Source organism: Carcharodon carcharias, chromosome 7 (assembly GCF_017639515.1).
Source record: "Carcharodon carcharias isolate sCarCar2 chromosome 7, sCarCar2.pri, whole genome shotgun sequence".
Lineage (NCBI taxonomy): Eukaryota > Metazoa > Chordata > Chondrichthyes > Lamniformes > Lamnidae > Carcharodon > Carcharodon carcharias.
Genome location: NC_054473.1, coordinates 168,859,967 through 169,004,145, shown reverse-complemented (window position 1 = coordinate 169,004,145; position 144,179 = coordinate 168,859,967). Strand labels below are relative to the sequence as shown.

Here is a 144,179-nt window from a genome sequence, read left to right as displayed (position 1 = left end):
AGCCGAGTTGGGGCTATAGCGCAGGGGCTTTCCTCTTCTTTCAGTTGCTCTAAGAAACAAAAACACTGCTCCTATATATAATATATATATAATGGTATTCTCCACCAGACTTTGATTGGAAGCATGAGCTTCACTGCATCTGTGTTGTGTCTCTCGTGGGTTCTTCATGAGTTTATAAAGGAAGTTAATAGCAAGCACTCACTGGGTAGTTAAGGTGCCCTAGCCATTATTCATTTAGTTTGTCCGCTCCTTCAAATCATTATGGTGCAGTGGATGCACACAAAATTAAGGCATTCAAATGCATGATTAAGTTCTAAGAACCCACAAAATATCAGAATGAAAGTCTTTCCTATTTATGTGAACCATGGGGCCTGATTGCTTTACCTGTGCCGTTTCCTGAACTTTTGATAAACCAGTCATCTGATATGTGTACTCTGTCCTCTCAGCTGGAGCCATGTTTTCATAGGCAAAGTGTTGAACATGTTTCCTGTGACAAATCATACTTAATTTTTTGATGAAACATCAGAAGACTGCCCAATCTGCTTGTCAGATTTAGTGAGGCACAATCCTGGTATGTTTGGTGCACTCCTATATGCAGTGTCACTAAATTGACCTTTAAGTATTTCCGTGCCTTTTGATTGACTGAAATTTCTCAGGAACTTATTAGAATGCCTTATACCCTACAGATGTATTGAAAAAGTAACCACATCTTCCCAAAAGCAAAATACTGCAGATGCTGAAATCTGAAATATGCTGGGAAAACTCAGCAGGTCTGGCAACATCTGTGGAGAGAGAAACAGAGTTAACATTTTGACTCCAATATGACTCTTCTGCAGAACCTAAGATAACCTAAGATACCATATATACAATATATTCCCTACTTTTTCCTCTATTGACACCCACAACAGATAACAAATAAATGTTGTTTGGTACCAAAACGTAATAATGACAATTTCACTAACTCAGAGATTATCAAGAATAACAATGGAGGGATGCAAGTGCATTGAGCTTAATAAAAATAATATAAGTAGCTTCTTAAGATACTGTGTGAAACTTGGTGCAGGCACTAAATTAGATTCCACACTTTACAGAGAATGATTAATATCCTGGGCATAATTCAACATTTTGATTCTGGAAACTATTGTAGAAACTGATTTGATATTGTGAGTAAGGTTTGGATTCCTGTTTTTACATAAACTAAAACTGAATTGGGGATTGACAGATTTAAAACGGCACAGGGAGGATGAGAGCTCGTGGCATGAGTTCGAAGATTTGCATTGTGTATTGAGAAAATTCATCAAAATCCTTAACCATTGCATCATGAGGCGCAATGATAAATGACCAAAAATATTTTTATTTTTAAAAATAGATTTTTTTGGTGTCCAGGGAGCTAATTAAAAATTACCATAGGGCTCCTATTAGAAATGGATTGATTGGTTCAAAATTGTTTGGTTGTGGCTTCAAAGTTCGATTCCACTACACTGGAGAGGTTATGGTGGCCATGCATTCCAGCCATCATTTTTTTAAAAATCAGAGGTAGTTGCCAGCATAATACTGAGAATGGAATGGAATATGTCTCCAACACATCTGATCATAAATCGGACTAGTTAAACCTTTAAATTATTATTTTCTACATTACACCAATTCAAAAGTACATCACTGGGTGCAGGTGCTTTAGGACATCCTGAAGTCCCGATAGATGCAATATAAATGCAAATTCTTCCTATTTTTTCCTTTCTATATAACTTCAGTTGTGAGCTAAGAACAAAAAGACTTGAATATAAATATGAAATTGATAGGCTTCACGTCAGGCCATAAATTAGAATGTTCTTTTCCCCAGAGGATGATGGATGCGTGGAACCAATGACCATCAAAAGCAATTAATGTGATGCCAATTAATTCCTTTAGTATTGTACTAATTAGCTGCTTTAAAAAAAAGTTCTGGACACACATCTGAATATTGGTATGATTGAAATTTTAAGGCCATTGAAGTCAATGGAGATTAAAATTGGATGGGGAGTAAAACAAGCAGCCAAGCCAATCCTGCCAGTTTCCGGCTGAGAGGTAAGGTTAGAATGACCCTGCCTGATGCAGTCCCTGTTGAAGCCAGGAAACTCTGATTTATGGGCTGAAAGTGGACTGGGCAAAATTGTGTAGGTTGCAATTTTAAATTGACAGCTTGGAATTTTTGAGTAATTACATTGGGAGGAGAAATGTACTGTTCCTATTGTTGTTTCTTTTATTTTTGGCCATTCACCTCCCAGGGTCAATGGCGGAGGGACAATCCATGGTGGTGTTAACTGAAGACAGGTGTTCACCTTTTTAAAATAAAACAGCATCAACCTTAATTTAATACTGCTGCCAAAAGCATCATCTATTGGAAAATCTTACCCTTAATGTGCTCTTGAAGCTTTAACTTGCTTGTGCTTTTGTTGGAAATATGGAGAGGAAGAAACCTTCATCAATATGTTAATAATGTGATCACATGTAATTAGCAGAGGCATTTTTTTGTTAGTAAGGCAGGTAAGAGATAGGAGCAAGAGGAAGCCATTTGACTCCCCAGAATTTGAAAGGTTCACCACCCTTTGGGTGAAGAGATTTCTCTTCTTCTAAGTCCTAAATGGACCGACCCTTGTTCTGAGACTGTGGGCGGAATCGTCCCAGATTTGCATGAAGTGCAGTAGCAGGTGGGGAAAATGACAGTTTTTAATGGCGGCTTCTCACGCCACATTGTCCCAAACCCGCTACATTAATTATGCATTCCCATGAAACATGCCGTTTCCATGGCGGGGAGGGTCTCATTCACCCACCACACCATCCCCTGGCCACTTTAGCACGCTGGTGCCATATTTAAAGTGCAGCTGCATGCCCACCCCTCAGTGCTTCCAGCCCAGGACTGCTGTACAGAAGACAGGATGGCCCCGAAAGGCAATAAGACTGCAGTTTAGTGATGTGTCTCCTGAGCACCTTTTGGACGTGGTGGAGGCCCACTGTGATGTCGTCTACCCCTGCTCTGGCCGTAGGATATGCAGTTACATCACCAATCCAATATCGGGGGACGGTGGCAGTGGTTGTCAGCCCCAATGTCCTGCAAAAGTGGACTGCTACAGGTCGAATGTTCTCATTCATCACTCTCAACTCACACACTCACAAACCCATCACACATCCACAGGGATCTCACACCTCAAGGAACCAGCCACAACCCTTTTCCTTCGGGGATGTCCAGGTGATTGTGTATGTTCCCTTCCTTTCTGAAAATCCCACCCTTATTCAAATTAACCTCCCCGACCTCCTCCTTCCAACCCCCAGGGTTCATGCCTGCCCCTGAGTCCCCTCTCTGTCCCTTCTACCACTACAGTCGAAACCTCACCCTCCCATCCTATCGCCTCACTCTGTCCTCGGTCAATCTCACTATTCCCTCATTCCATGCCCACCCTCTGTTTGCTCCCCAGGAGGCATTCATGAACTCATCAGAATCCTCCCTTGCATTTTTACCTGGACATCCCCCCTCTGGACCCCACTCTGGACCCCTTCCCCCCTTGTAACCCCTTCTCCCCTTTTAAACCCTTCCCTCCTTGGAGTCGTTGGAGGCCATCAACAGAGTGGCACGCATGTCAGGCGTATGTCCGCCTGCTTTCTAATGAAGTAATGCCCACATGTGCATGTTTGGAGTTCTCCATGGGGAGGATGGCGGACACCATGGAAACCCTGGTCTAGTCGAATACAGAGATGTATGCAGACCTGCACTCCATCGCAGGAGCCATGTATGATTTCCTGCAGTGGCAACACGAGAGGGAAACAGGGCACCTTGCTGTCCCTCCGGGTGCCCCTTCCCCTCAAGGAGTTAGGCCGATGCCCCTGGGCACCTGAAGGGATGAGGAGCAGCAGCTGGACACCCCTGGGTCATCCACTCAGTAATCTCAGAGGTTGACCTCTCCCTCTGAGTCCCCTTTGCCTGTGAGCCCCTCAACCTCCTCCTCTGTTACTGCAGAGGGAGCAGCTGGCCAAGGAGTGATTCTGGAGGGAGAAGTGTGTGGGTGTGGCAAGGCCTTTCGGCGCCTCATGTAAGCACTGTCCCATGAACGTGGATCCTTCCCATATCACACTCACTGAACTGTCCTGAGGATTTTGAATTTTGCCTGCTGGGGTTCGCTTTCAGTTGACCATCTGATCTGAGCTGCATCTCCACCCACTGAATGATCACACCCCCATGCAGCACCTGATCTCACCAACCACAACTCTCGTTTCACTTTCGATTTAGACAGCATGGTGGTGATTCAGCTTTTCATCTTTCCCCCTTCCCCCAGTCACCCATCACTGTTGACCCACACTAGAACTGCTGGCTGGCTGCATGTTCAGCAGGAAGCTGAACAGCTTGCGAGGCTATTACCTGTTCCAGCTAGTCTTCAGCTCTTCAAGATGGTCTGTCCCTCTTAAAGGGAAGCTGCACAGAATGAAAGGAGTCTGCTGCTGACTGTCATTGCTACAATTGCAGTAAAGGAAAATGGAATACCAGTGCAGAGAGAGGGATTGATCCATCGATGCAGCATTGGAGGTCTTAGTCATGGAGGTGAGCAGGAATAAAGATGCCATGTTTCCGCAGGTTGTGTTGGGTGGGGGGGCCAAGAGGCCTTCAAGGAGTATCCTCCAAAGGGAATGGGAGCAGGTGGCTAGGGAGGTGAACTCCCAGAGTCTGGGCCCAAGGACCTGGCAGCAATGCTGGAAGAAGTTTAATGACCTTATGTAGGGCGGTCAAAGTCAGTGAATACATCTTTAGAGAACATCTCATACCCACTGCATCACCAATGTCATGCACCACACCCCCATTACTCACCCATCAGCAACTCCTGGAACTCAGAACTCACACTGAACATTGAAATATACCAACTCACCCCCACATACCGTCCAATGATGCTAGCCTCACAGCTATCTCTCACTGAATCCACATACCTCCAGATATCCAGCTGTGTCAGGCACATCAAGCAAACACAGTGCAACACAATCACTGACAATCTGCCCTCTTCCTCTCTCTTGCAGGACAAGATTATTCACACCAGAAGCGAGCCAGGCTGAACTGGCGAGAGACACATCTTCAGCCCTTGAACCAGATGGAAGAGATGATGCACAGCATCACGTGGATGGTTGCAACGGATCCATAGTATCGGCATTGGTAACAGCATTCAGGATGATGATATGTTCTTGCCTTATGCCCCTTCCCAACTCCCACTGAACCATTATTCTGCTTTCTGACATGATGTATGAGCATGGGCCTCTTGCTTTACAACCCACCATCCCACTTGATTTTCTGCCTTTAGATCAAGACCTGCCATCTGCCCAGGCACAGCAACTGCAGGAGGAAGGAAAATAGCATCACCATACCACTCATGAAGAAGTAACCTGACACTCGCAGCCACCTGCTCGGATACTGGCAGTGCACAAGTTTTAGAGAAGTATTGAGTTGAGGTCTGCACGTGGGGAGTTATTGGGAGCAAGGCGCTGCAGCCAGGCCAAGGGGAAAAAAATAGCTTATGTGACAATTCACAGGAAGGTGTGCCTCTCAGCCAGCTCGCCTGCCCAGATTGTTGCTGCCCATGCTGAGGTGGTGCAGTCCGAAGCTGGTCCCTCAAGACCCAGAGCTGCTGGACGTCATTCTGCAAGACTATTTGCAGTCTCTCCTAGTCAAAATCAGCAGCCCTCTGCCAGCCATGCAAACATGCTGCAACTATGAAAGCACAGCGTAACGCACACACAATACAGACACACAGGAAATATACAAGGGTCGATAGTTCATCTGTTTATATAAATGAATGCGTTTTCATTAAAGATGGAAAGGTTATTGTTGGTGGCTTTCAATGTTGGATCTCCTAGGGAGGCAATGGCATAGTGGTATTGTTGCTGGACTAGTAATCCAGAGACCCAGGATAATGCTCTGTAGTGCCTGGGTTCGAATTGCGCCTTGGCAGATGGTGGAATTTGAATTCAATAAAAATCTGGAATTAAAAGTCTAATGATGACCATGAAACCATCTGGTTCCCTAATGTCCTTTAGGGAAGGAAATCTGTTGCCCTTACCTGGTCTGGCCTACACATGACTCCAGAACCACAGCAATATGGTTGACTCTTAAATGCCCTAGCAAGCCACTCAGTTGTATTTAACTGCTACAAAAGCCACAAAAAAGGAATGAAACCGGATGGATCAACCTAGGCACCAGAAATGACAATGGCAATCTCAGCCCCATCGACCCTGCAAAGCCCTCCTTACTAACATTTGGGGTTAATGCCAGAATTGGGAGAGTTATCTCACAGATTAGTCAAACAACAACCTGACATAGTCATCATCATGGAATCATACCTTACAGATAATGTCCCAGGCACCACCATTACCATCCCTGGATATGTCCTGTCCTGGCAGCACAGTGGTATACAGTCAGGAGGGAGTTGCCCTGGGAGTGCTCAACATCGACTGCAGACCCAATGAAGTCTCATGGCATCAGGCCAAACATGAGTAAGGAAACCTCCTGCTAATTACCATGTACCGCCCTCTCTCAGCTGATGAATCTTTACTCCTCCATGTTGAACACCACTTGGAGGAAGTACTGAGGGTGGCAAGGGCCACTCTAGGGGCAGGGGGACTTCAATGCTCATCACCAAGAGTGGCTGAGTAGCACCACTACTGACCGAGCTGGCTGAGTCCTACAGGACATAGCTGCGAGACTGGGTCTGCAGCAGGTGCCAGGGGAACCAACAAGAGGGAAAAACATACTTGACCTCATCCTCACCAACCTGCCTGCTGCAGATGCATCTGTCCTTGACAGTATCGGTGGAAGTGACCACCACACAGTCCATGTGGAGACGAAGTCCCACCTTCACATTGAGGATACCCTCCATCATGTTCTGTGGCACTACCACCATGCTAAGTGGGATAGATTTCAAACAGGTCTAGCAACTCGAGACTGGGCATCTATGAGGCACTGTGAGCCATCAGCAGCAGCAGAATTGTACTCAACTACAATCTGTAGCCTCATGGCCTGGCATATTCCCTACTCTACCACTACCATCAAGCCAGGGGATCAACCCTGGTTCAATGAAGAGTGCAGGAAGGCATGCCAGGAGCAGCACCAGGCACAGCTAAAAATGAGGTGTCAACCTGGTAAGCTATAACACAGGACTACGTGCGTGACAAACAGTATAAGTAGCAAGTGGTAGACATAGCTAAGCAATCCCACAATCAATGGATCAGATCTAAGCTCTGCAGTTCTGCCACATCCAGCCGTGAATGGGGGTGGACAGTTAAACAACTCACTGGAGGAGGAGGCTCCACAAATATCCCTGTCCTCAACGATGAAGGAGCCCAGCACATAGGTACAAAAGATAAGACTGAAGCATTCGCAATGATCTTCAGCCAGAAGTGCCAAGTGGACGATCCATCTCGGCCTCCTCCAGCAGTCCCGAGCATCACAGATGCTAGTCTTCAGCCAATTTGATTCACTCCACGTGATATCAAAAAATGGCTAAAGGCACTGGATACTGCAAAGGCTATGGACCCTGATGATATTCCGGCAATAGTACTGAAGACTTGTGTTCCAAAACTTGCTGCGGCCCCTAGCCAAGCTGTTCCAGTACAGCTACAACACTGGCATCCACCTGGCTATGTGGAAAATTGCCCTGCTATGTCCTGTGTACAAAAAGCAGGACAAATCCAACACGGCCAATTACTGCCCTATCAGTCTACTCTTGATCATCAGTAAGGTAATGGAAGGCATCATCAACAGTGCTATCAATCGTCACTTGCTTAGCAATAACCTGCTCACTGACCCCCAGTTTGGGTTCCGCCAGGACCACTAGCTCCTGACCTCATTACATGGACAAAAGAGCTGAACTCCTGAGGAGATGTGAGAGTGGCTGCCCTTGACATCAAGGCAGCATTGACTGAGTGTGGCATCAAGGAGCCCCAGCAAAATTGGAGTCAATGGGAATCAGGGGGAAAACTCTCCATTGGTTGGAGTCATACGTAGCACAAAAGAAGGTGGTTGTGGTTGTTGGAAGTCAATTATCTCAGCTCCAGGACGTCACTGCAGGAATTCCTCAGGATAGTGTCCTAGGCCCAACCATCTTCAGCTGCTTCATTAATGACCTTCCTTCTATCATAAGGTCAGAAGTTGGAATATTTGCTGTTGACTGCACAATGTTCAGCACAATTCGCGACTCCTCAGATACTGAAGTGGTCCATGTCCAAATGCAGCAAGACCTGGACAATATCCAGACTTGGGTGGTGAAGTGGCAAGTAACATTTGTGCCACACAAGTGTCAGGCAATGACCATCGCCAACAAGAGAGAATCCAACCATCGCCCCTTGATGTTCAATGCCATAACCTTCGCTGAAACCTCTACTATCAACATCTTGGGTTACCATTGATCAGAAACTGAACTGGACTAGCCATATAAATACTGTGGCTACAAGACCAGGTCAGAGGCTAGGAATCGTTTGACGGGTAACTCACCTCCTGACTCCCCAAAGCCTGTCCACCATCTACAAGGCACAAGTCAGGAGTGTGATGGAATACTCCCCACTTGCATGGATGGGTGCAGCTCCCACAACACTGAAGAAGCTGGACACTGTCCAGGACAAAGCAATCCACTTGATTGGCACCACATCCACAAACATTCACTCCCTCCACCACTGACACACAGTAGCAGCAGTGTGTACCATCTACAAGATGCACTGCAGGAATTCACCAAGGCTCCTTAGTTGGCACTTTCCAAACCCACGACCACTACCACCTAGAAGGACATGGGCAGCAGATAGATAGGAACACCACCACCTGTAGGTTCCCCTCCAAGTCACTCATCATCCTGACTTGGAAATATATCGCTGTTCCTTCACTGTCACTAGGTCAAAATCCTGGAACTCCCTTCCTAACAGCACTGTGGGTGTGCCTACACCACATGGACTGCAGCGGTTCATGAAGGCAGCTCACCACCACCTTCTCAAGGGCAACTAGGGATGCGCAATAAATGCTGGCCCAGCTAGTGAAGCCCACATCCCATGAGTGAATAAAAGGAATGCGTGAGGCATTCCAGGTGGATGGGTGAATTGGGAAAGTTGTTCTAAGGGAAGCAGAGTCTGAGCAGGCACTTTCGGACAGCTCATCTGGAATTAGGTTGTCCTGCTCCCTGACACTTGCCCCACCCTGAGCTGGCCTGTGGGGGCCTGCTGGCAATAGTTGTGCCCTCATGATGATAACGTTATGAAGGACAGAGCAGACCACCATGAACTTGGAGACATGCTCCGCCATGTGCTGGATGTTTTTGGTAGCACCATGGTTCTCATTATCCACCTGCTGCCCTCACATGGTCAGGTGGCTATAGGAGATCATCAACCACACATACAGGGTAGGGTCTCTCTGATTTCTCTTGGAGGTGCGACATGGCAGGAATGGCGGACTAGCTGAAGGAATTTTAGCTGCAGCCAGGATGTAAGGCATTCACTGGCAGTCCAAATACACATTGATGGAATCATAGCTTTTCCATTTCCCATATCTGTTTTCATTGACATGAGGGCCTGCAGAGCCAAGAGCATACAGTTAATGGCTCCCTGTACCATTGGGAATCTCGCTATTTTGACAAATCCACATGCCTACTTAGCCTGCTTCCCACTCCTTAGAGAAGACACAATGTCATGTCTTGACATGTTAGGGCCTTTGTCACCTCCTGAATATGTGGATGGATGGCGTACTGTGAGATGTTAGACATCTCACCTGCTTCCACCTGGACAATCTGATTGTGTAGATGGTCAATGCCACTGTAACCTTTGCGAATGGTAATGCTGCTCTTGCCTTGGTGTGAGGCTTCAGGTCACTTCAACAGAGGTGGCATAATTCTGCAATGGCTTCCTTATTGAAACTGAGTCTCTGGTAGTCCTGGCTCAGATAGAGTTATGAAACTGCTTTCAGAGAACCCATCATGTCTCGGGCCTTCTGTGGACAACCTTCCTCTTCCTTCCACGTCTCAGAGCTTCTCCTCTCTACAACTGCTACTCCATTTGTTGGTCATGTTGTAGACCCTGAGGCACTGCAACAACAACCCCCATACCTCTTGCAGAGTACAGGTGGAAAAACCCTCCATCCTACTTGAATGGATGCGCATGCTCACCAACAGATCTCCAAAAACAGTACTTCCATAAACTTCTCCACAGCAGAAGTAAGTCAAAAGCACTTCACCTGAAAGTTGGATGCTTATGCCTTTAAATAGCACTAGTGGCGTGTTCCTTGTGCAGCTGACAGTGATTAGCAGGAGTGTTCAATGGACCTGCGAAAACTGAGCTCGAAATACATGTGTCAAATCGCCTCGAACAGCTGACTGGCATCACTTTCCAACCTGTCCTCATTCTATGCTGCCGCGGGACACACCAGAGGTGGCCAGTAGCACAGCCCACGCCATTTTATTCCTTCTGGGCTTGGTCTATCTACACCACGTGGACTGCAGCGGCTCACCATCAACTTCCCAAGGGCAATGGTGAACTGGCAAAAAATTTTGGCCTTGCCAGTGGCACTCACATCCCAAGAAAGATTTTTTTAAAAATCTCATACTCTAATTCCTTTGCAATAAAGGCTAACATACCATTTGCTTTTCTGATTGCTTGCTGTACCTGCATGTTTACTTTCTGTGGTTCATGTACAAGGACATTCAGATGCCTCTGAATACCAAAATTTGCCAGTCTCTCATCATTTAAAAAATATTCCGCTTTTTGTTTTTCCCTACGAAAGTGGATAACTTCACATTTCTCCACATTACATAATTTCTTCAGCTCTTACTTTTGGCAACACTGCAAATATTGAGTTTAAAGAGTAGACCCATCTATGTCAGTTGTGGTGCAGTTGGTAGCACACTCACCTCAAAATCATGAGGTGCTATGTTCAAGACCTAGCCCTGAATGAGCACAAAAATCAAGGTTGACACTCCAATGGAGTGCTGCACTGCTGGAGGCACTTCCTTTTAGATGAGATGTTAAACCACAGCCCCATCTGCCTGCTTGGTGAGTGTAGACTCATAGGCTCATAGATGTTTACAGCACAGAAGGAGGCCATTCGGCCCATCGTGTCTACACTGATCAACAAAGATCTGACTACACTAATCCCATTTTCCAGCACATGGCCTATAGCCCTGGAGGCTATGGTAACGCAAGTGAATATCTAAATACTCCTTAAATGTTATGAGAGTTTCTGACTCAACCACCCTTTCAGGCAGTGAGTTCCAGACCCCCGCCACCCTCTGGGTGAAAAACTTTCTCCTCAACTCCCCTCTTATCCTTCTACCTCTTACATTAAATCTATGTCCCCTGGTTATTGACCCATCTACTAATGGAAAAAAGTGCCTTCCTATCCACCCTATCTATGCCCTTCATAACCTTATACACCTCTATCAGGTCCCCTCTCAGCTTTCGTTGCTCCAAGGAAAACAACCCCAGGCTATCCAACCTTTCCCCATAGCTCAGACCCTCCAGCCCAGGGAGCATCCTGGTAAATCTCTCTGCATCCTCTCCAGTGCAATCATGTCCTTCCTATAACGTGGTGACCAGAACTGCACACAGTACACCAGTTGTGGCCTAACCAGCATTTTATAGAGTTCCAGCATAATATCTCTGCTCTTGTATTCCTTGCTTCGGCTAATAAAGGCAAGTATCCCATATGCCTTCTTAACCACCTTATCTACCTGCCCTGCTACCTTCAGGGATCTGTGGATATGCACACATGATCTTCAGTACTTTCCAGAGGCTGACCATTTGTAGTGTAGCCCCTTGACCTGTTAGCTCTCCCCAAGTGCATTACTTGTGGAAAAGCTCCCGTGACACCATTTTGAAGAAGAGCAGAGGAGTTATCCTTGGTATCCTCACCAATATTTGTTCCTGAATCAAGATCACAAAAAAAACATTATTGGTGTTATCACATTCCTGTTTGTGGGAATTTGCTGAGCTCAAATTGATTGCTGCATTTCCTACATTACAATAGTGACTCCACTTCAAAAGTACTGCAAAGTGCTTTGAGACATCTGGTTGTTTTGAAAGGTGCTATATAAATGCAAGTGTTTCTTCTTCAAAACTACAAGATCTTTAGCACAATTCTTTAAAGATTTCACATCATAAATACAATCCATTCTTATCTCATGATGCAATTGGTGCAGTAATAATTTACTTCAATTATTTTGAAACAGAAAGACATTATTCATAATATAACGTGGAATTAAGTATGCAATCTCAAAGGGACTGCATAAATGATGATTTAATGCATTTTAATACATTGGCCACAAATATTCCAAACAAATCAATTTGGAGATGATGGCCCATGAATAACAAATATCTGACTTGACAAATTACAATGTTAAGGATGGAGCTATCAATAGATTTGCAATGTTACTTTATTTTTAATTGTTTTACCTATTTCTTCATTATTGCTGAGAAAAGGGATATGCTGTCAAAACTTTTTGTCTTGAACTCATCAGGACAGACACAAGAAGCCGAATTTCAAAGGCAGCAACAACTTTTACTGCATTAGAGAAGGGTGCTGATTGGTTGGCAAGTCAACACTGATTGGTCAAGACATTGCCTTGGGGAATGCAGCAGGGAACTATTGTCTCCAGGGGCAGAATTTTCCACTGAGTGGGCGGGCGCGCACCGACTTGGTCGAGTGTAAAATAGCACGTGAGGACATTGTGTGTAAGTCCCGACGTCAACGCACACTCATGTGATATTTCGGCCACGCGCGGGAGTCGGAGCTGCACCCGCCATCAATAATGAGGCCAGTTAAGGCCATTAAAAAGGCAACTAAGCTGGATTTTATGTTGCCCGTGGAATTTCACGCTGGCCACACGAGTAAATCGGGTAGACGGGCAGCTGACAATTTGCTAAACCTCATCCAAAGGTGGGATAAAAAGGGTCAGCAGCATTACTGGTGTGAGTAGTGCGGAGTTTTGGAGATAGTTTGCTGCTGGTTACTTATTGGTACTTGGCAGCTTCATCTCTGTTCTGAGATTCATTCTTAGCATTTCCAGGCTTCATTTCAGGACTTGTTGGTGTGTCAAAGGCCCCCAAAGGATTCAGACCGTGTGGACCCTTCCAGACAGCCTCCCTTTACCCTGGTATTGGGGATTGTGGTCTCCACAGGTTGGACCTCCTCCTTTGAGAAAGAGAGGGGCAGAAGGGAGAGGAGGCCAGGTCTCTCCACACAACTTCCAGGGGAGGGACCTGTGGGAGGAGAGGTGCAGGCACAAGGGGCTCAGGATCAGCAGGAAGTCCAAGGCGCAAGGGGTCACAGAAGACGCCACTATCCTGCTGCCAGGGTTTACAGGTGGTGATGCAGCTATCTCAATGTTTTCGCGGTGCAATGCCAGAGGAGGCTCTGCCTTTCCAGGGAGACCGTGACCTCCATTTTCAGATGATTGGGCCTGAGATCACCTCCAACTGTGTGGGTGGACAACCCATGCTAGTGGCTTTGAAGGTCACAGAGACCCTCAAATTTACCTCCAGCTCTTTCCAGGGGCCAATGGGGGATCTGTGTGGAGTGTCCCAATCAACTGTCCACAGTTGCATGAAGCTGGTCACAGAACCTCTGTTTAGGTGGGTGTTGACCTTTATTCTTTACCATACAGACATGGCCAGCCAGGCTGAGTGAGCCAGGGGCTTTGCAGCAATTGCTGGGTTCACCCGCATCCAGGGTGCTATCGACTGCACACATGTGGCCATCAAGGCTCCAGCGGGTCAGCCGGGTGCCTCTGTCAACAGTAAGGGATTCCACTCTATAAGCATCCAGATAGTGTGTGACCGCAGGATGCAAATTCTGCAAGCGTGTGCAAGGTACCCTGGCAGTTCGCTTGACGCTTATATCCTGAGACACTCCCAGAGGCCGAGGCTCTTCAGTGCTCCAGCCCAACTGGAATGTTGGCTGCTGGATGACAAGGGCTATCTGTTGAAAAGATGGCTTACGACGCCTCTCTATCACCCAAGAACAAGGGCAGAGCAGCATTATAATAGGAGTCATGCCTCCACAAGGGCGTTGGTAGAGAGGACCATAGGTCTTCTGAAGATGTGCTTCCGATGCCTACACTGTTCCGAAGGTGTACTATAATGTGCCCCAGAGTGGGTGTCGCTGACAGTGGTTGCATGCTGCGCTCTCCACAATCTGGCACTGCCAAGGGGGGACCCACTGAAGGAAGAGGATCTTGATGCAGCTGCACAGGCCACAGATGATGAATCCAGTAGTGAGTCAGAAGGGGGTCACGGTGAGGAGAATGCTGAGGGCTTGGAGGCAGAGCTCGGTAGCCGCCAGAAAGGCAGGACACCAGGGACCCCTTGATCCAACACTCCTTTAATTAGGTTACCAAAGATCTGCTTCCACCTCATGCCAGGGCTGCCGTCTCCATCCCAGATGTCTGAAGTTACCCTTTATTTGCACCCTAAGTCCACTCAATGCCAGTGCAATAAAGTATTGAGCCACTCACGTCCAGCATTACACACTGGCATACCCTGCACCTGAAAGAATAAAGGTGAAGCATATTCAGGCCACCAGAACCAAAGCAAATTTAATGTTATTGTCACATTGAATGCATAATGACATTATCATTACTGGTGTTGATGTCCGCATCAGCAGACATATAAACCAAACATAAATGAACAGAAAATCACCCGCCTGGGAGGGAGCAGCCAGTGTCACGGCTGGCATCTCCCCAGTCATCACAGCCTCATCAGATGCCACGGTCACTGGTGAAAGGGCAAAGGAGCTGCTGCCATCATCCGGGGCACCCTGAGAGGAACCCATAGAGACTACAAGTAGCTTGTGCTCTAACATGAGGATGCTCTGCACCTCCTTGCTCACCATTGATGGACGGGCACCTAGCTGGGATACTGGGTGCCTCATCCATCTTCCAGACTGGCACTGACCACCTGAGGTCATTGTCTTTGTGTGGGATTGCAGGTCCGAGCACAACACCAAGAAACCCTGACTCTTCCCCGGAGCACTCTCTCCATGACGGTTGCCACTTTCTCAATGGAGGAGGCAGTGCACACGGCCATGAGGGTCAATGCAGTGCTTATACTCCACATGAACTCCTCCACAACGGAGACCATGGCACGCAGACCCTCATGGATCTCCACCAGATCCTCCTGCACATCCCACTGGACATCCAGCATCTGTCCCCTAATGGACGACTCCAGAGGCTCATCGTCTGCCTTCGACTGAGCATCGTCCTGGTCTCTAGCAGTCCTCTGACTGCCAGCACCCTTGGCACTCTCTGCCCCTGCCTGCACCTCAAGAAAGTGTGAAGTGCCCTCACTGCTGTTCACCAACATTCTAGCCATCAATTTAATGCCCATTAAGGTGCTGGTATCTGCACTGGTGCCTGCTTCAAAGAGTGGGTGTGACACAGGTGCAAATGAAGCCCAGTGATCCTCCGGTGTCAGGGGTGGCCTTTCGGGGTCCAGAGACTGAGTTCGTGCTGGTGAATCTGAAAGGGAGAACAAGGCCATGTCATAGGTAAAGTCATCACACTGTCACTGTGCATTCCAGGTACCCTGGTAAGACAATGGAGATCTGCATCATGGTGTCACCATCTTTGAATGATCAATGGGGAATCCAGGTTTGAGGCCCCCATCAATGTAGAGATTACACTAGAATGGTTGCACCATCCGAAACTCTAACCTCCATGCACAGCGCTCTTACCTTTGTCTGGCACCCCTGCTTGGTTACACATGAAGCTCCAGCTTGAGGGCGTCCTACTCGAACCTGGGCAGCAGTAGCAGGTTGGGTGGGGCTCCACCTGTACATGATCTCCCTGCTTCGTTATGGCTTGTCTTCTCCTGAAAGGACAGAGGAACATTGATCAGTCCACTCTATCTACAGCGCCATTGCTGGCCAACCCCAGCTGAGGAACACCTCGCAGGGCAAATCTGAGTCATGGCCCTCGAGCCACAAGGCACTCAGTCCAAGTGGCCAGGGCTCAACCCCTTGGCCAGCTCCGATGTCATTGACATTTGGCGCTCAGACTCTAGTACCCCTGAACTCCAAGGGGGGACGGCCAGATCTTAACACTTCTGCACACTGACTCATGCCAATACAGTACTCACCCTTCCTGAGTGCAGCAGGTCATTGAACCTCTTCCAGCACTGCACCCATGTGCGCCGCACCACGTCATGGCTGCTAACTAGCATTGCCATCTCCTCCCATGCCCTCTTGGTGAGGTGTGGTGGCCTCCTCCTCCAATTTCTGGGGACAAGGGAGTCCTTCCTGGCAGCCACCTCCTCTGGGAGGACCGCGAGGCACGCATACTAAAAGTGTGGGGCTGAGTGCCCACCTGACCTGCCCTCCCACCTGGCCTCTTCCGCCGCACTCGACGCCATCACTTTGCTAATGCAGGACAGATGTCCTCTCGTGGCAGCCTTCCAGGGGCTGCCTGGGCTGTTTTCAAACTGGCCACCGGCCAACAGGCCCCTACCCGGCCCTTCCCAACTAGTGGGGAGCCATGTTTCATGCTGGGCGGGCATTAATTGGCCCACCAGCATGAAGCATTGGTCAGAGGCCAATTGCAGGCGGCTGGCCTGTTTCCCAGCCACCTGATGAACTTGAAGTTCTTTTAAGTTTTCCTTTTAAAGCTACCCTGCAGGACAATGGCTATCCCGATCAGGTCAGTGCTCACTGTGTTTCACACATACTCACAAATGGGCCCAAGGCCTTCACATTTGGACCTGAAAAGTGCCCAGTCTATCTCAAATTGCCCTGGAAGGGTAGGGTGTCTTAAAAATTTAAGCATCAGGTGAAGCTAGTGTTAGGAAATAGAGGCAGTTTAAGTAAGTTATATTTGTATTTGTGGGGGTTAGGAATGAGTTTTAGCTTTAATGTTGAAGTTTGATTTGTATTTCTATATCTCTGTGTTAAGAAAATGTCAAATTGAGTTTTAGTTTCACTTTGAAAGGTGCCTGCATTTCTAATGAGAGTTTTATGATGTGGCAGCTAAGTTAATCAAACAAGAGTAGAGAAACAGGGCTGTTACCTAACAACAGGGGTCCAGAAAGGCAGGTCCCTCCCATGGATACACACGGGAAAACTAAAATATCAGCAGTTTTGAGCTCAGTTTGAAGATAGCTGCCAACAGAAGCCACCTAGAAGGTATAGATAGGCAGTCCCAAGATAAAATTGATTGAAAGTAGCTGCTAGAGAGAGATGGGAGCAAAAGGGACAGATAGCAAGTCCCAAGCTAAAGGAAAGACCCCAAAATCCAGGGAAGTGGAACAGGATAAAGTCCCAAGCAGACCTTCTAGTCAAAGGAAGGACAGGAACCTGAAAAAGATCCTGTTAATTGAAGTTATGAGTGAAGGACAGGAGAAAGGCTCCAAGCTTCAGGTTTAAAGAACAAAAACTGCAGAAAGCAGATTTAAAGGGAGAGCAGCATGCAAGAGGCCAGAAGGTCCAAAGAGATGGCTGAAGATCCATAATTCTTTGCTATGGGCATGTGAAGCAGTGGTGTACTCTTGATGGTTGAGTTAGTGAGAGAGAGTGTGTGGAAGACAGCTTGAATGCATGTGCTGACCCAGGGAAGAGGAACATCAGACGGAGAGCTCGAAACCCCAGAGATGAACCTTTGCAGAAGGTGACTGAGAGAAACTGTTGGTTTCAGAGAAGACTCGAAAGCGAGTTCTTGGAGAGTGGAGATTGGAAACCCTCATGTGAAAGACATAGTTCAGTGAGACTTGTTGGCTCATGGTGGGACAAGCATTTGGGGGGAGTTGATGAGAGATCCATAGCATCTGATTGGGGTGGCATCTGTCACTTAGTTTCAGAGTGTAGTGTGTCTAACCACAGGGTGCCTATTGGTTTACATAGACTGTGTACTTACTGTGAACCATAGAGTATAAGATAGCTTTTGTAACTTGTGCTATCTTTAAAAATCTGTATATATCTGTAAAGGTACAGTTGTGGGTGAAGTAGTATTGTAATATGGTTCATCTTTTCTTGTTTAATAAATGTTTTATACTTTTGTTAAAAGTTCATCAGCTGACTTTATTCAGTAGCTATTCTTAACGTATCTAAACAAACAAATAAAAGTTAGGATCTATCGAGCTGGGTTCGACCCTGGGATCAGGCTTGTCCAGTGGTAACCTCAGCTGGGATCATACCACTAGTACTTCACACTGCTACTATGCAGAAGCAACACAAGCAGTATTTTCCACTAACAGGAAGTCAACAAGATGTTATCCCTGCCACACAAATTAATAATGTGGAACATTAATTTCAGTGCCAGTGTGATGCCAGCTACATAGGCCATACAACTCAGTGACTGGTGGATCATGTTAAATAACATGTCCCTACAGTTATTTGCAAAAGGCAGAATATTGACTGTACTCAATCAGCCCATGCTTGTAAAACTCAGAACATGAGATGTAATTCTGCAATTGAACAGTTCTTGCTGAACAAGGCAGACTGTGCCAAGAATTACACTAACAACCAATTTAATATTATCATTTGAGATTGCAATGTGGCCCACTTATGCTTACTAGAAGCTATATATATTCATACATGGGGACCTGTCCTCTGCAGGCAAAAGGAACATGTCCAGGCATTGTGCCTTTTTTTTAGAATTAAACAAAAGCCTGGAGGACAATAGTTCCTTGGTGCATTCTCCAAGGCAACGCCTTTGCCAATCAGAGTTGACAAGCCAACAAATCAGCAACCTTTTCCCTTGCATCTGTCCTGATGAGTGCAAAACAAAAAGCTTCACAGGATGGCCTGAATTTTCCTGTTGGCCGGGCCGGGGTTGGGAATTGGGGAGATGGAGTGGGAGCGGGAGCGGGCGAGTCCGGACCCGATCACCGCCTGTGATCAGGTCCATGCCGTCATTTTACACCAGCGGGCCAACTAATACCTGCCCAGAGTATTTCTTAACTCTTGGGATAGTGGGAGTGTGCAGGCTGCGGTGGGTGCGCACAGATGGCCGGGTCCAATGGCGACCCAGCAGCCTGTTTAAATGAAGGACTGGCAGCCTTTTCTAGGTTGCTCACAATACCAAGTGCAAGGCCACAGCAGAGGGCTTCTGGTGAGCAGGCCAATCTGGAGGGTAGGGCGGGAGGACAGGCCAGTCCGGAGGGTAGGAAAGGGGGGGCCAGTGTGCCTCTTGTTTTTGGGATGACTGCCTTGCTGCCCTCCTCAAGGAGGTGGCAGTACGGTGGGAGGTGCTGGTCCCCCAGGATGGGAGGAGGAGGCCCCTCCACATGACAAAACCTGCCTGGGAGGAGGTGGCGGAGGTGGTGAGCTCCCGTGACGTGGTGCGGCGCACCTGGATCCAGTGTCACAAGCACTTCAATGACTTGTTGTGCTCTGGCAGGGTGAGTACCATGTTGGCATTGGGTATTTAGCCCAGCAGGTCAGCTTACCCCCCCTGCTGACCCCACCCCCCACTCCCCAATCCGAATGTCGTGACTGCATTGAATCATTGACAGCTCTTGTCCTTCGCTGGGTGGGCCAGCAGATATTGCCCACACTGAGGTCAGCCTGAGTGGGTGATGAGGAGATGTGTTTTACCACCACAGCATGTGTTACACTGAGACCCACATGACTGGTTTGGGGGCAACCTGGAGGAGCTGCACCTAGGCACTGTATTAGAACTCCAGGACATGTCCTAGTCAGGGTGATGAGATGGTGGGAGGGGAGCTTCAAGGTGGCATGGCAATGAACAACCCATTGCGCTCTGCGCTCCACGTGCTTGCACCTCCTTCCTATGGAAGGATATACCATGTGGTGCGTAATGTGGTGTAGGCAGCATGTGTCCAAGGGGGGGGTGTTGGGGTGGGAGCAGGCCCAGCACCTTTGTGTGAGTACTTGGTAGCAGCGCGTGAGGAGGCACCGGAGCCGTGATATGTCCCACTCTGGTTGGGGTGGGCCGTGCGCAAACAGAGTCCATGTGCAATTTGCACTAATCAATGCTCGCCTCTCATTTTCAGGAGAAGAATACTCATAATGTGGCAGAGCGTGTGAGGACTGGTGGCGGCCAAGTGCATATCGCCAATCTAAGCCGTTTCGAGTAGGAGGTCCTGGATCTAGAGAGACGCCATTATCCGAGTTCCACTGGTATCGGTGAGGCTGGGATGCCATGGTCAGGTATTTATGCCCAACAGTGAGGTCAGCATTGTTCTCCCAACAACCATAGCACTGCTCAATGTTAAATGATTTAATTTTGCAACATGGCTTGACCATTGGTTATGGAAGGATGAGTGCATAATGATCTGGGGGACAGGGCTGAACTTTGTCATTGTCTCCACATTAAGTGATCCACTGTCCTTGTTCTTCCTTTCAGCATCATCAGAGCAGGGCTGGGAGGAGGAGTAGCAGAGGCCCCTTCTCACACCTGAGGGGCCTGAAGTCACACCAGGGTCACACCATTTCTGCAAGGCAGGCACCAGCGCAGATACTAGCACCTCAGTGGGAATTCAAACATCAGCTAGTGTCCCGGGGCACAGTGGTGAGGGCACTTCACAATCGCTGGAGGAGCTGGCAGAGACAGAGAGTGCCCATGGCGCCAGCAGTTGAAGGACTGCAGGGGACCAGGCACATGCTCAGTCAGTGCCTGATGATGTGTCTCTGAAGTCGTCCCTGATGCAGCAGGCTCTGCTAGGAAATGCGGCCGGGTGTGCGGGAGCATCTGGAGAATATACTTGAGGCTATGCTTGGCTTGGCCTCCATGGTGGAGGGGTCCACACGGGTGATCGCCAAAGCAATGAGTCACATGTCAGAGTGCCACATGTCATCCATAGAGAGAGTGGCGACTCTCGTGGAGAGACTCCTCCAGGAGACCCATCAGGACTTCCCGGGGATGCGTTCTGACCAGCAAGCCCTCACATCGCCATTGAACTCAGCTGGTCAGTGCCAGTGTGGGAGATGGTCTGGGTATCAAATTTCCCATCTTGGTGCCCATCCATCCACAGTGAGCAGGGAAGTCCGAAGCGATCTCACATTGGCGCAGCAACTGCCTGTGGACTCCTCTCAGGGCGCTCCGGATGAGGGCAGCAGCTCCTCCGCCCCTCTCCCAGTGACCATATCATCCGGTGAGGCTGCGACGACTGGGGAGATGCCAGCTGTGCAACTGGCAGCTCCCTCCCAGGCAGGGCCAGCACAGGCTCACAGGCCAGAGGACGACCCCCAATGTCATCGAGATCAACAGGACAGCAGAGTCAGCATGCTGTCTCCGGTGCCACTCCAAGCGATGGGGCAGCACCAAGATGTAGCACCCGTAAACAAAAATGTAAGGCACCTTGGCCACACCACGGGTTTTTCACTGGTGCTTTTGTGTTGGCTCAAGCTGAGGTCTTTATGATTTTATTTGATTTTTAATACTATTGTCCTTTTTTATGTAAGAAGTTGCTTTGCTTGACACATTAAATTCAGATATGTCACCATGGCTAAAGGTGTTTCTTTTCTTCTGCATGTGCATGGTTTCCAAAACTGTAATGAGTGCTTTGTTGGATATTCAGCTTTATTAACAAGGCCCTTAGTTACTGTTGCTAACCTGGCAGATTTTGTACTTAGGTTTTTGAGTATCAAGCTGACAGCCCAGGCTTGTCCTGGAGGATCATCTGTGGTGTGCTAGCTGAAGGTTCATTGGATTAAAGCCTCCCGGGTGTCCTTGCCTCACTGGAGTATGCCCAGGTCAGCATCTACCCTCTCAGCTTTTCCCTGTGCATGCTCATTCTCAGACTTACTACTGGACTCATCGTGTGCATTCATTGCGTCGGTGCCTTCATTGTCCACTGCGTTCCCCCTTTCCAGCACAAGATTGTGGAGAGTGCAGTATGCAATCACTATCACAGAGACACGATCTAGGGGGTACTAGAGTGTATCCCCTGAGCGGTCCAGGCAACGGAAGTGCACCTTGAGAAGACCAATGGTTCTCTCCACCACAGCCCTTGTGGAGGTGTGGCTCCTATTGTAGCGCTGCTCAGCTTCTGTTCTTGGATGACAGAGAGGTTCCATGAGCCACCTTATGAGGGGATAGTCCTTGTCACCCAGCAGCCATCCATCAAGCCGGGCTGGAGCACTGAAGAGCCCCGGCACCTGGAACTGTCTGAGGATGTAGGCATCGTGGGAGCTGCCTGGGTGCCTTGTGAAAACTTGTAGAATCAGCATCCTGTGATCACACACTATCCGCACGCTCATGGAGTGGAAGCCCTTCCTGTTGACGAATGCACTGGCCTCATCTGCTGGGGCCTTGATAGCCACATGTGTACATTCTTTTGCACCCTGGACACAGGGAAAGCCAGCAATGGCCGCGAAGCCTCTGGCTCACTGTGTCTGGCTTGCCTGGTCTCAGCGGAAGTGGATGAAGGTCAATGCCCGTCTGAACAGAGCATCTGTAACCTGCCTGACACAAGTGTGAACAGCTGATTGGGAGACACTGCAAAGATCACCCACCTAGCCCTGGAAGCAGCCAGAGGCATAGGATTTGAGGCCAGCTGTGACCTTCAGAGCCACTGGAATGGGGTGTCCACCCACACAGTTAGGGGAGATCTCAGGCCCAATCATCTGACAGATATAGTTGACTGTCTCCCTTGAGAAACGGAGCCTCCTTTGGCACTGCACCTCAGACATATTGAGGTAGCTGCTTCGTAGCCTGTATACCCTGGCAGCTGGATAGTGGTATCTTCTGCTGCCCCTTCCGCCTTGGACTACCTCTTGGCCCTGTGCCCCTTCTGCCTGTGCCTGTCCTCCCAAAGGTGGCTCCCCTGGAGGCTGAATGTGCACTCCTGGCCTCCTCCCCCTTCGATCTCGCCCTTCCTCCTCAGAGGAGCTGCCTCCTGGACAGTTCAGCTTCCATTCCCAGACTAAGGGAAGGCTTCCTGAAACCTGCAGGCCGAGAAAAGATTGCCCACTGCAGAGTGCTGACCTGCAGGTTAAGAGTCCAGAAAAAGCAGCTGGTATATGTTTTGAAGTATTGCAGATCACACAGGCAAGTTTGTAAAACTTTCAACAATAAATACTTGACTGTGCACATTCACGACCCTAGTGAACCCTCTTATCCCACCCGTGAATGAGTTTAATATGAATGTGTCATACCCGATTCCTGTTCTGCCCGAGTGCCGACCTAAAGATTGCACAGGTGCTGAAAAATCGGCGTCGATTGAACACTCAAGAGCCTTAAGTGGCCCGTTAATTAATGGCGGGCGCGTGTTGTGTCAGCCCAGCAAAATATCGCGATGGTCCATGGTGACATCGGGGCCCGCCCCGCACAGCAACTGGAAAATTCTGCCCCATGTTTCATCATTCAGCAACATTCAAGCTTGTACTGCCAAGTAACTATTTCTTCATTCTTTGAATAGCCCATTAAAAGTAAACAACTTGCAATTGCCTTAAGTCCTGAGAATTCCAGTGACAGCTTGCATTTAAATGGCATCTTTAACATTGGAAAATATCCAAGACTTTTGCCAGAGTGTAACAAGGTAAATATTGACCCTGGAACAAGAACAATATATTAGGCCAGGTGATTAAAAGCTTGATGAAAGAGGTAGCTTTTGAGGAAGGGAGGTGAAAAAACAGAAATTTAGAGAGGGAATTCAGAGTTTAGCAACTAGATGGCTGAAAGAGTGGCAGCCAAAGGTGTAGCAAAGGGAGGGGTTACATAAGACTCCAGAATGCTTTGAAGGACTTCAGAGGTATTAGTATGGGACAAAAAGAGAAGTCATTGCAGGTGATTCTCTGGCTATGACTGGATGACTAAGCGTAGGACTAGATAAGGATAACCTCCTTCAGTTAGACAATGGAGGAGAGGTGTTGGAGGTTGATGCCATGTCAAAGACTGCAGAGAGATTGAGAAGGCTGAAGAGGGAGAGTGCACACTGGTCACAGTCACATGGCATAGGATGTCTGACTGGGGCCATTGTCAGGGCTGGAAGAATTACAGAGTCATTGAACCAAGGTGAGATTCAAACAACGAGTTGCAAGAAAGATCGGTAAGAATTTTGGAGGGGACAACACATTTAAGGGCTTTGGAGAAAGAAAGGGAAGTTGGAAATACGGTGGTGGTGTTTTACAAGGACAGAGGCATCAAGTGGATGATGATAGCAGATTTGAAAGCGAGGGAGACCATACTTGAGGAGAGGAAACCATTGCAATATCAATTAACAAGACATTTGAGGGTTACAGAATTATGCTAGATAGATGGAGTTTAAGATACGTGTCATTATATTTTTGATTGGCGATACAGGCTTAAGGGGCCTCCTGTTACTCTGTTATTTACCATGTCCCTATGGAGGCCAATGTGGGAAGTTTGGTAGTCAGTCATTTAATGGGAATTATGTCAAGAGTGCCCGAAGTGGGCCTCATGTTTTAATTCAACCCATTATTTTAATTTTTTCAAGGAATAAATATTTTGTTGAATATTCTAATATTTTTCAAGGATTGTTTGTATCATTTTTGATGGTATTGAAAATATACACTAAGAAAAACTTGTGTTGCATATTCTCATTATGTCTCAGTTAACAGTAGGGATTTAATAATGTATTAAAATGTAGCTGACTGAATTCAAGGAATATCCTAAAGTTAATTCTGAAATTCTGAAACACAATGATCATTTGTTAGCAACTTGCAACTTCAGGTAATTATAAGAATTGAAATGACAAGAGTTGCATTCTAATCATATTTTTTATCATGTTTTTCAAGATGCTTCTCCTGTGTCAAATGTCACTTTTATTTAGATGAATTAAATGATTAAAGAAAATGGTCTTGCAAATCCACATGGCAATTTGTGATGCAGTCCTGACAATAGAGAAAGGCATCCAGCCGCTGACCAATTTGGTACTGAACCTGGCTGGTAGTCTGTTCAAGTAAATATTGAATGACAAGCAGGGAGTGCAACTCCCATGTTGCTGGGGGTGGGGCTGAAGGGGTGGGTTGAATTCTTGTTGCAGCAGGGCATACAAATCAAATGACACACAAGGAAGGTCTCTGGCATATGGTGGCAGAAGGTAAGCTGAGTATTTCTCAGATGTTGACCAACAAAACTCTTGGATGAGGTACCCCAGAGCAGAAGACACCTGCTGGGTTCAAAGGAAAGCATGCTGCTAAAAGCATTCATCAATGCTACTTGCGGGGGGAGGTAGAGTGTCTCAGAATGCTACCTGTCAACCCCAGGCCAGTGGAACAGTGCTGCCAAAGGTTTAATGATCTGATAAGGACAGCTAAGGTAAGAGAAGGATGATCATTTCTAGGACTGTCACTGACCTCATCTCCCCTGGAGATCTTCCCTCCACAGCTTCCAGCCTCATAGGCTCCCAACCTCGGATGGCCCGCTTCTAGCTCCTACCCAAAATCCACAAACAGGACTGTCCCGGTAGACCGATCGTGTCAGCCTGTTCCTGCCCCACGGAACTCATTTCTTACTATCTTGACTCCATTCTCTCTCCCCTTGTCCAGTCTCTTCCCACCTACATCCGCGATTCCTCTCACACCCTACATCATATCAACAATTTCCAGTTCCCTGGCCCCATCTGCCTCCTCTTCACCATGGATGTCCAATCCCTCTACACCTCCATACCCCACCAGGATGGTCTGAGGGCTCTCCACTTCTTCCTTGAACAGAGGCCCAAACAATCCCCATCCACCACTACACTCTGTCTGGCTGAACTTGTTCTCTCACTGAACAATTTCTCCTTAAATTCTTCTCACTTCCCCTCCAAATAAAAGGTGTGGCTATGGGTACCCGCATGGGCCCCAGCTATGCCTGTCTCTTTATGGGGTATGTGGAACATTCCTTGTTCCAGTCCTACTCTGGCACCCCTCCCACAACTCTTTCTCCGGTACATCGATGATTGCTTTGGTGCTGCTTCATGCTCTCGTCTGGACCTGGAAAAATTTATTAATTTTGCTTCCAATTTCCACCCCTCCATCATTTTCACATAGTTCATCTCTGACACTTCCCTTCCCTTCCTTGACCTCTCTGTCTCAATTTCTGGTGATAGACTGTCCACCAATATTCATTACAAGCCTACCGACTCCCACAGCTCCTCACATCCCGCTTCCTGTAAGGACTCCATCCCATTCTCAGTTCCTTTGCCTCTGTCGTATCTGTTCCGATGATACCACTTTCAAAAACAGTTCCTCTGACATGTCTTCCTTCCTCCTTAACCAAGGTTTTCCACCCATGGTGGTTGACAGGGCCCTCAACCATGTCCGGCCCATCTCCTGCACATCCACCCTCACACCTTCCTCTCCTTCCCAGAACCATGATAGGGTCCCCCTTGTCCTCATTTATCACCCCACCAGCCTCTGCATTCAAAGGATCATCCTCCGCCATTTCCGCCAACTCCAGCATGATGCCACCACCAAGCACATCTTCCCTTCACCCCCCCGACGGCATTCCGCAGGGATCGTTCCCTCCGGGACACCCTGGTCCACTCCTCCATCACCCCCTGCACCTCAACCCGCTCCCACAGCAGCTTCCCATGCAACTACAGAAGGTGCAACACCTGGCCCTTTACTTCCCCCCTCCTCACTGTCCAAGGGCCCAAACACTCCTTTCAAATGAAGCAGCATTTCACTTGCACTTCCCTCAATTTAATCTACTGCGTTCGCTGCTCCCAATGTGGTTTCCTCTACATTGGAGAGACCAAATGCAGACTGGGTGACTGCTTTACGGAACACCTTTGGTCTGTCCGCAAGCATGACCCAGACCTCCCTGTTGCTTGCCACTTCAACACACCACCCAGCTCTCATGCCCACATGTCCATCTTTGGCCTGCTGCATTGTTCTAGTGAAGCTCGACGCAAACTGGAGGAACAGCACCTCATCTTCCGACCAGGCACTTTACAGCCTTCTCGACTTAACATTGAGTTCAACAACTTTAGATCATGAACTCTCATCTCCAACCCCACCCCCCTTTCTGATCCCCCTTTTTCCAATAAATTATATATATTTTTCTTTTCCCACCTATTTCCATTATTTTTAAATGTATTTCCATCCATTGTTTTCTACCTTTTAGCCTATTTCGATCCCTTCACCCCACCACTCCCCCAACTGGGCTATTTTTACCTTGCTCGTCCTGCTTTCTACCCTTAATGTCACCATTAGCACATATCTTAGCTGATATCACCACCATCAACACCTCTTTGTCCTTTTGTCTATGACAGCTTTTGGTTATCTCCACCCATCACTGGCCCTCTATCCAGCTCAACGTGCCACCCGCCCCCCCCCCCCCCCCTCAACCTTAAACCAGCTTATATTTCACCTCTTTTCTATTTTTCCTTAGTTCTGATGAAGAGTCTTTCGGACTTGAAACGTTAACTGTGTTCCTCTCCGCAGATGCTGCCAGACCTGCTGAGTTTTTCCAGGTATTTTTGTTTTGTTTTGGATTTCTAGCATCCGCAGTTTTTTGCTTTTATCAAGGATGACCATTGTTCTATTCCAGAAAGGCCAGTGGTGGAGGATAGAAATGGAGCTAATCTTTATACGCTTTTATATTTACTTACAGATTTACACATTACAAACAAACACCTAACTCACCAACCAAAGTTTTGATATCTGTCTATTTATAAGGGGCTTAAGTGAATGCTCACCACCACCATATAATTGAACATAATTAATAAACAATTAACAACCATCACCTTTTCACTTCAGCCATTGGGACCATTTACCCCCACCCCCCCCCCCCCCCCCCCCCCCCCCCGCCCCATCCCCCCCAAATCAAATTACATTCTTATTCACGATGCACTGTTGTTCAGTGACTCTGTAACTCTTCCACCTGAACCCTATGCTTGGAACCCACCTCGCAAGCCCTTCTTTCAGCCCTGGTGGCTCATATTCCTGGGTCCCTCTAGCAATTCACTTTGCGGCTGCGTCGGCTGTCCACCGCCACCTAGGAAATTCCCTGCTGCTGATTCCTTCACCGATTTCTGTAAATGCTGGCCCAGAAGAAATTAAGCTACACCGCCCAGGGGAAGCACATCACTGGCAGGACGAATCTCGGGCATGAGAGAATTGACCTATTTTGAGCACCAGGCTAATCATTTGAGGGAACAGCTGTGAAAGTTGATGTTGGGGAGGTCAGTGGACCGGTGGCAAGCAGCATGCGAGAGCACTGATTTCCTCTTTTTTGATTTCCTCAATATCACCCTTCCTTCTCAGCACCACGTCATTTACATATTCAGTCTGCGTTTAGTATCTCATTGTAAACAAATCCTGGCTCCCTTCTGCCAGTTGGTAACAGAACGTTCTGCATTAAAATCAGATACACTGTGGGGTGTGTTTGTGCAACCGATTGAGGGTAATTTAATGCTGGATCTCTCCTTGGATCTGAACTTCAATTAGCTTCAGTTACGCATCTTATATTTCCTGCCTGGACACGAGTGATATGATAATTTATGAAATGTAACATTATTCTGTCAGTCTAATAGAATTACCAGTTGCAAAAATTGAATACTGAATAAATCACTCTTTAGTACAACGCTCAATTCTTGACACCATCCAAACTCAATTTTCCCGGCCTTGTGGAAATGGGATTGTAGGCAGGGAACCCGGAAAATTGGGACAGCACCAGGATGGCTCCCGTTGCCGGGGAATTTTCCCAGAGCTGGGCAAGTCAAAGGGTTGTCTGCCTGCTCAATGGAGACAGCAGCCAATTTGGGTGGTTAATGCCCCAATTAGAGGCCATTTAGAGCATTACCAGAACTTTCCTACTGGTGGAGTGGCACTCGGCTGTGTGCAGATTCTGCCAGCTGATTGGAGGAAGCCTGCCTATGGCCAGGTGGGGGTGTGGGGCCCTTGGAGCCAGAGGCTTCATCCCCCAAATGACCAGCCACATGGATGAAAGGCAGCTTTCGCAGTTGGATCTACAACATCAGGAGCCAGTCGCCCCTCCCAGAAGATTGCAGCACCAACCTTGCTTCTGACAAGTGCGGGCGTGGGACTCCTATTTGGCCCTGACATCAGAGTCTGTAGGAAAACCCAGCAAGTGGTCTCAATAAACTCGTAACTAATACCAGGGCCAGTTTTGATGTAATTTTGCTTTGCCATTAGTTTTTTCAGATGAACTGGGAAAGAAATTCATATCCATAGCACCATTGGAGATGGCCGATTGCCCTCCTGGTGTGTTCGCTGTGCTATCAGACACTTCAGGCATGGCCCACAAGGCGCACCACCTTGAGAAGGACACTCGCAGGGGCGTCCCCTGAGAGTGCTGGAAGCAACTGAACTATACCTATCATGATGTCACTCAGCCCCAGCAGCTGGTGTAATGCCCATTCTCCAAATCTGAATGAAGTCCATTCAGCTACCTCATACATCACTTAACAAAGATCAAGCATTCAGCTCGCAAGAAGGGCCCAGTCTAATGTTATATAAGGAGAGAGGTACTTAGTTTGCAAGTAGGTAATTTTGAAGAACTTCTGCTATTGCAAAGTGCTCTGGAGTTTTTTTTTTGGAGGTGTTGTGAGTTGCTGGGTTTCTTACAGAATGTTACTGGATCCTCACAGGGAGGCCAAATGTTTTGTGGACTTGTCCAAGGAAAGGTTACAACAGCTCCAGGGCTGAAGTTCCAGTGCCTTTGGGTCCACAACGTAGCAGGGAGAAGTAGCAGAGGTCACAGAGAGGGCAAGCTCTGTATAATCCAATCTCCCAAACTGGAGTGAGCTCCTCCATGGCCCCAGTGAAGACTTTCTGGCAGGCCAGGAAATGAACCCATCATCTTGATGTCCATGCCCATCAGCATTCTCCTTTCCGCCACCCCATCGAGGCCTTCATCTGAGTCCCTGTAACAGAACTCATCTATGCCCAGTGAATTGGCACAAGAACCATCCTTTATCCTGGTCTGGCTGAAATCCATTTATGTCGAGTGACTCAATACGTTCTGACCCTAACTCTGTACCAGCCAGATCTGGATCTTGATCAGACACTTGCAGCCACCAGCCATACGTACAGTCTCATATCAGAACTGGTGGCTGTGAGTTTCAGGGTAATTGAGGGGCTTCTTCAGCAGTGCAGTGCTGTTGCTCTCTCTTCTCCTCCTGGGTGCTGTGGTTGAAAAGGTAGCAATTCATCATGGTTTCATCAAGGGGAGGTCAGGCCTGACAAATCTGTTAGAACTCTTTGAGGAGGTAATGAGTAGGTTAGACAAAGGAGAGCCAATGGATGTTATCTACTTGGACTTCCAGAAGGCATTTGACAGGGTGCCGCACAGGAGGCTGCTCAGTAAGATAAGAGCCCATGGTGTTAGAGGTAAGGTACTAGCATGGATAGAAGATTGGCTGTCTGGCAGGAGGCAGAGAGTGGGGAGAAAGGGGTCCTTCTCAGGATGGCGGCCTGTGACTAGTGGAGTTCCGCAGGGGTCAGTGTTGGAACCACAACTTTTCACTTTATACATTAATGATCTAGATGAAGGAACTGAGGGCATTCTGGCTAAGTTTACAGATGATACAAAGATAAGTGGAGGGTCAGGTAGTATTGGGGAGGCTGGGAGGCTGCAGAATGATTTGGACAAGTTAGGAGGATGGGCAAATAAGTGGCAGATGGAATACAATGCGGGGAAGTGTGAGGTCATGCACTTTGGTAGGAAGAATAGAGGCATAGACTATTTTCTAAATGGGGAGAGAATTCAGAAATCTGGAGTGCAAAGGGACTTGGGAGTGCTAGTCCAGGATTCTCTTAAGGTTAACTTGCAGGTTGAGTTGGTAGTTACGAAGGCAAATGCAACATTGGCATTTATTTCGAGAGGACTAGAATATAAAAGCAGGGATGTGCTGCTGAGGCTTTATAAGGCTGTGGTCAGACCACATTTAGAATATTGTGAGCAATTTTGGCCCCATATCTCAGGAAGGATGTGCATGCCCTGGAGAGCGTCCAGAGGAGGTTCACGAGAACGATCCCAGGAATGAAAGGCTTAACATATGAGGAACGTTTGAGGACTCTGGGTCTATACTCGATGGAGTTTAGAAGGATGAGGGGGGATTTGATTGAAACTTACAGAATACTGAAAGGCCTGGATAGAATGGATGTGGGGAAGATGTTTCCATTAGCAGGAGAGACTAGGACCCGAGGGAACAGCCTCAGAGTAAAGGGAAGACCTTTTAGAACAGAGATGAGGAGAAACTTCTTTAGCCAGAGAGTGGTGAATCTATGGAATTCATTGTCACAGAAGGCTGTGGAGGCCAGGTCATTGAATGTATTTAAGACCGAGATAGATAGGTTCTTGATTGGTAAGGGGATCAAAGATTATGGGGAGAAGGCGGGAAAATGGGGTTGAGAAACTTATCAGCCATGATTGAATGGCGGAGCAGACTCGATGGGCCGAATGGCCTAATTTCTGCTCCTATGTCTTATGGTCTAATTCTTGTGTGTTTGTAAACGCACTATGCTGGATAGCAGGATCAAGAGGTGCTGGAAGTTGGGAGGGGCAATAAGGTAGGAATAGCATCCTGAATGTTCTCAGAGATACCAGATACCAAGGGCTCTGTCACAGCAGGCCCTGTAATGTGGAGAATCATCTCCTCCATAGGGCTCAGGAGATGCAGTTGTCCTTGTGCTGTCGGAGTTCTGCTCCCTTTTGTTGTGTTCCCCCTATTCTTGTAAGAGAAGGGGCAGAATGTCAGGGATTAATGTTATGAATGTAAGTTTATATAAGATTGTTATGTTTTAAACGGCAGGCAGTGAGGGAACCAACAAGAGGAAAGAACATACTTGACCTCATCCTCACTGAGCTGCCTGCTGCAGATGCTTCAGTCCATCACAATACTGGCAGAAGTGACCACCGCACAATCCTTCTGGAAACAAAGTCCCGTCTTCATATTGAAGATACCCTTCATTGTGCTGTGTGGCAGTACCACTGTGCTAAATGGGATAGATTTCAAACAGATCTAGCAACACAGGGCTGGATAATCATGAGGTGCTGTGGGCCATCAGCAGCAGCAATGTTAAACTTAGCCAAAATCTGTAACCTCATGACCTAGAATATCCCCCACTCTATCATTACCACCAAGTCACCTTCGTTTAATGAAGGGTGCGGGAGGGCATGCCAGGAGCGGCACCAAGCATACCTAAAAACGAGGTGTCAACCTGGCAAAGCTAAAACACAGGATTACTTGGGTGCCAAACAGTCTAAGCAGCAAGTGATAGAAAGAGCTAAGCAATTCCACAACCAATGGATCAGATCTAAGCTGTACAGACCTGCCAATCCAGTCATGAAGGATGGTTTACAATTAAACAACTCACTGGAAGAGGAGGCTCCACAAATATCCCCATCCTCAATGATGGGGGAGCCCAGCACATCAGTGCAAAAGATAAGGCTGAAGCATTTGCAAAAATGCCAGAAGCACCGAGTAGATGATCCATCTCGCCACCCTCCAGAGGTCCCCACATCACAGATGCCAGCCTTCAGCCAATTCGATTCACTCCACATGATATCAAGAAATGGCTGAAGTCACTGGATACTGCAAAAGCTATGGGCTGTGCCAATATTTCGGCAATAGCATTTGTGCTCCAGAACTTGCCACGCCCCCTAGCCAAGCTGTTCCAGTACAGCTACAACACTGGCATTTACCCAGCAATGTGGAAAATTGCCCAGGTATGTCCTGGACACGAAAAGCAGGACAAATCCAACACAGCCAATTATTGCCCCTTCAGTCTACTCTCGATCATCAGTAATGGAAGGGATCATCAACAGTGCTATCAAGCGGCACTTGCTTAGCAATAACCTGCTCACTGATGCTCAGTTTGGGTTCTGTCAGGGTCAATCAGCACCTGACCTCATTAGGGCCTTAGTTCAAAGATGGACAAAAGAGCTGAACTCCAGAGGTGAGATGAAAGTGACATAAAGACTACATTTGACCAAGCGTGCATCAAGGATCCCCAGCAAAACTGGAATCAATGGGAATCAGAGGGAATACTCTCTGCTTGTTGGAGTCATACCTATCACAAGGAAAGATACTTATGAACATACGAAATAGGGGCAGAAGTAGGACATTCGGCTCCTCGAGCCTGCTCCGCTGTTCAATAAGATCATAGCTGATCTGTTTGTGTTTTGAATTCCACATTCCCATCTACCCCTGATAACCCTCGATTCCCTCGACTAACACGAGTCTATCAGTCTCTGCCTTAAAAATATTCAATGCCCCTGCAGAGTTCCAAAGTCGCACAACCCTCTAAGAGAAAAAAATCTCATCTATCCTAAAATGACAACCCTTAACAGTGCCCCGTGGTTCTGGACTCACCCACCAGAGGAAACATCCTTTCCACATCCATCTTGTCAATACCGTTCAGGATCTTATATACTTCAATCAAGTCACCCTTCACTCTTCTAAACTCCAGGGGAAAAAAGAAGAGTCTGTCTAACCTTTCCTCATAAGACAATCTGCTCATTCCAGGTATCAACCTAGTAAACCTCCTCTGAACTGTCTCCAATGCATTTACATCCTTCCTTAAATAAGGAGACCAAAACTGCACACAATATTCAAGATGTGGTCTCACCAATGCCTAATAAGGATAACATCCTTACTTTTATGTTCATTTCTTCTTGTAATAAAGGATAGCATTCCACTAGCCTTCTTAATTATTTGCTGTAACTCCCTACTAACCTTTTGTGACTCATGTACTAGAACAAATGGTTATGGTTGTTGGAGGTCAATCATCTCAGTTCAAGGACATCACTGCAGGAGTTCCTCAGGGTAGTGTCCTAGGCCTGTCTTTAGCTGATTCATCAATGACCTTCCTTCCATCATAAGGTCATAAGTGGCAAAGTTCGCTGATGATTCCACAATGTTCAGCACCATTCGCGACTCCTCAGATATTGAAGTAGTCCATGTCCAAATGCAGAAAGACCTTGATAATATTCAGGCTTGGGCTGAGACGTGGCAAGTAACATTCGAGCCACACAAGTGCCAGACAATGACCATCTCCAACAAGAGAGACTCTAATCATTGCCCCTTGATGTTCAATGGCATTACCATCACTGAATCCCCCACTATTAACATCCTGGGGGTTACCATTGACCAGAGACTGAACTGGACTAGCCATATAAATACTGTGACTACAAGAACAGGTCAGAGGCTACGAACCCTGCAGCAAATAACTCATCTCCTGACTCACAAAGTCCTCAAGGCATCCTCAAGGGACAAGTCAGGAGTGTGATGGATGAGTGTAAATCCAACCACATACAAGAAGCTCAACATCATTCAGGACAAAAGCAAAATACTGCGGATGCTGGAAATCAGAAACAAAAACAGAAAATGCTCGAAAAGCTCAGCACGTCTAGCAGCATCTATGGAGATAGAAACAAAGTAGCCTGCTTGATTGGCCCCCTATCCACCACCTTGCACATTCACTTCCTCCACCATTGATGCACAGTGGCAGCAATGTATACAATTTACAAGATGCACTGCAGCAACTCACCAAGGCGCTTTCAACAGCACCTTCCCAAGCCAAGACCTCTATCATCTAGAAGGACAAGGGCAGCAGATGAAAGGGAACACCACCACTGCAATTTCGTCTCCAAGACACACACCATCCTGACTTGGAACTCTATCGCTGTTCCTTTACTGTCACTGGGTCAAAATTCTGGAACTCCCTTTCTAACAGCACTGTGGGTGTACCTACCCCAACCACATTGACTGCAGTGGTTCAAGTAGGTGGCTCACCACCACCTTCTCAAGGGCAATTAGGGATGGGCAACAAAAGCTGGCCTAGTCAGTGATGCCCACATCCCACGAAAGAATAAATAAAAAAGAGAATAGAAGGCTGGCTGCAGCAATAGAGCAGCCAGCAGTGTGGCAGATGTTGAGACCTATGCTGCAGTCAGATAAATGGTGTGGCTGCACCACATTTATGAGCTGTTTACCTCCACTGGAATCGGCAGGTCGCAAATCATTTTCTTGCCCTCTGTATTTCGTGTATCATGCCCAAAATGGATGCATTCAGAGTTCTGTTTCAATTCAAATTACTGTTCACTTGTATATTAGGCTTAAATTGTTTAAATATACATAAAATTAATGTCAATAATATGAAATAAGCAAGAAAATACATTTTCATTAAGCATTTTAATACAACACCATGATATTTTCGTCCTTATCAACAATGAAATATTAAACAAGACATCAAAATGCAACATTGTCAAGCTATTTAGCAGAATAACATACATATGTAGAATGCTTGTTCTTTTTTCCTTACAAAACAATATTTGAAAGTAAACAGGATAATTTATGTGTAGATTCTTAAACGTTATATTTGACCTGGAAGGTTAAAAAAGACACAAAGGCAATTCCTTGCATAGATCAACATAAATTCATCTACAATGTTGGTGTGTACTATCAGGGGAGTTTTTGAGAAGCTTCCAGCTTGGCATGGAACTTCACCAGATAAGGAGTGTGGGTCAGAAGAAGAGATATAACACTGTCGGATCAATTATGTGGTCCATTCATCTCGTGAGGCACTGGGACTCTTTCTTCACAAAATCACCTCCTGCACATTACTGGGCACCATTCAGTGAACTACGAGGCATGGCCCCAGGGAACAATTCAGTTGATTCTCTTGTATAGAACTAGTGCCAGAACAGAATCTAACTAAAGGCAATTGGAAGCATAACAGATACTCTCAGATTTGACATCAGTGATGCTGGCAGCACACAAAACAAAATTGGACATCATCAAACAAGTCCCAGATTTCTCAATGCCAAGTGCATGTTCTGGCAATCCTGGTTCAGCAAACGATAATTAACTAAGTACTGTATCTGAAATTCTCCACTCATGTTCCAAGTAATGAGGGAGCCTGGGAGAGGATTTCACTGGTAGAAATTACATGTGAAGCTTCACCACCAGTACTTTGTATCAATACAAAGAGCTGAGGTTGAGGTTCAGTGGTGCAGCATTTTTCTCTTGGCATAAATACAGAGGTTTGGCTTAAACTCTTGTTCTGCTTCTTCTGCCAGTATCATCTAAAACCTGAGAGTAGCTGCTACCATAAATTCACTGAGTGGTATCCAGTATAAATATGTATATAAAATCAAAATTTAAAACAAAATTTAGGTTGAGTACAAGCTTGTTCAATCACCCTGGACTGTATATTGTATCACAAATGACTTCAAAAAATACCTGCTCTGTATTAACGCCTCTTAAATATTACCAAGCTGCTGAAAGTAAAGCTCTGTTATGCATGTATGAATGAATAGCTGAAATGAACATAATACATATCAAATCTAGTCATTCTGCGTTATGATTTTTTTTTTGAAGTGACTGACTACAATTTGAGAATGTGTAAGAAAATCAATCCTGCAGTGACTGTGGGCATTTATTTATGCCAAAATTAAAATGTATAAAACTAAAATGTTTCAGCTTATCCTGATAGGTATTATAGAAAACCTATCTCTGCACAATGGGAGAAAGTGTGCTATTTCCAAAGGTACTTTGTTAATTCAGAGAATCAACATCCTCAAATTATTAAATGCTTTGGCAAAAGATATGGTGGATTATTGTGAAACTACGGACTGCACATGAACGTGCAGCATTTCTTCAGTTACCTCAATAACATCTTCATTGTATAGAAGCATATATTTGATTCAAATACAATGTATAAGACAATAATTGGCATTGACAACTCAGGTAAAATTCACCGCCAGTGTATTACCCATGTACAAAAAAACATGATGAATAATGTAATATAAAGTCATCCAGCCCTGCTGGAGCTCAGTCAAACTGAACCTGAAAACCACTGCGGCAGTACATTCTGTAATAACATAGGCTAAAAAAAGTCGAACCTTTCTGAATGGTGAGGAAAAACCTCACCCCCTATAACTGTGTATGCACAAACCATCTGATATTAATTTTTGCATTGCACTAGTAAAGTCTGCTTTATTCATGTAACTTAAATATATTTGTACTTAATCTTTTGTGCAAATATTCAAAGACAAAATAATAAAGAAAATCATATGCCAAGAGCCCAAAAATGTGCAGGTTGCAATCCTAGTAATTGCTTGGCTATCTCACTGTCGGTGCTCAACTGTGCCACAGCTGCGGGGGTGAGTGGGAGGATACATTATTTCTGCAAAGTAAGTGAGCATCTACACCACTATGGCTGTATCTCTGGCACCTACCTGTCTCATGCTGCGGGAAGCTCAACTGCCTGACTTTCGTCTGGGAGGTAGGGAGAGGGGACGACTGGGAATCCCAAGCCTCATTAGCGAATGCCAGCCCATAGCCTCCGCATATCCGATGTAACCCTATCACTTTCAGGGGTTCAGGTTGCCTCTTGGGGCCTGTTGCCCTGGTGGGGTTCATTTCTGCCCCTTTGAAGGCTGGTATGCCTCATGTAACTGGGCTATGGATATCCAGGTTTGCACCAGGTCTGGGTTGGGGTGAGGAACTCCCAAAACCATGGGTGGGATTTTCCAGCCCTGACACTGGTGGGCATTGTCACGGGCAAGATGGGAAAATTTGGAAAGCCGTTAAAAGTCTGCTGGCATCGGGAGGAAAATCCCACCCAACATTTTTTGTCTTCTTTCCATGAATGATTAATTCCTTTATTTCAGGATATAAGGTGCTGGATTTTGTCAGTTGTTTCACCAGGCTTTCATAGTAGCTCTGGGAAGAGTCTGGTGGATCAGCTTGGAAAATGGTCAGCCTTGGTTGTGAAATCCCATTCATCCTTGTAAAGATGGAGCATCCACCTGCACCTTAGCCTATCCAATTATTTGCAAGGAGGCAGACTTGGTAATGGGGCCTTATGGGGTGGAATTTTATGGCCCCTCCCACCGGTGGAATTTCTGGTCCCGCCAAAGTCAATGGACCTTTGAATGGCTCGTCACATTTTACGACCCTGCCCCCACTAAGACAGGGGCTGTAAAATTCCGCCCCTAGTGTATTCAGTTCTGTTAAAAGTTAACACAAAAGGAAATGTGCCTATACTGATAAATAAAAGTAGTGACAGCCTTTCCTGTAATACAAAACATAATACTGGGAAAGCTGAGTTCTGATGAAAGGTCATTGACCTGAAAGGTTAACTGTATTTCTCACTCCACAGCTGCTGCCTGACTGACAGAGCGTTTCCAGTATTGTATGTTTTATTAGACTTTAATTTCATTATTACTGCCTTGCCAATTTTTGCTCACAACCTAAAACGGGTGTGAGGAGCAAAGTAATGAAATAATTCTTGCTAATGACTTGCTAATTCTTGCTATGAAGTAGCGAGGGTGATTTTCAATTGCTTGTGGTCCTTTAATCGCCTGAAAAAGAGATGGTCAACGATTGAAAATCACTCTATGGTGTAGGGGCAGGAGCTGGATGCACAAGGTCTTCTGGATGGGAATTCCAGATGAGCCTGCGAATGTGCGAGCATCCTGTCCATCTGAAACAGGCAGCAGAATAAGTACACAACTTGGTGCTCTATGCTGGCTGTAAGACTGACTTGCAATTTTGAGGTCCACACTGCAACCATTTGTACAGGGTGTTGTGCAGAACAATCAACGGCCCTTAGGAGACCTATGAAACAGCCCAAGAAACTTCCATTTTATTCTCCTGGGGCAGGAGGAGCAGGGGTATTCCTTTTGGCATCCAGAAAAAAGAGACCGCAGCCAGCTACCTTCCTGCTCCATTTGATCCCCACCTCGGAATCACAAACCCACCTTGCCCTACCAAAATTGACCTGACCTGCCAGCTCAACTTAGGAGCCGGTCAATCTCCTGCCCTCCTGTATCTCACGAGCTGCAGCTCACCAACAGCATTTAAATCAAGCCAGGGCTTCCAATGACCCGGGTCTCACACTGGCAAATGTGGGCAGGCAACGCCGTCGCTTTGACCCCCTTGCTGCCCGTTGGTGGTGGATGGTGAAGATCAATTGTGTGTGAGAAAGTAAAATATTTCCTTAAACCCTTCTTCAGGAGGACAGGTAATGTTGCAACATTAAAAACAAGTTGGAGGTCTAACCAGCGTAGCATCACTGCAAGTACAACGTACAGACGATTTTTTTATGTGGGACAATGAGTGCATTTACATTGGACTGTTAGCTGCTTATCTAAACAAAAGGTGCATTGCATACTTTTTAAGAACTGACTTACTTAACTTTACTTTAAATAACATTTTAGCAAGGGAAAACTTAATTTTCTTTTAAGATAGTTAAAAATATCCTACTAAGCAGGAAATAACGTTTAAAACACTTTTCCAGCAATAATATGTAAATATTCTAGACTCTGCACTATTTTCAACAATAAAGCATATCCTTATCACATTCATTATTCAAGGTCACTTTTCCTCCGATTATCCACCCACAGGATTCGTTCAGCGCACTGAGCATTTATGTTACAGCAAATTAAATTTTGCGTGTACTTGATACGTTTGGTTTAGAAATGACCAAATAACTAATCACTAAAAAATATAATGCTCAGGGAACAGGCCAAGAGTAAAGCCACCTAATTGTTGCATTGTTTTCTTTTTAAAAAAAAACAAAGTGAAACACAAAGCACAGAAAGTAGAAATAGTGTAAAACAGTAGAAGGAACAACAAAAAAGCAATTTCCAGTGTTTGCAATGGACAATATCATGTAATAAAATGCTGGAATTGATCCTTTAATAGATCTCATTGAAAAATAAGTTCTCAATGATTCAGGGTCCAAATCTGCAGCATTTTTCCAGGATTTCCAATCATTTTAAATGAAAGTCTCCTCTGTATAGTCTGGTTTTTAAATATTGTCATTCAATATGTCAGACACAACACTATAAAGGCTATAAAGCCAGTATCAACTATATTTAATACTTTTGGGCAACTGTTTAAAACCTAAAGGATTAAAAAGGGAGTAATTTTCCAAACGTGTGCTGACAGTGTAGAACTGAACTGATACCTATGCCCAGTGGAAAATGACAGGTAACGCATTCGCAGGGAGTAAAATTCCTGTCACCGACCTGTATGTGGAAAGTTTAGATTATAATACAAAATTAATTTTATATTAAGGCTTGAGGAGATGTTTAGAACCATTCTCATATTCCAGCAATAGTCATCTTGTCAGACCTTAATGTATGCTTTTAACAAAGGTGCGTAGTTCTCTGTTCTTGCTGCTGCTGTCCTTGTTCGCCTCTTCTTGCTGATAGCTAAATCATAAAAGATACTTAAAGCTACCTCTTCCCACTGCATGTTGGAGGTACGGTTTAGTTCTTAATTTAGATATTTTAGACAAAAGCAGAATGCATCCTGCAGGAAAGAAATGCTTTCTTTGGTTAAGGCACTTTAGATGAATGATGTCACAGCACAGGATATTCTTCCATAGAAACGGGAAGAAAAAAATCTAGCCTCACTGTGCTGCCCAGGCAGCCATTCTCTGACGCTATGCAATCTTGTTAGGTGTATTTTTCACGCTCCTCTTGTCCATAGGTGAAAACCTGAAAGAAAATTGCAATGTCAATGCAAATCTGAACAGTCCCACAAACCCAGAATTGTACTGGAGTTGCATTAGCAATGAAGTATGTCGTCTTAAAGATATCGCCCAGGGTCCACAACAGCACCATCTTCACACTAGAAAAAAGGATTAAAAAAAAAAGAAAATTATTATGCTGCATTCTGGTAATGTGATTTGTCAATTGCAAATTTAAATTTACAATATTAAACAGCAATTACAGCAACTTGCATTATATATAGCACTTTTAACATATGGAAATATTCCAAGACATTTCATAGAGACGTAAAGAGATAAAAATAGGTAAAAATGAGCTTGAGGTTTTTAAAAATTTTAACAACCCACTCCTTTTTGGGGTTAAAAAAATAACCCCATAGAATCTTACAGCACAGGAGGTCATTCAGCCCATCGTGCTTATGTCTGCTCTTTGACAGAGCTATCTAATTAATCCCATTTCTACGCTCCCTCTTCATTGCCCTACAAATTAGTGTTCAGGTATACATGCAATTAATTCCTTTTAAAAGTTACTAGTGGATCTGCTCCCACCTTCCCTGCATTCTAGATCACAGCAACTCAGAGTATAAGACAAATTCTCCTTATCTCCCTTCTGGTTCCTTTGCCAATTATCTTCAGCTCCCTTTGATAATACACCTCATGTGTCATACCAGCATTTCTTCATTATACCTGAGTACTGATCTATGCATCTCCATTTTTACGATCTTTTCAGATTCCATGGCCAGAATCTTCTGTTCGGTGTGTGGGGGCCGACGCATAAAATGACGCCAGGCGGCCTTCGCATTTATCATGAAACCTCATCCACGGGCGGGATGAGGTTTCATGAAGGGTTTATAAATTAAATAAATTTTTTAATTAAACTTCATTGACATGTCCCAGCTCATGCGAAAGAGCGCAGGGCCCCAACTCAGCCTACTCCCCCTGCCCGCGCAGGGAGTACTCAGCACTTCTGGGTGCCTTAATTGGCCCGCCCATGTAAATCATGGGCGCCGATCGGCTGCGCTCCCGCCCACGCCCACTCCTGCCCAACTCCCCCCCAACAGGGAGAAAATTCTCCCACATGACTATTTTCACTCATCTCTCCTCTCCCGAACCTTATTATTATACTGTATATCTCAGCCTTAACGGTTCCTTACCTGTCTCTCTGCCGTTTTTTATTTGGGGGTGAAATTTAACTTTAACATTTGCATAACAGTCAGTGGAAAAGGGAATTGGAAATTCAAGCAGGGTGTTTAACAGGTGCTTCTTTCCCTCAGGTGCTCACTTTACACCTCCATCCCCACTACCCCCTAAGTTTCAATCCCCACAACTTTTAATTGAAAGTATTAAAATGCAAAGCATGTAATGTAAATCAAGAAACAAATCAGCAGCAACAGCTCAAAGAAATGGAAACTGGGCTAATATCAGATTGCACAAAATCTTATCGTTAAGGTCACACATTAAACTCTCTAACATTGCCTTTTTAATGTATCATCGTTTGTAGCCCTTGTCAAAGTTTTATCAGATTTTTTAAAAAACTTTATTTTATAGTTCATTATGGCCTGAATTTTTCAGAGGGAGGGCCTGATACACCAGCGTGTAAAATGACTCCGGCGTGCGTCCTGACATCATGGCGCTGTCTCGCAATGTTTCGTTCGACGGGCACGTGCTGGTGTCGGCTGCACGCCCGCCGATATTTAAACGACCTATTAAGGCCATTAAGGAAGTAATTAAGGTCATTGTTTACGCTGTCCGTCCAACCTTAAGGTTGGCGGGCAGGCGAAAAGGCCGAGCGGCCTTCACGATTTTTAGGAAACCTCGTCCACGAGCGGGATGGGCGTTTTCTGAAGCTTCTGTGAATTAAATAACAATGTTTCCTGAAATAGAAAAACGCGTTCCATCTCGTCTGACAACAGTCGTGTGAGGGGACATGTTTAATTCAATTTTCGACCCGTTTATTTGTTTCAAAAGCGCTTCCATCCCGCTGAGGCACGGAGCTGCCTCAGGGAGATTGAAGCGCTCTTTCATGCGCATGTGCGAAACAGCGCTGGCCCCCGACTCCCCCTCCCTGCAAAGGTGGTACTGAGGCTACCGCTCACATCTTATAAGGCCCGCCCTAATAAAATGGTGGCGCGGAGCTGATCGCGGGTGGCTCTGTGACTGCTCCCGCTCGCTCCCGCCGAGTCTACCTGCTGACTGAAAAAATTCAGGCCTATGACTATAATTACAACAACTACATAATCAAAACAGACCTTCCACCTATGCTCACTACGTTTACTACTGTGTGTGCAGAATATTTCGCTCGTCGGGATGCACCCGACCCGAACGAGCATAAAATGACAGGCGACGATGTTGGGTGAGCGTTCTGATGTCATCACGCTCTCACGCGATAGTTTCGGTCGCTCCTGCCCGACAACCGGAAAATCTCGGCCCAGCGGCTGATTTTGATTTTTTTTTTTTGCGAAACCTCATCTATGTGTGGAGGGGGGAAGGAGGGGGATGAGGTTTCCATCAGTGATTAAAAAAAAAATTTCAAGCCAATTACTAACAGGTCCCTGATCATGTAACAGAGTCTTAACATTTTTAAATTCTTTATTTTAAAAACCTTCAGGTCCCTGAGGCAGCTCCGTGCCTTCAGGGAGCTTTCACTGAGTGCACCTGCACGCTTGCGCAAACTTCAGCGCTCGCCCTCCTCCCTCACCGCCCCCCTCCCCCACACTCACCCAGGCAGCCCGATCGTGGGTGGTGGTCTGTTTCATGGCCACTCCGGCTTGCCCCCTGCCAACCGGAAAATCCTGGCCTATGAGGGTTTCCATTCAGAAGAAAGGCGCACAGGCAGATAGTCAGGTCTGGCGCCCTACTTATGACTCAGTCACAATGATCAATCACTCTTGCTACACAAGAAACGTTACAATCTCTGGACTAACTCAGTTCACTATTGCTCTTCGAAATAAGCTAAAATTAAAATGGCTATAGTACCTTTAACGTAATAAAGCATCCCAAAGTGCTTCACAGGAGCCTCATCAAACAATAGGGTAACACTGAGCCACAACCGGGAATATCAGGGTGTATACAAAAAGCTTGGTCAAAGAGGTAGGTTTTAAGCATCACCTTGAGGTAGAAAAATAGAGAGATCTAGAGAGGGAATTCTGGCCCTCAGGGCTTTGGCAGCTGAAGGCACGGCCGCCACCCTTGGTGCGGTTAAACTCAGGGATGTTCAAGAGACCAAAATTGAAGGAGTACAGTTATCGTGGAGGGTTGTGGGCCTCAAGAAGATTACAGAAATAAGGATGGGTGAGGCCATGGAAGGATTTGAAAATAAGGATGAGAATTTTAAAATCGAGGCATTTGGAAGCAAAAGTAACAACGACAAACAAACAACTGCAGTTTTAAATTGAATATTTCACAGGTTACTCTTTACTACCTGCAGATGCGATTAACAGCACAAGATCCTATGTGAATTTCAATTACTTATAAAAAAAAATGACTGGTTGCTGATCATCTTGGAGTGGAGTTACTGTTGAACTCATTTATCTAGCACTGGGGGTTCACTGAATTAGAATATTCAACATTAGAGACCCTGAGAGTGAATTTCCCCATGGGTTCTTCTATCCATGCTCTGTGATTGTGGTGGAAAAGTCACGAAAAACTCAAGAAAATTAAGTTTTGGCAAATGAGTGGGAGAAGCCCTCGAAAACTGATGCCCCTGACAGTCAGCAGTGGCATCCTCTGCCACATTAAGTCTTCCCTAAACTGCCCAGAGCTGTGTATCGATCTTCTTCATGCCTTCCATCTAATCTGCTTTCTTGTAAAGAGGACCCTTTGACCTTCATAAACATGTAACCAAGTCACGTTTTAGTAACTTTGATTGATAACATACTTAAAATCTTTGCAATGGATGTATTTTTATCTGTGATAAACAAAGGCCCACTTTACAAGGATTATGGTTTATTCCCCAATTGGTTTTAAATGTCACCAACATTACTCCAGTGGATAAAACATTTCAAACTACAGGTAATTACTTTTGCAAATACAGCAGCAATCTACTAGATTAAGTGGATAATTATAAAGGTTATACAAAGCTTACTGAAGGATATCTCATTATGTGCTATCTAAAGTAACAATTTTTCTCCATAAAGTTTATTTCTTTCTCTCTGTTCCTAAAGGCACTGACGCCTTGCCAGGGTAAAATGTCTTGCCAAAACAGCCAGTGAATTTTGGAAGGGTACTTTGCCAAGACAAACATTACTACCAAGACCAATGTTCATTCACACACACACACACGCACGCACGCATGCACGCACACACACACACACACACACACACAAACAATTCCTGCAAAGGTTACTGAAAGCCTGTCGTGTTTTCCCTTCTGTAAGCAGGGCAACTGAGGTGTCCCAGCACCATTTTATTTGAGATCAGCTAACTCAGCACATAGCAGGGATCAATCCAGGACCTTTCATGCCTTTTGACTCAGCTAATCACTGCATGAACTGATTGAGTCACCAAAGAAGCCAAGTGAAGGCTTGATTTCAAATGAACAATGGAAGGGGATGATGTTAAGGCTGAAAAATGCTTGCAAAATCAATTCTTTGAGTTGTCTCCCACTTGTTCATTAAAAGGATTGTACAATTTGTGGTGTTTCAAAGGTTCCCACAAGCACTGAAAAACAGTGTGATATGTACATGTTCATGTAAGGCTAATGGCTGATAGTACTAAGATATTGATAAATTGCTAAGGGATTGTATTTCCATTCAGCAATATTGATCAGAGAGAGGAAATAACTTGTAGTTTGTATACCGCCTTTCATGACCTAAAAGGATGCCTAAAAGGCTAAACAATCAATGAAATGCTTTTGAGGTGCAGCCACTGTTGTAATGGAGGTAAATCCAGCAGCTAATTTGCACACAGCATAATCCCACAAACAGTTATGTGATAATGACCTGTTTTGGTGGTGTTGTATGGGAGACATGGGGGAGAATTTTTTGCTTGGTGGGTGGGCGATCCGACAGAGCGTAAAATGACGTGCAATGATGTCAGGTGAGCGTCCTGAGATCATTGCGCACTTGCGCAATATTTCGGTCAGCGGGCGCGTGCTGGAATTGGCAGCATGCCCACTGATAATTAAAAGGCCTCTTAAGGCCATTAAAAAGGTAATCAAGAGAAATTTTTCACTGCCCATCCAACTTTACGGTTGGCGGGCGGATGAGGTTTCCAACAGCAAATAAAAATTAAATTAAAATGTTAAAATTTCATTTATAACATGTCCCTGCTCATGTGACAGAGTCACATAACGGGACGTGTTTCATAACATTTTAAAAATCTTTATTTCTTATTTTCAGAAATGCTCATCTCCCTAGGCAGGGAGCTTTTCCATTGCGCACACATGCATATGCGCAAAGTTCCCTACTTGCCCTCTGCCCCCCTCCACACAGGCAGTGCTGTGCACTGCAGCGCACATTTCATGTTGGGCAGACCTTAACTGATCCACTAGTGTGAAATCGCGGTCCGGCCTTGATCGCGGGCAGCCATCAGCTTCCTGACCGCTCCTAATGAGCCTGCCCGGCGAGGGCAAAATCCTTCCCATGGAGAACTCCCTGCTCTTATTCAAAAGGCACCATTGGTATCACCTGGGCAGACAAATTTGGTTTAACATTTCACCACGTTAGCAACAAGTGCAGCAGTGCATTTGTATGACGGTGTTTGACCATCATTTATACAAAGGCAGTAGCAGAGTGCAGCTTTATTTTTCTGGAGCCAATTTAGCACTTTAATCCTGATTCAACATCAGACTTATTGTGGACATCAAACAGTAAAACAAAGCCTTCAAGTATATCTTTAACCCATGGACAGTGGTAGAATAAAAACGTGATGGCAACTTTGATGAGACATTAAAGAGTTTTTTCAAAATCAATAATGGCTTAATTTTATCTCCAGACCCGTTTTCAGTGGGCGATGGCAGGTTGGAAACTCAACTGTAAAAAGAAAAAGATTAGTGAAGACAAATGTAGGTCTCTTACAGTCTGAGACATCAGAATTTATAATAGAGAACAAAGAAATGGCAGAGCAATTAAGCAACTACTTTAGCTCTGTCTTCAAGGAGAAAGAGACATATAACTTCCCAAGAAATACTAGGGTACCAAGGGTTTAGTGAGAAGGAGGAATTGAAAGAAATTAGTATTACTAAAAAAAAAAGTGCAAGAGAAATTAATGAGGCAGAGCCGATAAATCGCTGGGGCCTCATAATCGACATCCCAGGGTGCTAAAGGAGTTGGCCATGGAAATAGTGGATGTGTTGGTTGTCATCTTCCAGAATTCTGTAGATTCTGGAACAGTCCTGGCAGATTGGAGGGTGGCAAATGTGAGCCCACTATTTAAAAAGGAGAGAGAAAAGAGGGAATTACGAACCAGTTAGCCTAACATCAGTAGTCGGAAAAATACTAGAGTCTATTATAAAAGATGTGATAACAAGACATTTAGAAAATATGAATGGGATTAGACAATGTCAACATGGATTTATGAAAGCGAAATTATGTTTGGCAAATCTACTGGAGCTTTTTGAGGACATAACTAGCAGAATAGAAAAGGGAGAGCCAGTGGGTGTGGTGTGTTTGAATTTTCAGAAAGCTTTTGATAAAAGTCCCACATAAGATGTTAGTGTGCAAAATTAAAGCACGTGGAATTGGAGGTAATATATTGGCATGTGAATTGGTTAACAGAAAACAGAAAGTAGGAATAAATGGGTCTTTTTCAGAGTGGCAGACGGTGACTAGTGGGGTACTGCAGAGATCAGTGCTTGGGCCCCAGCTATTTACAATATATATCAATAATTTGAATGAAGCAACCAAATGTAATATTTCCAAGTTTGCTGATAACATGGAACTTGGTGGGAATATGCGTGGTCCTGAGGAGGATGTTAAGAGTCTTCAAGGCAGTTTAGACAAATTGAGTGAGTGGGCAAACACGTGGAAGATGCAGTATAATGTGGTTAAGTGCGAAGTTATCCACTTCAGTAAGAAAAACTGAGTGGCAGAGTATTATTTAAATGGTGATAGATTGGGAAATGTTGATGTATAAAAGGACCTGGGTGTCCTTGTACAGCAATCACTGAAAGCAAGCATGCAGGTGCAACAAGCAGTTAAGGTGGAAAATGATATGTTAGCCTTCACTGCGTGAGGATTTGAGCGTAGGAGCAAGGATGTCTTGCTTCAGTTGCACAGGGCTTTCGTGAGACCAAACCTGGAGTACTGTGTGCAGTTTTGGTCTCTTTCCTCTGACTGGGAGGTCTAGAGCAAGGGGTCACAGTCTCAGGATATGGAGTAGGCCATTTAGGATTGAGATGAGGAGACGCTTCTTCACTCTGAGGGTGGTGAACCTGTGGGATTCTCTACCACAGCATTCTGTGGAAGCCAGGTAACGGAATATATTTAAGAAGGGAATAGATAGATTTCTAGACTCTTAAGGCATCAAGGGCTATGGGGAGGGAGCGGGAGTACAGTGTTGAAATAGAGGATCAGCCATGATCACATTGAATGGCGGACCAGGCTTGAAGGGGAGAATGACTTATTCTGGTTCCTATTTTCTATGTTTCTATTCTGCATCAGAAACGCAGCCTGAATTGTTAACACCCGAGTCTCATTTAAATCCTGCCAACTGAATTTCATGCCCATTCTGGCTGGCAACATAAAGGGAAGCAACAAAAAAAAAAAATCAACAGAAGGGAAAAAACCAGTAAAATTGGAAAATAACTTGGGGTACTGGTTGAACTGGTCTTGCATTCCTGAACATGGAACTGCAGTGGTGCTGGTGCCAAAGGTACTGTTTTTTGACAATTTTGAACTGGCGTTGATGCAGTTTTCTGCTTACTGAGGCCAGGCAGATGACAGAAATGGCTGCTGGAAGTATCCCAGTGACCAGGCCTGGGAGGGGTGGAATAGGGGGAGGGTACAAATGTGTGGTAGGGGGAGCCGAAGCTTTCCTTGTCAGGAGGAATACCCCTACCCCTCTGGGTCCACAAGGAAAGCAAAGAAAAAATGTCCTAATAATATTTTGGGCCTTTCTTTGGCTCTAATCTTCCCTGCTATCTTCACTTAGTAGGTAGCTCACTTAGACTTCCAACTCGAGACAGTTAAAATTGCAATTGTGTCCTGATGACATCAGTTGAGTCGCTTAAAATTAGAAACAGTCAGCTGCTGGCATCTCTCAATGCAGCCAGGTAACCTGGGCAATTTTAACTGATTGGAGGAGCAGGTGATTGCATTGCAATAAGGAATAAAGGTACTAAGGAATGCAGTAATAATATTAAAAATAGGTATTTCCGTGTGCAATATATCATGTATGGGTATGAAGGAGATTAACAGTTGACGACTGCATTGATGGGTTGGCACAAAAACGGACCAATAAAATAACACACACAATAGAAAATCAAAACAGAACACACTAAGGGCTGTTTACAAAGCTGTAATCTGAGCTTCTGTCTTGCAAATTATGAACTCTGAACCCCTACTTTGATTACCGCCTTGAATGTGTGTCTGACTTCTGTCCCCTTGGCTGCTTCACTTGGTTCTGTGTGCTACGCACCTGCCATGTAAATTCATTGCTACTTCTGGGATTTCAGACCTTGAAGAGCTTCCATGCAAGGCCAATACATTTTTCATTCATCCACGGATCGTGGGCAACACTGGCAAAGCCTATTCTTGATCGCCCTTGAGGAGCTGGTGGTAAGCCACCTTATCAATTGTTAGCATAGTTCTACAGGTCAAAAAAACCTCGGTTTACCCTAACGATATTTATGAAATCCAAAGGCCACAAAAAAATCTGAAATAGGTGTCACTAAGTGCAAAAGGGCTTTCGGAACTTAGAAAAGCAGTGCCGCATAGCTTAGTTTCAGAAGGCTGACTTGTGGATGCAAGTGCTACTGTGGGAGAGGAAAGAAATAAAGTAAAACCTGTTAAAAATATTCTCTTTAAAGTGGCACTGATAATGCATAATCTTTTCCAGTGATAGTTCAGCAAAGAATGAAGAACCAGACTTGCTATATAATTGAATTGTTTTATTTCAGTCACTAGAAATGAGCAAATCAATGGAAATTATTGATGTTTCATCTGTAGTACTTTATAAGTAACTTAATATTCCCTGGGCTCCTTACACTTCCAAGTAGATCATTAGTCTGGGTTAGATAACTGAAAATTTAGTACATTCAGTTTACATTTAATGAACAAATGTCAGGCTAATTTAGGGTTTGTATTTCCACCTCCTGCAAAATTCTGAATTAAAAGCGGAGGGGAATTTTAACTTGGGGGAGTGCGTGGGTTTGGGTGCAGGTGGGAGGGTTAAGAGTGGTGAAAATGTGAGTGCGCTGGGAAGCCGGCACCAACAGTAACTCAAGTACATTAGGCCATTTGTGCAAACCCCTGGTTTTCTTTAACATAGGGGAGGATTTTCTCCTCATTGGCCGGGTGTGGCAGGCGGGCCTGGGAACGGCCGTGAGGCTGACCGCAATCGGGCTCTGGCCGCAATGTCACGCTGGCTGGCTAGTTAACAGCCAGCCAGCATGAAAGGTGCGCTAAGAACCTCAGCGCTGCCAGGATGGGGGCGGGAAGAGCGCGAGCGTTGAAGTGTGCGCATGCAAGGGGGAAGTGTGCACTGACAGGTCCCCGAAGGCACAGAACTGCCTCAGGGAGCCGAAGGATTTTAAAATGAAAAATAATCCTTTTACGTATGGTATAAACACGTCCCCACATGTGACTAAGTCAGAGGTAAAAAAGGATGTTAAAATTTTTAAACTTTTTTTTTCAATAGCCGTTGGAAACCTCATCCCGCCCATGGATGAGGTTTTGTTATAAATGCAAAGGCTGCCTAGCCTATGCTCCCGCCCGCCAACCGAATAGCTGAGTGGGCAGCAAAAAATGCAGCTTAATTAATTACTTAAGGGCCTTAATAGGCCTCTTAGTTGTCGGCAGACGCACTGCTGCCACTCGCGCGCGCCCACCGACCGAAAGATCGCGAGAGTGAGCGATGATGTTGGGGCTTCCGGCCAACGTCATCGTGGATTATTTCACTCCTGTTCGGCTCGGCGCCTGCCCGAGGGACAAAAAATTCTGCCCGTTTACCACAGACGTTCGGCCTAATTTGTAGTCTAATGGCACCCAATACCCTAGATTCCAAGAGCTTTGATGAGTTGGTGAATCTAGTGAAAAGCTGCTTTTGACCGAAACCCTTGGTAACAACGCAACGTTTTAAATTCAACTCGAGGTGTCGTGCCCCTGGAGAGACAGTCACTTGCTACGTAGTGGCCTTAAGACAATTGACAGAGCACTGTGAGTTTGGAACATTGATTAATGACATGTTAAGAGCCTGATTTGTGTGTGGAATTAACGAGGATGCCATTTAAAAAAGATTGTCAGAAACAAATTTAGATTTCAGCAAGGCGCTGGAGTTGGAGCTCGCAATGGAACGCTCGGTCAGGGACTCAGAAGAAATGAAGGGAGCTCAAAATGGCGCCGTTCTTCACATCGGGAGGGAGGCACCAGCTAGAAATGGCGCGGAAGCGCAGGGCTCGGTGGAAAAGCTGGAAACAGCCGCCATTAACAGAACAGTAAAAAAACAATTGTTTAATGGATAAAAACCACATTAATAAGAACAGAATTGGAACCAAACAGCCTACAAATGAACAACAATTCAAGAGAACCGAGTGTTTCTACTGGCATTGCAATGGGCACATTATGTGATATTGTAAAGAAAGATTGAGGCAAAATTTCAAACAAAAAGGCTGAAGTCGTGAAATTTATATAATGGAGGAACCAGAAGAAACAGAGTCAGATTTCTACTTGCTACACAACTTAAAAATGGATAAAACAGGGCCAGTCAACATGACAGTAGAAGTCAAAAGAAAAACCATTCGAATGGAGGTGGATACAGGCACATCCATGAATGTCAGAGGGGAACATACATTTAAGTATCTGAATGGAGGAGACCACTCACTAAAGCTGAAAACTCAGATGCCAGATTAAAGACATATATTGACGAAGACATATGAGTAAAAGGTATATGCAAGTTCCAATACAATATGGAAGCCAGTCTGCTAAACTACTCCTGATAGTGGTAGCAGGGGATGGTCCAATTCTACTTGGTCGGAACTGGCTTAAGGAACTAAAGTTGGATTAGACTGAGATTTTTCAACTCAGAATGAAAGATCTGCAAGAATTATTACAGAAATATGCCTCTGTCTTCAGGGAAGAGCTCGGGAAGATTCAGGGGCTGCAAACTGAAATCCATGTGGATCCTGAAGGAACCCCCAGATATTTGAAGGCGAGGCCAGTCCCTTATGCATTACGAGAAAAAGTGGATATAGAATTGGACAGGCTGGAAAGGTTGGGAGTCTTACAACCTGTACAATTTTCCCAAATGGGCAGCGCCCATAGTTCCAGTACTAAAGCCTGACCAGAGTGTGCGAATATGCGGGGACTACAAGTTGACCGTTAAAGTGCCCAGTCTTGATAAGCAACCTATACCAAAAATTGATGACTTGTACTCCAAGCTGGCAGGGGGAACTGCATTATGAAACTGGACGTGAGCCACGCTTAGAAAAGGCCTCTCAGGATTTTGTGACTATCAACACACATAGGGGGTTATACCAGTATAGCACGTTATCCTTCGGCATCTCATCGGCTTGTGCCCTTTTCCAACAGACCATGGAAAGTTTACTTCAAGGTGTTTCCCATGTGGTAGTTTATCTCGATGATGTCCTAGTAACAGGACTAACTGATGAAGAACACCTGGCTAACTTGGAAGAGGTATTGAAGTGCTTCTGACAAGCTGCAGTACATTTGAAAAGGGAAAAGTGTATCTTCCAAGCAAAAGAAGTGATTTGCCTGGGTTGACTTGCAGGGCCCTCACCCAGTAGAAGACAAGGTGAGAGCTATTTGTGAGGCACAGCCCCAAAAAATGCCACAGAACTCAAGTCCTTCTTGCGAATGGTTAACTACTATGGTTGTTTTCTCCCAAATTTGTCAACAGTACTGGCTCCATTACACAGGTTACTCAAGAAAAACCACAAGTGGACTTGGCAAGCCCCACAACAACAGACTTTTACGGCAGTAAAGTAGTTACTACATTCATTGGCCCTGTTGGTACATTTCGACCCAATGAAAGAATTGATTTTAACATACGATGCATCCCCTTACGGAGTAAGGGCAGTACTCTCCCACCGGATAGCGAATGGTTCCGAATGGCCCATTGGCTACGTCTCAAGAATACTCAGTGTGGCAGAATGATGATACAAATAGAGAAAGAAGGCTTTACCCATTCTATTTGGTGTTAAGAAATTCCACCAATACATCCATGGTCACCACTTCACCATCGTATCCGATCACAAGCCACTACTAGGCTTGTTTGGGGAAGATAAGGCAATACCCGCAATTGCCTCAACACGCATCCAAAGGTGGACACTGACTCTAGCTGCTTATGAATATACTTCTATTCGCTGGCCAGGAAGCCAGATTGCCAATGCCAACGTGTTGAGCTGATTACCTCTAAAGGACAGCAATGTGAGCGTCCCCGTCCCTCAAGAACTTGTCTTATTATTAAACTTTCTGGATTCATCACCAGTGAATGCCAAACAGGCCAGAGAATGGACAGACCACGAACCAGTTTTGTCTGACATCAGGGAACAAGTCCTACAGGGATGGCCTAACAAGCCAAAGTAGGAGGAAATGAAGCCCTATTTTAACAAGAGATATGAGCTCACTTGCCAGGTTAGCATCTTACTGTGGGGAGCGAGGATCATTGTGCCTCCCAGAGGAAGACATTCATTATTGATAGAATTGCATAGCGCTCACCCCGGCATTTCTAGAATGAAAATGTTGGTGTGCAGCCTCTTATGGTGGCCAGGGATGGACACTGAAATCAAAAACATGGTCAAGAGCTGCATGCATTGCCAACAGGTGCAGAAAGTGCCTCCTTCTGCTCCACTACATCTTTGAGAATGGCCAGGAAGGCCATGGATCTGCCTCCATGTTGCTACGTGGGGCCTTTTTTTGGGCACAATGTTCCTCTTACTTATCGATTCCTATTCCAAATGGATGGATGTATACGAGGTGCGATCACCCACATCTGCCGCCACCATAGACAGATTGTGTCAGAGTCTCGCAATACCACTGTTTACCAGACATAATAGTGTCTGATAATGGAACGGCATTCACTAATGGGGAATTCCAAAGGTTTACAAGTCTCAATGGCATAACACATGTCAAGACCTCGCCATACCACCCTGCATCCAATGGGATGGCTGAGAGAGCAGTCCAAATCTTCAAGGCCGAATGAAAAAACTAGATGTGGACCCTGCAGCAATGAAGTTATCACGTTTCCTGATCAGCTATAGGACTACACCACATATGACCACTGGTATTGCCCCTGCAGAGTTATTAATGAAGAGACGTCTCATGACACATTTGAGACTCATAAGGCCGAATTTAGGGGGGATGGTAGAGAGAGGTCAGGAGGCCCAAAAAAATGAACACAATTACCACAGTTGTGAAAGAAACTTCACTGTAGGAGAAGCAGTTTTTGCAAAGAATTTTGGAGGTGGGCTCAAATGCCTATCAGGTGAAGTCCATGCAGTGACAGGATCCCTGTCTACCACATATCGGTTGAAGGTCGGATAATCAGGAGACATGTAGATCACCTCAGGAAAAGGGAAACAGATCCACAAGAAAAGGTGCACCAAAAATTCCCATTGGACTTGACACCACAGATAGAAGGAACCCCTCTTGCTTTGGAGGTACTTGTAGGACCTGTTGAGCCTGAGAAAGTCGAAGATGCAAACTTACAGGTTCCTACTGAGGAGCCTAGTGGACAGATAACTCCTGAGAGGGAGGCCTCAGATAAACCATGTGAAGTCGTAGAACTACGATGGTTGACACATTTGAAAAAGCCTCCTGAGAAACTGAATTTGTAAATAGTTTATTTATATAAGTAGTTAATATATTGTAAAATGTAATTTCAAGTAAAGGGGGAAGTATGTGGTAACCTGAGGTGTAATACACCTGTAAGAGAATATGAGCGGATTTGCCACGTGACTGTAAGACCCAATAGTTGTGTAGCGTGGGCTACCATGTTAATGTTGGTCTAGAGTAGGGTTTGATTGGATAAGTGCACATCATGTTAATACTTTGGTGTTTGTGTAAATAAATAGCACGTGCTTCATTTCATATTGGCCTCTGCGTTTGCAGTATATTGTAATCAGCTCACCTGCTGACAGACGAGCATGCAAGCAGTTTGCGAGCAAAGCAACCCCATAGTAGAATATAACATGCCTGCAAATGTCAACATCATTTCTGACCTTTTGCCTCTGCATCCTATCAGGTCTCTGTCAGTGACAGATCAGCATAATTGTCTCCCTTCTTCCATTGTTCTTAAACCATAAGTTGTACAGAATGCTGCATTCACCCCACTAGGACCCACACTACCATTTACTTTGTCCTCATCAAGCCCATGACTGATAGAATTAACTTTAAGTTTGGAGCCTTCACTTTAAAATCCCTCCATGGCCTTGTCTTCCTTGCCCCTGTGATTTCCTCCAGTTCTATGTGACAGTGGAAATCCTCTGGTCCTCCAACACAAGCCTGTTTCTCATTCCCTAATCTCACCACTCCATTACTGGGGTCCCTCCTTCAGATGCCCTCTCCTCATTCTCTGAAACTTCTTCCTTCATTTTCTCTACTTTCCAGCCTTTTAATGTTTTTAAAGACATCATTAACATTGTAATCTTCAACTGTACTCTTCACCCGCACCCCACTCGACCCTTTCCTCTCCCTTCTTCAAGTGTTCCAAACTTGGATCCATTTGCTATCCACCATTCTTTAATACATTCTGAAATGCCTCTGTACATAATGATCATCATCGAGGTGTAAGTAGTCATTATTTTCAAATCTCTATACATATAAATTCCAAACAGGGTATAAGAGCATAAATAAATCTGGGCTTCAATTCTGGATTAAAGGCCTAATAGGCTTCAGCTTGGGCATACACTGTGCTATGCGAAGGTTTGGCAGTTTCCCACCATTCCCTGTCATGCACAAGAGTCATGTATAAAATTGCCCATCTTGGAAAATAACCGGCTGTATCATTCATCAAGATGACATTAGTTCTGATGTTGGAAACAGATATTGTCGCCATGTAGACATTAATGGTGTTCAATTGAGATTAAGGCTGGGTAACTTGGTTGCAGTAGTGTAGAATTTTTATTCCACATCTAATCTTTCACCAGTATTTTAAATCCTGAGTTGTGAATGCTTCCAGCAGTGGGAGAAAAATATATACAAATATTCCATTTCCCAGAACTGATGACCACCAAGATCCCTATCCCCAAAATAAAATTATCCTGGCCTGCATTTTGCAGTCAGCAGTGAAGCAAGAATGCTCGCCACTGACCTCAAAGAAAGCCATCTACAAAGATCTAGTGTTCTCTGTGCATGGTTTACTCCCTTCCTGATGATACCAAGCTACCACGTGGACTGCAGCAGTTCAAGAAGGCAGCTCACCACGATCTTCTCAAGGGTAATTAGGGATGGGCAATAAATGCTGGCTTAGCCAGTGATGCCCACATCCTATGAATGAATGAAAAATAGGGATCTTTTGGCGTGGCAGCAAGCAGCCAATCACATTGAAATATTCATGCAAAGCAAACCAGGAAGTTAAAAAGCGCTTAATATCCTTCAGTTCTAATTTAAAATTTCGCATAGCAAATTAAAGTTTATGATTGGATTAAGTCAGAAGTTAAAATGAAGATAAAGATTTTTAAAAGAGGAAAAATATATTTTTTATTAAAAATAATGGATTTTTTTAATGATTATGGAGAACTTTGACTTTCCACAAAAATAAAACAAGCTTTTCAGGGCCAGTGAGGGTGCCTAACAATAGTTATGGGGCAGAATCTTCGGGTTGGCAAGTGGGGGCAGGCCCCGCTCATCGACATGCGGTGAAGTCGGGCGTGTGTCCCGACGTCACTGCGCGTCATTCAGATATTCAATTCAGCGGACGCGCACCGGAGTTGGCTGCACGCCCGCTGAATTGTCAAAGGCCTATTAAGGCCATTTAAACATCAATTAAAATACTTAACTGAGCTGCCCGTCCAACTCAAGGTTGGCGGGCAGGCGAAGAGCCCAGGCGGCCTTCACATTTATCATGAAACCTCATCCACGGGCGGCATGAGGTTCTATGAAGGTTTTTAAAGTTTAATAAAATTTTAACATAAAATTCATTGACATGTCCCAGCTCATGCAGCACTGTCGCATGAGGGGACATGTCTTGAATTTTTTTTTTTGTTCTTTGTTAAAATTTTTTTAAAAATCAAACTGATCTGCCTCAGGGAGATTTCTGCGCTCTTTCATGTGCATGCACAAAAGAGCGCAGGCCCCAACTCAGCCTCCTCCCCCTGCCCACAGAGGGAGGGCTTAGCACTTCCAGCCGCGCGTCACGCTGGCTGGGCCTTAATTGGCCCGCCTACATAAAATGGCGGCATGCAGCCAATCGAGGGCGGAGATCGGCTGCGCGCCCACCCGCACCCAACCCCCCCCCAGGACGGGGAGAAAATTCTCCCTATGAAGTTAGTATGGCATTAAAAATCCAGTTGCACCTCATTCGATAGGTTGCAACTTTTTCAAGGGTTTTTACAGCATGTCTGACACAAAGTGGAAACTTTTGTCAAATCATGTTTAGTCTGGAAAGTTCAGCCTATGAGAACCTGCACCATACGCCTGACAGAGCAGCAGATTCAGTAAATTTGCAGACTCCCAAAACTGCTGTCACTCCAAGTGGGGTTAAGATGGTGAACACTGACTGTTTCACCATCATTACTACTGCAAAACTTTGGCCCACTATATTTGTCACGAATAAGTAACTAAAACATGGCTAGAATTAAAACATATTATCGCAGGTAATCAGTAAACATTATAACATCTTAGAAAATCTAGAACATACAAAATAGGAGCAGAAGTAGGCCATTCGGCTCCTTGACCTGCTCTGCCCTTCAATAAAATCATGGCTGATCTATTTGTATTTTGAGTTCTGCATCCCCATCTACCCCCGATTAACCTTGATTCCCATGCCTAACAAGAATCTGTCTACCACTGCCTTCAAAATATTCAGTGACCCCACTTGCACTGCCTTCTGAGGCACAGTTCCATTGTCACAAAACCCTCTGAGAGAAAAACAATCTCCTCATCTCTTTCCTAAAGGGGTGACCCCTAATTTTAAAGCATTCCCCCCTAGTTCTAGACTCACCCACAAGAGGAAACATCCTTTCCACCTTGTCAAGGCCATTCAGAATCTAATATACCTCAATCAGGTCACCCCCTCACTCTTCTAAACAAGTCCAGCATGTCTAAACTATCCTCATAAGACAACCTGCTCATTCCAGGTATCAATCTAGTAAACCTCCTCTGAACTGCCTCCAACATATTTACATCCTTTCTTAAATAAGGAGACCAAAACTGCACAATATTCGAGATGCGGTCTCACCAATGTCCTGTACAACTGAAGCATAACATCTTTACTTTTATGTCCAATTCCTCTCGTAATAAAGGATGGCATTCCATTAGTCTTCTTGATTGTATGCTGTATCTGCATACTAACTTTTTGTGACTCTTACACGAGAACACCCAGATCCCTCTGAATTCTAGTCGTTCTCCCTTTAAATAATACTCTGCATTTTTATTCTTCCTGCCAAAGTGGACAGCCTCACACTTTCCCACATTATACCCCATCTGCCAGATTTTTGCCCTCTTTATCTATTTCCGTCTGCAAATTCCTTATCTCTTCTTCACAACAAACTTTCTAACTTATCTTTGTGTCATCTGCAAACTTAGCTACTATGCCTTCACTCCCCTCATCTAAGTCATTGATGCAAATTATAAAATGTTGAGGCCCCAGCACAAACCCCTGCGGGTCTGCATTCGTCACATCCTGCCTATCAGACAAAGACCTATTGATGCATACTCCGTTTTCTGCCAACCATCCAATCCTCTATCCAGGTTAATATATTACCCCTATACCATGAGCTTTTATTTTCCCCAATAAGCTTTGATGTGGCATCTTATCAAATGCCTTCTGGAAATCCAAGTGCAGTACATCTGCAAGCTCCTGCTTATGCACAGCACATGGTAGTCCTTCAAAGAACTCTAATAAATTGGTTGAACATAATTTCCCTTTCACTAAACCATGCTGACTCTTTCTGATTCCCTTTTGTTTTTGTAAGTGCCCAGCTATAACCTCTTTAATGATCGACTAACACCTTCCCCATGACAGACATTAAGCTAACTGGCCTATAGTTTCCTGAACATTACAACTACTTAGTGAGAATAAGAATATTGATGGGGATGGGGGGTGCAATTTCTGCAAAAATATTGGTCAGGGCACAAGGAGCATTTCATAGTCTCTTTGGTCTGTGTTGCTGTATTTTTTATCATCCAAAGGAGCAATCAGAATATGAATTAAATATTTCACTCAGAGTGTCTCCATAATGATGTGTTATAGTGTTACAATAAGGCATTAATTAGGAAGGAACCACTGACAGGAACAAATCACTAATCTTCTAAACCAGGAAACATTTGTTTTGTTTTTACACAAAGGAATGAGCTTACATAGTTAGATTTTCAACTCTTTTAATTGATCATGGATGAGCTGTTGAATAAAGTTAATTATGCAAAAAATTAATCATTTTAGCATTTGACCACAATGATTCAAGGGATCAGATTTGTGCCTCATAAAGGATGTGTAAAATAAAATTAGAACAAGCGTTGTTTTGATTAAACTAAGTACAAAGTTCAGTTATTCAACAAATAAAGGAAAATAGCACATTATTTATAATTACAACGTTTTGACCCTACCAAAAAATCAAATGTAAGTTATTAGACACAGCGAATATAAGTAAATCCCACATGCAGACTTAGCAAAAAAAGTGCATCTGGAGCATTGAAGGTTACACTTTACACTTAGGAGTAATGTGTTTTGTGTTCAAATGATTTTGGTAAATAAGGTATTTTAAGAAGTATTAAATAAGTTATACCTGATTTCAAGTAATCACTTGAATCTTTGGAGAAGCATTGGGGGTTTGGATGGGGATCTATTCTAGAAGTACGTAATTTGGGAAGGTTGCAAGAAAGAATCTTAATTTATTTTGACCTACTTACAATTGAATGGTCTCCGTTCTTTAGTAATGATGAAACACTGCACCGTGGTAGACTGCTGTTAATTTAGAATGAAACTAGCTGTTGGCAGACCAAATCCTAACACTGAACTACATTTCGAATGAGACTTTTTTTAAATCACAAAATGAACAAGGTACGGGCAGAAACAACTGTACGATAGATGTCTCACATAATTGACTGAACTAATGGCTCAGAGGCTATGTCTTAGGAAAGCCAGAAAAGACACCTAAAGATATCTCATGCCTTAGTGTGCACTTCAATAACTTGTTTTTATCAGAAGTATGTTAACTGTGTATTTGAAATTAGTCAAGCTGTTACGATTCCAGTTCATGTTAATACTGGACAAGTCAGATCCCAGAGTGAAAGCTGGCTTGGTAGATCCTAACTTTGTTTTTTTTTCAGAAACCATGGGGCTAAATTATTGAGCAAATTCACAGGAGTCTGCTGATGAATTTTAACACAAAGAAAACGAACTTTAATAACACCAGACAAAAAGGTTGGAAACATTTCAATACAAACTCAAGAACATGATTCAAATATTGACTATTTCTTCACCCCTGCTTTACCTTTACAGACACAAACAAATTCAAAAAGATAAAACAATTTACCATATCTACCTTATGCTCTAATATTCAGAGTAAGTATGCAATGCTTGTGAATCAACTGGCAAACTGTGGTCAGACACACCGCACTCCAAAGTAAATGACAGGTGTGGCCAAAGCAGATTCTGTGGATTTCTCAACAACCCACCCAGACACTTATCACACTATGAACCAACCAGTCCCACAAACTTTGTTTGTCTCGCGAGAGCTTCCACTCTCCACATTCTAAGAACTCACCTTTACATCACATTTACTCCTTTTGCCAATTATTTTGAATCTGTCCCCTCTAGTTCTTGATGCTCTCTTTAGTGGGAACAGTTTCTCACTATTTACCCTGTCCATACAGCTCAGGATCTTTAATACCTCTATCAAGTCTCCTCTCCGCCTTCTTTTCTCCAAGGAAAACAGATCCAACCTCTCCAATCTATCCTCATAGTTACAGTTCTTCATCCCGGGAACCATTCTTGTGAATCTCCTTTGTGTTCTCTCCAACGTCTTCACATCCTTCCTTACGTATGGCGTCCAGAACTGGACGCAGTACTCCAAATCAGGCCTAACCAGTGTCTTATACAGGTTTAACATGACCTCCTTAATCTTGTACTCAATGTCCCTATTAATAAAGCCTAAGATACTATATACTTTATTAATTACTCTCTCAACATGCCCTGCCATATTTAATGACTTATATACATGTACACTGAGGTCCCTCTGTTCCTGCACCTCCTTTAGAGTTTCTCCCTTTATTTTATACTGTCTTTCCATATTCTTCCTGCCAAAATGAATCACCTCACACTTCTCTGCATTGAACTTCGTTTGCCACTTTTCTGCCCAATCCACTAACATGTCTATGTCCTTTTGAAGCTCAGGACTATCCTCATCATAGTTAACAACGGGCAGAATCATCCCAGACAAGTGCGGTAGCGGGCGGGGAAAAGGACGTTTTACCTGCTGGCCACAATGGCGTGTTTTCGCATCGTATCATCTCAATCCTGCCTCATTAATCATGCATTTCTGGGAAACACGCTGTTTCGATGGGGAGCAGCATCTGATTTGCCTGCCATGCCGTCCCCTCACCACTTCTCCATGCCGGGTGCCATACTTAAAGCGCAGCCATGAGCACACCTCCCAGTGCTTCCAGCCCAGGACTGCTGCATGGAGGACATGGCCCCGAAAGACAAGAAGACTGTAGCCCCTCCGATTCATTGACCCATTCCTTGAACGCATTCTGGACACTGTTGGAGCCCACCATGATGTACACCCCTCCTGCTCTGGCCACAGGAGGCCCACCAGTCTCACCACTCCAGCTTAGGAGGTGGTGGCAGAGGTGGTCAGTGTCAACGCTGTACAGAAATGGTTCACCATCCAGTGCAGAAAGGGGATGAATCATCGATGTCGCCAGGCTAAGGCAATCACTCTAAACTTACACATTCACAAGGCCATCACACATTCATTGGCACATCACTCACTGCCAGCTCAAGTGACATCACCACTCACTCTCTCACAAACACCCTCACATCTCCATCTGGCATGATCTCCTCTGGAGATTGCCTCCTCAGACCTCATCCTCTTGAGGCCACTTGCACAGACTAACATTTGTCCCCACACCCACACCCTGGGATACCCATCTGCCCCAGTAATGCCCTGGCCCTGCAGCTTCTTCCCTTGCCTGAGGCCACTTCAGCCTCTGCCTAAAGCAAGCCCTAGCCCTGCAACAATTGAAAAGCCACTCCCACCTTACAGTTAGTCTCATAAGTACAGACCTGCCTGCGAGTCCCCCTAAAAGTGCTATGGTGCTGTCTGCGAAGCCTGGCGCTGATGACGAAGCTAGATAAGCAAACAAGCCTCAATGTCCTGAGTGAAGTGCAGCTTGCCATGTGCATGTTGCTTATGTTTATTTGTTCACTGATGTGCCTGGATGATTCAGCATGGTGGGGTGGGGGGGGGGGGAGGAGAGATGATTCAGCAAGCAGGGCTTACAATAATATGCAGATATATTTAAATGGCGTCCCTGATATCCAGCAGTTGGAAATGTAGCCCACCATTGAAGGGTGGAGCGGACAATTACAAACTGGTTTCATGATGGCGTGAAACCGATTTTTGGCCTTCTCATCGTATTGCCCGCCATGACACCTGACACCAAAGGGGACAGCCCAACGTTTCCAATTTTTGTATCATCTGCAAATTTGGAAATCATGCCCTGAACACCACAGCCTAGGTTATTAATAGCAAAGATCCCAACACTGACCCTTGGGAAACTCCACTACTATCTTCCTCCAATCTGAAAAACATTTATCACTATTCTCTGTTCACTGTCACTCAGTCAATTTCTTATCCAAGTGCCTACTTTCCATTTTATTCCATGAGCTAGTATTTTGCTCACAAGCCTGTTTGTGTGGCACTGTATCAAATGCTTCTTGGAAACCACATCAACAGCATTGCCCTTAACAACCTTCTCTGTTACCTCCTCAAAAAATACTGAAGAAAATGTCTTCTTGTACTTTATTGCTGTCCTCCTCAGCGTTGACTATCCCATCCAATCTGGTGTCATTTGCAGATTCAGAAATTGCATTGTTGGCTCCAAAGTCTAAATTGTTAAATAAATTGTGAATCTGGTGCTGATCCTTGTGAAACTCCACCTCCCACCTTCTGCCTTTCTGACTAGCTACCCGTTATCCCTACTATCTGCCATCGTCTTACAGTCAGCTCGCTATCCATTCTGCTATTTTTCCCGACTCTTTATGCTCTGACCTTATTCATCAGTCTATTATGTGGTACCTGATAAAAGGCCTTTTGGTATTCTAGATATATTATATTTACTTCATCTCCCTAGTCTACACTTTCTCTAAACATTCAAAATGAACATTACTACTGTTAAGTTATTTTTAAAATACTCAAGCACATTATTTGTAGCAGTACTTAAGGACTTTCAAAATAGTGAGCGTTTATGAACTAGAATATTTTCTCACCTCATTCCTGCTGTTGACTTGTTCTTGAAGTTCTGGAAAAGCTGAGGTAATCCCAACATGGCTTCAATGAGGACAGCTGAGAAGCCAAGGGTTTCCACATAGAGTTGAGAGTCAATAAAGAGGTATGTAACAAAGAAGCACATCACAGTGAAGGTTAAACAAAACTGGACGTAATCAAGAAAGCGGCTCCAGGCCCAAAAATATCTTGGATCAAAGTCTAGGGAGAAAAAAACAAAACAATTTTGATCATGCAAGTATCTACGGAACATGAGTATTAATTTATCACAATCACCTAGACAACAATAGTCTCTAATAAGGCACTATATATATGCTGTTACTTGGTATTTGATGTGAGGGACATATGCCCTGTAATTCCCATTAAACGTGTCACAGTATCTAGAGAGATTCTACATCCTTCCTAACAGCACTGGAGGTGTACCTACAACAAATAGACTGCAGTAGCTCAAGGCGGCCGCTCACCACCACCTTCTCAAGGGCAATTACAGATCAGCAACAAATCCTGGTTTTGCCAGTGGCCCTCACATCACAGAAAAGAGTAAAAAAAACATACACGGTGTAACATAAAAACATTCCACTGCCCCTCCCCCCTCTGCCTACTCTTCATCTCTCTGACCAAGAATTCTAAAAGTTAATGTATACACACACTTAACAGTTACAGCACTGAAGCAGGTCCTTAGAACATACAAATTAGGAGGATTAGGCCACCTGGCCTCTCGAGCCTGCTCTGCCATTCAATAAGATCATGACTGACCTGAATGTAACCTCAACCCCACTTTCCTGCCTACCCCCATAACCTTTCACCCCCTTGTTAATCAAGAATCTATCTAGCTCAGCCTTAAAAATATTCAAAGACTCTGCTTCCAACGTCTTTTGAGGAAGAGAGTTCCAAAGACTCACAACCTCTGAGAGAAAAAAAAACTCATCTCTGCCTTAAATGAGCAACTCCTTATTTTTAAACAGCGACCCCTAGTTCTAGATGCTCCCACAAGAGGAAACATCCTCTCCACATCCACCCTGTCAAGACCCCTCAGGATCTTAAAGGTTTGAATTAAGTCACCTCTTACTGTTCTAAATTTCAGTGGATAAAAGCTTAACCTGTCCAGCCTTTCCTCATAAGACAACCCACCCATTCCTGGTATTAGTCTACTAAACCTTCTCTGAGCTGCTTCTAAAGCATTTATATCTTTCTTTAGATAAGGAGATCAGTAGTGCATCCAATACTCCAGATGTTGTCTCACCAGTGCCCTGTACAACTGAAGCATAATCTCCCAACTTTTGGAATAAATTCCCCTCACAATAATTGATAACATTCTATTAGCTTTCCTTATTACCAGCTGTACCTGCATACTAACCTTTTGTCATTCAGACACTAGGCCACCCAGATCCCTCTGAATCTCAGAGCTCCTCAATCTCTCACCACTTGGATAATAAACTTCTTTTTTATTCTTCCTGCCAAAATGAACAATTTCACATTTGCCCACATTATACTCCATTTGCCAGATCTTTGCCCACTCACTTAACCTATCTATGTCACTTTGTAGCCTCCTTGCATCTTCACAATTGACTTTCCTACCTATCTGTGTGTCATCAACAAATACAGCCACCATTCCTTCAGTCCCTTCATCCAAGTCATTTATATAAATTGTAAAAGGTTGAGGCCCCAGCACTGATCCCTGTGGCACACAATTTGTCATATCCTACCAACCAAAAAAAGGCCCACTTATGCCAACTCCCTGCTTCCTGTTAGCTAGCCAATCTTCTATCCATGCAAATATGTTACCCCCTATACCATGAGCTTTTACTTTCTGCAATAACCTTTGATGTGGCAATTTATCAAATGGCTTCTGGAAATCTAAGTACAGTACATCTACCGGTTCCCCTTTACCCACAGCACAACACATAAATTGGTTAAACATGAACCATGTTGACTCTGCCTAATTGCCCTGAATTTTTCTAAGTGTCCTGCTACAACATCTTTAATAATAGCTTCTAACATTTTCCTTAAGACTAGTTGATAGTTTCCTGCTTTCTGTCTCTCTCCCTGAATCCATCCATATGGACAATTAGTCCTCATCACATTTATAATATTCCTTCATGCCTTCTTCTTTCATCCATTAATCCAATTTAATATTTAATGTTGACATTGTTTCTGCCTCAATCACTAACCCTGGAAATAAATTCCACAGGCTCTCAAATCTCTGTGTGAGGAAGTTACTCCTGCTGAAAAGAATTTTAAAAATGTAACTGTGCTAATATTATTTTACTGATTACCACAATATTAAAGAACAGTTAACTCCCTAGAATGACTCTGGGCACCTATTGTTCTCCAAACAAGAAGTTTCCCACGACTATAGAGAACATTTACAGAATATTTCTGTTTTGAGAATGCATTCTCATTAATTCCAACCAGACCGAGCAACTTATGAAGCAATCATTCAGTCTTGTAAAGCACAGCAAGAAGTCTCAAGAATAGAGAGGTGAGACATGACAGGAGGCATGAAAAAGACGAGAGAATTATGCTCAAACTAATGAACTCCTGTGCAAAGTGAACAAAAACTTTAATCACCAGCCATAGGCAGAAACCAATTTTGTGCTTCTTTGTTTGGATTGGCCTGCGCAAGGTTAGGAAACAGTCTTTTGGAAAATTCAATAATATAGAGTCAATGGTTTTTAACACAGAAGGTGTGATTCAACTTTGGACAGGATACATTAATCAACTTTGCAGTATTAAGAAAAAAAGAAATATACATATTGCATCCCTAAGGGTCCCTCAAAGAAAAGAGACAAAACAGTTAGTCAAACCTTGTCAGAACTATGGATTTTTAAGGCAACCAGGGGGAGCTAACAAATTACACAAAGGTAAATTTTCTTTTGCTGCTCCCCCGATGCATGACAGGAGTACATAATGGTCTGGATTTTGTAGTCGTAATGACAGCAAAAGTGTCAGTGCTCACCGACATTACAACTGTGAAGTTGACAGAAACTAATGCTGTCTACAATCCTTCAGTTAAAGGAGAAAAGATTGCTTGCAGTGATACCCTTTATCCCCACAGGGTATGTCGGTAAAGTCCCCACAAATGGAAATCTTTAGAAATCACTGAACAGACAAGAACTTTGCCCTTTTATTCTGTAACATCTCTGTTAAAATCCCTGAAAGGATAATGCCTTGTCAATCATGTGTTAGTGAGGCTTTCAGTCATCCTTCCTAATAACTCTCTATGTGGCTTGGTGTCAAATTTTGTTTGATCACGCACTTTAACATCGTAAAGCAGCACAAGTTATTGGCTGGAACTTTCCAGTCTCTCACTTCCGGTCCCGCCGATGTGGATGGAGATTTTAATGAGTCACCGGCCCTGCCACGGGGGATCTTGCTGCGAGGGAGCTGGAAAATTCCGGCCATTGACCTAGAACTTTGTAAGTACAAAGCCCAATCCAGTATTTGAGCGTAAAAGGACTAGAGTATATTACCTAAAATAACGCTCGAATGCAGTACTGAGGGTGTGCTGCATTGCTGGAAACGCAATCCTTCAGATGAATCAATAAATCAAGCCCTTGTCTGTTTAGTGATATCCAAATAAGGTATGGTAAGGTTAGTTAAATACCCAAATAAGGTATTGTGACCAATGTGACTTTCTGGTCCGACAAGGATGGTTCAAATGAAGTTTATCAAATATTTAGCTCTTGGGTCGTCTTCTGGCTAGGCTGACTTGGCGGGAAACCACAAAGATTTCCCTGCTTAGGCCCATAGCAGTCAGGCCTCAACGATATTACAAGAAGAGCAGTTTCAAATCGAAGACTGCAGGAAAATAATAGGACATCACATGGCTTTCCCACTAGTGCTGCCCAATTGACATTAAACAGCTTGAACTGTGTTGATAGCATCTTTCCAGGCCATTTATCAACATGAAAGAATTCAATGGGTGACCTTGGCACGTACAAACAGCACCAACATAGAGCAAGAGAATGGAACATATGGCACAGTTTAATCAACCGTACAAATACAAGTTGTGTCACGATCTGAGGCCAAGGTGGCAATATTACACTGGGGGAAAAAGAATCGTGAGTTAAGCTCAAGATTTTTTTACCACAGGTCACTCTTTACTCTATATTCCCTCTCAAAAATAGGGGCACTGAGGGGATAGTTTTGATGACATTGCAAGGGGCAGCCTCAGTAATAAATATATGAGGTTCATCAGCTTTCTTCTCTTCGTGCTTTGAAACATTCTCAGAAAACAGGTGGAGATAGAGACTACGGTTGAAAGGTCTAACTTCACCTCTGCAAAGGTTCTGTTCCTCTGCATTTCCTGTTACAGTTCAATGGTTCTGAGATATGTTCACCAAAAACAATATTCTTCAATCTCTTTTCCTCAATGTGGATTGATTTTTTTTTCAAGTGCTGAAGCTGCTTGCAAATTTATATGGAAATTCTGACCAACAAACATGTCAACTGTCAAAAGTATTATTAATCCAATAACTTTGAGCTAAACTGAGTAACATTTCACATCATTTTGAATCAGGCTAAACTATAAATACATCCAAGAGCTGTGTTCATTAAGACAAGTTGGTCCAAACCATTTCATCTTCTTCAGATTGAGCCTCACATGATATATTTGATGGTTCAAATCACAGAAACACAACAGAATAGAGAAATTGTTCAAAAAGGACTGATAATTCAGTTCTACATAACTGCAGGAGAGCAAACAAAAAATTAGTTTTCAAATATTATTGGAGAATTTAACTAGTTCTGAGGGTGCACTAGTTAACCAGTAACATTCCATTAAAGTAAACAGGTTAAATTTTACCTAACCCATCTGACAGGAAATTGATAGCAATGGAGCCTGGTAAGGTAGAATGAAAGGGTGTGTGGGCTTAAGCCACAGGTCAAAGGTGAATTCTCAAGTGGACTTGCTGTTCCTGGTCTGATTAGGTCATTAAATCACTTCTTGCACTGTATCGGAAGCTAGGCTTCAATGCTCCTGCTGCTCAACTCCTCAGTTACTTCCAACTATGCCTTCTCGGTGAGAGCAGCAGATTTTTTCCTCCCATTGCTGGCAATAGTTACCTCGCTCCTCGTTCTCACTGACCCCAGCAGTAACTCCAGGGACGCTTTACTGATTCAGAAGATGCCTTCACATTAATATCAATGCCAGGGTCTTCCAGCCCCGAGAGGAGTGCCCAGCAAACTGAATTATTCAGCCCAGATACTAATTAGTCCTCAATGATATGTCTACCTTTTGGAAGAATTAATAATTTATTGCCTATTAAAGAAAATTGATGATTGCGTTTAAAAAATAATTTGCATATGATTCTTTCTTTCTTTTCCCTGCTCCCCACCCTGTTTATATTGTAACTCTGATGTTGACTGTAGCTTTCACAGTACAATACACCTATTATTGTCTGCTGGAGACCCCTAAGGTGAAAGACGTGCTACTCACCGACTGGAACAGTGACTTTCAAAATTATGAGTGGACTGAAACAGCAATCAATGGCTACACCTTTTTATTCAACTTATTTATGTGAAACCGGTAAATATACCTCCATGCACAGTGCCCGTATAATGATACGGGGCACAGAACAGTTTCAGCTGAATATTTATTAAATGTTTCTTAAAACAACTGAATAGGAGCTTTAGCTATGGTGCAGACTTTGCTGTAAAAATCACAGTAAGGCTAATTGTGCTCACCATTACTATGGAGTAAATAATTTTTCTTTTATTCCTTCATGGGATGTGGGCTTCACTGGCTAGGCCAGCATTTATTGCCCATCCCTAACTGTCCTTGAGAAGGTCGTGGTGAGCTGCCTTATTGAACTGCTGCTGTCCATGTGGTATAGGTACACCCACAGTGCTGTTAGGCAGGGAGTTCTTGGATTTTGACCCAGTAACAGTGAAGGAACGGCAATTATTTACAAGTCAAGATGGTGAGTAGCTTGGAGGGGAACTTTCAGGTGGTGGTGTTCCCATGTATCTGCTGCTCTTGTCCTTCTAGATGGTAGCAGTTGTGGGTTTGGAAGGTGCTGTCTAAGGAGGCTTGATGGGTTTCCACAGGGAACCTTGTAGATGATACACACTGCTGACATTGTTGGTCGGTGGTGGAGGGAGTGAATGTTTGTGGATGTGGTGCCAATCAAGTGGGCTGCTTTGTCCTGGATGGTGTCAAGCTTCTTGAGTGTTGTTGGAGCTGTACTTATCTAGGCAAGTGGGGGATATTCCATCACACTCCTGACTTGTGCCTTGTAGATAGTGGACAGGCTTTGGGGAGTCAGGAGGTGAGTTATTCACTGCAGGATTCCTAGCCTCTGGCCTGCTCTTGTAGCCACAGTATTTATATGGCTAGTCCAGTTCAGTTTCTGGTCAATGGCAACCCCCAGGATGTTGATAGTAGGGACTCAGTGATGGTAATGCCATTGAACGTCAAGGGGCAATGGTTAAATTCTCTCTTGTTGGAGATGGCCATTGTCTGGCACTTGTGTGGCATGAATGTTACTTGCTACTAATCAGCCCAAGCCAAACCCAATCCAAATAATACAGCAATAAAAGCAAAATACTGCGGGTGCTGGAAATCTGAAACAAAAACAGAAAATGTTGGAAAAGCTCAACAGGTCTAGCAGCATCTGTGGATGCAGCATCTCCACAGATGCTGCTAGACTTGCTGAGTTTTTCCAGCATTTTCTGTTTTTGTTCCAAATAATGCAACAACTTCCAGCATTCACACATGTGCAGTTATACATAGAAATCAGGAGGTTTCTGTTTGAGTTGCTCTGTACTGTTCTCAAAGGAAGCTATATAATCTGAAAATAAATACAAGGTTCTATCTGTAAACTAGTAATCCCCATATTTTGCACCAGTACTGATGACATTATTATGGGGATTAGCCAGAAAAGATACTCATAGTAAATGCAAACTACAGTAGATGCTGGACATCTGAAACAAAATTCTGGAAACATGTAGCAGGTCATACAGGGTTAATTATCATTTTTGACGAAGAGTATGCACCCAAAATGTTAACGTGTCTGTTCTCTCCACAGATGCTCACAATTCTCCTGTTTCAGCATTTCTGTTTTTGTCTTTTATATAATTTTCTGTGATTAATGGATGCTCAAGAATTGCCCTAAGACTGTCATTACCAATTCAGCTTCATGAGGCTTTTATGCTTAGGATGCACTGGCTAGTGTTCATTTCCAAACCTTAGAAATTATTTTCCTGGAAATATTGGACATTACCATAACAGCTTCCTTGTACAGCTCAAGTATCCTTCATCCCTAAATCCGAAAACCGAACACATCCAAAACCTGTACATTTTTTGAACCTCATCGACCTTTAGTGCAGGAAGTCTAGATGTTTGTCTGCATTGTTTACCTTGCAAATTTTGTGGTGGACATGTCAAAAAGAAACTTTTTCAGGTACCCTGTGTTTATTACTCAGTGATACATCTTACTTTTCTAGCCATTTTAATTACTTTAGACTATAGCTAGCCTAGGCTTAAACTATTGTAATGTAAGTTTATATGTGGTATCCAAAAAACAAAATTATCTGAAATTGAAAGGCAAATGGCTCCGAGGGTTCGGATAAAGGATATTCAACCTCTATTAGGCCAGGACAGTTTGAAGTTATAATTCTACAGGGATGTCTTGGGTACATCAACATTCAGCCCCACTACATGGCACACAATGCTTTGTTACTTAAATGTAGAAAAAGGATATACACTGATACAAAAATCAATCTGCACAAATTAAGAGTGCACTAAGAAGCAAATTTAGTGTTAAGTGTTTGCAGTCAACAGCATTATAAAATAAATGATACGGTCATCCATATTAAGAATTTATTTTGACCGCGAAGTTGCTTAGTTTTATGACGCAATTGTTAACTAGTCCAATGTTGACAGCTGAATTTTCAAAGACACGTGTTTTTTTTAAATCACAACTACAATTGCTGGTGACAGCTAACTGCTTTATTTCACTCAGAAAAGGGACTGAAAACTGCCACGTTTAATATTAAGTGTGATAAATTGCTCCTGCTAAAGATTTTTTTTAAAGAATGGGCATTTCCCTCCTAATGTGTATTTCATTTGCTGTATAGAGGGGATGGGCAAAGGAAGCATCAACGAAGCTTTGTAAAAAAAATCTGTTTACTGACAGAGCAGGGGCAAATAAATATGTAACTCTAAGTGTAAAACGTAAAGCATTTGTCAGTGGGTAGACCTGGCATTGCTTGCTTATTTATTGGATGCAAGTTTTGAGACAATTCTTTTACATCTTAATAATAGCTGTCTACCAGAAATGCTTAATTTAATGTGCTATTGGAGTTCATATTGAACTATACAATGAAGTGGTTCAGTATGACCATGCGCTTTCTGTGGAGCTTCAGTTCAGTTCATGGGGCAGAATTTTCTGCCTGTTCGGCGGGCGGGCCCGACCCAATCTCCAGCGGGCGGGGAGTCGATCCCCGGCATTTTATATGGGCGGGCAAATTAAGGCCAGCCCAGTATGACGCCCGGCGGGAAGCGCTATGCGCTTCCTGTGCAGGTGGGGGGGGGGGGGAGGGATTCCCCAAAAGCGAGAGTGCGCTCTTTTGTGCATGCGCGTGAAAGAGCGCACATCTCCCTGAGGCTAAGTGCTGCCTTAGGGAGATCGTTTGCACTTTGAAAAAGATTAAAAATAGAAAAAAAATTCCCTAACATGTCCCCCTCATGTGACAATGTCACACAAGATGGGACATGCTCATAATTTACATATAACTTTATTACATTTTTTAAAAATCCTGCATGAAATATCATCCGGCCTGTGGATGACGTTTCATGTTTTTTCTAGTTGCCGCTGGGGCTCCTGGCCTGCTCGCCAAGGTTCTTTAATTGTTTAAATGATCCTGCCAATGGCCTCAATTGGCCATTGACAGGGCGGTGGACCTACAGCTGATTCTGCTGAGCCCTCACCTTCCTGAAAATTTAAATGGGGCGGGGTGACGTTGGAGGTTCCGCCCGACGTCATCCTGCATCATTTAAGCGTCGGTGAGCGGGCCCCGCCCCCTGCTCGCCCACGGCAAAATTCTGCCCATAAAGTTTAAGTCTATGGAGTTAAGGTTTGACCCTAATTACTGCTGCTATTCCCATATGAGCTGCAAGGGACAAGCAGGGAGCGCTGGTCTCTTTCTGGGTCCTTCTAGCGGATAGATGCAAAACACCAACTGAACGTTGGCAACAGACCACAGAGAATGAAATTTGAACACTCCTCCACGAGTGTAGAAGAAGCAAATTTTGTGTGTGTGTGCAATACTTGCAGACGCTTTCAATCATTGTTCTAGCTATAAATGGCTAGACACACTCGCTATGAAGACTGTTATCCAGGACAACTGATGTATTTACTTGTCAAGCACAAATATTCCAGAGAAATCTGTGATAGAATAGGACTATTAAAAAATGATGCACTGTATCACTGGTTTTGCACAATACATATGAGGTTAAAATGCAGGTTAACTCTGCGGGTAGGATCTTCCGGTTGGCGAGTGGGGGTGGGGCCCACTCGCCGACGCGTAAAATGACATAGGATGACTTCGGGTGGATCACCCCGCATCATTTCTATTTTCAGGTCGGCGGGGGTGCAGCCAAGTCAGCTCCGCGCCCACCGACCTGTCAATGGCCTATTGAGGACACTGAAAAACTAATTAAGGTCATTAATGGACCTGCCTGTCCAGCCTTAAGGTTGGTGGGCAGGCCGGGAGCCCTGGTGGGCTTCAGAAAAAACATGAAACTTCATCCAGGGGTGGGATGAGGTTTCATGAGGGTATTTAAATTTTTAATAAAGATTTCAATAAAAGTTATGGACATGTCCCAACTCATGTGACAGTGTCACATGAGGGGATATGTCAGGGAAATGTTATCATCTGCTTACCATTTTTAAATGTGGAGCCGATCTCCCTGAGGTAGCGAAAGAGCACACTCTCGGCTCCCACCCCGCGCAGGGGGCACATAGCGCTTCCTGGTGGAGGTCACGACGGGCGGGCCTTAATTGGCCTGCCCACGTAAAGTGGCGGTATGCCCCGATCGGAGGCATACCCACCCTCGCCCGCTTCTGCACCTCCCCCTCCAATGGCTGGGGGGTGGGGGGGGGGTGGTTGGGGAATCTTTCCCACAGAAAATGGCCCAGCCTTGTTTTGATACATGAAGCCACAAGATTAATGGGGGAAATTTTTCTCTGCTGCCCATCCATACCTTTCCTGAGGAACAGATGATCAGCCTGAGACCTGGTAGTGCCCGTAAGTGATTCTTTAAGTATGGAAAGTGGGACACCAGGCTGGTTATTTGGAATTTTCAGGGACAAAGCAGACTCTGCGTCATGCACTTTCTGTCCATTTGTACCAGCCCATGGGCAGCCTAACCCAGAGGTCATTAGGAACATACAAATTAGGAGCAGGAGTAGGCCAGAAAGCCTCCAGATGTCAGTCTAGCAACACAGTCACAACATTTTGGTCAGGAGGAGCTGGAAAGCTCCTCCCAGCTCCAGAAAAATAACACAGCCCAGTGCTGGCCACTGGGAGTGCCCCCACCCACACCACATTACTTTTACAACCAGCTTTAACTGGCTCATCCAATGCAGCTACTGGATTTTCAGCCCCCATTGTGGCAAACTGCCAGTTAACACTCATTAAATGCTCTTAGCTCATGTTATGCTAATGAGGCCCCAACATGAAAATGGTACAGGTTTGTCAACGCTTGCTTCAGCAACTCTGTCAAATTCATTATTGTTCTGGATGGAAGTTAACAATTGCCCCTATGTCTGTTGAGGTAAACATTGCAGAAGCCAAGCACACTGATTCAAATAGAAACTTTATGGATTCTCAACCAACTCTATAGTTATCTTTAATGCTTGCATTATACTGTTCAAAGGGAATTAATTCATTTACGCAAATGTAAATCAACATGATCGACCTCCACCAAACAGAGCAATGTTTCAAAATGATTCTCAGATTGGTGGCTTTTCACAAATCAAACAATGAACAACTTGGGACTCAGTCAAAGGACAGATTATTCCATTCTTGTTCTAATTTTATCAGTATAATAGTGTTCCCAGATATACCTCATTGGCAATGTGAATGAGGTTTAGATTTGGGAGATGAAAATCACAAAACTATCTCCTTATAAATATTCTAAAACTTTCCAATAGTTGGTTTTACCGTAACTTCTCTAACCTATTAGACAATACTAACTGCACAAATAAGGAGCTGTTGACTGAACACAATGTTTTAGATGGGTTTTATCTTCTAGGGCTGATGGCAAAACTAGTGGGTACAGACGGAGAATTCAGAAACTTAAATAAGGCTTTTGATGAAAAGGAATTTTACCTCATAAAGAATAACAAATCAGTGGAAAGCCTTCCAGCAAAGAGTACCAAAAAATTCAAATGCCTGGTTAAGGCCAAGTGTTTTAAGGCTAAGTACCATGAAAACCTGAGCTCAACAGGATTAAGATTCCCCTCCAAACTAAGTTCCCCACCAGTGAGAAATTAGGACATTCACATTTACGACTGCATTTAAGAGGTGTCCACCTGACAAGGTAGACTTCTTTCACGATTAACGGTGAGTTGTTGTTGCATTGTCATCTTTGGAGAGTGTCTATAAATGCCAGCCGATGTTTGAGACTGGCTGGTGGTGGCACACATTGTGTGGAGGACGACCCAGGGAGGCAGGCTTAGAGGGGAAGGGTGGAGCAGTGGCCAGGAAAAGGTGGAAGGGATAGTGCGGGCTGCCCGGGGAGGGAGAATGCGGGCTGCCCGGGGAGGGAGAGTGCGGGCTGTTTGGGGAGGGAGAGTGCGGGGTGTCCGGGGAGGGAGAGTGCGGGGTGTCCGGGGAGGGAGAGTGCGGGCTGCCCGGGGAGGGAGAGTGCGGGCTGTCCAGGGAGGGAGAGTGTGGGCTGTCTGGGGAGGGAGAGTGCGGGCTGTCCGGGGAGGGAGAGTGCGGGCTGTCTGGGGAGGGAGAGTGTGGGCTGTCCGGGGAGGGAGAGTGCGGGCTGTCCGGGGAGGGAGAGTGCGGGCTGTCTGGGGAGGGAGAGTGTGGGCTGTCTGGGGAGGGAGAGTGTGGGCTGTCCGGGGAGGGAGAGTGCGGGCTGTCTGGGGAGGGAGAGTGTGGGCTGTCTGGGGAGGGAGAGTGCGGGTTGTCAGGGGAGGGAGAGTGTGGGCTGTCTGGGGAGGGAGCGTGCAGGCTGTCCAGGGAGGGAGAGTGCGGGCTGTCTGGGGAGGGAGAGTGTGGGCTGTCTGGGGAGGGAGAGTGTGGGCTGTCTGGGGAGGGAGAGTGCGGGCTGTCCAGGGAGCGTGAGTGCGGGCTGCCCGGGGAGGGAGAGTGCGGGCTGTCCAGGGAGGGAGAGTGCGGGCTGTCTGGGGAGGGAGAGTGCGGGCTGTCTGGGGAGGGAGGGTGCGGGGTGTCTGGGGAGGGAGAGTGTGGGGTGTCTTGGAGGGAGAGTGCGGGGTGTCCAGGGAGGGAGAGTGCGGGCTGTCTGGGGAGGGAGGGTGCGGGCTGTCTGGGGAGGGAGAGTGCGGGCTGTCCAGGGAGGGAGAGTGCGGGCTGTCCAGGGAGGGAGAGTGCGGGCTGTCTGGGGAGGGAGAGTGCGGGCTGTCTTGGAGGGAGAGTGCGGGGTGTCCAGGGAGGGAGAGTGCGGGTTGTCTTGGAGGGAGTGTGCGGGGGTCCGGGGAGGGAGTGTGCAGGCTGTCTGGGGAGGGAGTGTGCGGGGGTCCGGGGAGGGAGAGTGCGGGGGTCCGGGGAGGTGGTGGTGGGGGAGGTGCAAGGTGAACAGGGGTAGATGAAGGATAATGTGGTGTTAATGCAGGAAGATGGAGGGAACTTGGAGGATGACACGGGGAAGGTAGAAGGTGCGGGACCTTCGTCGATAATAGATACACACCACTGTTTTACTTGCAAGGTTGCAAAACAGTCCCACAGTGATAGCCAGGACTCAAAGTGGGAGGAGTGTCTTCAGCGGTGGGTGGAGTTATTGGTCTGCCTACTGTGCCAACTAAAGGGGCACCTTAATAGTCATTAGTCAACTGGATGGAGAGCCATGCTCAGGTGTGTTGTCATCTCTATGGTCAAACCCCCAAATCAACAGCATTTCTCCACAGATCTTGGATCTCATTGCAGTCGTTCCAGCAAGGTCTTGAGGAGCAGTGAAGCTTGAGTTGAAGCCCATCTCCTCTTAACTGAGGCAAGGGCAGCTGGAGTGGGAGACTGAAGTGGAGCTTCATGGGGCCCAGGTGGAGAGATGGCCCCAATGTGCCGGGTTGGAACCTTGGGCTATCCGGATAGATAATAACGGCAGATAATGGGTGGGTGTTACATATATGATGGCAAGGACAGGGTCTACCGACCGTGTCTTGAGGGCTTTGGAAAGAAGCTCAGCAGTGTCTGGCGGAGCAGACTCAATGGGCCGAATTGCCTAACGTCTGCTCCTATGTCTTATGGTCTTATGGATGTCTGAATGAGAGGAGCACTCATTTATGGCTCTCCAGTGTGGGCTTCACCATGGGTATGTGTTGGGGGGGTTACCAGCGATAGACTGATGCTAGGTGCAGGCCTTCCCATAGGCTGAATTGGTCAGGGATGGAGGGAAGATTTCAAAAATTGTAATGACTACATGGGTCACTGTGACGTGTTCACAAAGCACCTCAGGCATCCTGGATGATGGCTGAAGGCCCAACCTTGCCGTTTTGCTAGCCATGGTGTAACGGAGGAGGAACTGGTGCAGGCTGGCCCGGTGCCAATGACATCAATGGCCAGAGCAACACGAAGCAGCGGCTGCAGAGGCTGCTCAAAAAGCATTCTCAGAGGGATCGTAATCCAGTCACCGGTACCTGTTGGGTGGCCAGATTCATACCAAAGCTCCAACTTTAACAGTGATGTCCAAGGATGTCTCCTACACAGTTCAGGATCCTTATACCTTGCACAGTGGATGATGTGAGACAATAAATGGTGACTGAATAGGACCCACATCATCCATGAGTACTTGGCAATGAAGGTGATGCCCTTAAATGCACACAATCATTTTAGCAACTTGCAGCACAATGAGAATACCACAAGAATAAACATAGTGCAATCATCCATATATTTACAATTGTGATTGATATGTATAGTGATTATAACACCTGTGCCACCTTTGTGGCCTTAATGTTTCTTTATCTTTCTTTTCCAATTACTAGATCTAGGTGCAGCCCCAACATCCACAGCTGAGGTGGAGGTAGCCTGCTGACTGCTGGACCCTGTTGACTGTGATGACTTTAGCGGCCATCCTCTGATGGCCCGAGACCTTGAGGGTCCCAGTTTGCTAAGGGTCTCCTGCTCTGGTGCAGGTGGCACCTTCCTTGGCCTGACCTGCTGGAAGCGATGGAGTCACTGGCAGAGGGGAGGTGGCGTGGCATGGCACACCTGTAATGTCCTGGGATGAAGCCTCCCGGCTGGTGCTCCCCCTCCCTGTGGGTGCACGATGGCACCTCCCTGAATCCTTGAGGCGAATGGCCACCTGGAGGGAGGTCAAGGTGCCTCGACCCCTTTCACCTAGACACTGCTGCACTGCAACCAGGACTAGAGCAACGGTGTACAGGTTCGAGCATGTATCCAGCTACCACTGTGTGCTTTGTTGGATCTGGGTCTCCAAGGCAACCGACACCCTTTCCAAGGAGACATCCAAGCACTTGCATGCTGGAGCCATGAGATTAGACAGAAAGTGGACATACTCTTCCTACCTTCAACCCCATGAGGTAATGGCAGGGACATTTGTGCCAGCTGTCCCAACCTTCCAGCGGAAAACACTTTCACTTCTGCTCCTGTCACCAAACAAAGACTGCAGGATGGGAGACTCTGGCCAGAATTTGTAGCTTTGATTGATTTAGCTTAGCCTAGCCAGGAGGAAATTTAAAAACTTCGCAGAACCTGTTCAAGTGATTGGATAGTTGTGTAGAACATATGGCTGACCAGGTTGTACATGACCTGTGCAAGAAAAGATTCGATGTGCCAAACAGACTTTTCTTATTCCATACTTTCATATAGTATGAACGGCCATCTTAAATGATGGATGTTGCTGAACTGACTACTATCTTCCGTATCTTACCAAACTTCAATACTCCATAATGATTACTTATAAGTACTTATAAGAGGGGTGGCATGCTGGCAGGGTGTGTGTGTGTGTGTGCGCGCGCGTGAGTCCTGCCTAGTGCACATTGCCTGTCAGGATAGGCTCTTACTCCCCATAACCCTGAATTAAATGAAGTGGTTCTGGAAAAGTGTGAGTGATTACAATAAGAAAAACAATACAATTATTTATGGATCTCATGCTTCCCAGGACACTATGTATGGCATCTCCAAATTGATGCGCCCCTAATTCATCAAAATACGTCTTAATGGAAGTCACTGGTAAACTAATCTAACCCACAGAAGAAGTCAAAAGATCTGGTAGGGCAAAGGGATCCAAAGGGTAATCTGATTTCTAGTGAATTGTTTCTTATTGATTTTAACCTAATGTAGTTACACTAACACATTAAATCAGTCAAACTTTGAAGTCAGCAGAGAAAACCACTGAAGTCTCAGGCCTTATTATATGGAAGTTTGACTCCAGTCTGGCTTATGGCAGCGCACATACCCTCTGTGATAATGCTCCTGTCATGGAGACACAGTGGAGGTTCTAATAGTTGCTCGATCGCAGGAGGATGATGACAACATGCAGTGAGGAAACTCCATAGATCTTCACAGAGCCTCTGAGAATGTATAACTCCTGTCTGGCCGAGGGCAGCTTGCTTGCGCTCTGTGATCAGGGTCATATCATAGAGACACAGCCATGAAACTTTAAAAGTATCTGATCCTTTGTCCGCCTTCAGAGCTGAGCCCTTCAGGAGCACAACATCACTGGTCACAGATGCTGAAGAGATGGGGCCAGCCCCACCTTAAAGGTGCTGAGAGCACACAGAGAGAATGAGAGAACTGTGTAGCACCTGCCCACTACATTCTGACAGCAATGACCAGCACCATCGAGGTGCAGGCATCAGGAATGTGTCCAGGGAGTGTGAGGCCAGACCATCACTTTGATCTGAAGGCTGCACAGAGCACAGGGCAGAGGCCTTGGACTGAGACACCTGCCTTTATCCTGTGCGGAAAGATTTCACATCTGAGTGACATGAACACTGCTCATCAGGACAAGGAGCCATAGGCAGGGAGACATTCTTGGGAGTTTACTGACAATAGTGAACATTGTGGGCAAGTGATTAACACCCGTGCCCAGGCTGTGCAACTTCTTAACCTTCCTAACCAGGTCGCTACGTCTTGTTACTCCCCGGACAACCACAGCAGAGGTGGAGGCAGCCTGCTGACTGCTACCCCCTGTCTGTGATGACTTTGGTGGGCATCCTCTGGAGGCCGAGAGCTGGATGGTCCCAGCCTGCTTTCGGGGTCCTGCTGTGTGGCATTGGCACCCTCCTCAAGCTGCGGAGCTGGAGCGGCTGGGGTCACAGGAAGAGCGGATTCAGATGGGCCGGACGCTCCTAGATGGATGGCCCCAGGGTGTGCAACTGCTGATCCTCCTCCCTATGGGTGCCCAAGGGCCTCTAACAGTCTCCTTCAGGAGAAGGGGTAGCTGGGGTGAGGTAAAGCTTCCCCACACCCCTCCCGTGTTGGAGACCAACCAAGGCATCGGCGTTGAATTTCAGCCCGTGCAGCAGTGCAGGCACGACATCCTGGGCCAAAGCCTCCATGGCGGCCACCATCCTACTAGTGTTGACCTCGGTGCATTGCAATGTCGGCGCTATCACCTCAGACTGTAGGCGAATGGTCTCCTCCATCATACCCTGCAATCTGAGGAGTGCAGCGGACATCCCTTCCTGATGTTCCCGAGCTTGCCTTTGCAGCTTCAGCAACTGTGACATGACTGAATCCAGAGGCTCTCATCCGACTCGGGCTCAGCAAATTTCTGGCCTCCAGCAGTCTTCCGAGTGTCGGGGACCTGAGAAGTCCCTGCCTTCGCCTGCTGTGGATCAGACAGTGTGGTGTGCTCACCAGATTGTGATCCTGAGGCTATTCTAAAGCTAGGTCCCACCGAGGTGTGTGTCTCTGCGCTGGTGAAGGACGTGGGCGAGCCTCCACTGTGTCCAAAAGTGATGGAGGGATGCGTCCTTGAACCTGGGGGCTGCAGTCTTTTTGCCTTTCAGTGCCATGTCTTCTTTGCAGCAGTCAAGGGCTGGAAGCACTGAGAGGTGTGCGCGCAGCCGCGCTTTAAATATGGCGCTCGGCATGATGAAGCGGTGAGGTGATGGTGTGGCAGGCGAATGAAAGTCTGCTCACCATGGAAATGGCGTGTTTCCCAGGAACGCATAATTAATGCAGCGGTTTTGGGACGAAACAGCATGAAAAGCCGCCATTGCAGGTGGTGGGTAAAACATTGTTTAACTCACCCGCTACCACACTTAGTGTAAATATGGGGGGATTCCACTCACAGGCTCACTCACACACACACAGACTCGCTGACCCAGACTCTGACTCACACACACAGACTTGCTGATGCACACAGACTCACTCACACACACAGACTCTGACTCAAACCCACACACACAGGCTTGACAGACACAGACTCACTCACACAGACTCTCACTCACTCACACAGACTCACTCACACACACACAGACTCACTCACACACACAGACTCTGACTCAAATCCACACACACAGGCTTGACAGACACAGACTCACTCACACAGACCCTCACTCACTCACACAGACTCACTCACACACACACACTCACACACACACACATAGACTCTGACACAAATCCACACACACAGGCTTGACAGACACAGACTCACTCTCAAACAGATTTGCGCTCTCACACCGACTCTCACTCGCACAGGCCCAGTCACTCGCACAGACCCACTCCCTACCCGATCCTGCAAGGTTTGGATATTTTATTGCTGAGGAGGAATTTGGGAAGGCTGTGAAGGTGCCAAGAAGTGCTTTCTCACTCCGCTCTGTTGGAGCTGCCCGAGTGAGGGGACTGTGTGGGTGATGTTGCTGCGACTGCTGTTCTTGTGGCCTCCGCAGTCTGCTCTGCCATCTTAATACCTGGGCTCATTCAGGGGGTTGCGCTTGCAGGGGAGGGCAAGAGAGAGAAAGCACCATAGCCACTCACCTTCACACTGCTCTTTCAATCACAAACTGTTTCTCTCCTGTATTTGCTGCTGATAGGCTTACTGGTTGTGTCCCCCTTATGTTGGACCACGGGCCAGATAGAAAGGCATGGCGAGCCAGGCTGTTTCCCCCTTATTTTGGACAACCCTGATTTAGGTGGTCGCTATTCTGTGGGATATAGAGGAACATACAGGCTCTGCAGACACTCCAATACATGCAGGAGAGATTTAAGGTTTTAGACAAGAGATGTAGGGAGAATGTGAGGAAGAATTTATTTTAATGCAGTGAGTGGTAATGCCCTGGAACTCACTACTGAGGGTGCGGGAATGGAAACAATCATTGATTTAAAAATTAAATTGCATAGGCATTTGAAGGTGATAAGCCTGCAGGGCTATGGGATAGAGCAGGAGAGTGGGACTGACTGGATTGCTCCATGGAGAATGAGCATGGCCTTGATGGGCCGAATGGTCACCTTCTGTGCCACCATTGGCTCTTAAGTTCATAAGGTAATCATAGTAAGGAATGCCATTCAACCCATCTTAATTCATTCATCCAAAAAGACTGGCATTTGCTCACACACCTTATAATAGTATGTGCTACAGTTTGAAACCGCACACCATATATAATTAGACAATTGACTGAAGAAGAGTACTGCTAGTTCTGGAAAGCAGAAATAATTTACAATAAGGTAAGAAACAAGTACTTTATTTAGGAGATACCTTTACACAAGGGCCCAGATAAATCAATGAAATATGTTTCCCAACCTAAATTATGACATTTACATTTTACCCACAAAGCACATAGCTCATTGATAATTAAAATGAAATGATAGAAGACATTCACATTTTATTTTTGAAGCTCACCGATAATTAAAATAGAATGGCTCCTTCATAACTAAATTATTTAGACTGTTGCTATTTTTTTTATTGCTTTCGGATTAATTAACATCACCGACTTAATTCTGCCTTTGTTAACTCTGATACTGTAGTGCATTTAGTGATAATGCATTTTATGGTGGAATTGATGCTCAGCTGAGTTCAAGCTGACCATGTTGTCCACAACACAAAAGCAAAATACACTTCACATTTTTTCTTTCAGTTGCACAGGAAACTAGATTTTTCTTCATTAGTTTTTTTTTCTACCAATAACTTATTAAAATTATTTCTAGGTAGCTGCTTTATTTCAATTCAATTTTGGTTTCATCAGAACCTATACAGGTTGACTGAATCAAATGTAATATTGTTTATACTCAGATAAAAGCAAAAAACTGGTTGCTGGAAATCCAAAATAAATATTGTTAATTGTTAGTATAATATTGTATATACTCACTTGATTTTGCTTTGCACTGCAAATGTATGAGAAGCGTAAAATACAATAGAGAGCTTCAGAAATAAAATTAATTAACTTTCATACGTAGAACATACGTTTTCAATAAATAAAAATAATGGCGTTTTATTCAGTAAATTACCATTTACTGAATAAAACACTCAATCTAGGTCCCCTGCTTTTTGTGATGTTTATTAATGATTTGGATGTAGACGTAGGGGGAATGATCAAGAAGTTTGCAGATGACACAAAAATTGGCCGCGTGGTAGCTCGCGAGGAGGATAGTTGTAGACTGCAGGAAATATCAATGGACTGGTCAGGTGGGCAGAAGATATCAATGAACTGGTCAGGTGGGCAGAAAAGTGGCAAATGGAATTCAACACAGACAAGTGTAAGGTAATATATTTGCAGAGGTGAAACAAGAAAAGGATTACACAATAAATGGGAGGACACTGAGAGGAGTAGAGGAAGTGAGAGAACTTGGAGTCCACAGATCCCTGAAGGAAGGAGGACAGGCTGATAAGGTGATTAAGAATCCTTTAATTTATTAGCCAAGGCATAGAATATAAGAGCAGGGAGGTTAAGCTGGGACTAAAACATTAGTTAGGGTGCAACTCGAGTACTGTGTGCAGTTCAGGTCACCTCATTACAGAAAGGATGTAATTATATAAGAGAGGGTGCAGAGGATCTCGCCTGGACTGGAAAATTGCAGCTATAAGATTAATTCGATAGGCTGGGGTTGTTCTCCTTGGAACAGAGAAGGCTGAGGGGAGATTTGATTGAGATATACAAAATTGTGAGGTGCCTGGATAGAGTGGATGGGAAGGGCATATTTACTTTGGCAGAGAGGTCAGTAACCAGGGGGCATAGTTTTAAAGCGATTGGTAGAAAGATTAGAAGGGAGGTGAGGGACAACTTTTTTCACCCTCGCATTTGTGAGGGTCTGGAACTCACTGCCTGAAAGGGTAGTTGAAGCTGAAACCCTCAGGTCATTTAAAAGGTATCTGAATATGTACCTCAAGTGCCTTAACCTGCAGGGCTACAGACCAAATGAACCATGGAACCATAGAAAAGATGTGGTGCGGAAAGAGGCTATTCAGCCCCATTGTGTCTGCACCAGCCAAAACAAGAGAAAAAAAGAAACTAGCCATTCATTTTCAGTTCACTTTCCAGCACCTGGTCCGTAGCCTTGCAGGTTATAGCACTTCAGATGCAGATCCAGGTACCTTTTAAACGAGTTAAGCGTTTCAGCCTTAACCACCAACTTAGGCAGTGAATTCCAGACACCCACCATCCTCTGGGTGAAAAAGTTTTTCCTCATGACCCCTCTAATCCTTCTACCGGAATCACAGAAGTGCTACGGTGCATTAGGAGGCCACTCGGCCCATCGTGGCTGCACCGTCTCTAAATGAGCATTATGACTTAGTGCCATTCTCCTGCCTTTTCCCCGTACCCTTGCACATTGTTTCTATTCAAATGGTCATCTAATGTCCTCTTGAATGCCTTGAATACTAATCATCTTAAATCAAAAAGTGGGTAGCTCGCTTCTCAGCCAGTGCAGACATGATGGACCAAGTGGCCTCTTTCTGTGCCGTAAAGTTTCCATGATTCTATGTTAGTGTCTTTGAAGGCAGGCAAATCTAACTTTGTAAGAAGTACATGGGTTACATGTAGACAAGCAAAACCTTCATAGGGGGATCGTCTTTAGGATAAATTGCGATTTGTTAGGAAGTATATGGCTCCTTACTCCATTAGACTCCCTAAGTTTTGATAAGTTTTGCTTTCTTATATTTAACCATAATAGATGAGAAGATGGAATTGAAAAACATTCCCTATTCATCAGAGGAGCAATATGTTGTAAGGTCAAAGAAGGAGCTCTAATTAGGTTGTGTGCTGCCAGAATTGCTTCTTTCCAGCAATTCCAAGGTGCAAAACAACATCATATTACGAATGTGGCAACACTGGCATTTGTTAACCATCTCTAGTTGTCCTGAAAAGCTGAATGGATTTCGAAGATACTTCAGGGGAACTTTAGTGTAGGCCAGAATAATAGAAATGACACGTTATCTTCTCTGAAGGAGAATAGTGAACTCATGAGTTTTTACAACAATTTAGCAGTTTTTTTTCTGGTACCAGCCCACAGATAACATTTCTATGGAATTCAATTCCATGACTTGTTACATAGGTTGCTGGACCAGGCTCATGACCTCTGCTCTCACATTAGAAATCTTTAATTCATGAAGGGATATTGGAAAATTTAGTTACATCTATTTCCCATTTAATAAAATGATGATGCAGTAACAAACTAGATGCTTAAGATAACATGTGCCACATAGAAATGCAATGATATTTGTGGCAAAATGGCACCGTTCAGTCATGAGAGTGTGATCCATAAACATGGGTAACAGAATGGATTACCACATTCACCTTTTACTCTGAAGGCACACACAGTTAAAAGGAAAATTTTATTTTTCCGTTCCTGTCCACTCAAATTGGCTCTCACCCTACCTTTCCTAACTAACTACATCCATATCTCTGCCCTTGAAGTCAAATTACTTAAGAAATTATCATCGCTCGATTTCACTAGTGACCCAGTTCATCATATATCAAAATATATCATCCCTATAACTGATGTGAGTACACTTTAGGATAATAGTTTTGTTGATATTCAGGCACATAGCTTCTCCAACACCAAAACCACTTACTTCCAACTCTGTAACATGTCTCCACTCCTGCCTCAGGCTGTTGGCTGCTGAAACCTTCATCCATACTTTTATAATTCCAGTGCTTTTTTGGTCAGCCTCTCACCTTCCAGCCTTCACACACTTCAATTCATCCAAACTTTTGCTCCCTGCAACCTAACTTGCAGAAAGTTCTATTCACTCATCACCTCTGTGCTCATTCACCTTCACTGGCTCCTGGTTGGGTAACACGTCAAATTTGAAATTCTCGTTCATTTTTTCAAATCCCTCCATGGCCTTAGTCCTCCCTATCTCTGTAACCTCCTCTAGCCCTACAACTCTCCAGGGTCTCTCCACTTCTCCAATCCTGGCCTCTGGCACATCCACAATTTCTATCACCCCAGCATTGTGACCGTGCCTTGAGCTGCCTAGCATCCAAGTCCTGGAATTTTCTCCCAGAACATCTCTGCCTCTATACCTCGCTGTGATCTTTAAAGACTCTCCTTAAAATCTATCTGTTTGACCAAGCTTTTGGTTACTTGTTCCTGTCAATGCTTTGGGCTAGTTTATAATGTTAACGGTGCTATGTAAATGCAAGTTGTTGTTGTTCCACATTTCAACTATTACTGACAGAGACACTGTCACCTCACTTACTCCAGTTATTATGACAGCTTACTGCAAAATCATCATTCAAACTATTATTACAATTTCTTCTTGAATGCCCATGCGCCTTCAAAATACTGAAAGATTGTTACAATTTATAAATGATCACTTTTAGGTCCCAGGTGCTATTAACACTACTTGTGCCATTAAAAGCTTTCATATCTTTTTAATGTAGCAGGATGTTCCTATTGGCTTCAATCCATTTTACCATAACACAAGTAATTTTCTATCTACAACAGGTTTTGCTGCAGTTCTCAACAGCTGAAACGAAATTCAACAAATTGTGCACCTGTTCTGTCTGCTGTGCCTGTCTCAAGTGTCAGAAGTACTAATTTTCCAGGTACAAAGCCAAAGGTCTTGGATTTTCATATTCCATCATATCTATTGTGCAATTCTGAAAAGGGAAAGGTTTCAACTACGCTTATGGACAAACTTTACAACAAAAGCAGATTAATTCAAATGAACATTTTACATTCATTCATTAACTCAAAAATGATTTCAGCTTCTTTTATTTAGAGCCCAAACTGACAATAGTTATTACCATAAACTGGTATGTTATTATCAACGCATGAAAGTACAAACCTGTAAAAAAGTGTCTACTGGTGCTCATTCTGGAAGATCTCTGAACAGTACAGCACAAGTGCAGCAAGGCCAGCATGGTGATTATCATGACAATGCTCTGCCATAGGAGGGTAAGTTCAAAATGTTTCCCAAACCTGCATAAATAGTAAACAATGTCGTTAGAAGTTTGCATGCAGCATAAAATATTTTTTGAAAAGTGTAAACATAAAAATGATGCAAATATGTATGACAAGTAAACTCCCTACTGGTCAACTGAACGTATCCAGTGAGTAGCTAAGACATAAAAGACAGAGATTCCAGCCTTAATTCCAGGCTTTGCTGAATTAGCTCACTTCAACCAAGTTAGTACTATGACATGACAACTGGCCACAAGGCTCCTTGGTGTAAAAAGGGAAAAATTAACCAGGCTCCTGATTGCTATTCAATAGTCAAATAAATATTAATCCAGAATATTCCATGTGGTCGAATGGCTTAGTGTCAATTACTGTAAAACTTGAACATTGTCAGTGGTCACTTGAAGATATATAGGTTATTCAGCATGATGCAAACCACACTCCAACAAGCAGTCAAAACTTTCAGGAGAGAGCATTAGAAAGGAATGTCAGAAAATTAAATGGTTTTTAAGCATTGGCAACATAACAGTCTGTTTCTACCAATTAACTACATTCAAATTTTCAAAAAGTCACAGCAACAAGTCATAAAACCCTGTCATCTTTCTATGACAAGTTAAATAATAGCACAAAAATCTAGGCTGACACTCCAGTGCAGTACTGAGGTAGTACTTTTGTCAAGAAGATATAATAATGTCTATAATATTATTGGAAATTATTTTAAAATACAGTTCTGGTGGTGTCTGTGTCTATGCGTGTGTGTGTGTGTATGTGTGTCTGTCTTAATTGGATTAAAGCCAGCTGGTCTAGAGGCTTTGATGTATAGTAGAGAAGTAGCTTTGAAATCTTAATTAGGTGAACATAGGGAAGTTACACGGTGAAGTCTAAAGAGGGTAATTTGCATTTTTATATAAATTATTCATAAGAATGGGTGAAATATTACACCTAACCAATAAAGTGTTTACTTTTTCCAAAACTTACTAATAAAATTGGTGTTATGAAAGGGTTATATTGTTAGAAGAGGTAAAGTTCAAAAAACCTAATGATACAATGAGAATTTGCATTCAAAGAGGAATACATGTTTAAAGGAAGAGAAGGCTGTTGGTAAGAGAGAAGGAATTCTAAGATCCAAAGCCACCAGCCTGTAAGCCTCAAGCTGCTGTCTGCAAAGACCTAGAACTGAAAGAAACTCAATTTGAAGTCAGCTGTCCAGAGTGTGCTTTGCCAGGGATCTGTTTAAATCCATGGGCAGGATCTTCTGCTCGCCAACACGTAAAATGACGGAATAACATCGGATGGAACGCCCGTGTCATCCCACATCATTTGCATTTTCAGGCCAGTGGGGGCGCAGCCAAGTCAGCTGTGCACCCGCTGACTTGTCAACGGTCTACTGAAGCCATTGAAAAACTAATTAAGGTCATTAATGGATCTGCCCGTCCAACCTTAAGGTTGGCGGGCAGGCCAGGAGCACTGGCAAGCTTCAGAAAATGCTTGAAACCCCATCCATGGGTGGGATGAGGTTTTATGGGGGTGTTTAAATTTTTATCTAATTGATCAATAAAAGTTATGGACATGTTCCAACTCATGTGACAGTGTCACATGAGGGGACATGTCAGGTAAATTTCTTTATCATTTGTAATGAAAATTTTAATTCCGAGGCGATCTCCCTGAGGCAGCACTTAGCTTCAGGGAGATCTGTGCGCCCTTTTGTGCATGCGCAAAAGAGCACACTCCCGGCTGAGGGAATCCCACGCCCCCACCCCCCACCTCCCCCGCCCGCCCGCACAGCGAGTGCATAGTGCTTCCTGGTGGGCGTCATGCTGGGTGGGCCTTAATTGGCCTCTTGAGACTCAGTGGTCTTATTATAACTGAATTCAAAGCGTGCATCTCGAAACATACAGATTGCAAAAATTGGTTATGGCAGTTGTTTCAAGTTTCCCTCTGGATTTTGAACAACTCAGCATTTGCCATCGGCTGAGTCATAATAATTGGGGGCTCATCTGGGATATATTTGAAATTCCTTGATTTTTTTTGGAATTGGTGAATCTCAAGGTTACATGTACAAGAAGCACTTTGAATTCAGGAGTGGGTGTGAAGGATTTTTGAAGTGGTGAGACTGCAAAAATGGTTCTATCCATGACTAAATCTTTTTTAGGAGTAGAAGATATAACTTTGATTGGGTTACAGAAAGTATCCAAGAATAAGTTAAAAAGAGTTGGCGAATAAGTTGCAACTGGGGTTACCTGTGGGGGCTAGGAGAGCAAATATAATTGAAGGTATAGCACAGCATTTGAAGTTGGGAATGATACCTGACACTAGTGAGTCACAGCTGTAGGTAATGAGACTTCACTTAGAAATGAAGAAGCTTGAACTCGAACAAGCAAAGGAAATGAAAAAAAACTGGAACTAGAGGCAGCAGAAAAAGAAAAGGAAAAAGAGAGATTATTTCCAAAAAAACATGGAAATATGAAAACTTGATCTCCAGAGGGAAAAGTTAGCAATGGAAAAGAGAATTAAGGAAAGAGGCAGAAAATATCAGCTTAAAAGGCTGGATGTTAAAAAAGAGATGTCAGATTCTGAGGAAAGTTCCAAAGAGGAAAAAACCTTTAACTTAAAACCCAGTGGGGAGATGTTTAAATTTGTACAAGTTCTTCCAAAGTTTTGAGGAAAAAAATGTTGAAGCATTCTTTATTTCATTTGAGAGGTAGCTAAACAGATTAAATGTCCACAGGAAAACTGGACATTGTTGTTACAATCCAGGTTGGTGGGTAGAGCACATGAGGTATATGCTTTGCTATCAGAAGAAACATTGGTGAATTATGATGTGGTAAAAAAGGCTGTTTTGAGTGCACATAAGTTGGTTCCTGAGTCATACAGGCAGAATTTTAAGAATATGAGAAAATAGCCTGGGCAAACTTATATTGAGTTTGAGAGAGAAAAACAAAGTAATTTAGACAGGTGGATATGGGCATTAAAAATAGAGACAACATACGCTACCCTTAGAGAAGTATTTCTTTTGGAATAATTTATAGATTCAACTCCTTCAGTAGTGAGAACTCATGTGGAGGAACAAAGGATTCAAATGGTAAGACAAGCAGCAGATAGCTGATGATTATGAGCTAGTTGATAGAGCCAAGACATTTTTTTCATCAGCTTTTTAAACCAGAAAGGGATTGAAAGTTGGAAAGTGAAAGGAAGGTGGGCAGTCAGGGAAGAAAAAGAGTAGCTGGAAATTCCCGGGGAGTTTTTTTTTTTCAGAATAAAAAGGAAGGTGCTGAGAGTAGAAATGGCACTTGAAAATTGAGGTGTTTCATTGTAATAAAATTGGACACACAAAGTCAGTGGGCTAGAATTTGCAGGGAAAATCTGGTGGAATTATTGGGATGTAGAAAAGTTCTAGAAGCAAGAGTACTGTGGGTTCTGAGGTTCTGGCACAGGAAAACCCAGTGTTTCTATACAGATAAAACTGGAAGAATCAGTGATAGGTAAAGAATTGGGAATGCGTTCACAATTTACCCAAAAGAATTCAGAGCAGCATGTTTCAGAAATGTTTAAAGATTTTGTGTGTGAAGGGAAAGTCTTTCTATGTGTACAGGGTGGAGTAGGTAAAGATGTTAACATTTTAAGGAACACGGGGCTAGTCAATCCTTAATATTGTGGGATAGCGTAAGATGGGTTAATAACAATGAAGCTGTCTTTTAGGTTTATGATGGTTCATTTTTCGATTAGGAGGGGATCAAGATGATATAATAATGTCTATAATGTTATTGGAAATTACTTTAAAATAGAGTTCTAGTGGTGTCTGTGTCTCTGTGTGTGTGTGTCTTAATTGGATTAAAGCCAGCTGGTTTAGAGGCTTTGATGTATAGAAGAGGAGTAGGTTTAAAATCTTAATTAGGTGAACATAGGGAAGTTACAAGGTGAATTGTAAACAGCGCAATTTGCATTTTTAAGTAAACTATTCAAAAGAATGGGTGAAATATTACACCTAGCTAGAAGTAATTAAACAATGTGTTTACTTTTTCCAAAGCTTATTAATAAAATTAGTGTTATGAAAGGGTTGTATTGTTAGAAGAGGAGAGGTGGAGTTCAAAAAATCTGGTGATACAATGAGACAGAGCTAAAAGAAACTCATTTTGAATTTGACAGTCCAGAATGTGCTTTGCCAGGGGTCTGTTTAAATCTATAGGCAGAATTATGCCCTTGGTGGACAGGATCGGTGGGGGTGGTCGGGATGCTGCCCATGATCGGGACTAGACCATGATTTTACACTGGCGGGCCAATTAAGGCCCACCCAGCGTGAAACATGACGGGCAGCGCTCCACACAAACTTCACACATGTGTGTCAGTGTGCATTTCATAATCTCCTTGAGGCACAGAGCTGCCTCAGGGAGATGAAGTGTTTTAAAAAAGAAAGAAAAAGAAAATGAAAATGTAACAAAACATGTCCCCTCATATGACTCTGTCACATGAGCAGAGAAATGTTATTAATTAAATTTTAAAACTTTTATTTTATTTTTATTTGCTTTTGGAAACCTCGTCCCACCCATGGATGAGGTTTCCAAGGAAATGCAAAGTCCGCTTGCCTTTTCATCTGCCCGCCAACCATAAGGTTGAATGGGCAGCGAAAAATTTAAGTTAATTGATTATTTAATGGCCTTAACAGGCCTTTTAATTGTCAGCGGGTGTGCTGCCAATTCTGGTGCGCACCCGCTGACCGAACTATCGCACGACTGCATGTTGACATTGACATGCTTGGCTGACATCAACACACGGTATTTCAAGCTCAAGCAGGTCAGGCGTGCACCTGACTGCCAAATGAAAGATTCTGCCCTATGTGTTTTACTGTTGCCTTAATGGAGGTGTGACTGAGAGTCAGATTAAATTAGGGGATTTTTTAGAATTTATTATCTTAGTAATTTATAGACATATGCTTGCAATCCTTTCATTAATAAATGTTTAATTTAGTTTTATAGAAACCTCTTCAGACTCAGTGGTCTTATTATAACTGAATTCAAAGCCTGCATCTTGAAACATACAAATTGCAAAAATTGCTGATGACAGTTGTTTCAAGTTTCCCTCTGGGATTTGAACAACTCAGCATTCACCACTGGGTTTGTCATAATAACTGTACTGTTGGAACTGCCATCTTTTGGACAAGATGTTAAACTGAGGCCCCATCTGCCTGCTCGGGTAAAAGAATGTATGGCACTATTTCAAAGAAGAGTAAGGAAGTTATCCCCGGTATCCTGGTCAAGGTTTTGGCCTCAATTGCCACCACAAAAAAATACAGATTACCTGGTCATTCTCACACTGCTGTTTGAGGGAGCTTGCTGAATCATATTGGCTGCCACGTTTTCTACATTATTTCACTGGATGTAAAGTGTTTTGATGCCTGGTGGTCATGAAAAACACTTTGTATAAATGCCAGTCTCTCCTTTCTCTTTTACAATACTGCTATCCTATAACTGACATCTAAGGTTTATAGTGCGCTAACTTCTTTAATTTCAAAGAAAAAGTGGTGATTGAGGAAGGGAAGAATCATATTAAAGAACATCAATTCCTGTTTTCTTTTTCCCAACGGTACAAAGAAATTGTTATGCTATCATATTATTCATAAAGAAATAGGAATTTATTGTTATGTACGTCTGGAGTGCCACATTTTACTGCTGCACTGCAGTTATGTGCCAGGTAACAATAAAAACCTAGGCACTCTATGTACCGGCTCCAGTCTTCCATGGATGAGCCATAAAGATCAATTCTGCCGAAGAGTGGCATGACTGATGAGTATACTTTTCTTTGTTTGCTTGATGAACTGCTTCAGTACATGTCGTGTATAGTACATACTGCATACTGCGAAAAAACTTTTTCACACAACGAGTGGTTCGGGTTTGGAATGCACTGCCTGGCAGTGTGGTGGAGGCAGGTTCAATCGAGGCATTCAAGAGGACATTAGATAATTATTTTAATAGAAACAATGTGCAAGGGTATGGGGAAAAGATACAGCAATGGCACTAGGTTATAATGTTCATTTGGAGAGCCGGTGCAGACATGATGGGCTGAATGGCCTCCTTCTGTGCCATTAAGATTCTGTGATTCTGCGAAAAGAAATTCACACATCCATTCGGATCAGGAAGAGGGTGAGAAAAAAAGCCCACAACCATAAATCTGAAGCTGAACCTAGATACTGGAGCACAGAGTAACATCATCCTGCTCATACTATATACTGAAAATTTGAAAGTAAACGGGTACCCAAGGAAAGGAGCCCTGAAACTGGTAGGGGGGGCATAGGGTGGGAGGACTGAGATTCAACAGCTAAGAACAACCCAAATCGGAGAGACACACAAACAAAATTATAAAGCTGAAAAGAGAGACATAATGTCCAAACTTTTCCTCTTGCACTCATTGGGACAAATGCAAGAATGCCAAATTTCAAACTATCACAACAATTTATACAACAAGAGGAAAGGATGCTGACTGGTTGGCAAGTCCATTCTGTTTGGCCAAGGCATTGCCATGCAAAAAGCAACAGGGAACAATAGGCTCCCCATGCTTCTGAGTAATTCAAAAAAGGTGCAAAGCTTTGTTTGCAGAGAATAGGTCCCTGCATATGAATTTATTTCACTTCTAGCAAGTGTAAACGAGCCACATTACAAACTCAATGACTTTAAATTGCTTGCTAGTGTAGCTGTTGGAGTACTCAGGATTGTTCAACAAGTGCTGTCTAATCACGGAATCACATCTAATAATAGACATTTTGTTTTGGGTTTTGCAAGTATTCTCTACTCTTCCCATTGTGAACGGCAAGAGGAATACATTGTTTAATTCAATCAGCAAATCATTGGAATGTTTGCCTACGTAACTGGCATTGCACCAACACTGAAAGTCATATATGACGTTGCTCAATTGTGTGGGAAGCAAAATGTCTTTTTGGCCTTATGGCATCATTCATATAGTGGAAAATGCCAGTTAAATCACCATTGTACAGTGGCAGCATGAAATGGCTTGCTCAGCCTGCTATTCATATTTTTGAGAAATACTGCCTTTCCATGGTAATTTGAGGCAGACACTTTTCAGGTTCGAGATTAGCCTTCTTGGCAATCTTGTAAATAGGGCCATAGCCATTCACTCAACTTGCAATCTTGATACAGAGTTAGAGTATCAAAGTTATCCTGCAGGACAATGGCTGTCCTGATCAGATCATTGTTCGCTGTGTATTGCACAAACTCACAAATGGGCCAAAGCCCAACTGCAAAGTGCCCAGTCTACCTCCAATTAACCTGGAAAGGCAAAGTATCTCAAAAATTAGAGCAGCATATTATGCAAGCTGTTTCATGCTACTACTATGCAGTGGCTATGCGAGTGGCATTTTCCACTAACTGGATGCGGCTATCGGCCCAAAATGATGTCTGTCTACCATACAGTTGAGCAGCATCATGTTTGAATTTCATTGCAGCTGGTATGCCGCACACGTAGGCCATATGTCCCAACCATTGGCTGATTGAGTCATAAAACATAACCTCCAGCTGTTCGTAGTAGGCAGAGTACAGACCATACTCAACCAGCATGTGCATGCAAAGCCCAAAACAAAATATCTACTGTTAGATGTGATTCTGCAATTTGGCAGAACTTGCTGAACAACCTTGAGTGTGCTAACAGCTGCACTAACAATCAGTATAAAAGAATCAATCAAGCTCATAAATTGGCTCCTTTACAGACTGCTAGAAGTGAAATACATTCACACAGGGATCCATTCTCTGCAAACAAAAGGAATATATTCAAGCTTTGTATCTTTTTGGCTTTACCCAGAAGCATGGAAAGCCAATAGTTTCCCATTGCATTCTTCATAGCAACACTTTGGCCAATCAGAGTCAACTCACCAGCCAATCAGCACCCTTTTCTCTTGTAGATAAATTGTTGTGGTCATTTGAAATTTGGCATTCTAGTCCTGATGAGTGCAAGATGAAAAGCTTCAGCAACATGTCTCACTTTTCAACAATATTCATGCCCTGGACTAGCAAATGAACTGAAAAAAATATAATACCTGTATGTTCTACATCACTGAAACAGTTGGTCCTGCTATCCTGGGGTTGCGCATGTGAAGAGCTGCAGCTTATCTCAGTAAACCAGAGATGAAAGGAGGCCATGTTGAAAGTTGAAGATACTATCCCATTAAAAAGTGCCCCCTGATCAGAGCATGGGGAGGTGAGGCGATGGTGAGGTGGTATTGTCGCTGAACTAATGATCCAGAGACCCAGGGTAATGCTCTGGGTTCGAATCCCGCCATGGTGGATTTTGAATTTAATAAAAATCTGGAATTAAAAGTCTAATGATGACCAATCTAATTCCCTTTAGGGAAGGAAATCTGTCACCCTTACCTGGTCTGGCCTACACATGATTCCAGACCCACAGCAATGTGGTTGACTCTTAAATGCCCTCTGAAATGTCCTAGCAACCCACTCAGTTGTATCAAGCCACTACAAACGTCACAAAAAAGGAATAAAACCAGACGGACCACCCAGCATCAACCTAGGCAGTGGAAATGACAACAGCAATCTCAGCCCTGTTGACCCTGCAAAGTCCTCCTTACTAGCATCTGGGGGCTAGTACCAAAATTGGGAGAGCTGTCTCACAGACTAGTCAAGCAGCAGCCTGACTAGTCATCCTCATGGAATCATACCTTACAGATAATGTCCCAGACACCACCATCACCATCCCTGGATATGTCTTGTCCCACCGGCAGGACAGGCCCAGCAGAGATGGCAGCACAGTGGTATACAATTGGAAGGGAGTTGCCCTGGGAGTCCTCAACATCGACTCTGGACCCCATGAAGTCTCATGGCATCAGATCAAACATGGGCAAGGAAACCTCCTGCTGATTACCATGTAACACCCTTCCTCAACTGATGAATCAGTGCTCCTTCATGTTGAAAACCACTTGGAGGAAGCATTGAAGGTGGTAAGGGCACAGAATGTACTCTGAGTGGTGGACTTCAATGTCCACAACCAAGAGTGGCTTGGTAGCACAACTACTGACCAAGCTGGCCGAGTCCTAAAGGTTATAGCTGCTAGACTGGGTCTGCGGCAGGTGGGAGGGAAGAAAGGAAAGAGGGAAAAACATACTTATCCTTACCTACCTGCCTGCCACAGATGCATCTGTCCATGACAGTATCGGTAGGAGTGACCACCACACAGTCATTGTGGAGGATACCCTCCATCATGTCCTGTGGCACTACCACCATGCTAAATGGGATAGAATTCAAACTGATCTAGCAACTCAAGACCGGGCATCCATGAGGCGCTGTGGGCCATCAGTAGCAGCAGAATTGTACTCAAACACAATCTGTAACCTCATGGTCTGGCATATCCCGCACTCTACAATTACCATCAAGCCAGGGGATCAAACCTGGTTCAACGAAGAGTGCAGAAGGGCATGTCAGGAGCAGCACCAGGCACAGCTAAAAATGAGGTGTCAACCTGGTGAGGCTATAACACAGGACCATGTGCACGCCAAACAACATAAGCAGCAAGTGATAGACAGGGCTATGCAATCCCACAACCAATGGATCAGATTTAAGTTCTGCAGTCCTGCCACATCCAGTCGTGAATGGTGGTGGACAATTAAACAACTCACTGGAGGAGGAGGCTCCACAAATATCCCCATCCTCAATGATGGGGGAGCCCAGCACATCAGTGCAAAAGATAAGGCTGAAACATTTGCTACAATCTTCAGCCAGAAGTGCTGAGTAGATGGTCCATCTTGGCCTCCTCTGGATGTCCCCAGCATTACAGATGCCAGTCTTCAGCCAATTGGATTCACTCCACGTGATATCAACAAACGGCTGAAGGCATTGGATACTGCAAAGGCTATAGGCCCTGACAATATTCCGGCGATAGTACTAAAGACTTGTGCTCCAGAACTTGCCGTGCCCCTAGTCAAGCTGTTCCAGTACAGCTACAACACTGGCATCTACCCAGCAATGTGGAAAATTGCCCAGGTATGTCCTGTATAGAAAAAGCAGGTCAAATCCAATCTTGTCAATCACCGTCCCATCAGTCTACTTTTCATCATCAGTAAAGTAATGGGTCATCAACAGTGGTATCAAGCATCACTTGCTTAGCAATAACCTGCTCACTGACCCCCAGTTTGGGTTCTGCTAGGGCCACTTGGCTCCTGACCTCATTACAGCCTTGGTTCAAACATGGAAAAAAGAGCTGAACTCCTGAGGTGAGGTGAGAGTGGCTGCCTTTGACATCAAGGCAGCATGTGACAGAATGTGGCATCAAGGAGCCCTAGCAAAACTGGAATCAATGGGAATCAGGGGGAAAACTCTTGCTGGTTGGAGTCATACCTAGCACAAAGGAAGATGGTTGTGGTTGTTGGATGTCAGTTATCTCAGCTCCAGGTCATCACTGCAGGAGTTTCTTAAGGTAGTGTTCTCGGCCCAACCGTCTTCAGCTGCTTCATCAATGACCTTCCTTCCATCATAAGGTCAGAAGTGGGGATGTTCGCTGATGATTGCACAATGTTCAGCACCATTTGCGACTCCTCAGATACTGAAGCAGTCTATGTCCAAATGCAGCAAAACCTGGACAATATCCAGGCTTGGGCTGACAAGTGGCAAGTAACATTCGCACCACACAAGTGTCAGGCAATGACCTTCTCCAACAAGGGAGAATCTAACCATCGCCCCTTGATGTTCAATGGCATTACCTTCACTGAATCCTCACTATCAATATCCTGGGGGTTACCATTGACCAGAAACTGAGCTGGACTAGCCACATAAATACTGTGGCTACAAGAGCAGATCAAAGGCTAGGAATAGTGCCATGAGTCACCCACCACCTGACTCCCCAAAGCCTGTCCACCATCTACAAAGCACAAGTTAGGAGTGTGATGGAATACTCCCCAATTGCCTGGATGAGTGTAGCTCCCACAACACTCAAGAAGCTGGACACTGTCCAGCACAAAGCTATCCACTTGATTGGCACCACATCCACAAACATTCACTCCCTCCACCACCAATGCACAGTAGCAGCAATGTGTCCCATCTACAAGACGCACTGCAGGAATTCACCAAGGCTCCTTCGACAGCACCTTCCAAACCCACGACCACTACCATCTACAAGGACAAGGCCAGGAGATAGCTGGGAACACCACCACTTAGGAGTTCCCCTCCAAGTCACTCTCCATCCTGACTGGGAAATATATCACTGTTCCTTCACTGTCGCTGGGTCAAAATCCTGGAACTCCCTTCCTAACAGCACTGTGGGTGTACCCACACCACATGGGCTGTCGCTCACCACCACCTTCTCAAGGGCAATAAATGCTGGCCCAGCCAGTGAAGCACATATCCCATGAATGAATAAAAAAAAATCTGATACAAACGCATCTGGAGTCTTTCAATGAAATGGTTGAATGCTTTGAAGATTTTGAGTATCACGTCACTATAGACCTAGCGAAGAAACCAATAATTCACCCTCACGTAAAATACCTAGAACTAAAATGAAAGTTTGAAAAAGAGCTCTAAGTGATGGAAGAAAAAAATGTGATCGCCGGAGTCACAGGGCCTAAAATTGAGTAAATTCCATCATAGTGAGAGAGAAGCCAAATGAACAGCTAAGAATTTTCCTGAATCCCAAACATTTTAATCAAGCAATGAAGAGGAATCACCACCATATTCCAATACTGGAAAAGATCACTCCAGCACCGGTGGGACAGAGGTTATCAGCAAGCTTGATGCTAGAAATGGCCACTGGAGCATGAAGCTTGACAAGGAATCTTCACTGTTGACAACATTCAACACACTCTGGCTGGTACAAATGGCTTTAAAGTGAGTCAGTATGTGTTCCAAGAGAAAGTAGATGAGACATAAAGGGGAAGCAAAGGAGCGGCTGACATAGCTGATGATATTCAGATCTATGGGGTAGATGAAAAGCTCCTCAGAGTTAGGATTTCACTCTGAAATACATGTCAAGATGAGAAATGGTTCTAGCAGATGCCCTATCTCAGTTGTTGCCACAGGGGAAGCAAGAAATTTTTAAAAATCAACATATAAAGATCCATCAGCTAGTGAACATGACACCACTGAAACTGAGTTGAATTAGAGATGAGACCAGCAAATATGAAGAGTTACGATATTCTCTCAGTAAGTGATCCAGAGATGGCTTAATAAGATACAGCAAGCCCATATGGTAGTACTGGTCAATTAGAGATGACAACTCACTGGAAGATGGTGTTCTGCCAACTGGATCCTGAATAATCATACCCAAAATGATGCAGGAAAAACTTCTCCACAAGATACATCAAGGCCACTTGGGAATGGAGTAGTGTAAGCTCAGACCTAGATGAGCTGTGTAGAGAGGCACCAACAAAAGTATTGAAAGAATAGTGTCTACATGCAATGTGTGTCAGAAGTACAGAAACATACAGCAGAAAGAGGAGATGATAGCTACTGAAGTACCACCCAGATCATGGCACACTGTGAGAGATTTACTCACACACAAACAAGAATGGTATCTCATAGTACAGACTGCTACTCAAAGTTTCCTTTTATTTAAAAGATGAAAATTTGAGAGCTACAACAATCACCTCAACAGTATGAGTTCCGTTTGCTCAGCAAGGAATTCCTAAAATAATACGTGACAACGGAACTCAATTCACCTCCAGAGAATTTAAGAAATTTGTTGCACAGTATGGGTTCAACATCACTTCATCACCACATTACCCGAGGGGACACGGGTTTATAGAAGGACACATCTAGGTGGTCAAAGGAACCTTCACAACATACCAAGATACAAAGGAACACATAAACCTTGCCTTGTCAGTCTGATCTGCACCTCTCAAGGCTGACATGAAATCGCCTGCAGAGCTGTTGAATGGAAAAAAGTATAACACAATTCTTCCAAGCAAGATACTTCCTCCAAATGACCAGGAGGAAGTAAGACAACAACTCACTGATGCACAGATAGAAGAAGGTCTATACTTCAACAAGCTTACCAAATCCGTGCCCAAGCTGTTGAAAGGACACACTGTAAATGTACAGGTTTCAATCATGAAAACCTGGAATGCAGGAACCCAGCTAAAGTTGTTGGCGAAGCTGAGACTCCAGGTCATATGTCATAGAGACCAAAACCAGTAAGCAAATGAGAAGGAGCAGATTCTATATTCGACCTACACCTGAGATGGAAATGCAGAGGAGAAAATTAACACCACCAGCAACATCACTAGCCAGTGGGACATCATCATCAGCATCACCAACAAGTGGTGAAACATTTTTTTTTTGCAAAAATATACTTTATTCATAAATCTTCAACAACATTTCAAACCATTTCAAAATCACCATCACAAAAATACAATCAGGTTCAACTTTTACAACATGAATCACAAGTTGTATCAGTGCAAACAATGAATATTACAATCATTGGCAGACATTCATTTTGAGCTGTACATCCCAAGGGGCTCTTTACAGTTCCCAGCCCCTTGGTGCACTGTGGCAGAAAGGTCTTAGGCAGCGACCCTTCCCCATTGCGCGTTTGCGGCAGCTGCCCCAAGCTTTAGTGTGTCCCTCAGCATGTAGTCCTGGACTTCGGAATGTGCCAGTCTGCAACACTCGGTTGGGGACAACACTTTGCGCTGGAAGACCAACAAGTTACGGACAGACCAAAGAGCGTCTTTCACCGAGTTGATGATCTTCTAGCTGCAGTTGATGTTTGTCTCGGTGTGTGTCCCTGGGAACAGCCCGTATAGCACAGAGTCCTGTGCCACAGAACTGCTCGGGATGAACCTCGACAGAAACCACTGCATCTCTCTCCAGACCTTCTTTGCAAAGGCACAATCCACAAGGAGGTGAACAACAGCCTCGTCCCCACCACAGCCACCTCAAGGGCAACGTGCAGAAGGGGTGCGACTCCTGGCGTGTTGGAAGGATCTGATGGGGAGGGCTTTTCTCACCACCAGCCAAGCTACATCTTGGTGCTTGTTGGAAAGTTCTGGCGATGAGGTATTCTGCCAAATGACTTTGACAGTCTGCTCGGGGAACCATCCCACAGGATCCACCCTCCCCTTTTCCCGCAGGGCCTCTAAGACGTTACGTGCCGACAACTGCCTGATGGACTTGTGGCCAAAGGTGTTTCTCTGCATAAATTTTTCCACTAGGGACAGGTGGTACAGCACGGTCCAACTACTTGGAGCGTTCCGCGGCAGCGTGACCAGACCCATCCTTCGCAACACTGGGGACAGGTAGAACCTCAGCATGCAGTGACACTTGGTGTTTGCATACTGAGGGTCTACGCACCGCTTGATGCAGCCACATACAAAGGTGGCCATCAGTATGAGGGCGATGTTGGGCACATTTTTTCCCCCTTTATCTAGAGGCTTGTACATCGTGTCCTTGCGGACACGATCCATTTTCGACCTCCAGATAAAGCGGAAGATGGCTCGGGTGATCGCCATCATGCAGGAGTGTGGAATGGGCCAGACCTGCGCCACGTACAGCAACAGCGAGAGTGCCTCACACCTGATGACCAGGTTCTTACCCGCAATGGAGAGGAAGTGTCGCTCCCACATGCCCAGTTTCCTTTTCACCATAGACACTCGCTCCTTCCAGTTTCTAACGCATGCCCTGGTCCCTCCGAACCATATCCCCAGCACCTTCAGGCCGTCAGCCCTGACAGGGAAGGGGACAAAGGATCGGTCAGCCCAGTTCCCGAAGAACATGGCCTCGCTCTTCCCACGATTTACCTTGGCTCCCTAGGCCAGTTCAAACTGGTCACAGATGTGGATCAGTCTGCGCACTGACAGCGGATCCGAGCAGAAGACGGCGACATCGTCCATGTACAGGGAGGCTTTGACCTGAGTGCCTCCACTGCCTGGGATCATCACTCCTCTTATGCCCAGATCCTTCCTGATGGACTCAGCAAAGGGTTCTATGCAACACACGAAAAGAACAGGCGAGAGAGGACAGCCCTGCCTGACTCCAGATTTAATCGGAAAGCTATCTGATTCCCACCCATTGATTGAGACTGCGCTACTGATGTTAGTGTAGAGCAGATGGATCCAATTGCGAATTCCCTCCTGAAACCCCATTTTGGAGAGCACATCCACCATGTAGGTGTGCGATATTCTGTCAAAGGCCTTCTCCTGATCCAGGCTGATGAGGCAGGTATCCACACCCCTGTCCTGTACATAGGCAATTGTATCCCTGAGCAGCACGAGGCTGTCAGAGATCTTCCTGCCCGGCACAGTGCAGGTCTGGTCAGGGTGGAACACCAATTCCAGAGTGGATTTGACCCGATTGGCGATGACCTTGGACAGAATCTTATAGTCCACATTCAACAGTGAAATGGGTCGCCAATTTCTAATTTCCTCCCTTTCCCCCTTGTGTTGTAGATGAGGGTGATGATGCCTTTCCTCGTGGATTCTGACATACTGCCGGCCAGGAGCATACTCTCGTACACTTCTAGCAGGTCCGGGCCGATCCAGTCCCACAGAGCCGAATACAACTCCGTCGGCAAGCCGTCGCTTCCGGGAGTTTTACTCTTCTCGAAGGATTCAAGGGCCTTAGTCAGTTCGTCAGGAGTTAGCGGTTTGTCCAGGCTCTCCCGTGTACTGTCGTCTAAGACCTCCATGATAGAGGACAGGAAGGACTGGGAGGCTGTGCTGTCTGTGGGCTTCACGTCATACAATCCGACATAAAAGGATTTGCTGATCCTCAAAACGTCGGATTGGGATGACTTTACTGAGCTGTCTTCTTCTTTCAGGCTGCTGATCACAGAGCTCTCTCTGTGTACCTTTTGGAAGAAGAAACGTGAGCACGTATCATCCTGCTCCACGGAGCGGACTCTGGAACGGAAGATGATCTTGGAGGCCTCCGAGGCAAAGAGCGAGGCTTGCTGGCTCTTCACCTCTTGGAGTTCCTCCTTGACATCAAACCCTATTAACTGCAGCCGGAGCAGATTCTGCATGTTTTTCTGAAGTCGGGAGATTCCCCTCTGTCCCTTTCTAGTTTTCTGGGTGCCTTTGATGATGAAAAACCTCTTGATGTTTCCCTTGATCACTTCCCACCAGTCTGTCAGTGACTCAAAGAGGGGTTTCACGGTTCTCCAACCTTTGTAATCCCTCTTGAGCTCCTCAATGTTCTCTGGGGTCAGCAGTTGCATGTTTAGCTTCCATGCCCCCCCTGCCCACCCTCTGGTCCTTCTCTAAGTGGCAGTCAGCCAGTAGGAGGCAGTGGTCAGAGAAGAACACCGGCTTGACGTCGGTGGATCTGACTGCGAATGCACGGGACACAAACAGGAAGTCTATCCTGGAACGGATGGACCCGTCAGGCCACGACCAGGTGTATCTACGCGGAGCTCCATCTGCAGGGTTGCTGAAGATGTTGTGCAGCTTGGCATCCTTAACTGTTTCCAAGTCACAATGTCACCAGCAAGTGGCAGAACATTAGCAACATCAAGCAAGACTCCTACAACACCAGGAGCAGCATGCCAACTCACCACAGAGCCTGAGAGGAATGGATAGGGTAAATAGTGAGAAGCTGTCCCCACTCAAGAAAACATCAAGAAGTAGAGGGCAAGATTCAAAATAGTTGGCAAAAGGAGTAAATATGATGTGAGGAAAATTTTTTTCACCCTGTGATTGTGACATGGCCAAGCAAATTGATTGTCAACCTGTAAATCCTTCCAATACAGCCAGGAGAATGTTCTGGTCAGCCAGAACAGTATGGTCACTACAGCAACCCTATGTTAAAAGACTCCACGTGACAGCTCTTGCCTCGGGCTCCATGGCAAGTGTCTTCCTTGTTTCAAGGGATTGCTTGAGAAAGTATTGATAGGAGTTCCCCATTTATACTATCCGACTATTCCCTTTCCCAGAAGCGTGCTCTGTGTGCATGCATAGAGCCTCCTGACCGGCAGTTAAAGTTTAAGTGTTTAGAGTTTGTAATAATTACACCATCTAAATATTTACATTAACTGGAAGTAGGTGGAAAATAATCAAAGAAGTCTGAGAGCACTTTTAAAAATGGTTTGACCTTTTACTAGTGTTACACTGCAGTTTACATATGGAGTTGCCTCTCCCACTGAGTCCCACACTGCATCCCTGGAGCTAAGTTGGGCCCTAATTCTGGATTTATGATGCAACTTTAATAAGACACATAAGTGACAGTTTAACTGGGAAGAGTGCTGTGCACATTAAAACCATGAAGTTTGAGACCTCTCTTGTAGCTGATTTCACAATAGTCTGCATTCCTAAATAATGTCATATAAATTCTGCCTAAAAGTATAAGTAGCTTCTCAGGAAATAGTTTGATGAGTTTAGTCCATTATTAGTCTGCAGGCAGTATAGAAAGCAGCACAAATTATGAGGAAAATCTGGAGGAATTTGGGATCTTCAGTCTTGGAAGGAGGCAACAAAGCAAGGACCCTATTGCATAAAATATATAAATTATGCAGAAAAAATAAATCTGGGACAACAATAACATATTTATATGACACATTTAACATAGTAAAATGTCCCATGATGCTTCACCAGAAGCATTATACAAGTTTGACACAGCGCATGAGGAGATATTAAGGCAGACTTGGTCAAAGAGAAAGGTTTTAAGGAGCATTTTAAAGATGAGAAGAAAAGTAAAGAGGTTTAGGAAGAGAATTACAGAGCCTTGGCAGCTAGAGGCACAGCCATCAATGGTGCAGCACCTAAAATTCAGGATGCTCAAGAGGCCAGGATTAAAGGAGCACAGGTAATGTGCTGTTGAGAAAATTACAGAAATAGGAAGGAGCGAGGCCCTAGAGGGATGTGAAAATGAGTAAGAAAATTTTTAAAACGAGAGGTTGCTTAACTGGGAGCCAATGTAGGTCAGCGGATGCAAGGGTGATGAGTGAATGGAACAAGATAAAAACAAAAAACTGCGGATGCTGGAAATCCAAAACAAAAACAGAATTATCTGGAAAAACTCAGCAGGTCTGGCAGCATCGGCGGAGAAGAAAAGAGTTGACGTTTCGAGTCCTCATGACCCTTCGACAGAACTAGGTGAATCCAAGGAATGGGTGAAATATAAGCTGGTTTAAGGTGGGGGGGGGGGTGGGGGGGGTGGTGGGTTAGGTGGGGGGAGAGAAGTGGAGGAGGGTGGTGTGGTTGTAGGGACAAACAAGCAGTGATAGAAGCAGATCATCAAAAGATGTCACAGACAACAGAACAAAAGAACACATAGGTGTCGAAGTTGATGATATTATCTAAACGATATGAATGGAACAAGATGCAAGTTAGGACATGGACAGCAGAATTTTGGATAATCTCTAGTTTATGGAGGAATAGGACACAAGAGGCCAGACAGCAGTGCATTAAACATGACTCCAAGATATTTCATGAAAGTAGTATAGGTGCAAATGGTGAGTTATGTGGTACCAATGTCAGAATGTTCATCCAGATTGACTGACATTTGGGGTAGTCTTCTGGATAAGGTAATTGGATCCAAAAAGCTGGAATATTTTAAGATCTAGTGCATAACGCTCAATGTTTTCTTTCTGTTAAAAGTTAAAGTGGCCCGAATGATTTCCAGGTTTGTAATTATTCTGCTGTCTGTCTTCCTTATCCTTTGTGACCAGAAGGCTTTCTGTTTTACTCTTAAACCCCGTCAGCAGCTCTTCATGAAGAAAAAATACGGGGTGGGGGGGGGGGGGAATACATCGAGTGGGAAATAAAGCTTTGAAATAATACTGTGCAGAAAAAGCTTGAAGAAATAGTTATGAAATGACTTCGGCTGCATTCGCCGAACACTCACCAAAAGAAAAGGCGCAGGATGCTCGCCACTAGCATCACCAAGCACACCTGAGTGGAGAAGCCCTCGGCGTTGCCACTCTTTTGGATGTCGCGATATTGCGGGAAGTATGGAAACGCGCCCCCAAAGACCATCAGAAAGGAGGCGATCCAGGACAGGAAAGACCAGGGGGAATCGAAGCCTAGCTCAGGGGGGAATCCACGGGGCTCTGCATCAGCCATCGGGATGATCAAAAACAATATAAAGCAAAAGCGGAGTGTCACGGTCAACTTGCTGACTTCAAGTGAACCATAAAGTACAGATTCTGCAAACCACAATGACAGCGCTTCATGGATGAGCAGGAGCTGTCATGACATGTCAGCTTGACTGGTGCTTTACGAAACTCCTTTCAACCAGCTGGATCAGGAAGTTTCTGTGCTCCGACGCAGCTTTCGTACTTCTTCCTGTTCTGTAGGTTTAAAATAGGACAATAAAAAAAACCTGCAACATTATTTGATAAATGTTTCAGTCCCGTCTCCCTCCCAGTGTTTACAATCATGGGATTGGTTTTAGTTTAAAATGATCTTTCATTCCCCACGCCAAACAAATGTGTGGCTGGTTAAAGCCATGCTGTATTTTTGTTTTGCTTGTTATGATGGTGGGGGGATTTACGAAATCCTATGTTACATAAGGTCGCCACTGAAGAGAGGCAGCTTGCTGAATGCTCCAGCTTGCCTTTAACCGCACTGGCGAAGCGGACCTTCCCGGTATCCAAACCTGTTACCGATATATGCTCAATAAATAAATGCGAGACTATGGTTTCAGGCTTACCTTAACATGCTAAGACGGATTCCGGAAACTGTTTCAGCTACATAGCATCTAAAGACTGTACTTCCTGCAGGATGGAAATACAATATCGCTAGCTCTGTCACTGTACTCTGTCAATCTACTCTCTGCAGACCGTAAAACAGCAGCTCAATATCCAGAGGTTGGGGGGCGGGCAGAGCCGCCTGCTGCACTTTCACTTTCTAGTTACTTTCATTTAAATATAATTTCTAAACTTGTGTTGACTGAGGTCAAGTCTGTCAAGCGCGATGCTGAATCTACTTGTACCGTAGCCTTTGTATTCGAGATCACACAAGTTAGTGCGACCTATCGTGGCTTCACTTCCGCTGCAAGTTAATAACAAGTCAAAACTTGGTGTGGCGAATAGGGCGCCAGTAAAACTGTTGGTGTTAACAAGCCCTCGTATGTGTGTGTGTGTAAACAGAAAGAAGCAGTATAGCTACATCACTATATATAGACACATAAACGAGGAAAGTAACCTTTCGACCAAAGTTGCCTGAACTGGGCAAAAGCAAAATACTGCGACTCCCGGTAATCTGAAATAAAGATTAGAAAATGTTGGAAATATTCAACCTGGCAGGAAGCATCTGTGGCGAGGGAAACAAGAGTTAATGTTTCAGGTTGATGACCTTGGCCTGACCTCGAGTATTTCCAGCATTTTCTGTTTTGTTTATTGGATCCTTCTTCTTGTCATGTTTTAATATGCTCTGTTTCCCTACAGGTTAACGCTATAAAGTTTCCCTCACTATCATAGAGAAGAAATACATTTAGGACGTACGTGTGTGTCCCCGTTGAATTGGTCAACGGCTCAGTTACTGAATACTACTCAAGTCTTCATGTTGGCAAACCCTCCCCGCTCGTCTATTTATAAATATTTCAGCTTGTTGCGCAAATTAACAGTTGGGCTGCGAGATCCGCTGAATTTATTTGCTATGCTGTACTCGGGTTTTAGTGAAACGTGCATAACTTCTCCTCGCTGGCTGACCTGCGTTTTGGATGAGGTGCTTTACTTGAACAGAGCTAATACAAGTTCTCTCTAAAACATGCCGAATATTACGTAGCAAATAAACCCAGCTGCTCGGGGTCGAGATTCACACCTCTTTTTCTAAAACGAACATTAGCAGATAGCACAGACTGAGCGGGTTTAAAAACTCAGAAAGGCTCGTCCTTGTTTTCAGATCTCTCTATGGCCTCACCGCTCCCTATCTCTATAATCTCCTCCGGTCCCACAACCGTCCAACATAACGGTGCTCATCTAATTCTGGCCCCTTGAGCATCCCAGATGGCCTTGGATCCACTATGGTTGACCGCACCCTCAGCTGCCTGGGCCCTAAGCTCTGCTTTCCTCTAACCCTAGCCGCCTTTCTGCATCATCCTTTACGACACTCCTTGGAACCTACCTTAACCCTCCCATGTCTTTATGTATATTTTTTGCGCCTGGTGTCAAATATTGTTCGATAACTCCTCCCGTGAAGTGCCTTGGGATGTTTTATTACGTTCAAGGCGCTATATAAATGCACGTTGGCGTTGTCCAGGAACACCTTCGATTATGGAATCAGAACGCTTCAGTTTATAAAAAGCAATAAATCCAACAACTGCGCCTAAAATAACAGAAAAGCGGAGCTCCATAACTGCAGACTGGGTTTTGCGAACTGTGGTCCTTTCTGAATCGATTGGGTTCCAATAAATTGCGCTTTACAAATTGGGGGTACGTTCGGGGATACCTGATCTCCGAACAATAGCAAATTATGATCCAGAAGCGCATGACAACTATTTTACCATTCCTCACTAAAACATTTCAACAGCATATATTGAAGCATTGGAAATGACCGTCAAAATTGAGTTGCAGGAGAGCGTTCTGTAAAGGAATCAATTATAGGGCTGTTAAATTCACCAATATACGTCTACAGAGTAAGTTCGAGTAAACTTTAACGAACTTCACCATCCCAACACTCGCTGCGAGTAGACTTGAATTAATTTAGTGCCCTTTATACCACATGCTATGTAAACTATGTTGAGGTTATCACGTGGTCCCGCGAAAGCCTGTGTAAGCTTGCAAATGTTGATTCTGCTGATTGAATTACTGACTCAGGGAAAGCTTTTAACAGAGCTTCTGATAGTAATGATGATTGTTGAACATTGAAGGAATACGCTCTACTGGTGCTTTGTATTTCCTTGCATTAATTTACTGCAAGAAAGTTATTTTCCCAGATCATTCCATTTAAAAGCAGAAAATAAACTGTTTTCCTCTGTACTGTTCAGTGGAACTTGAACAAAAATCTATTCCCAGTTATATTTGAGTGGTACACAAGCAAATATATCCTTCTTTAATATAAAAACAAAATACTGCAGATGCTGGAAATCTGAAACAAAAAAACAGAAAATGCTGGAAAAACTGAGCAGGTGTAGCAGCATCTGTGGAGAGAGAAACAGAGTTAATAACCCTTCTTCAGAGCTATCCTTCTTTAAGGCTGGCTAGAAAAGAAGTTGTACCTGAAAACTTCCATCTGTATATCAGGCGTAGAGAAAATAATTTATTATCGCTAAGATTCTTATACGATATTGTCCTCAACAAAAAGATTTTGATTTTGGGCTATTTTAAGCAAGTGCCCATTCTATACATAGAAAGATGGACATTGGTCCAGATGTTGTCGCAAAACTAGGTTTACAATTAGGATCAGTAACCATGAGCTGCAACGGGAAACTATAACTATTCTCCTGGGCCATTTTTATTAAATACATTAAATATATTTTACATAGACTGGGAGACAAAGACTAATGATATTGTCCATTGTAATTATTTGTGACAACACTTGCACACTCTAGACAGGATACAATAAAATTCAGCATCAGTACTCAGTTATGCTTACCATGTACAAGATTTATCACTAATGTTCCTACTTCATTTCAGGAATGAAGTGCATGAATCAGAGATCTCAGGACTCATAATGGATAGAGGGAAAAGGGAACAGGGAAGGGAAAGCAGCTGAGGACAGAAATAGCAGTAGTTGGGAAGGTGGCAAATGATTGTAGCAGAATTAGAGGTATTCTTTAAGATTTTTAGTGAATCAGTAACAATGAGACTAAGTTTCTCACTAGAAGACAAAGAGAAAGCTGAAATGATTTTTCACATGGAAAGTCGGTAGGACAGATATTATGCCTTAGCACAAATATTATAAATCCATTTAAAATAAAATTCTAGATACCCCAAAAAATAAAATTCCAGATACCTGAAATAAAATAACAGAATGAGGGCAGGGAACTGGGATTGAATGTGAATAATTCCAGTGGAATGGCTCGTACCGGTACCAATGGGCTTCTATAGCAGGAGGAGGGAGAAGAAAAATAGATCAAATATCGTTTACTTTCCTGTCCACCTGTTTATGGAGAATGTTGATCATAATTTTAAAGTTAAAATAAAGTATTAAATAAGGTTGCTGCATTATTGAGTATATTATGCCATATAGTTTTTTAAAAATTGGATCAGTTATTTTTCCCTCTGTTTCTTTTTAAAGCTTTCATGCTATTCAACTTCTCCGGTGGACACCTGTTCCCTTCTCCTTGACAGTGTTGCTACATATCTTTCTGCTAGGAGGTATCTAGTATTAAGTTCATGTTGATGTAGCTTTATTACATGTAATTTTCCGACATAAATAAATGTAGAGGTTTTTCAAATGTTATTATTGAAGCGTGATTTAAAAAACAGCACAAATCTGGCATAGGAGATCTTTCCTTCCCTGTTCCCTCATTCCTCTATCACACCTCCATCCCGCCACCTCATATACCCACATCATCATTCTCCTCCTTGTGACCCCTCCCAATTACTTCCTTTTTGCCACCAATTATTTCTTGGGTGGATCTATTCAATGTGAGAGCAAGTACAGTAAGGAGGATTGTTCAATGTGAGAACAAGTTCAGCCAGCTGGAAGAGATTCATTCAATGTCAAAAAAAATCAATACTTTGCTTAATTATGTTCAAATATTTCTTGCTTATCCTAACTACAACACTAGATTTGGGGGTTCTGATGAAAGATCATGACCTGAAACATCAACTCTGTCTCTCTCCCACCACAGATGCTGTAAGGCTTGCTGAGTATTTCCAGCATTTACTTTTTTGATATCAGATCTGGGCTCCCATGTGTGCCAACCCTTAGGAGATTGACTTACATTTGAAAACAAAAAAAAAGTGCTTATTCTAAAATAGGAGTGAGCTGGGAGGTATGATAAAAGAGTTAGCAATTGACCCATCAAGTAATTTCCTCCAGTGGAACACTGTTAGTTGGCAGGGACCAGACACACGTTCAGGTCAATTTTATCTTAGTGTTTAACTGACTACCACTTCTGTTTAAGGAATGCCTACCTTGAAGAACTATTGCTCTTCTCTCCGACAGGATTTTCATCTCTCTCTGTTGCCTTGTTCACCTTCATTGCTTTCCATTTCTCTCCTGGTGTTTGACAAGGTGTTTACTAAAACCCACTTTCACAGCCATATTTCCTTCCTCAGTGACTGTCTCTGTCTCCAACTTACCCCACATGGATTTCAACTGAAGTTCCACCCCTCATGTTTCGAAGCCACCCAGGATTACAGGTATCTCCGGGACATACAACACTCCTCGGATTGCAGTTTTCTTGCATCCTGAGCTCCACACTCAGTGCCATGCACCGCCATATGAACACACTTGACCTCTCCCTCCAGCAGCACCGCCGCACCCTATTTCTAAGCTGCCGGCGCCCCAGTTTCATTTTATTCTTCACTTCATCTGACGCCTCAACAAGAAACTTTGTCCCTTTCTTTCAGGTGCAAAGGAACGCAAGCTCCAACAACTCATCGACACCAACACCCATCCTGGACCCTCCACCCCTGCTTGTCCCTCTGTCCCCATCCTGTCTTCCAATTCCAGCCCAGGCCGTGTATTCACCATACCCCTGACCTTCCCTTCTCCGATGCTGAATGTTAGGTGCTCAGCAAAGGACTTAGCTTCATACCCTTGTGCCCTCATCTCAATGAATTTCGTGCTCAGCATGATGCTGATCTCTTCTTCCGCCACTTTTGTCTCCGTGCTCACTTCTTTGGGCAGGAGTCCTCTCCCTGTTCAATGGATCCTTTCACCCGCCTCCAATATTCTCACTCCACCTGGACCCCTCCCTCTGGATGCTTAACTTCTCTTGATCTTTTCATTGAGAACTGTCGGTGTGACATCAGACATCTCAATTTCTCTGCTCCTCTCACCCACTCCAACCTGTCTCTCTCTGAACTTGCTGCACTCCTTTCTCTCAGGTCCAACCCTGACATTGTCATCAAACCTGCTGACAAGGGTGGTGCTATTGTTGTCTGGTTCACAGACCTCTACCTCGCAGAGGCTGAGCAAAAACTCGCAGACACTTCCTCCTACCTCCCCCTGGACCATGACCCCACCACTGAACATCAAGCCATTGTTTCCAGGACTGTCACTGACCTCATCTCCTCTGGAGATCTTCCTTCCACAGCTTCCAACCTCATGGTCCCCCAACCTCTGACGGCCCGCTTCTACCTCCTACCCAAAATCCAGAAACAGTACTGTCCCGGCAGACCGATCGTGTCAGCCTGTTCCTGCCCCTTGCAACTCATTTCTTGCTATCTTGACTCCATTCTCTCTCCCCTTGTCCAGTCCCTTCCCACCTACATCCATGACTCCTCTGACAACCTACATCATATCAACAATTTCCAGTTCCCTGGCCTCAACTGCCTCCTCTTCACCATGGACATCCAATCCCTCTACACCTCCATCCCCCACCAGGATGGTCTGATGGCTCTCTGCTTCTTCCTCGAACAGAGGCCCAAACAATCCCCATCCACCACTACTCTCCTCTGTCTGGCTGAACTTGTTCTCTCACTGAACAATTTCTCCTTAAACTCATCTCACTTCCTCCAAATAAAAGGTGTGGCTATGGGTACCCGCATGGGCCCCAGTTATGTCTGTCTCCTTATGGGGTATGTGGAACATTCCTTGTTCTAGTCTTACTACGGCCCCTTCCCACAACTCTTTCTCCGGTACATCGATAATTGCTTTGGTGCTGCTTCATGCTCTTGTCTGGACCTGGAAAAATTTATTAATTTTGCTTCCAATTTCCACCCTTCCATAATTTTCACATAGTCCATCTCTGACACCTCCCTTCCCTTCCTTGACCTCTCTGTCTCAATTTCTGGTGATAGACTGTCCATCAATATTCATTACAAGCCTACCAACTCCCACAGCTACCTCGACTACAGCTCCTCACACCCCGCTTCCTGTAAGGACTCCATCCCATTCTCTCAGTTCCTTCGCTTTCATCACATCTGTTCTGATGATGCCACTTTCAAAAACAGTTCCTCTGACATGTCTTCCTTCTTCCTTAACCAGTGGTTGACAGGGCCCTCAACCGTGTCCAGTCCATATCCTGCACATCTGCCCTCACGCCTTCCTCTCCCTCCCAGAACCATGATAGAGTCCCCCTTGTCCTCACTTATCACCCCACCAGCCTCCACATTCAAAGGATCATCCTCTGCCATTTCCGCCAACTCCAGCATGATGCCAACACCAAACACATCTTCCCTTCACCCCGCCCCCGACGGCCTCGTTCCCTCTGGGACACCCTGGTACACTCCTTCATCATCTCTACACCTCAACCCCCTCCTACAGCACTTTCCCATGCAACCGCAGAAAGTGCAACACCTGCCCCTTTACTTCCCCTCTCCTCACCGTCCAAGGGCCCAAATACTCCTTTCAAGTGAAGCAGCATTTCACTTGCACTTCCGTCAATTTAGTCTACTGCATTCGCTGCTCCCCATGCGGTTTCCTCTACATTGGAGAGGCCAAACGCAGACTGGGTGACCGCTTTGAGGTGTGTCCACAAGCATGACCCAGACCTCCCTGTCGCTTGCCATTTCAATACTGCACCCTGCTCTCATGCCCACATGTCCATCCTTGGCCTGCTGCATTGTTCTAGTGAAACTCAACACAAACTGGAGGAACAGCACCTCATCTTCCGACTAGGCACTTTACAGCCTTGGGGACTGAATATTGAGTTAAAAAATTTCAGATCATGAACTCTCTCCTCCTTCCCCCCCCCCCCCCACCTTTCCGATCCCCCTTTTTTTCCAATAATTTATATAGATTTTTCTTTTCCCAACTATTTCCATTATTTTTAAATGTATTTCCATCCATTGTTTTATCTCTACCTTTTAGCCAATTTTGATCTCTTCCCCCCACCCCCACCAGGGCTATCCGTACCTTGCTCGTCCTGCTTTCCACTCTTAATGTCACCATTAGCACATATCTCAGCTAATATCACCACATTCAACACCTCTTTGTCCTTCTGTCTATGACATCTTTTGGCAATCTCCACCTATCACAGGTCCTCTATCCAGCTCTACCTGTCCCATCCCCCATCTTAAACCAGCTTATATTTCACCTCTTTTCTATTTTTCCTTAATTCTGTCGAAGAGTCATACGGACTCGAAACATTAACGTGCTCTTCTCCGCAGATGCTGCCAGACCTGCTGAGTTTTTCCAGGTATTTTTATTTTTATTCGGGTCAATTGAGCTGCTCAGCAGAGGGACGGACTACAACTCCCATGATGCAGTGGGGAGCCGGTGAATTCTCGCGAGATCCCGGCGCTGGCGGTGAGGAAGGTGTCGCTCAGCCACGGGGGTTGTTGTGGTAACTGAGCTGCTGAGGATTTAGGCTTAACGAACATGTCGGAGACGGACCCAAAGACGGTGCAGGATCTGACCGCTGTGGTGAGTGAGCTGGGGTGCGGGATGGTGATGAGGGGAGCTGCTCGACTGCAGGCTCAGGCTGTGCCGGTGAGAGCAGGCCTCAGCCCTCCTGACTGTTTCCTTGGCTGTAGCTTCACCTAAACACAGACTGGCCCAGTCCTAATGGGGCTAGAGAAGGGTTTCACCTAAACCCTAAATACAGACTAGCCCAGTCCTAATGGGGCTTGGAAAAGGGCTTCACCTAAATCCTAAACACAGACTGGCCCAATCCTAATGGGGCTAGAGAAGGGTTTCACCTAAACCCTAAATACAGACTAGCCCAATCTTAATGGGGCTTGGAAAAGGGCTTCACCTAAATCCTAAACACAGACTGGTCCAGTCCTAATGGGGCTTGGAAAAGGGCTTCACCTAAACACAGACTGGCCCAGTCCTAGTGGGACTTGGAAAAAGGGTTTCACCTAAATCTTAAACACAGACTGACCCAGTTCTAATGGGGCTTGGAAAAGGGCTTCACCTAAATCTTAAACACACACTGGCCCAGTCCTAATGGGGCTTGGAAAAGGGCTTCACCTAAATCCTAAACACAGACTGGCCCAGTCCTAATGGGACTTGGAAAAGGGCTTCACCTAAATCCTAAACACAGACTGGCCCAGTCCTAATGGGACTTGGAAAAGGGTTTCAACAAATCTTAAACACAGACTGGCCCAGTCCTAATGGGACTTGGAAAAGGGTTTCACCTAAACCCTAAACACAGACTGGCCCAGTCCTAATGGGGCTAGAGAAGGGTTTCACATAAACCCTAAACACAGACTGCCCAGTCCTAATGGGGCTTGGAAAAAGGCTTCACCTAAACCCTAAACCTAGACTGGCCCAGTTGTAAAGGGGCTTGAAAAAGGGCTTCACCTAAACCCTGGATGGCCTAGTCCTCATGGGACTAAAGAAGGGCTTCACCTAAACCCTAAACACAGACTGACCCTGTCTTAGTGGGACTGGGAGAACACAGTGCTTCTGATAGGGCTTTAGAACTAGAATCCTAGAAGTTTTTTTTTCGCTTTTATTTAACACTTATTAAATGGCATTTCAGGTCACCATACCTGTAGCTTTTTAGTATTCTTTTATAAATTGTACAATTTATGACCCATTTAGAGATTACACTTTTACATAAAGTTGCTGACTCATGTTGGAAGCATTCCTGGGAATTTGATCACATGAAGTGTGTGGACATAAGACTTTGAGGTATCTGCTCATGTGACCTCTGCAACTACAAACTGAATTTCCCTGCTAAAAGATGAGCCTACTGTAGTTTTATCCTCCTGTTCTGTAGTTTTGTCCACTGTTGTCCTAGAACCGGTGTGAGCATCTATGAGCAGACAAAAATGGGGTGGCTCATAAGCTCCTTCTCAAGGGCAACAAGTGCTGTAATTAACAAGAAATGCTGGCCTTGCCATTGATGCCAACATCCCATGAAAGAATAAGAAGGCGAATACACCTGTCACTGGTTGTAATCCTGTAGCCCACTGATTTTTAATGCTGAGAATAGAGCCAGAATCCATCTTTAAAAAAATTCTTTCATAGCATGTGGACATCGCTGGTTAAGCCAACATTTATTTCCCATCCCTAATTGCCCTTGAGAAGGTGGTGGTGGGCTACTGCCTTGAACCACTGCAGTCCCTGTGTTGTACGCACACTGAATCTCTGTAAGGAAGGGAGTTCCAGGATTTTGACCCATTGATAGCGAAGGAATGGCAATATACTTCCAAGTATACTTCCAATTCAGGGTGGTGTGTGTTTGGAGAGGAACTTGGAAGGTGAAGGAGGTGGTGTTCCCATGCATCTGCTGCCCTTATCCTTCTAGGTGGTAGAGCTTGTGGAGTTGGAAGGTGCTTGTTGAAAGAGCTTTGGTGAGTTGCTGCAGCGCATCTTGTAGATGGTACACATGCAGCCGCTTTGCACCGCTGGTGGAGGGAGTGGATGTTTAAGATAGTGGATGGGGTGCCACTCAGGCGGCTGCTTTGTCTTCGATGGTGTTGAGGTTCTCAAGTGTTTTTGGAGCTGCACTCATCCAGGCAAGTGGATAGAATTCATCACACTCCTGATTTGAGCCTTGAAAATGGTGGACAGGCTTTGGGGAGTCATGAGGTGAGTTACTTGCTGCAGAATTCCCAGATTCTGACCTGCTCTTGTAGCCACAGTATTTATGTGGCTAGTCCAGTTCAATTTCTAGCCACTGGTGGCCTCCAGGTTGCTGATAGTGGGGGATTCACAATTTGCAACTCCTCAAATACTGAAGCAGTCCAAGTCCTAGTGCAACAAGACCTGGACAATACCCAGGTTTGGGCTGACAAGTGGCAAGTAACATTTGCGCCACACAAGTACCAAGGAATGACCATCTCCAACAAGAGAGAATCTAACCATCGCTCCTTGACATTCAGTGGCATGACCATCACTGGAATCCCCCGCTATCAACACCCTGGAGGGGTTACCATTGACCAGAAACTGAACTCGACTAGCCATTTAAATACTGTGGCTACAAGAGCAGTTCAGAGGCTGGGAATCCTGCGACAAATAACTCACTTCCTGACTCCCCAAAGCCTGTCCACCATCTACAAGGCACAAGTCAGGAGTGTGATGGAATACTCTCCACTTACCAGGATGAGTGCAGCTCCAACAACACTCAAGAAAGCTGACACATCCAGGACAAAGGAGCCTGTTTGATTGGACTCCCCCCTCCACTGGCGAATAGTGACAATAGTGTGCACCATTTACAAGATGCACTGCAGAAATTCACCAAGGCCCCTTAGGCAGCACCTTCCAAACCTACAACCACTACATCCTGAATGATAAATGCAGCAGATACATGGGAACACCACCACCTGGAATTTCTCCTCCAAGCCACACACCATCCTGGCTTGGAAATATAAAGCTGGTCGTTCACGGTCGCAGGGTGAAGATCCTGGAGCTCCCTCCCTAATAGCACTGTGGGCGTACCAACACCACATGGACTACAGCGGTTCAAGAAGGCAACTTACCACCATCTTCTCAAGGGCAATTAGGGATAGGCAATAACTGCTGTCCTAATCAGTGATGTCCATATCCACGAATTAATTTTAAAAAAAAAAGCTCGGTCAGTAGTGGTGCTACCAAGCCACTCTTGCTGATGGACATTGAAATATCCCCACCCAGAGTACATTCTATTCCCTAGCCACCCTCTTCTTCTTCTCAGTTGTGTTCAGCATGAAAGAGTACTAATTCATCAGCTGAGGTCGGAGAGGAGGTGGTAGGGGGATGGGAGCCGCAGTAGGTTGTAACCAGCAGGAGGTTTCCTTGCCTATGTTTGACCTGATGCCATGAGATTTCATGAGATGTGAAGTCGATGTAGAGGAGTCCCAGGGCTACCCCATCCCAACTGGTGGGTCTGTCCTGCTAGTGGGTCAGGACACACCCTAGGATGGTGATGCTGCTGTCTGGGACATTGTCTGCATTATACGAGTCCGTGAGTATGACTATGTCATGCTGTTGTTTGACTAGTCTATGGGGTTGCTTTCAAGCCCCAGATGCTAATAAGGAGGATTTGCAGGGTCGACAGGCTGGATGTGTTGTTGTTTCCCTTGTATGGGTCGATGCCAGATGGTTCCAGTTTCATTCTTTTTAGTTTTCGCTAGGCCATTTCAGAGGGTATTTAAGAGTCAACCACTTTGCTGTGGGTCTGGAGTCACATGTAGGCCAGACCAGGTAAGGATGGCAGATTAAAAACAAAAAGATAAAAACAAAAAACTGCGGATGCTGGAAATCCAAAACAAAAACAGAATTACCTGGAAAAACTCAGCAGGTCTGGCAGCATCTGCGGAGAAGAAAAGAGTTGACGTTTCGAGTTCTCGTGACCCTTCAACAGAACTAGGTGAATCCAAGGAAGGGGTGAAATATAAGCTGGTTTAAGGTGTGTGTGTTTGGGGGGGTGGGTGGGGGGGAGGAGAGAAGTGGAGGGGGTGCTGTGGTTATAGGGACAAGCAAGCAGTAATAGAAGCAGATCATCAAAAGATGTCACAGACAACAGAACAGAAGAACACATAGGTGTTGAAGTTGCTGATATATATCTAAACGAATGTGCTAATTAAGAATGGATGGTTGGAGAATTAAGGTATAGCTCTAGTGGGGGTGGGGGGAGCATAAAAGATTTAAAAATATTTAAAAATAATGGAAATAGGTGGGAAAAGAAAAATCTATATAATTTATTGGAAAAAACAAAAGGAAGAGGGAAGAAACAGAAAGGGGGTGGGGATGGAGGAGGGAGTTCAGGAGCTAAAGTTGTTGAATTCAATATTCAGTCCGGAAGGCTGTAAAGTGCCTAGTCAGAAGATGAGGTGTTGTTCCTCCAGTTTGCATTGGGCTTCACTGGAACAATGCAGCAAGCCAAGGACAGATATGTGGGCAAGAGAGCAGGGTGGAGTGTTAAAATGGAAAGCGACAGGGAGGTTTGGGTCATTCTTGCGGACAGACCACAGCTGTTCTGCAAAGCGGTCGCCCAGTTTACGTTTGGTCTCTCCAATGTAGAGAAGACCACATTGGGAGCAACGAATCCAGTAGACTAAGTTGGGGGAAATGCAAGTGAAATGCTGCTTCACTTGAAAGGAGTGTTTGTGCCCTTGGACGGTGAGGAGAGAGGAAGTGAAGGGGCAGGTGTTACATCTTTTGCGTGGGCATGGGGTGGTGCCATAGCTGGGGGTTGAGGAGTAGGGGGTGATGGAGGAGTGGACCAGGTTGTCCCGGAGGGAATGATCCCTACGGAACGCCGATAGGGGGGGGTGAAGGGAAGATGTGTTTGGTGGTGGCATCATGCTGGAGTTGGCGGAAATGGCGGAGGATGATCCTTTGAATGCGGAGGCTGTTGGGGTGGTAAGTGAGGACAAGGGGGACCCTATCATGTTTTTGGGAGGGAGGAGAAAGCGTGAGGGCAGATGCGCGGGAGATGGGCTGGACACGGTTGAGGGTCCTGTCAACGACCGTGGGTGGAAAACCTTGGTTAAGGAAGAAGGAGGATGTGTCAGAGGAACTGTTTTTGAAGGTAGCATCATCGGAACAGATGCGACGGAGGCGAAGGAACTGAGAGAATGGGGTGGAGTACTTACAGGAAGCGGGGTGTGAGGAGCTGTAGTCAAGGTATCTGTGGGAGTCGGTAGGCTTGTAATGGATATTGGTGGACAGTCTATCACCAGAGATTGAGACAGAGAGGTCAAGGAAGGGAAGGGAAGTGTCAGAGATGGACCACGTGAAAATGATGGAGGGGTGGAGATTGGAAGCAAAATTAATAAATTTTTCCAGGTCCCGACGAGAGCATGAAGCAGCACCGAAGTTATCATCGATGTACCGGAGAAAGAGTTGTGGAAGGGGGCCGGAGTAGGACTGGAACAAGGAATGTTCCACATACCCCATAAAGAGACAGGCATAGCTGGGGCCCATTTGGGTACCCATAGCCACACCTTTTATTTGGAGGAAGTGAGAGGAGTTGAAGGAGACACTGTTCAGTGTGAGAACAAGTTCAGCCAGACGGAGGAGAGTAGTGGTGGATGGGGATTGTTCGGGCCTCTGTTCAAGGAAGAAGCTAAGGGCCCTCAGACCATCCTGGTGGGGGATGGAGGTGGATCTTTTAAGCCCATACTTCAATCGCCACTCGTAGTGAGTCATCCTATAGTCCAATAGCTTTCACTTCAAGAACTAATTTTTTTCCTTCCTCCATGCCCTCACCACCACATTCTTGGTTCTTCTAGTGTGAATCCTTCGTTTCCAGATCACCTTGTTCTCAATTTGTCACCAGCGGAAACACCTTTCACTGTTTACCCACAGTTACTCCCCAGATATCATTAGCTCCTTTACTGGCAATGCGACTAGCCTTGCCTTGCTTTTGCTGCTATTATTGCTGCTTCCAGCTCTGTAGAAAATGCTTGTTCTCACTCCCACCCAATTTTCCTGTCTATGTCTCTTTGTCCTGCTTGATCTTTAATCCACGGTGTCACTGTCTCTCAACTGCCACAACCCCTTCAAAAGTGCACACTCTTGCTCTCGTCTTGCTGTTGAAATCTTTAGCCACACTTTTGCTCCCAAAGGACCTGATTTCTCTAATGATTTATGTCTTGCGAGACACTTCAAAATTCTGGCACCCACATCCTATGTTGCGCTAAGTTCCATTTTTCCATTATTTTTACTTCCTTATTTCCCTTGCCAATCATTCTCTGGAATCTCTATTGACTTGCTATTCCCCAGTGCAGCAAATTTGAAATCCTGATTTGACTTTACTGCACCCTATCTTCTCAAGCCTGCCATCCAAGCTCCTGGTTTACTGTTGTCTGATTCTGAGTTCTTGTACATCCTCCTTATTAGTGCTTGCTCCTTGATTGCAGAGTTTTCAGTCATCTAGTTGTTGGTCTCCCAATCTCCATAAGTTATACCTGGTCCCTTTATTACCATTGTTAAAATTCTCTTCAAACTTTCAGTTTTTTTCAAGTTGTGCATTCAGTCATCTGTTCCAATTCTTCCATCATTTGGTTCTTTCTCTTTGTGAACCAAGATATTGCATTTTAAAGTATTGTACAAATTAAAATTGTTTAACCCTTATAGAGAGAATTCTGTGGGTTTTTTTTAAAGCATTGCAGCTCAGTCATTGGTTGGTTAAAAAAAATCCCTAATACTGGAGTGTTATTGAGATGAGCACAGTTTTATTGCTGTAATTAAAATAAAACTAAAAAAACTGAAAAAATAACATTTTAGATCCACAAACTTTACTATTGCCTTATAAAGTTTAAAATACTGCATATATCATTTCTTATCTGTATACAATTCAAAATAGTATTTTACAGCTTTCTTACTTATGTATGAAAATTGAGTTTGCCCATTTGTCCTGTGTCTGCAGCATGCAGCTGAGACCCATGTCAAAATTGATTTTCAATTGACTGCATACTGTTTCCATGGCCCATTTCATGTGATTAAAACAGAGAACTCTGGAAGGGCTTAGCAGGTCAATAAGTATTTCAGCATTTGTGGAGAGAGAAACAGAGTTAAGTTTTCAGGTCAATGACCTTTCATCAGAAAGCTGATCAGCCTGAAACATTAACTCTGATTCTGTCTCCACAGATGTTGCCAGACATGCTGAGCATCTCCAGCATTTTTTGTTTTTATTTTAGATTTCTAGCATCTGCAGCATTTTGCTTTTGCCCATTTAATATAGTTGTAGAATGATGGAATGTTCCAGCACATAAACAAGCCATTCGCCCCATCAAGTCTCTGCCTTTGCACAAGATACTTAGTCTAATAGAAGTCTCCTAGCCTCACCCAAACTCTTTAATATACCTCCTTTTTGAACAGTCATCTGAAGCCCTTTTCAAATAATTTATGTCCACCTCTTCAACAATGATTAGCCACAAATAATTCTGTATTTGACCCACATTTGGTATAAAATGTTTATATTTCCAACATTTCTTTTCATTATTTTATTTATCTTAACTTTGTGCACCCTCATAGGAACAGGGTTAGGCCATTCAGGCCCTTGACCCTGATTGGCCGTTCAGCTAGATCATGGTTGATCTTTATCTTAACTCCCATGTAGCCTGCCATGGTTTCACATTCCTCAATACCTTAGCTTCACAAAAATCTATCAGTTTCAGTTTTTAAATTTTTAATTGACCTAGTCTCAAGAGCTTTTTGTGGGAGAGAGTTCTAATATTAGTTCTAATATTGCTCTGTACTCCCCATCAAAGGAAAATTTCTCTCTACTCTTTCAAATCCTTTAATTATAATCACCTCAATTAGATCGCTAACTCCTCTAATGGCAAAGCTACTTGTCTAACCCTTGCTGCTGCTGTTGTTGCCACTCCCAGCTCTTGTTAACCTTTTATACTGAAAGGAATACAAACCTCACCAATGCGACTTTTCCTCATAATTTAATCCTTTTAGCCCCATTATCATTATAGTGAATCTGCATTGATCCCCAACTAAGCCCAATATATCCTTGGAGTTGTGGGGCCCAGACTGAAATGTGATCTAATCAAAGCTTTATATGACAAACAAAACTTCTATCCCTTTGCATCCTAGCCCGGTTAAGATAAAGGCCAAAATTCCATTACTTTTTTAAATTTTTTTTTGTACCTGTCCACTAGCTTTCAATTATCTTTCCAACCAGTGAAATCGATAACTATTTAACTCCATCACAACCATCTTGAAGACCTCTTATCAACTCACTCCCTCAATCTTCAGTCAGATTTGATAAGGACTAATTCCTGAAGCCTCTCTTCATAATTGTAACACCTTATCCCTGGTGACATCTTAGTGAATCTATATTTTATGATATATGTTGCATCTATGTCCTCCATGTGATACGCAATATTCAAACTGCTACCTAAACAGGCCTTATATAAGTCAGCATTACCACCTTGCTTTATTATTCTAAGCATCTTGGTGCAAACCAAGCATCTCACTTTGCCTTTTTTTATTACCTTACTTACACAGATGATTAATGGTTGCAGTTCAAATATATGCATATGGAGATTTCTTGCGCCCCTCTACTCCTTTCAATGTCTTGCCATTTAAGGTATATTACTTTTCCTAATTCCGCCAAAAATGTAATGCTTCAATTTTTCTGCATTGAACTGCACATTCAGTTTTTCAGCTTTTTTTTCGGTGTTCTGCATTGAACTCCACCTATCTGCTCATCCTGCTAGCCTACCTGTGTCCTCCAGCTGGCTTTCGCAATTCTCATTATAATTTGCTTTACACTGCAGAAAATTTCAATATTGTTTCCTTAATTTCCAGATCATAAGAGCAACCACAGCAGAGACCTCTATGAAACATCACTTATCACAACTTTCCTGCCTTTTATCTTTATCATTTGCTCTACCTATTTGGAAATAAGGGACATATCAATACATCTTTGGCACATACTTGTGTGTTTTTGGAAATTGATTGAAATCAAATTTACTGCACTTCCTAGATCTGTCCTCTGCTATTTGTTCAAAGATTTATATATATTTGTTCAATATGACATACTTTTAAAAATTAATGCGGACAGGCCCCAATTAACTCATACGCCAGCCTTGGTTCAGCGACTGTTGGCTCTGAGCCTGGCAGTTGTGGATTTTAGGCCCACTCCAATACTTGAGCTCATACTTAAAGCTGACATTTCAGGGGCAGTACTGAAAGATATTGCAGTGTCAGAGGCCTGAAGATCAGAATTATTATATAAAAATGTTTTATTAATGCTTTATGGTAATGCTTTGAATAAATGTGTAAAATGCAGCATTGGTCTAGCACTGACTGATGCAAACAGTTTCTGTTAAGGAAGTTGCAAATTTTTGTTTAAAGCTGATAAACCATAGTTCACTTATATTTTTCAGGTTACCACATTGCTCCAACAGATGCAGGACAAATTTCAGACAATGTCTGACCAGATCATTGGTAGAAATATCCTTACTTTCAAAGACAAATCAAGTTTCAAGCGTATGTGCTTGATAAAATAAGTTGATGCAGCGTGAAAAGAGACTTGAATGGGGTATAAAAACACCAGTGTAGACCAATTAGACTGAATGGGCTGTTTCTGAGCTGTAAATTTCATCTAATTTTGCAATGCACGTAGATTTTAAGTGAATCTCAATAGCCTTATACTAGAATCTTTGCATTGAATGTATCTTGTATAAATTTTGTTAAAAAGTTGACATGATTTTGTGCACTGACTCCAATGCCCAACCTAGGTGATAATTTTGGTTCTAGAATATCTTACAAACCAATTGTGTTAAGTGTTGCCTCTGAAGGTAAGACCTCCATCAGCCATAACCCTGCAGCACAAGACTCTTGCATTACTTGCCTATATGGACTTTTTTCCAATATTAAAGAAGGTCTGCAGCAATAGAGGCAAGTTCTGTGATTTAAAAGGGACGTTGGAAGGGACCTTGCAGCTAAAACAATGACATTATTGATGGTGAAAATTCCGCTTTTAACTGGGCTAACTGTGGCTATATGACATTGGTAGTAACTTGTTTGTTTTACCATGTTCTCCATTAAATTCAAAAGTAGAAGATAAGTTGCTTAGAAACAGTAGGATTTAGCTTCTGCATGTAGTGATTATTCAGATTGACCAGCCTTTGCTAAAATCACAGCCTAGTTGTATTATTACGTATGTATGGTTGGGTATGTTTTTTGTGATTGGTTGCATCAGCTGTGACAATCTTTCCCAGCTGCAGCAGAATATTGTGAATAGGAATACAGTATTGCTGATCTATTTGTATTTTTAATTGAAGCTCAGAGTCCCATCTGTCTACCTGACATAGAGGAAGTTTGGATAAAGATGCTTTGCTACCCATTGAGCAGAGGTCCTCTTGTTGAATATATAATAACTGATACTATATCTGTGCTCATGCACTGCTTATTGGCACTTTTAATGTAATCCTTAAAATTGGAGTTCTAAATATCCAATTTGTCTGACCAGAATGCATTGCTGAATGTAACCTGTTGTTGAATGTTACTATACGTCCAACAGTGTGCTGTGCTCACTGGCAGCTTAAACATCTAGAAATCTACTTTTTAAAGAGAAGGATCATGTTGATGAATGTGCAGAAACCAGCTTGTATTATTAAATTCTGTGGTGGTACCAAAATTACGTTTGTGACATCAGAAGATTTTTAAATTTAAGAACATCTGACAGTCTTAGATAACAGTGAGTTGGTTGGAATTATCAATTAAGACATGACCAAGCCAGTCATTATACTCAAAGCAAAACTTTTGCTTTTCCTCCCCCAGTGAAACTGAGTTAGCAAAAAGTGCTATTTGCAAAGCATTCATTCCTCTTTTGTGCATTGTTTGTTTTTGCTGAGGCCTGGTTTCTTTGAACAACAAGAAAAAGTTGCATTTATATAGCACCCTTAGCATTCAAAAACATTCCAAAGTGCTCCTCAGAGCCAGTTTAGAGGAGGAGAAATTAGGAAGGGTAACCAAAAACTTGGCCAGAGAGGGAGTTTGAAAAACAGGGATTTCAGGAGGCAGTTGCAGAGAGTAGACAGTTGGAGACTTGGCTACCTGTCTCAATCTTATGTAGACAGTCATTCCTGAGGAAGCCAGTAGTTCTGTCAGCTCTATTTTTTTTTTAAACTCCTGGTTTAAGAAACTTTTGAGTTTCTTGAAGCATAGAATGTGAAATTTTCCAAGTTGTGTAAGATAGTTTGAATGTTATCTGATAGACAGCCTTACAGTACAGTGAGGGTTACATTAACCCCTAGGATCTGGGTTTGAATCCAGCCTGTGCAGGAGAACAAAGAAATAGCTTTGCTAGTTGTAACGGTTGTAAGTGAAAACATTGGGCAATCTCTGATTTCATTTCCAGAATTAGTCGTTAAATTAGCATTCTAATTCTGAGACCATAATGATGGCTAAAGCAGGAAACTAAAATGTCACACTGATTCTGAAGTTGGGGTTGAGGTGCATTATTGGGGAAGATTATTGTTTAGCTCATGGAATTTGAGAGCTTTTTGGACTGCACAGTGTTTCCTTGCACTAATGATATTTGTTACTTTAAATGAACAAATTTTTAACCATTGCTGAAATTTACCCAAAGAAAGTTTAAAAAATGTTTCTTTGACACCTTTCACTTGATGAGATGAGTGCTCGCATCGATGACCTAGAGAAAAACATTGCTGACCTCATGACACAAGCAGGAGTTGAAGAAATAGAAGGAGGAGAAAACAAGGTAAATGTTAAACATTTAAAAACACCTTTTCCTCGCTCCCTCTTCCGCTCACTTCTCTTACCTGATAAACTGGTCAAAATGCCAAGTTTGAAATCCTTCAAGTGATTTGATGAGTGAATAACAATTTTATGTTTTTTTTTAAATTTTAGACAGTTAATATAAGTGCAAATTTTAGCAGTCAGTGGAATCTGAGAGATAGAGAGGACTGATGATGGGTGCATTGTGTAGACAAATGCAGTGATCTTAAAAAATAATCACATTTGGCTAATATTTCTTGTATCCTGGGTGCCAGGGCCCTGATGTAAGGTGCCTTCTGCTAAAGCTGGGAAATTATGAAAGGGTTTTTATGGCAGATTTAAAAGAAAAGCTAGTAAGGGACGTAGATAGCCAGAAAGTCAACACCATTAAAATTTGAACTTATAAAGATGAAAGATATTGACGTGCCTGCTTCTTACAGTGACTGAGTAAATTTATTGAGTGGGTAGCTGAGCCGTATAGATGGGAAAATCCCACGTTTGATCCCTTTTCTGAGGAGGGTTACGGATGCCTTAATGCAGTTTAGGTGGAGAAAGGATAAAATAACTCCTGATTGTTATATCATGACTTTTGCTGAAGTTGGGCATGTGTAAACATTTGGGCTGAGGGTCAGTTGTGATGCTGTTGATATTGAATAGCCAGGTAACACTCACTGTCCAGGTTCTCTCGCATAGCCCCCACTTGTCTAAAATGACAGGGAGTGCTAATTGACCAGTGTAATGTAGCATTCCAACAAGGAATTGAACTTCCAAGAAAGAAAGGTATGGGAAAATGTGGCTTCATAGTTAAATATGCCTATTTTTAAAAGAAGAAATATTGGCTTGTATTCATTATTGACCCATTTTTGTTTTCTGGTTGTAGAACAGATCTAGTTGATTGACACGCCCAATGGCAGGCACATTTAAACTGTCAACTAGAAGGCAGGGCCTAATATAACGCAAGGATGAGATTTTTCCTGGCTCTTTGGCATATGTTCATGATATAATTGTTTGTTTCTCTTTCTGGCTCAAATTCACTGTTTAGAAACTGTTCTGTCCCAAATTTCATGGAAATGGAATATGGGTATATTATAATAATACAATTTCCCTAACATCCGTCAGTATTTAAATTTTCTTCAGCTGTTGCATCTCTCTCAGGTGGTGGTTTAGAACAAATATGGAGTTTGTTTTTTTGAGTGATAGTATGATTAAACTTTTTATTATTCGTTCATGGGATGTGGACGTCGCTGGCTAGGCCAGCATTAACTGCCCATCCCTGATTGCCCTTGTTCAGATGGCAATTAAAAGTCAACCACATTGCTGTGGTTATGGAGTCACATGTAGGCCAGACTGGGTAAGGACAGCAGATTTCCTTCCCTAAAGGACATTAGTGAACCAGATGGGTTTTTACAACAATTGAAATGGTTTTATGGTGGTCTTCAGACTTTCAATTCCAGATTTTTTTTTTATTGAATTCAAATTTCACCATCTGCCAGAGCATTACCCAGAGTCTCTGGAATACTAATCCAGTGACACTACCACTATGTTACCACCTCCCCGTTCACATTAAAATAAATATCTTAAGTGCACATTTCTCAAAATCCAATGTCCAAAATGGATTTAAGTCAGTATTAATGGGCAAGTTTTGCACCAACAGACTGAGGACAATTGTTATAGGATTTAAAATGCCACTTCAGCATGGTAGAGTATTTGAGGTTGAAGACATTTTTAAGTACATTATGATATTGCACCATTTGTACACCATACAGAAGATTTGTCACTCCAGCTTTAAGATCGGTCACTTGGAATAAGTACTGTTTTTCACATCGCTTTGCTTGAAATATGCTCCTTCAACGTTCTTCATTTTGTTGTTGTGCATAGTTAATAGCAAACAAAAGCCGGAAGTAGATATGGTGTAAATAGACGAAACAAAAGGAAGTAGCATTTGAAAATATTTTTTATATTAATATCTTTTATGAAGTAAAACCTGTTACTGGGAGACTGTTATAAATTGCATTGTTCCTGTAAAATTCAATTTAACTTTGCTTTATTGTCCGTACAGAAATTCATTTTGGGTTTATTGCTCATTCATTAAAAAATTATGTATAAATGAATAATAAAAAGAAAATTACCCTATCACAGAGGTCTAAGTTCAATTACAATACATTAAAAACTTCCAATGCATTGAAATAATAAGTCAGAGAGTTCCATCTTGAGTACATATCCTTATCTGTTCATCAAGCTTCTGTCAAAAGTTATTATAGAGAAGTTCAAGAACCGATTTGTCCTGCATCTGAGGGATTATCCTTTTCCCTGAACACATCCGACAGTAAAACTAAGGCAAGAGATGATTCTCATTTTTCATGAAGAATTTTGACAAAATCTGCGCCTGACATTCTTTTATCAAGAAAAATCAGCTCGTCAAATACCCTTTCTGCCTGGCTCATTAATCTCTGTACACTTAAAGAGTCTGCTTCCCTTAGACAACAGTACTAGGAGATACATGCAAAAAGCATAACATTCTTAACTATAACCGTATAAAAGATTTTTATGATTGTAGGATCTCCTGGAAAGGATTTTAATTTTCTGAGGCAGCATAATTGTGTATGCCCCTTGGCTAACACACCTGTCCACTGTTTCCTCCAATTCAACTTATCTACTTTAATACCTAGATACTTGTAGAGTGCACATCACGAAACTTCACAATCCCCAATGCAGCAGGAAAAATTCTGCAATCCTACATAATAAGTGAAAATTGACATTTGATCAATGTAAAACAGAGACCCTTAATATGATAGTAAGCACTTTGAACTCAGGCGACTGCACCATTGTCCTTGTGTGCTTTTTCAATTGTAATTTTTTTTTCCTTCCACAGGCTCCCAAGTAACTTGAAGAGGATGGTGGAAGGTGTTTTCTTTACACCTATTCAGCTTATTTACTTAATTCAAGAGTTTGTGCTGTGCTAAATGCATTTTTATATTGAAAATAATGGGTGTATTAACAGCTGTATTTGAATTGTCTTTTGTAAGAAAATGTATTGCTTAAAATTTAATACACATTCGGGAATTGTAAAATTGTTTAAAAATTGGGTACCAGATGTTAAATTTTTCTAAGTGGAAGACAATTTTGATGTAGCTAATTAAACTTCATTCTCTGACAACAGAGATATTTTAAATATTTTTCATTAAATTATTCACACAACACTGTTTTGAAATTAAGTTGGTTGAAGATCCATTTGGAACTATATTTGTGCCATTGTTATGTTTTTTTCCATTTGATATTTTCAGTAAAAGACCATGAAGGCCCAATTTTCTTCCTTTTGATATTGTGTATAAGCCAGCCCAGTGTTGTCTCATAGAAAATACCATAATTGTAGGGCAACTCCTATTGCTAAGCACGCAACGCACCTGTTACTACCCTAGTGATGCAGTGATGGATTGCTCTTAATGGTAATGTACTTTGCGAGTGGTTTTGTAAGTTTATTCTAAATGTTGGCTTTACTGTCTTATGAATAATTCTCAAGCAAGATTGCTCTAAAATGTGAGTGCCTGTGCTTAAATTGTTAGTGGACACCATATATTTTTCAATGAGTTAAAATACTGAGTTAGCAATTATAACCAACTTAAAGGTACTGACATTTTATTAGTAACAGGATATTCTAAATGGTGAAGGGGTAGAATTTTCACTATTTGTCGAAAGTTACTTGTGAGATTGTTACACATGTATGAATCATTTTTAAAAAAAGAATTGTTTTTTTTGAATGCATTAAGCATCTATCTGCAATAGAAATTCTGGCATAATTTCGCTCATGGGACTGATCACTGTTAATGTGGATTTTTTTCAAAATGGCCTAAACTGTTTAATTGGAGCAAGTACATTGATTCAATGATCTCATAATACTTTGGTTATTAAACAATTGACCTTCTGTACTGCTATGTACATGTTAAAATACAGTGTATGTGTGTAAAAGTGTTCATCATTTATTTTTACTACGTTGCTCCTGACTTCTTGTGCTTGGCACTCTACAATGTGTTTGACTTTCTCTTGACATTCTCTGTCATAGCTCCAGCTAGTGTTTAAGCAGAATGTTTGGAAATTGTAATAAAATGTATAAATCATTAGCCCAAGAGTCAGCCTAATCTAAAGGTGATGGATACTCTGGTGTTGATTTATATGGTATTTCAGGTTACTCTGCTGCTGGCAGTAGTCTTAAAGTTATTTGTTGTTCGTGTTGTCCTTGACAGCTATTCCTAACAGACATATAAAATAAATCTCTTAGTACTAAATTTTAGAAACATTTAAGCAGCATTTCCAGGCTTTTATTTAAAACTCAAAGGCTTTTTTTCTCCTATTTAACTTTTACATAATCTTCATGCAGTTTCTAACAAGCAAGTGCCTAGGTCAATTTTACCTAAGAAACTGAACACACTCCGTATTGTGGGATACCTTGATTTTTTTTTTTAATCTTCTGAGTTAAGGTAGTGATTGTTGATTTCTGTTCTTTAGGAGTATTGATAATAAGATTAAAAACTAAAAATTTCACAAACCTCATGAAATGTGAGGGCAGTTTACATTATTACCAGTCAGACATGCAGCATGATTACAAGACTTGCACAGTAAAATATATAACATTTGTGAGTCAAAATTCTGTTGTATAAACAAAATTCAAAACCAAGCTGTACAAACAAGGTACTGTCTAAGTTATTAACATTTCTGCACCCTCAGTAGATTGTGCGCAGTTAACAGGCCTGACTACATATCAGAAATGCTTCCAGCACTTCACATACAATGAATTTGAAGTCACTGATTCTTCTGTGACCTCAAACTTGTCAGTTGTTTTGCGCATAACAAGAGTTTTGCGCATAACAAGATCATTCAGCACTGCGACAAATTGAACAGCCAATTAATTATTTTGGTGCTGTTGGCTGAGGAAAGATATCAAGAGAAGTTACTGCTCTTTGAACACTATCCATCTGAATCAGTGGAACAGACAGACTGGCCTCATCCAAAGTGTGGAAACTTTAAAAATTCAGCACTCCCTCACTATTGCACTGGAATGGCATTCTAGATTGTGAACTTGAGTCCTCAATTTTGAATCTACATCTTTTTGACTGGTGTAAGACTGCTATCAATTGAGCCAGACTGAATATAGTTGCTTAAAAAATGTTAGCGCAGGTGTGGTGCACAGGTGTGGTATTCAGGTTGAAGTTCTAACACAATTAAAATGCAGTGTTTTTATTAGATGGGATGTTCGCTATATTTTCTTGCTTTTGAGCAAGGGGTGCATTAAAAGTTCTGACTTACTAGGAGTGTATCTATTTGTGTGTAAGCATTGATCTGGAATTTCTTTTCATAATCACAACCCACTAATATGTGTCTCTTCTATTAAAGTCAAGTTACGTCAACATCCTGCAAATTTCATTACCGTGTGCCTAAATAATAAAATGGGCCAAATCAGTGTAAACAGTCTGGGTTCAAAGAAAGATCCAAACTCTCAGCATCTATTGGCTTCTTTAAATATAAATATTAAAGGTTCAACTCGTTGAATCATCATTAATGTACATTAGCCTCAGTAAATTTAATAGCATGCAAATTGGGATGCTAATTACTTTTTGATGTAACTTACATTGGCATAATGCATTCAGAGAAACAGAAAATACAGGTCAGGTCTCTTCAAAATAAATTTAATAAATACTCCAAAACTGCTTTGATATATATAAGTGACTTGGATTTTGGAATACAGACTAAACTTACAAAATTTGCTTATGATTCCAAATTTGGGGATGTGGCAGACAGTGAGGATGATATAACTTGACTGCAGCAGGACATGGGCTAGCGGAATGGGCGGACAAGTGGCAGATGGAATTTAATGCAGAGAAGTGTGAGGTAATGTATTTTGGCAGAAGGGATGGGGAGTGGCAATAGACTTAATGGCACACTTCTAAAGAATGCAGGAGCAGAGGGACCTGGGGTTTTATGTGCATAGATCTTTGAAAGTGGCAGAATATATTGAGACAGCAATTAGCAAAGCAATGGGACCTTGGGCTTCATAGTTATGGGCATTGAATATAAAAGCAGGGAAGTTATGCAGACCCTTTATAAAGCTCTGGTTAGGCCACAACTAGAGTACTGTCTCCAGTTCAGTTCACCACACGAGGAAGGGTATGAGGGCCCTCGCGAGGGTGCAGCTGAGATTAACCAGAATAGCACATACAGGATTTAGGTTCGATTGGAGAAGCTGGGGTTGTTCTTGGAGCAAAGCATCTTGAGGGGAGATTTGATAGACGTGCATAAGATTATGCTTGGTTTAGATGAAATGGGGAAAGGGTGCTCCCATTGGCTGGTTGTACAAGAACTAAGGAACACAGCTCTGCAAGATATGCAGGGGTATATAAGGAAGAATGTATTTGTATGGCAAGTGGTAATGATGTGGAACTCAAAGCCTAGAAGGGTGGTGGAAGCGAGACTATTGATGATTTCATAAGAAATTTGGATGTGCACTTGAAGGAAATAAGTTTGCAGGGCGACAGGGATAGAGTGGGGAATGGGATTGACTGGATTGCTCTACAGAAAATTAGAATGGACTCGATGGGCTGAATCACAACCTTCTGTGCTATTATAACTATGACATGGCTGGCATGGTGATACCAGTGTAAATTGAGTTAAAACTACCTTAAATATTGATTGCACAGTAAAGCAGTTTTAATTTGTAAGTGGGAAGAAATCAATTTGCACCAGGAAGAATTTCTGTGATACAAACCTGCCCAGGACTTTTCTTGCGAATTACAAATAGAAGAGAAGATTCTCCCTTCCCTTCCATCCCCTAACCCAGCACAGTGAGGGGTAGAAAATGAGATGCTGGGGTAAGAAAATGAAAAATTATATTTTCTTATGGCTGGTTTATTGGGTGGCAAATTTGCCCTGTAAAAAGTTAATTCATGAATGTGGCAAACTAATAAATAATTAGGCAAATGTACATATAACTTTTTAAAAATTTGTTCCCGATCAGCAGATTGCATTCCCATTTGTTGGCATTGCTGGCATGGCCAACATTTATTGCCCATTCCTAATTGCCCTTAAGAAGGTGGCAGCGAGTTCCTTTCTTGAACCACTGCATTCCATGTGATGTAGGTACACCCATGGTACTGTTAGGAAGGGAGCTCCAGGATTTTTACCCAGCGACAGCGAAGGTATGGCAATATAGTTCCAAGTCAGCATGGTGCATGGTTTCAAAGGGAACTTGCAGGTGGTGGTGTTCCCATGCATCTGCTGCCCTTGCCCTTCTAGCTAGTAGTGGTTGTGGATTTGGAAGATGCTATCGAAGGAGCCTTCGTGAGTTGCTGCAGTGCATCTTGTAGATGATGCACAGTGACAGCATTGTGTACTAGCATTGGAGGGAGTAAATGTTGAAAGTGGTGGATGGGATCCCAGTTATGCCAGCTGCTTTGTCCTCGATCGTGTTGAGCTTCTTGAGTATTGTTGGAGCTGCACTCATTCAGGCAAGTGGAGAGTATTGCATCACACTTTTGACTTGTGTCTTTTAAATGGTGGACAGGATTTGGAGAGTCAGGAGATGAGTTACTCTATGCAAAATTCCCAGTCTCTGACAGCATCTATATGGCTGGTCCAATTCAGTTTCTGGTCAATGGCAACCCAGGATGTTGATAGTGGGAGATTCAGTGATGGTAATGTCAAGGGGAGATGGTTGGATTCTCTCTTGTTGGAGATGGTAATTGCTTGGCACTTGTGTGAATGTTCTTTGCCACTTATCAGCCCAAGCCTAAATATAGTCCAGGGCTTGCTGCACTGACTGCTTCAGTATCTGAGGAATTGCAAATGGTGTTGAATATTGCGCAACATCAGTAAACAACCACACTTCTGCCGTTATGAAGGAGGAAAGGTCATTGATGAAGCAGCTGAAGGTAGTTGAACCTGGGACACTATCCTGAGGAACTCCTGCAGTGATGTCCCAGGAGTAAGATTATTGATCTCCAACAACCACAGCCATCTTATGCTGGTTATGACTCCAGCCAGTGGAGGGTTTTCCCCTTATTCCCATTGATTTCAACTTTACTAGGGCTCCTTGATACCACACTTAGCTCGCTTGATGTCAAGGGCAGTCACTCTCACCTCGCCTTTTAGTTCAACTCTTTTGTCCATGTTTGAACCAAGGCTGTAATGAGATCAGGAGTTGAGTGGCCCTGGTGGAACCCAAATAGCATCAGTGAGCAGGTTATTGCCGAGTAAGTGCCACTTGATAGCACTGTCAACAAAACCTTCCATCACTTTGTGGATAATCGAGAGTAGACTGATCGGGTGGTAATTTGTCAGGTTTTGTCCTGCCTTTTGTGAACAGGACATAATTAGTCATTTTTCCACATTGCTGGGTAGATGCCAGTGTCATAGCTTTACTAGGGCGACTTTGCTAGAGGCGCAGCTAGTGCTGGAGCACAAGTCTTCAGTACTATTGCTGGAATTTTGTCAGGGTTCATAGTCTTTACAGTATCCAGTGCCTTCAACCATTTCTTGATATCAAGTGGTGTGAATTGAATTGGCTGAAGACTGGCATCTGTGATGTTGGGGAACTTAGAAGGAAGCCGAGATTGATCAGCCACTTGACACTTCTGGCTGAAGATTATTAAACAGCCTTATGTTGGTATTTATGAATCATTGATGTAGAACCATGCATATCGTTGTTCAGAAAGCGAATGAAACATTTAGGATGGTGGCTGATTTGGATTTTGCAACCCAGTAAAACATGACAGTTATAGAATTTGGTTGAAAGTAAAAGCACAATCATTTTTTGTTTACCCCCAAGTAGGTCTTTTGAACAAAATGTATCAGTAAGTTACAAGCTACAGGAATGCATACGATGGAGGTTTAAGCAAGCAATGAATGCTTGTCAATGATACAATAAAGCATCAGTTTTCATGCAAAATCCACCAGGTAATGTTTACATTTACATTTTTATAATGGCCTTATATGCAGGTCAAAGGAAATACCTGATGTTGGATGTCAGCCTCAGTGCTCTAAGGCAATTAAAAAGGTCAGGCCAGCCTACGTTGAGTGTTGCAAGTAGAAACTCTCTTGGTAGTGTATTCATACCCAATTGATATTCTAGAACCATTAGAGAGTTTTCACTGTATTAAGTATAAGGCTTTAGAGTTTCCGTTTGGTCACAATTCGTCCAAATTGGCCAAACCAGCATAAAAGAGTGAGGAATTTCAATTGCAGGTTATGTCCAGCACAAATCAAGTTTCTGCAATCTTTTACATTGTGATTTTCAAAAAGGCTGTGCTGGAAGCAGGCCCTGTCCACAAAATTGAGTACACTGACCCCCCCTCCCCGGATTGAATGAAGGAGCGCGTCGTATTTCCAACAATTTTGTGGATCTTTGAGAAAGCTTTTCTAATTCATGTTCTTTTAGTCGCAAAGGCACTTGTCACCATTTAAAGGTTTTTAAACATTAAACATTTTTGGTTTACTAAGAAGCTGACTAGTGTACACTAATTAAAAAAAGTATATATGACAGCTTTTCAAAGCCATCTTCAGGTATTTAAAATCAGGTTACTAACAAGTGGTATCCCAGAAAAATACTTATTTTTTGTGATAAACCCATTTCAGCTTTTAAATATATTAAGAAATATTTTAATGCTAGGGGAAGAAATAACTCCATTCTAAAATGTTGCTAGATGGTGCTGATTTGCGGAAGACTTACGTTTGCGATTCTCAAAGAATCGTACAACAGTCCTTTGTGCCCATGCTGACTCTTTGAAAGAGCAAAAGTCCACCACCCAATTAAACATGCAAGTATTCCATCCTCAGGTGCTAGGCTAACACCTTTTTATACAGGTGCAGTGCCTCAAAACCAGCAACTTTGGGACCGAGTCCCTGCCAGATTTTGGATTCTGCCACTTTTTAGTTTGGACTGCTTCGTATTGGGTCAATGGTTGCTTGGACCACTCGTAGCGTAGGAAAAGAGTGACACAAGAGGTCAGTGGGCCAATGCAGCACGTACTTCATTAAAGCAGTAAGTCATTTTGCTTATTTAATAATAAAAATTTATGCACGGCAGCTTAAAAAGATGTTCGGTTTTCAGAGGGTCGGATTTGAGACACTCTACCTGTATGATGATTTATGGAATCAGCTTCCACCACCTTTTCAGATAGTACTTCAGATCCCAAAAACTGAGCAAAAAAAAAATTCTCCTCATCTCTCCTCTAAGTCTTTTGCCATTGATTTCAAATCTATAATTTCTGCTTATTGAGCCACTTGTAAAGGGAAGAGTTTTTCTCCATTTCCTTATCAAAACCTCTCGATCCTGAAAACCACAATTAGGTCAATTCTTTTAAAATAGTCCTACCTTTTCCAATTTCTCATAACTGAAATCAGTCATCCCTGATAACATTCCAGTAAATGTCCTCTATATCTTTTCTGAGGCCTTTTATCTTTCTGACACATGGTGGCCAGAATTGAATGCAATACTCCAGCTGAGGACTAACCAATGATTTGTAAAGTTCTAGAATGATCATTTTGCTTTTATACTCTATGCCTCTATTTATCAACTCAAGTAACACAAATGCTTTTCTAAATCACCTTATCAACTTACCCTGCCACCTTTAAGGATTTGTGTATATGGATACCAAGGTCCCAGCTCATCTCTTTTCAAAGTTATGCCATTCATCGTATACTGTCCATATTAATCCTCTCAGCATGCATAATTTCTCACTCCTCCGCATTAAACTCCATCATGTTTGTCTCCTTAAGTCTACAACTACTTTCATGGCTATCTACAACATTGTCAAGTTTAATGTTATCAGCGGATGTTATAATTGTCATGACTCACTGGGTTAGTGCACTGTAATATCAAACCCCACTGTTCCCTAAGCCATGACAAATGTGAAAAAGTTTGACCAAACCACTGGATTGCTCCAATTCTACCTAACTGTTTAATATAGGTTAGCAGAATATGAGCACCAGGTTTGTAAACTTAATATGTAAATAATTGTTTAGTGAACAAACTGTCATTTACCAGTGGCAAAAGAAAGAAATATGAACTGCTAATTTCTAACTCTATAACCTAAACTCTACCTCTACTTAAATCCCTATACACACACATACCAGACATATAAGACACACAAAACATGGTTTTTAAGGGTGGGATAAAACAGTTCAATAGCGCCTATTCCAGAGTACAGGATTTGATGGGTTGATTTTGACTGATGTCTTCCAAATTCATTTCAGCTCTAGTTGATGACACGAGGTGGTCTTCCAGCACTTTCAGTATTTAGTTCACTGGTTGAGAACTTGTTTTTAATGTCTCTAACAGTAGTTTTTCCCTTTTCCTCTTTACAGGGGTTTCCTCTGAGAGAGGGAGAGAGCAGGTTATAGAGATATGAAGAAGAGATATTTTTTTTAGATGTTTTTCCTTTGCAGGCCAGGAGCTTTCTGCTGTACTGTTACCACACAAAACCTTGGTCACCTGGTTAGGAGCCAATTAAAATGCTCTTGTCAGGCAGCTCCTGTGGTCCAGGGCTCCTTTCCGGCACTATCCTGTCTTTCATGGCACAGTCTATTCAAGGACTGCAACACTGTACATATATATCTCACCCTGTTCCAGTGGACATGCCTTTCAACCTCCAGCCATTGTAATTCTTCCATAGTCCAACAGAAAATGAAAAGATATGTTCTTTACAACAGTGCAACAGAAATAAAAAGATATGTTCCTTACATAATGCTGCTCCCTACTTGAGTCTGGATCATTTTTTAAAATTGTAAAGGGTAATGAACCCAAAATTGATCCCCGGCGAACATCACTAAATGCCACTCCCAATTTTTGTTTATTTTGTCACTAATTATGACCCAAATCTTCAGATCAAGGAACCCCTGGCTCCAACCCTGTTTGGATAAAAAAAAACCCATTTGCCTTCCTCCGATGTTACTAGGCTATTTTCCGATGGGGAATCCTTCCAAACTGATTCAGTGCAGGAGACATCAGTGAAGGGAATCTGCGCTGAAGCCTCACACCCTTTTTATGATAAAAGTAAAATACCCTTTTTACGGTCGTTGACAGGGCCCTCAACCGTGTCCGGCCCATCTCCCGCGCATCCGCCCTCAAGCCTTCTCCTCCCTCCCAGAAACATGATAGGGTCCCTGTTGTCCTCACTTATCACCCCACCAGCCTCCGCATTCAAAGGATCATCCTCCGCCATTTCCGCCAACTCCAGCATGATGCCACCACCAAACACATCTTCCCTTCACCCCCCCTATCGGCATTCCGTAGGGATCGCTCCCTCCAGGACACCCTGGTCCACTCCTCCATCACCCCCTACTCCTCAACCCCCTCCTATGGCACCACCCCATGCCCACGCAAAAGATGAAACACCTGCCCCTTCACTTCCTCTCTCCTCACCGTCCAAGGGCCCAAACACTCCTTTCAAGTGAAGCAGCATTTCACTTGCATTTCCCCCAACTTAGTCTACTGCATTCGTTGCTCCCAATGTGGTCTCCTCTACATTGGAGAGACCAAACGTAAACTGGGCGACCACTTTGCAGAACAGCTGTGGTCTGTCCGCAAGAATGACCCAAACCTCCCTGTCGCTTTCCATTTTAACACTCCACCCTGCTCTCTTGCCCACATGTCTGTCTTTGGCTTGCTGCATTGTTCCAGTGAAGCCCAATGCAAACTGGAGGAACAACACCTCATCTTCTGACTAGGCACTTCACAGCCTTCCGGACTGAATATTGAATTCAACAATTTTAGGTCTTGAGCTCCCTCCTCCATCCCCACCCCCTTTCTGTTTCCCCCTTCCTTTTGTTTTTTTCCAATAAATTATATAGATTTTTCTTTTCCCACCTATTTCCATTATTTTAAATATTTTTAAATCTTTTATGCTCTCCCCACCCCCACTAGAGCTATACCTTGAGTGCCCTACCATCCATTCTTAATTAGCACATTCGTTTAGATAATATCACCAACTTTAACACCTATGTGTTCTTTTGTTCTATTGTTTGTGACATCTTTTGATGATCTGCTTCTATCACTGCTTGTTTGTCCCTACAACCACACCAACCCCCTCCACTTCTCTCTCTCTCTCTCCGCACCAACCCCACACACCTTAAACCAGCTTATATTTCAACTCTTTCTTGGACTCGAACTCAAGTTCTGTCGAAGGGTCATGAGGACTCGAAACGTCAACTCTTTTCTTCTCCGCCGATGCTGCCAGATCTGCTGAGTTTTTCCAGGTAATTCTGTTTTTGTTTTATACCCTTTTTATGCTGCCAGCTGCTGTATTCTGGTAAGTAAAGAATTTAAATGTCCTGCAGCCTGTTTGAAAAGCTACAGAGAGAAGGTAAGGGGGTAGGGTGGGTGAGAGTGTAGGGTCAGTAAGTGAGTGAGGGGGTAGGCTGGGTGAGAGGGGTAGGTTGGGTAAAGTGAGTGGGTAAGGGGGAAGGGTGGGTGAGGTAGCTAGGTAAGATGGTAGGTTGGGTAAGCTAAGTGGGTAAAGATAAGGTGGGTAAAATAGTAAGGTGCGTAAGCAGGTAGGGTGAGTAAGGTAAGTGAGTAAAGGAGAGATTGGGTAAGGTGGTTGGGTGGGTGAGGAGGTAGGGTGGTGAGGTCCAGTCAGGGGGATTGGGGCATCATGAGGCGAGTTGGGGGGGTGTCAGGAGGGAATCTGGTGAGGTGGGTCAGGTGTGAGCTCGGGGGGGTCAAGGGGTGGGAGTCAGGTGATGAAGTTGGGTTGGGCAGGTCATTGGGGCCAGTCGGGTGAGTTAGGGTGGGGTGGGGTGGGGTGCGAGTTTTAGTTGTATAGCTACCCAGGAGTTAGACTAGGATTTCTCTGCCTAACATTTCTCGGGTAACTATCTAGGTGAGTCAGAATCGTCCAAAGTCTCCAACTCTAACGCAGAGCTGGAGATTTTTTCGGAGAGTCCAAGGAGCAAGAGAATTGCCCATTGGAAGTTCAAGCTTCTCATGCAATTCCCACAGAGTTCTCCTCCGAGAGGTCTTGAAGGGTACGTCTGGGCTCCGACCATCCAGAGACTGGAAGATCTTGGTCTATGGTTTCCAATAACTTCCCTAAATAACTTCCCCAGCTCCAATGTTAGGCTTACTGGTCTGTAGTTTCCCAGGTTACTTGCCTCCCCTTTCTTGAATAGTGATTTAACATTAATGACTTTGCAGTCCTCTGGCAGTACTATATCAAATGAAGATTGAAAGGCTGTAACCAATTACTCTGTTATCTCTACTGTCCTTTCAGTAGGCTGGGATGCATTTCAAGCAAACCAGGTGACTTATTTTTAGTAATACCAATCCTTTTAGTACATCTCTATTACAATTATGTTTGTTATTTTCCCCAATTGCTTTGTAACTTTAACATCACCTGCTTCCTTTGTGAAAACAAATGCAAAACATTCATTTGCTACTTTAGTCAAGTCCTCTTCTTCTACATGAAGATTTCCCTTCGTATCCCTCATAGGCCTAATTTCATTCCTAGCTAACTTCTTACACTAGAGGGTTCAATTTAATATTGAATATAATCTTTTCTTGTAATCTTATATTAGTACTTTCCATAATCTTCCTTTTATTAAGAGGATTGTAAGTTATTACATAAATCTTGCTCTGGGCAATTGCCAGGTCTCCTTTTCCTGATTTATTTGAACTTTTATTGCCTTTGTCATCCAGGGCAAAAATGATTTTGAGTGGAAGCTTAAATTAAAACACTTACTTTGGAAAACTAATGCAATTTACAAGGCATTTGCTGATTGCTTCCAAAATAGAAACTCTATCTCCAAAAAATTGGACATTGCCGTTTGTTTTGATGCTCCCTGTTTAAGATCTTAGAAATCTGGAGCTAGAAATGGGGAAATTTTATATAGTGGGTGCACTCTCTTATGCTGCACTGGAAGGCATGGAGAGGTAAGCATCTTTGTGAAGTGCCTAGAATCAGATTGAAAGTGTCTAGCAGACTACTCTGATGAACTATATGGTGGCTCAATAAAAGTGGCCCTGACTGCATCTGTGAACTAAATACATTTCCCATCCTTTTTTTAGTGTTGGATGGGCAGGAATAGAATAGTAACTGAAGATATTTGGGGCTCCCAAAAAATTTGTGTAGTGACATCCAGGTAGAAGTATCAGAATATGCCTGGCGGGAACTTCCAGTGCTGACTCTGCCAGACTTGTATTCATGGCAGGCATGGGGCGCTTGCCAAGTGAGGGTGATAATTTTAGCAAATGTTCCCTGCTACAGGGAAGAAAGGAGAATCTCATGCGGCCACCATCTTGAAACATCTTTACCGACCTCATTATAGTTATTGTATAGCTCTTTGCGAGACACCCAGCAGTCTCTGAAATTGACTACTAAAACAGAAAATTAAAGTAGTCCGTGTTCTGGCATTATGCAATGGCTGATTTCAGTTGGGGTATGAAGAAATATTATGCTCTGTCAAATGAAATAAAGTATAAGCATTCAACAAAAAAAAAACTATCAGGGCTTGATAAGTAGCAAATTCACTTCCACAAATTCAAATACGAAGCTTCAAATGGTTTGAAGCATATACTTTATATTCCGTTCCATGTGGGTTGTTTGCCGTTGCCTTCCAGCCTCAGGGACAGGACAAGGAGGCAGGCCCCAAGTCGACCTCAACTGGAACAGGAATCAATCCCATACTGTTGGTATTATCTTGAACCATGTTGCTAGCCACATAGCCAACTGCGCTAACCCAACCCCATATTACTTCCTCTAAAGAAAAGATAATCCTTTCCTCATCCTTATTTTATGCTGTGATTGGGAAGAAAACCTGTAATTTGAACACTTTAATGTCACCTTTACTTCATTACACCCATTTTATTTTCCATCATCCAAAAGGTGACTCATGATTCATCTTAACATTTTAAGCTGCTATTTTATTTATAATTTCATCTTTATAAAGAACTCCTTCATCAGTGATTAAATGGCAGACACTGTTAATAATGAATGTAATTCGATATAACTTTAGTTCTTTAGACTGCATTATCAAAATCAGCTTGGCTACTTCGTTTTGAATAGAATAGCATTTGCTCATGAATTCACACTTTTTAAGGTTCTCTTGAATACCTTGTGTTTAAATGCAAATTGCGATGAACACCCTTGGAAACTAGCTTGACATATTAATTGATATCATTAGGAGTGCATTCAAAGAATGAGATTTATTTAAAGCTTAATTTTTTTCCCCTGTACTTCAATGAATGACTTCTGTGCAAATTTACAGACTTGCAAGGAGGGGAGGACTTTAAAATTGTGAGGAAATGTTTGCCTTGACTGATGTAATTTGAAAATGAAAACATTACCTTAAGGAAATGAAACACACATGGTTAACTAATCGGGCACAAGATGGATAAGGAATGATACTTGGCCCATCATAGTTTGTCCATCCAGTACAATTCTGCTTCACCTGATTGTTGCTTAAATAATTCCAGGCTTTTCTCCTTCACCATTCTGCCACCTGGAAAGCCATTCCAAGTGGTGTTCATTCTGTGAAGAACCACTTCCTAATATTAGCCTGAAAGTTAGTTTTTATTAGTTTGAGCCAATGTTCCCTTGTTCTACCCCTAAAATTTAATTTTTAAACCTTGTATACCTCTATAAGACCACATCTTGGATACCTTCCTTTTCGGCTGACAAACCCAAATATCTCTGGTCTTTCCATACATTAGGGATTAAAGTCTTGCATGCAGTGTTTAGGTATCATGTCCCTTATGGATATAGTTCTCAAGGAATGTACAGTGGACCCTCCCCAACCTCCCACCACCTCTGCAATTAGTCTTTTATTTACCCTTTGCTTCCTAGCTGTTCAGCCCCATGGAAACGCCAGTCCAACCCCTAAAGATGTCTTAATCAGGGAGCCAATTAACCCTCTTTCAATACTGCCCAGCACATCTTGCTCTTAAAGGGACATCTCACAAAAGATAATACAGGTTTTTCCAGCACTTGAGTCATCACACTTACATTCACTTTTCTCCTGTTAGTGGTTAAAAGATGTGAAGTGCCATGACTCCAACATTTAAGAGAAATCCAGACCGGGAAACAGTTGGATGCAAAGAACAAAATGTGCTGGGGAGCATTTAAAGAGGTTTAATTGGCTTTCTGATTATTAAATCGCTGATTATGACAACATATAAGTTGGACACTGTGGGTGGGAAACCAATATTAGAATAACACTTTAAAATGCTGCTGCAGTGTTCTTGTTGCTGGAGGTCTTTGAAAGGTTAAAAAGAAAGAGTGCTGTGTGTTAGTTTAGGAACTGGGTGCATTTATCAAATAATGAGGAAGCACTTTTTATGTAGACTTGATATCGCAAGCCAGTGTATGTATGGTGCAAGTAAGTATTATTTTGAGTTTGTGCTGACCTGTGTATCTGCTGACATGTGGAATGCTCATTCATTGTACACAAGGGAGGTGTACTTCTGTGTTGTACTTAAATATATAATCCTAAACTGCTCCGGAACCTTTTCATTGCTGTATCTTCACATGTTCTTCCACTTGCCCTCTATTGATTCAAAAAGTCATCCCAGCTACAATAAGGCTGAGCATGTTGGCACCCACTCTCACTCTGCCAGCCTTAGGACAAAAAAAAATACACCTCCAAGCAAACTTACAGAAATTCAATTACTTCACTTCTTTTGGCCATTCAAAACCAGTTTCATGTCTGAAGATTCTGATGTGCATACCCACACTGCTACTGCCACCTTTTGGCATAAATTGCTACATCACAATGTGCATCAATAGGATTTCACCCACTAGTGGATTGTCAACCACTACCCATCATCTACTTTGTGCTTTATCAATCCCCATTGTCCATTTCATACTATTAAGAAACACGTAATGCTGGTGTTTTTTAAACATATCTGGGTTGGAGCATCTCCTACAAATATTAACATATAGCAGCCACCTAGAATGTTGTCATATACCCAAGGGAGCTAAAGACCCAATGCAACAACTGGGGATAACTCTCTGTCTGCTGCACCCCACAAATAGAACTCTGTTCGGAGCACGTATTCCCTGAATTTACCTTCAGCAATTCTGAGGAAATGGGTACTGACACTGCAGTAAACCTGTATTATTTCTGCACAGAGAGACATATTTCTGATAAGTGAGTGAAGACAAAATATTCCGAAATTTGAAGATATAAGAATCTTATGATGTGGTCGTGGTGGGTGGGTCCATAAAATTATCATGTGGCACAGCCAGAGGAGCTAATTTGAAAACCCACACAACACACCATGGACATCCACAGTGCACTGTGGCACAGTCAAAAATAGTCGGCACAGTCACACTCCCCAATTAGAATCTTCAGCCGAGCAGTGTATTTACAAATGTTTCAGTCAAAAATATATTTCCTTAATTTTCCTTGCTTTAAATTCCTTGGACTGATTATCC

The 144,179-nt window shown here is 43.8% G+C and overlaps 2 protein-coding genes across 2 annotated transcripts; one reads left to right on the top strand and one right to left on the bottom strand.

Annotated features, from left to right (window-relative positions):
• Nucleotides 1–35,024: 35,024 nt before the first annotated feature.
• si:dkey-246g23.2 (solute carrier family 66 member 2) lies at nt 35,025–106,552 on the bottom strand. Its single transcript, XM_041191866.1, has 5 exons — nt 106,268–106,552; nt 105,461–105,905; nt 86,566–86,699; nt 63,149–63,365; nt 35,025–40,497 (listed from the first exon to the last, which is right to left on the bottom strand). The coding sequence occupies exons 2-5, from the start codon at nt 105,676–105,678 to the stop codon at nt 40,323–40,325; spliced, it is 744 nt and encodes a 247-aa protein (XP_041047800.1). The 5' UTR covers nt 105,679–105,905; nt 106,268–106,552; the 3' UTR covers nt 35,025–40,322.
• Nucleotides 106,553–113,895: 7,343 nt separating this feature from the next.
• On the top strand, nt 113,896–129,946 carry hsbp1b (heat shock factor binding protein 1b). Its single transcript, XM_041192109.1, has 4 exons — nt 113,896–114,042; nt 123,402–123,468; nt 125,646–125,743; nt 128,633–129,946. Exons 1-4 carry the CDS (start codon nt 113,998–114,000, stop codon nt 128,642–128,644), a joined length of 222 nt encoding a protein of 73 aa, XP_041048043.1. The 5' UTR covers nt 113,896–113,997; the 3' UTR covers nt 128,645–129,946.
• The last annotated feature ends 14,233 nt before the right edge of the window (nt 129,947–144,179 follow it).

What these genes read in the sequence shown, in the direction of transcription:
- hsbp1b (XM_041192109.1), top strand. Translation starts at nt 113,998, where the DNA reads ATGTCGGAGACGGACCCAAAGACGGTGCAGGATCTGACCGCTGTG. An exon ending in TGCAGGATCTGACCGCTGTG is followed by an intron (nt 114,043 to 123,401) that starts GTGAGTGAGCTG and finishes TATATTTTTCAG; the next exon opens with GTTACCACATTGCTCCAACA. An exon ending in TGACCAGATCATTGGTAGAA is followed by an intron (nt 123,469 to 125,645) that starts ATATCCTTACTT and finishes GACACCTTTCAC; the next exon opens with TTGATGAGATGAGTGCTCGC.
- si:dkey-246g23.2 (XM_041191866.1), bottom strand. Translation starts at nt 105,678, where the DNA reads ATGGCTGATGCAGAGCCCCGTGGATTCCCCCCTGAGCTAGGCTTCGAT. An exon ending in CAGTAGACACTTTTTTACAG is followed by an intron (nt 63,366 to 86,565) that starts GTTTGTACTTTC and finishes TTTTCTCCCTAG; the next exon opens with ACTTTGATCCAAGATATTTT. An exon ending in AAGTCAACAGCAGGAATGAG is followed by an intron (nt 40,498 to 63,148) that starts GTGAGAAAATAT and finishes CCTTTTTTCTAG; the next exon opens with TGTGAAGATGGTGCTGTTGT.